Source organism: Amborella trichopoda, chromosome 4 (assembly GCF_054954075.1).
Source record: "Amborella trichopoda isolate Santa Cruz 75 chromosome 4, AtrichopodaSantaCruz75HAP2 v2.0, whole genome shotgun sequence".
In the NCBI taxonomy this organism is placed as follows: Eukaryota; Viridiplantae; Streptophyta; class Magnoliopsida; order Amborellales; family Amborellaceae; genus Amborella; species Amborella trichopoda.
Window position 1 is genome coordinate 1,989,103 of NC_142339.1, and position 114,426 is coordinate 2,103,528.

Genomic DNA, 114,426 nt, shown 5'->3' on the forward strand with positions numbered 1-114,426 from the left:
GGGCAGGCTTCGAATCCTCGGGAGTCTCGATCCAACTAGTTCGGTCTTGTATTTTCTAACTCTTTCTACATTTTTTTATTTTTTTATTTATTTTTATTAGAATTTAATCAGTTTTATTGCATTTTATGCTGTATTTTGTATTTCGGATAATTGTTGGCTCTGCTATTGATCTGAAAGCAGATCTCCTCATTTTTAAATAAATCTGACTTTAAATCAGAATTTGATTGTCCACACTCTCTATCACTCGTTTAAATAATCAATTTGTGATTCGGGTATAGTTGAATATCATATTCAGATCATCCCGATTTTCATCGTAAACATGTCTCTTTGTATACATTTCCATTACAAATAAGGATTTGTGGTATAGAAATTTAAGGGAACATAAGAAACTATGAGGAGCTATATGCATATATAAAAAAGGGCGATTTCAGGGGAAAGATGACCAATACCATCAATAACCAGTTCGATCTTATGCGATTCCCATCTAGATTAGCGATCGAGTAAGGAACTGCATCTAATACACACTTCTTCAAGATATACTAAGGTGGATCTCTCTCTCTTTCTCATACAACCACAACAATTTTTGTAGTGGTATATGAATCTGAATTTTTGCGGTGTTATGTGCATTTTACAGAGATTTGGTCTCGTCTAACTGCTCGCCTAATTGGTTGGATTAGAATTTATAAAATATATCAATAAAGACTTAAAAATATAAAATATATTATGAGAAATTTACCCAATTTAGTTTACTCAGTTCGAACTGTAAAAATTTAGTTAGTCCGACTGGTCAAAACCGATCAATTATTGGTTTTAAGCTGTTGTTTTACAAAAACTTGATTTTCACTTTGGATTGGACTAACCAAAGCATTGGTTGGCGATCCAATTGGTTGGACGACGCAATCTGTTTCGGTCTTGATAAGTATGTTTATAATTATATAAAACATTTTTGCCTCAATTTGATTGCCCTCCAACCACAGTCATTGGCATATGCTAAAATTAGATAACTCTGATCCGGATCAAATATTGATGATCTACACCAGATTTGATGCCTCATTAGCCTGATTTCCTCCCAAAATTGAGAATTTGCCTCATTTTTTATAAAACCAATGTTCCCCTTCTATAATATATTTCCTAGATGATGTAAATCATTAAACAAACATGTTAGATGGGGAAGATGCTGTATGCAAATTTTTTTTTTTTGTTTTCCATCATCTTTTATTTTTCAAATTTTTTGTTCGATCACCGATGTGGCCGATCTAGTTTGTCTGATGCAGTTGACATATTTCGGTGTAGCGAAGGGCTAATCCCCATGACCAATCCGAGTTTCAAAACCTTTGATGCAGATCAAAATTTGGATGCTACAAATTTTAATTTTATTTTTAGAGTTTGGGTAGAAGTCTTATTTTTATTAATTAGGATTAATTATTAAAAATGGGTTTTTTGGGTTAGTTTGATAAGCCATTTTTTTATAAGTCTGTTTTATTTAAGTTAATAAGGTCTCTTGGTGTGATCCTCATCTTTTTTTTTTTTTTTTTTATATACATATAGGGCTCATTTTTCTAAAGTTCCATAGTGGAGGAAGGTTTCGTATTATTAAGTTAGGTTTTTTTTTTGGGTAATTCAATGGGGAACACAGGTCCTACCCATTTTTTCAATAGATTAGGTAGTTACATTTGAAGGTGTTAATTGAGGGTATCAACGATAGGAATGGATACCACGATATTGTAAATGGGTGTGGGGATGCTACCACCATGACCCCAGCCCCTTTTCTTAAGTTTGGGTTTCTTTATCATGTTTTTCTTCCTAATCACATAGATGGAAAGAATGGAATTTTTGTGGTAATCTATCATAAAGAAAAAAGTTGTAAAAGGTAGTTGTTGGTACGGGATGTGGAAGAAATAAGTTGTAATGTTTACAATTGTTGGTTTCTACAAGAGATAAACCTCAACAATTTTTTAAGGAAGAATGATCTTTGGGTGAAGTACTGATTTTTTTATAAAGAGAAAGGGCGTGTACTAGAAAGGAGAAATAATTTGATGAATGAAAAAAGAAGTGATAGTTGAGATCGTGTAGTGTGAGAGTGAGAGTGAGAGTGAGAGTGAGAGTGAGCTATTTGAGTGTTTTTTCTTCCCATGTAGAAATATTCGTATTCGCATGTTTTGTTCTTTCTTCTTGTGATTTTTTTCATGATTTTTATCTCTCTTAAAACGCAGTTACTTTTGTTCGATGTGTTTGCCGGTAAATTTTATACTGCATCAACCTTGTACTATACCATTACGATGTAAAATGTATATAGTGACTGTGCTACTTCGTGTTAGGAGTTCCATACTGTACATCGCCGTGGAACATATCTTCCGTTCGCACCCTTAGGTGATTCATGACCTTGAATATTTGGATGTAACCTCGACAACTTAGTGACGAACTAAAAGAAAGAAGTAAGGAACAAGTTTGTATGCTGATTGAATAAAATGATCTCATAACTCCAAGGATTAAACAGACCATCCAATTTTCAGACGGTGAGATCTAGGTATTTAAATAGTTTAAGAATGGGGTTGGGGCCATGGGGGTAGCACTATTTGTGCCTTAGTTAAGATTTAGGTTTCCATTCTCACCTAATGCTTTTATAAATCACTAACGAATTAAAAAACGAGTAGAGACTCGACATCCCCACTTAATTATCCCAAAAAAAAAAAAACAACTGAAAATCCCTTTTTTTTTTCAAAGATAATTCTGGTGCTTCTTATGTGGATCCTAACATTTATGTCGAAAGCTCTTCCTAAGTAGCTCTTTTCCCTGAAGGAGCAAGTGCACAATGTTCTCATGTGGGACTAAGGTTGCTCCACTCGTTATATTAAGGGTCCCATGATAGAATTAAAATAGCATAAGACATAAGGGCTTCAAGAAAAATGTTGTTCATCCATCTTCTTATGAACATTTAATGGTATTAGGTAACATAAATTAGCTTTGTTATGCTCTCTATTTTCAATTTCACATAGTGAGAAGGTAATTTGATTTACCTTATGGTTCTAATAGTGAATTCACATAGTAAGAACGTAATTTGATTTACCTTATGGTTCCAATGGTGAGAGGACCACAGTGTAGACCCTAGTGTAACTGCTCCCAATTGCTCTAGGGAAATTAAGCCTTCTTTCCTATTTTAACTAAGGGTTTATTGTAAACGGTTTGTGGTCCCTTATGGAACCATTTTTTAATTCGATTATACCCATTTTTTTGGTTCCCTTCAGTATTCCATTCTTTTAAGTCTTCTCGATTTTCCTATTGAGGTAAATTTCTCATGATGGGAATAATAATTTTTTTTTTTTTGGTAATTAAATAACCATTTACCTTTCGATACAAGGGGGTTACAATTACTTATAACTATCTAATGTGAAATTTAATTGCTTGAGTATGTCACAACATTTGAGATAAATTATTTTAAACTTTTAGCTTGGTCAATAGAATAAATGTTGCCACTCAATTTTACATCCAATGGTCAAGATTGATTGTGACCACCTTGTACCGAAGGTAAATAGTCTTACCATATATTTTTTCTATATTACAACTTTATCTAGTTCGGTGATCACAATTACTTTTAACTGTGAGATCTGAAATATGGTGATTGAATTATCTCAAAGTTCAAAAGAAAATATATTAGTCTTTGAGCTTTGTCCATAGACACCCCGGCCACTCATTGCCATATCTAACGGCTAAGGTGGTTGTGACCTTCTTGCATAGATGATATGTATAATTGGTCTAAAGCTATGGCCTTATTTTGTTGCATGTGGTTTAGGTGAGTCAATTGACTCACCTAATGTTATGTAGGGCCACATGCATAAAATGTTTATCTTGTTGGTGGTATAAGACCAAGGTACACAATATTTAAATTTCTCATGATGCGAAAATATTTTTCAAATTCAAATTCAAATTTCAATTTTACTTTAGATTCAATATTTAAATTAAATTAAAATGAACTTCACACATGCCAACAAAGGCACTTGTGCGAATCAAATAAACATGTGATAAAAATGTACCTTTAGTTATAACATAATATAACAAGTTAAACAACAATATATAACAACATAACAAAAAATATGTCATCTACATCCCCCACCTTGGGATTAGTGCCCAGCTGGGCATTGATCTTATGATGTGGCCAGGGGTGCCACGTGGCCACCCTATGGCCTGTCGGGTGTGCCTCGTAGCAGTCTTTAAATGGAATCACGTTTAAATAAATATTAAAAGTATATTTTTGTCAATAAAAAAATTCTGAATTTTTTTTCAAAATTCACAATAAATATTTAAAATATTTATGAACATTTATTCGTCATTTCTTATCATAATTAATTGGACAAAGGGTAAGTGAGATCACATGATCTCGACTATATGTATTCATTGGGTTAGTCCAGAATGATACTCTGCCAGTGTCTTAAGCCGACCCAATAGACCTATACTCCACAGTCTATGGTAATGATAAATAATGGGTCACGTCAAAGTCACTAAGGTAGAGCTTCCCATCATCCGGCTCTCAATGGATTACAAGTGCACTCTTGCGAGATATATTTCTACACAAGTACATGGTTCCTTTCAAAGCACATGTGCATTGGCTCTTCCAAATTCGGATAATGGATTTGGAAGAGTGCATCCTTTGTGAATGTTAGTATACATGCCATGGAATGATCTCGTGTCAGGATACAAATTTATGTCCTATAAGTCATGACCATCTCATACAGGGTCCTTACTTATAAAAATACTTAGGTTTTATTGTACTCAATTGGATACTCCAAGCCTTGGCTAATCACAACAATCATGAAGCTAATATAAATAAGATCGTGACTAGGAGGTGACCCTCACACCTCTTTGATAAATTCCTTTCTCGAGCGTAAAACTCTCACAGCTTCTAGTACCCGCGTTATAAGAATCTAACCCCATTTCACAAAGCACCTAGGTTTTATCTCTCAATCACTCCCATTGAATGAGAGACAATTGGTATTCAGACCTTGAAAGGTTATATACCCAACACAACTATAAGATTGGACGTCAAAAAATGGTGCATTCACTAAAAGTTAAAATAAATGGTGGAAAAAAAAATATTTTTTATTTTTCAATTTAAAAAAAAATTAGATTCATAATTATCATTATGAATGAGTTTAGCAAACCCTAAAACTTTTGATATGAAATCCATCTTTAAGATGGATTTTGGAGGGTACAATACAACAATAGGTGAGTCACACAACTCACCAAATATTTTTTCTATTTTGTTTGGTTAATAGTAGACTATTTATCATCATCGTTAAAGCTTTTTACCTACTAATTGGGGTTGACTACACGAATATTGATCTGTCATACAGCTATTATACCCTTAGTTAATAGCAAACTATGAAATATATAATTGGGGCTATCATCATCCAGTCATGTACGATTGGTGATGGAGATAAAGTGGGCCCCACAAATTGAGTCATTTAAATTTTTGGGGCTATCACCATCCAATCAATATACGATTGGTGATGGCCATAAAGTGGGCCCCACAAATTGAGTCATTTAATTTTTTTTTTGGTATGTTACACTCCCTGTTACCCTTCTATTTTCCTTGCTTCTCCTTTTTCTTTAATTAGTTCTTTTGGATAGGTTAAAATGTTAAGCTCTTTGGGGCTTAACTAGTCTTTTAACAAGTCAGGTTCAGCCTCTAACTCACTGGGGTCCCTAGCGTGAGTACCCCAGACCTGACTCAAGTGATTTTGAATCATATTGGGAAATTTAATATTTTAAAAATTATGAAAAAAACAATAGACTTGGGAGCTTATAGGGTTTTTCAATCGAATATCGTATCGCTTGGTTCCAAATCCAATCGGACTAGATTCAATATTGATTGGCTCCAGATCCGGTCCGACTTGGGTTTGAACACTCGATTGTATATACAATGGGCCTAACCACTTAAGACAAAAAAGCCCAAACCCCATTCTTGTGATCATTGTTTTTGCAGTAATTATTTTTCTTTGGCTTGGTGGAAGTCCCTAGCCATCAGTTCCGTAAGTAAACAAACATGGTATGCAAAGTCTCTTAAGCATGGGATGAATGTGGCCATAAGTATTAACAAGGACCCAACTACATATTCATATGCTTTTGATATTATTACTTCTCTTGGATGCCTTTTAAATTCCAACAAACACTACTCTACTCACTTTTTCCCTTCCCATCTTTAAGCCTGATATGCCACGTGTCAATTACTGTTTTATGACACATGGCACATTGGCTTCTAGGGTTGGATCTTCCATTGCCATATCGAACAATTTGTATTTTTTTTTTTTTTGGTTTAAGAGACAATGGTTGTCGTGGCCACCCTAGAAATTGAAGTAGGCCAAAATTCTATGGCTCATATTTATTTATGGGAAAGTTTATAATGAGGCTATTTATCGTTGGTACAAAGTGTTCACTATTGATTTTGACAATTGGATGTGAAATTGGGTGACTGCATTTATTTCATTGACAAGCTCAAAGTTTAAAAAATATTGATACACTCAATCTATTAGATTTCACATCGGATGGTTATAAATAATTATGACATCCCTATATTGAAAGTAAATAGTCCCATTGTATACAATCCTTTTATTTATTAATTGTGATAATTTTAGTGTTCTATTCAGTTAGCTAGCTCAAATAGTTGGATTAAGACTCATACGATGATATTGATGACAATGATGATGACGACGACTATTTTAAAACTCAAATTGACCAAGTGAATCGACGATCTGGAAATGGGGTTCAGTCTGGATTGGCGAATTATCTGATTCTCCAATATCAGATTCAATCGAAAAAAGTTGAAAAGATAGAACAAGCAAAAAGATAATAAAAATTTAAAATGTGGGAACTGACCAATCTGACATGATGCAGATTGCTGGTTCTGTGATTTCAAGGGAACCGGATCGATTCTTAGTTCTGATAGAAAATAGGGTCATCATTGCTGGTTCCCGATTCGGAATGACAATTTCCGATTTGGATCACCGATTCTTTAAATACTAGTTATATTATAAAACAAATAAAGAGGTGTTTGAGTTTTAAAATTTATTTGTAACTATTAAAATTTCCAAAATCTCTCTCTAAAATTCTTTGTAACTTTTTTTAATTTTTGTTCTTTTTATTTTCTCTCTCTCTCTCTCAATTAGTTCAATATAAACTCCTGCAAAATAAGATTTCCTATCAATCACTAGAGCAACTAAAACTTATCTCAACGCAATAAATATTCATACCAGAAAACGCAATAAATACTCATACGATAAAGAGATTAGAAAATATATGAAATTTAAGACAAAAATTAAACATAAAAATTGGGTAAAAATCTCTACCAACTATAACAAATGATTGCAATAATTACCTATCAAAAAAATTGAATGACCTAAAAGTTCAAATAAAATAGTCAAAATATGGAAGTATTGATATTTTGAAAATAATTTTCATCGAACTTTCTGACCATAATGGAAACTATTAGCTCGTTAACTACCAACCTCGTCATCATACACACCCATGAAAATGAAATTTCAAGGGAAAATTGGGCCCATATGTGTTCTTGAGTTGACATTCAAGTGAAAAAAATAAAAAAGAAAAAAAAAAAAGAAAAAAAAAAAAAAAAAAAAAAAAAAAAAAAAAAAAAAAAAAAAGAAAAAAGAAAAAGAAAAAGAAAAAAAAGAAGACGGGAAAAATGTTTTAAAAATGAAAGAAACAGGTCTTTTTTTGATAGATATGAAATAAAAAGCAAAGAGAGGGAAAGGATTGGGAGAAGCCTTGTCATACGAAGAGGGGAAGAGCACGGATTCGTCGGGTGATTGTCCATCGGCCAACGTCGGTGGTGATCCAGACATGTGTATCGGTAATCTAGCGAGCTCAAAACATAAAAAGAGAAAAAATGGAGGACATGTTTTAAGGCTATAAAGATACCATTTATCTTTTGGACATGAGGTCACAATCATTCTCACTCATTAGATATCAATTTAATGGTTTTTTGATACAATTACTGGGTCTAACCAATTAATAATAGTTAATAACATTACATTATTTTCTTTGGGGATTCATTAGATATCAATTTAATGGTTTTTTCGATACAATAACACTTGGTCTAACCAATTAATAATGGTTAATAACATTACATTATTTTCTTTAGGGATTTGGGGCGGTTTGTCTAAAATGAATAATGGTTAATAACATTACATTATTTTTTTAGGGATTTGGGTCGATTTGTTTAAAAAAAAAGTATGTCAGTGGGGATTTGGGCCCTATTCTTTTACTTTTTTGGTGAGAATGGAGTAGAGACTTCACCAAGAGGCTTGACAACACTACCGCTAAAACCCCAGACAATATCCTAGATTGGGAATTCTCAAATCTGATCAAAATTTCTAAAACACTTGGGTCCTTAACGAAACCAACATTAAAAAATGTGTATAATCCCTAAACATTGGCCGATGTTATGTGATCTCTCAATTGTACTAAAAATGTTAGGAAAGTTGCATCTCTCTTTCGAAATCGGACTCTTTAAATTTTTGTGACAAAGCCTGTCTCATGAATAGTTTCTCCTCCAAAGTTTGCTGTATCTTTACCTGAAGGGTGTGGTTTGCCTAACGTTGCACCTTTAAACTATCCAATTAAGGCGCACCTCTAATTTTATCATAAATATAATTTAGTATAAAAAATGGTTTAAGAATCTATCTTTGTGTCTAATTATAAAATTTTAAACTCTAAAAATAGTTAAAATAAAGTACATCTATAAATACATGAAAATCTTGAAAATGGACGGTCCAGATAATTTGTTGAAAAATACACTATTTTGGACTCGAACTCTTTTTTTCTTTTCATATTCATACATCTCGATGTCGAGATGATCAATTAGATGGTTTTCCAACATCCAACAACCTTTTTTCTGGATTTTCGAGGTGAACCATTAATTCTAAATTTTAAGGTTGCAACCTTATATAAACTTTTTTCTTTCCTAAATTTTCCTTCAAATATAAAGTGGGATTGTATACTATGACATTGTTTATTTTCTCTATAAGAAGGTCATAATGACTTTTAACTATTGGATGTAAAATTTAATATATGAAAGTGTGTCATAACATTCAAAAATTTTTGTTTTGGACTTTGTGCTCAAAGAATGACACAACCTCAACCACCCGATATCAAATCTAACGGTCAATGATGATTGTGGCATTCTTGTATTAAAAGTAAATGCATACATTTCTATAATAAAGCTTTCATAAAATGTACTCTTTGTTGAAAATATTTTAAGATTGATATACACCAAGGCAAGGAAAACGTTTATCTAATTCCACCAAGCAAGGAACTTTGTCCGAGTTGAGTTGACTCGTCAAGTCTTTAGCGACTAAGAAATACCAAAGCTCCAAATCAAAGTCTACGGAGTGCAAGCCGCGACTTGTCCGAGTCTGTTAGAGACTCGTGACAGACGCGGCTGAGTCTTGAAAAAAATAGCATTAAAATTTTGGAACAGGTGAGACTCAGTTTGTTCCTAGGGTTTTGCCCCAGACTCAACAAACTGCTGAGTTCTAATAAATCAGTGGGTACGAATTGGACTCCTGAGATTTTTATATGTTGAGAAAGTTGAGGGTATTTTAATTGAAATTTTTGACATCTCATGATAGATGTATGGCAATTTACCAAAATACTCACAAGTTATGAACATTTTGATACTTTTTCTTTTTTGGGTAAATCAGTAGGGGCGAAGGCCCTACCTGTTTTTCATTAAATAAAAATAGATAAGATACAAATCATAGTGTTACAACTATATCATAGGTCAATTGAGCCAAATCATGAAGTAAAGATAAAGATATAAAATCTGACAGTCTAGAATACCCAACTGTGATAGCATAAACAAATTCCCTGTTCTTGGCAAGTATATCAACTACCATGTTGGCTTTGGGATAGATGTTGGAAACACTTCATTTATGGTCTGAGAGTCTGTGATGCCAGTTAATGGCAATCGTGTGGAGTTCTACAATACCCTTAAATAGCATTTACAAGCAGTGCCAAATCATTTTCAATTTGGAGTGCAAAACAAGGTAAGCTTTCTATGCTTCCCCTACAACATAAAACATATATAATTTCCTTTATCTAACCATCCATTCTGAACGGAGGGCTAAGATTGCTCCAATCACAATGTCACGTCTCTATACTATTTTTTTTATATAAAATATTTTGATACCAAATTTTGGATATCCAATCCTCTATTAAATTTACACTTGTAAAAAATATTAAAAAGTATTTCTAATAAAATAAAATAACCAAGATACTCCTAAAAGGCTCAAAGGTATTCCAGTTATTATATTTTATCAAAACATTATCTTTAATATTTTTCGTAGGTGGGCCCCAATGAAAAGATGACATGTACCAAATTTCATATTCATACAATTTATAAAAAAAAAAATTAAAAATAAAATGCTCTAAAGCATCGAATCTAAAATCAAACGATAAGTGACTCACTTGATCAAAATTGGATGGCTGGTTGACAGGGAAATCATAGATCTTTTATGTTGTAGGAGAAATATAGAAACCTTTCACGAAAAACAATTGAGTTTAATAGCAAGATCAATGCCTACTTTGACAGCATTGAATTCACCATAATTGTTTGATACTTGATCTATATCTTTTAATTTAAAGCATGGTGTTATCCTTGCAATAGATAAGTAGGAAGTAAACGCGACACGTTGACAACTAAGTGTCTTGTCTCTAGAAATCGTGCATGTGATTTGGTGGTGACAAGTAACGTGGTCATAGGGGTGGCAATAGATCTGGACCCGACCCGAGTCTGGACATAGGTTAAAAAAATGGATTCGAATCTTATTTGAGTAGTCAAGATCTATATCAACTTAACCTAAATAATGTTATTATTTAAATAATATTTAATATATAAAAATAATATTTAATTAAATATAATTATATATATATTTAATTATGATATTTAAATAATACATATATCTATTTAACATAACATTGAAATAATTTAATTATTTTTTTATTTTTATTTTTGGATCAAGTCCAATAGGATCCAGTTCCGGTTTCAGGTTGGACCCGTTGCCACCCGTAAACATGGACACCAAGTGGGCGGAGTGATGAATCTTTTAGCTAAACAAGTATTTCACAATTTGGCTATTCAGTATGTGCCCATCCATTGGTAGGTGGGTGATTTGGGTTCCCTCTTGAACCGCTTGATAATATTATTTTAAGAACTTTAAATGATTTTAAACTTCTCAATAGTCTATCCGATCCTAAGTCTAGAAAAAGGCCTTGACAATAAGCGTAAACCTTTCGCCACATTCATTTCATGAATCTTGATGCTATAGATCAGATTGATGGACATGATTTATGTAGCTGACCCCAAATACTTAAGATAAAACTCAGATGATGATAATAATGATCTTTTAACCGATTTTACATGATTCGGGTGGTCCGAATTGATAATGATAATTGATGATGATAATAATGATCTTTTAACCGATTTCACATGATTCAGGTGGTCCGAATTATTGATCTGACCAATTTGGATCGATGAAGTGGAGGCCCAGTAGATAATCCCGGTTTTGAAAATCTCATTCGTCCTATGTCTCTTATCTTGATGACCATAACTAGAGAAACTTATGTTCCAAAAAATGGTGACTGGGTCTTAGACTCTGATTCTCTTTGAGTTATTTGGGATCCGGTCTCGGTCTGGATAATTAATCCTAAAATTGGGGCTAAACTGGTTTAAGTCTTGAAACAACAAAAGTTTATATTAAGGTTGTGGCTTTGTACAAATAAGGTTGCACTAATCTATAATCTCCATTTTATTTGGATTGTGTTCATTTCCCATAGTCTTAAAAGAGTGCTACATTTTGATATTGTATTAAAAAATGTGTTAAATCTATATTGTTTAACTAAAATGAGTGGGGTAGAATATTATAACTTTATTTCTTGAAGTAATATTGCAACCGTATATAAACCATACCTTTTGAAATCGATGTATTTTCTTTTTAGACTTAGATGAATCATGCCATTTAATCAGCCGAGTCAGTTTCTAACTTTGGCTTGAAACCTGGTGAGTCTAACCCCAAGAATGGACTAAATAATTGGGTCAATGTGTATTGGTAGTTATATGTGTAAGGTATATATAAATTTATAATACATATGTAATATAAAATATATAACATAATTTTTAATTTTTTTTTAATTTCTAGACTTAGACTCCACCCGACCAAGGGGAGAGGTCCCAGTCCAATTTAGTTGGACCTACCCGGGTTGGGGTCTAACCTAACCCTAGGTGGATTGGGTCCGGGTTTAGGTTGACCTAGGCTCGACTTGGCCCATTTCCAACCTACTCAACCTCGCAACCAACCTCATACATTATTGGAAAGAAAACATTCCCGTAATTGAGCAAAGATTTCTAATGGTTGGATAGTAGATCTAAATGCTTACAAACTCAAAATCTATCATCTTTATTTAGAAAATACTCATTTGGTGATGTTAAAATGGATCTCAAAATCTACATTGAACAATTCTCTTAGCTAGGTCATTTATCTAAGGGAGTAAGGATATAGTAATTGCTCTTGTGGAGCATGTCCCAATACTAAGGGAGCTTTACCCTAGGGTTCATATCTTAGACCTGACCCGTGTGGTCCATATTTTAGCATGTCACTTGGAAGCACCTACCATTAAAACCAAAATTGAGGGGCATATATTATACGGTGTCTCCACTACTTAGGGATAAAGCACCAGGTCCAGACAACAAATAGACAAACCTACGGCCTTTTTCCAATTTTATCAGAACATTCTAAGACATGATTTGCTTGATCTAATTTTTAAAAGGGAAAGGATTAATGAAACAATTAATTTCACTTTTATTGCCTTGATCCCAAATGAACAGTCCATTGAGACATTGCAAGATATTAGGGCAATAAACCCCTCAATAAGTTTTATACAAAATTATAGGCAAAGTTCGTGCAACTAGGCTAAAAAAGTCTGGCAAATTAATATTTTCAGGATCCCAGTCAACTTTTGTATACGAGCAATACTGGATAATATATTGATGGCACATAAATGTATTCATTTTCAACATGTACGCCGGAAACGAGAGATCTTATTTAAATTAAATTTTGAAAAGGCATGGCGGAGTTGTTAAAATTTTGCAGCGTGAGTATTTTCTAAAAACCGATTTGACAGTATTGCCTCTGTGGAAAATTTGGTTGTCTCACTATTGCACTCTCTTCTTCGAAGTGACCTGTGGCTTTATAATCATTTAAAGTAAGTTGAAGTTTTTTTTGGATAAATAAGTAAGTTGAAGTTGATAAGCTTGTTGCAGTCGCTATAAGATTTCTAACCGTAGATCCTCCAGTCAAATGGTGCTATTTTGTTGGAATGCCGCCAAAGATGGGAGACTTGGAGTTATCATATCACAACTCTATTTTGAAACTCAAAATAGAAAGGGGTTGGGGTGGTAGCACCTTCACACCCTACTAGTTTCAAAATAGAAAGGGGTTGGCGTGGTAGCACCTTCACACCTTAGTTATCACGTTGTGGTTTTCATTTCTACTGACACCATTCCATTAACACTTTTAGAAAGATTTTCATTCCTACTGACATCATCCCATTAACACCTTTAGAAAGATTTTTATTTCTACTGACACCATCCCATTAACACCTTTAGAAAGAATTTCGAAGCTCATCACTCTTGAGTGGCTTTTCTTCTGTATTCAACTGAAACTTTGATCTTTAGACAATGATGACCATAAGCACTAGATCACAATAAAATCTCCACTGGGTCATAAAGAACCCAAAAATTTCCGAACCCATGATTTTCTTGACACTTTGATGCTAAAAGTTATCTGGTTCAAACCTGATTGATCCTTACACGAGGTTTAGTGGTTTATGGCCAATTTAAACCTCCTGATCTTTATGTCATGCTTCTCTTCATGTTTTTGTCAGAATTGATTAACTTTTCTTGGAAATTCTACCACGGGTGTCGAATGATCCTCAACAAATTGTGGTTCACTAGTTCTCCATTGTTATCTCAAAATTTCAGGTGCTTAATGCAATAAACTCAATTCTTATTTCCATCACAATGCTCCACTACAATATGATAAAAATTGGTTGATCCTTAATCCCATTACTCCACAGAGGTTAACTTTTCTCAAGAATGGCCCGGAATCAAGTTGTCCCTAGACTTCACCGAGGTGTCGTAGAAAAACTACCTAACTATTATTTTTTGGGTTGAATGTTGGTTAAAACAGGATGAATTATTTAATCTTAAAAAGCCCTTTAATATGCACAATCATAAGATGGAATGGTTAAAATTGGGTGAGAGATTCAATAGCTAATAAGTTAGGTGCATTTTGAGCAATTTTTTAAATAATATTTCCAACCTTGACCCGACCAAAGGGTCCGGGTCTAGAGTTTGGAGCCTGGTGGCTTAGAGTAGACCCCACCCATTTGCAGTCCTATGTAGAATTGCCAAATTCACATCCACAAACCCATTGCTGTTGTATCAAAGTGTTGCTTTGTGAGTATGCAATGTGCATGTACATGTATGTTTCTAAGTATATATGTATGCATGTGTTTATGTGTCATCATCATTCAAGTTTTATCCCAACTATCCGAAGTCAGTTTATATTGATCATTTGTACGATATTCTTTGACAACAATAATTTTCTGAAAAATAAATATAGTTTAAAAATATGAAAGATAACCTATCTAATTTCTTTTGGTATCTTTCAATTATGTTAACAGAATAAGTGAGAGGCTTCCAGACTTATAAAGGATATCTTGATGTACTTTGCAATGTAACTGCTTGTACTATGGCTAATGAAAATGGAGAATAGAAAGAACATGAATTAGTATTAGCAAGTTCTAACTTCTATTTTTTTTTTTGGTGAGTTTTGAATAAGATTTCCACCTTAAACAATTGAAATAAGGTGTACTTGCAAATTCCGTTTGAAAATGCACTTACAGTACAAGAAATCTTACAATGATATGAAAACCCTTTTCTGCCCCTAATTATGAAGTTTAAAGTTGAAAAAATAGTGCACATCAAGCAGATCCGTATACACTTAAAAATATAATACATGGATGATCCAAATAATATGTTACAAAGTGTAATTCTAGGGCTTGGTTTTGTTTTTTTTATCCAAATCATCTTTAGTCATCAAATATGAAATTGCTAGGCTAGGTGTGTCACAAAGTTTTGCACAAATTTTGTTGGATTTTGATGCGATGAATGGTGCATTCTCAACCACCCGATTTTCACATATGATGGCTAAGGATGATTTGGATCTTTCAGTACTAAAGATCAACGGTCTTATATATTTTTTGATGGCTAAGAATGATAATGACCTTTATTAAAAAATTCAAATAATCTTATAAAAAACAATAAAGGATCAAAATATCTCATTTTCAAATGCAGGGTTCAAATTATTATTATATTTTTTTTAAAAAAAAATTCTTTTCACAAAAGTATCTCCATAAAATGACATTATTAATAATTTTGGAATTAATCCTATTAAGGTCCAAAACCTTGAACAACTAGGGATGTTTTGATAATTTGGCTCACTTAAGTAGCTTGGATCACATTATAAGAGTACCCATGATTGTTTAAGGCTGGAAAAATAGAGCAGCCAGATGATTAAAATACCTATGTTTGTTTAGGGTTATCAATAGTTCCATGTTCGCACCGTGAACAACAATGAGCATTTTTGTAATGTAGCTTGAGCCACTTAAGTGGGCCAAATTACCAAAATAAAGTGGTAATTTGGCAAATTTTAATGAAAATTTTAAGCATGTACTTTTGCAAAATGAAATCTAAAAGTAAATATTGCATTGGAAAATGAAATCTTTTCCCCTCTAATGATTTTGTGCGGTCATTGGAACCCTTTAATGATATTCAATTAGCATAAGACCAAGGCTTTAGATAAAATGTAACACCATATCTCAAAACCCCATTAGGAAGATGAAGTAACGAAGTATGGTGCCAAAAATCCGTACGATGACCTGCAATAGCTTTCCGTTCCTGACTATGAAAATTGAAGCTATAAAATGGTGTAGATTTGATGAATCTATGGAAACTTGAAATGCACAGTATATATAATTGCTATAAGTGATGTGTTACAAAGTAAATAGACCATATATAAATAAGGGTGTGGTTTCTATAAGGTTGCAACATTAAACAATTCAATCAAGGTGCACCTCCAAAATTTATCATAATATATAATTTTGGTATAAAAATTTCTTAAGATTATCTTAAAATCTATTTTCATCTCCAATTATAAATTTGAAACTCTAAAAATCGTTAAACTCAAGTAGATCTATAAACATATGAAAATCTTGAAAATGAACGATCTAGATAATGTGTTGCAAGATGCACTATTTCTGAGATTCAAAATCTTTTTTATTTTTTTTAACATTCGTACATCTCAATGTCGAGATGAATGATTAGAGGGTTCTTCAACATTAAAACAATATTTTCCGATGGATTTTTGAAGTGCATCTGTAATTCTACATTTTAAGATTGCAACTTTATATAAACTTTCTTCTATAAATAGTATGTTACAAAATACACTATTTTTAGAGCTTAAAATCATCTTTTTACTCAAATCCATAAATTTCAAATCAAGATCATGACATTGAGGCTTTTTTAATTACCAATCAACTTAGAGCAAAGCTTGAGCACAACCCTAAAAAGCCTTGGGCACCTTTTCCACACAATTATCCAAGTATATCATAGTACCAGCAAAACAACTAGTGAGAAATTCACGTTTTGAAAATCAAGTGGAGTATGGAGTATATTTATAAAGTATACTCCGGAGTAAGCATGTTAGTAACAAGAAGGTCGTTTTTTGCTTTGTAAGCATGGGATTCGAAGTCCAAGACAATAAGTCTAAGTCACCTAATTAAGCCCTAAAACCACTTTCAATTCATTAAGACCAGCATTTCAAAACTCGGATAGGTGGGGAAGATCATTCACCCACATATCATTATCGGATCGCTAGGTGATCAAGAGTGAGTCTGGATCAATCTGAATTGATGATCTAAAGAAATGTCAAAATATAAATGGAATAAACTCACAATTTTAAAAGTTTATAGGGTGGAGACATAAAGGGGACCTAAAACAATATGAAATAAGCTTAAAACATAAAATTTATATACATGGGGGGAGGGGGGGAATCGAGCCACATACCATCCCAGAAGTACTTTGTCTTGATTGAGGCCCATCCGAATCAGCGGTTCGGATCGGAAATTGCTGGGTTTTAAAACACGGATTCAAACTTACTTAAATGCCATGAAGAATCCATTAAGTACCATCCAAAGAACACTTTTTTTTTCCTCACATATTTTGTGCATTTTTGGGACTCACTTTACCAGAATATCTTGAGAGGAAAAAAAGAAAGGATGAAATATTCAATTTCGACAAATTACCCAACCAAAATTTAGCTATTAATCATCCCAACTACTTCATGATTAACCCCTTAATGATAGTCCACATCCAATACTCCATGGCTTAATGTGTGATTGGTGGTCTTGATCTTATCCTTTATTTGCATTGAGAGGGCTGAAAGCACTAGTGATGGCACGATAGCTTTGGTTGAAGCATTTTGAAAGGGTTTATATGATATAAGATTATTTATATTCAGATCAGGTCACAATCACTTCTAGCCATTAGATGTCAAATCCAACAATTTAGAGTATGTAACAAAGTCCAAGAGAATTTTACTTGAACTTTACACCCCATAAATGGCTTACTCCAAACCGTCCAATTTCACGCCTAATCACCAAGAGTGATTGCGACTTCTTTTTGTCAAAGGTAACTGGTAGGTCCCTTTTAAAACACAAATAGCGTAAAGGCATGCAGTGATTTCACTGTGAAGATTGAACCCTAGGGAATATTCTTTGGCCAGGAGCGAGGACGGCCATCGGATCGAAGGCAGCTTTCCTCTCGACAAATCGAGACCATTGATTTCCAAAGTGGGCCTTCCATTGATCTTGTGAGTTGCAGTGGGGGATATAGACCTTGAAGTCGAAGTTGTTACTAGTGCAACAATCGATGATTTCTTGGTTTTGAGCAAGCAAAGATTGAAGGGAGGGGCCCTCTGGATATGGTTTGTTAAAGCGAAGCAAGGCCACAAGATAGAAAATTTCATCATCTGGTACCACCACTGACATTCGAGGATCCCACCTGCAGGAGAACACAATGGTGAAAGAAAATTAGTTCACAGTAGGGGTGTTAATAGGCTGGGCTGGGCCCCGGGCTTCGGGTCCGGGCCGGTCTTTTTTTGCAAGTTTTTTAGAAACAAAAATATATTGTGATTGCATAAGCCCAGGCCCGGACCGGCCCAGCCGGATTTTTCCGGGTTCACAATGGGTTGAGTACTCACTACCACATTTTCGGCAGGGCTTGGGCCAACGATGTTGACACTAGTGTTTTAAAAATCAGACCAGAGGGTAGAACTAGTCATCCACCAGTTCCAAGCCAGTTCACAGGTTCTCCAAGGTATTTTTATCTTAAAAAATAAAAAGAACCCAATGAGAACTTGTCAGAATTAGACAGGATTCAAGGGTTCTAGACTTGGACTTGTAACCCCCCAGTTCTGAGTCAGCTCGAGTATTTTGAAGTAGGCCCAATGATTTTTGAAATATGGGTTGACACAAGAGTTTTAGAGCAAAAACTCTAGAGGGTCCGAACTCAAGTCAGGCAACTTAAGAGAAACAACGTAAGAGAATTCAACAGATCTCAATTAACATAAGATAATTTATTTTTTATTTTTCATTTCACTCATGTACCCCTTCAAAAAACATCTTAAAAAATACTTAATGATGAGGTACTTGAGTGAAATGAGACTAAAAAAAAAAACATTTTAATCTTAATTGAAATATTTTAATCCCCTAAATAATTTTGTAAAGGATTATTAGCCTTTAAAATAATATTTTCCAAACAATGAAAAATATTTGAAAAAGAAAAAGAGCTAAAATAGAGCAAATTATAAGCTTACTTGCTTTTGATGAGTGGGTAAACTAGAATACTTCCTCCAATCCCATTCTTGAGTATTTTGTTGAATACCTTGCTGTCAAATTCTTGTATGTTTTTGCTAGAGATGAAGAGGTTAAGCCAAGGATGAGGTGCATCCCAAGTACCATTGGCTTTGGCTGCTTCCTCATTACTCTTCACCCTTTGAAGGAAGTCATAGTATGTTAGGTCACAACTAAATTTGAGGCCTCTCCTAAATTTAAGAGGTTCTAGCATTTGGCTCACTCTCTGCAAAAACAATATCCCATCAATGGAAACTCATGAAGTTAGGGGTAGAAAAAAAAAAAAAAAACGCCTTCATGGAATTGCATTTTCTTTTTTTTTTGCATTCCTTTTCTTTATTTTGTTATGTTTATTGAGAGAAGGCTTAATTTCTTGTCGGTGAATGAAGTAAAACTTATCTCACTAAGTATTAGCATTTCAAAACCCGAATCGGTGAGCGGATTGTTCACCACAAATCCATGATGGATTGGTTGATCGGCAATCTATATTGGGTTTGGATTAGTCCAAATTGGTGATCCAAATATATTAAAAATAAATGTAATACAATAAAAGATGAAATAGGGTTTATGGGTTGGGAATTTAGAGGGACCTAAGCCAACATTTAAAAAATAAAAAAAAATAAAAAAAAATTACATAAGGATGTTTTAGGGGGAAAACAGGCCGGAATCATACTATCCCAAAATCAGTTCGGTCCTGACCGATTCCTATCTATATCGGCAACTCGGATCGTAAACCGCCGGGTCTTAAAACACTACCAAGGATAAAAACAACCAAATGGAGAAAATCCACCTTCACCTCCTTCTCTCTCAAGAAAAACATTTTGCTAAAGCCATGATGAAAACCATTGAGGATTTTCCTTTCACAGAAGTAGGTGAAAAAAGAATTTCCTTGTAACCCCCTGGGAAAACTTGTATTCGGTACAAGAAGGTTACAACCTTGGGGATTGGATATAAGGGGGGTGCTAGAGATTTTTCAATGACCGGGTTCAATATCTACATAATATTTTTTGAACTTTGTTATTTACTCCAAACTACCAGTCTTGGTACATGTGGTTGGTACATGTGGATGAGATCTGGATCTAACCTCTCTCTCTCTCTCTCTCTATATATATATATATATATATATATATATATATATATATATATATATATATATATATAAAGAGATATTATATTGTTAATGCGCTTGGTACATGAGACAGAGATTTTATGGCCATGGACTTTGTTATTATTGCTTCGATGAAAGAAGAGAGAGACATTGCTTGTGGCTTTTGTATTTGTGGTAGACGGTACAAGATAAGGGTCAGGAAAATTTTGAACACTAATTGATTGCTATCAATCATGGAGCGATTATTAATATATATTTGGGGTTTAAGTTGAGTTTCTAATCATTTGGCAACCATTCGACAGTGGCCATGTAAAATTTACTTTTGAAAAATGGTTGGATAAGGCTGCAGCCCTAACAAAAACAAGTAAAGCCTTACTTTATAACTAAGAAAATTGATTCAAGCATTTTACATTGATAATCTCGACTTAACATCCAAAAAAAAATAAAAATAAAAAATAAAATAATTTCAAGCTCTAAAAATATAGGTATTTTCATAAACCGTCCATTTATTCATAGATCCTCAAGATCAGTACCACTTTTTTAGTTTTAAATTTCATCGCGTGGACCTCGTCAGTTGGGTAGAAAGGGCGAAGAGAGAGTATGCGTTTTAGCCTGTCAATTATTTAGAGAGATAGAGTTGTAGATTGTCAATCATTTTGTGTTTAAAATACTGGTTTAGAGAGAGAAGAGAAGGATTGCGGTCAATTGTCTAGAGAGAGAGAGAGAGCACCTTTTCAATTGTTTTGGCGTCATCTCTGTTGGCAAAATGAAGGGCTATCTCGAGGCAATAGAGAACGGGGCCAGCATTTGCAGGGATTAAATTGAGGTCAAAAGTTTGGTGTGGGAGCAGGGGCACAGAGTGGCAGCCATTAACAGGGTGATCGCTGTTTGTGAAGACGAAGCCTTCAATGTAATCAAACGACTCACTGCTTGCTCTCGTCACCAACAACTCTTGGTCCCTCGAAAAATCATCAAAATCTGCATATACCACTCTTATCCAACGCACCTGTCCCCCCAAAAAAGGAAATCAACATTTAGAAAGAGAAAGTTCAACGATTTTCCATTACATAATGAACACAATCCTAGAGAGACGGACAGGGAGATATTTCTACGATGTTTACATCATATAGTGAAAAGAAAACTAGAGAGAGAGAAAGATATCAGCAATGTTCACATAACAGAGTAAAAACAAAAATAGAGAGAGAGATATTTCAACAATGTTTACATCACATAATGAAAACAAACAGAGAACACAAAGAAACACAGAGGAAGAGAAAGAGATCAGAGAGAGATATTTCAACGATGTAGTGAAAAGAAAACTAGAGAGAGAGAGAGAGAGAGAGAGCTTTCAGCAATGTTCATATTACATAGAAAAAACAAAACTAGAGAGAGAGAAAGACATATCTCAACGATGCTTACATCACATAGTGAATAGCGACGACAAACCTAGAGATAGAGAATGAGAGAGAGACAGAGACTCTAGATTATAGAACACAATTACACACAGAGCAAGAAAGTAAATTGAGAAAGTCACTGAGAGAGAGAATTCTAGAACACAAAGAAACAGAGGAAGAAAGCTAATTGACAACGTCAGAGAGAGAGAGAGTTACCGTCTAGAACACAAAGACACAGCAAGAAAGTAAATTGAGAAAGTCAGAGAGAGAGAGAGAGACCATATCAGGCGCCTTCTGAAGCAGAATCCTGGCCCTGGTAATGATCCCAAATTGGCCCAACCCCCCCAAAACCCCAAAAAAGAGCTCCCCATTCTCTCTCTCTGAACACCTCACAACCTCCCCGCTCCCAGTGACCACCTCCATCTCCTCCACATTCACCACTTGAGGCCCATACCTGAAACTCTGCCCACTCACCCCTCCATTGCTCAAAGTCCCCCCAACACTCAGAGAGAGAAAGTCCGTCCACGACCTCGGCGCCATCCCGAATTGCAAACAGAACCTCAGAACATCTTCCCAAACCTCCCCTCCCTTCACATCCACACAGAAGTAGGACGAGCCCGTCGAGCCGGCCTGTTCCGGGTCCGTGTTTGCAACTCTCGGGATTACGGCCATTGAGCCGCGCATGGAGGACATGTCCAGGACGATGCCGTGGGGGGCGTTCGCCTGGCCATGGACCGAGTGGCCGCAGCCACGGGCGGATAGAGTCAAGGTTTGGTGAGAGAGGGCCGCGCGAATGGCACGGGTAACATCGCTGGCGGTGGAGGGGAGGGCGACAGTTGCGGGCGGTGGGTCGGCGCGGAGGCCACCGAAGTCGCGTGCGGCCGCCAGGCGGAGGTGGAGAGGTGTGGGCTCGAGCCCTGATGCGGCGGGTGGGTCTGGTTGGCTCGAGCCATCTTGGCCTGGGTCTTGTTGCTGCTGGTGGTGTGGTTGGGGAAATCTATCAGAAAAGACGATCATTTTTTTGGGGTGGGGGAGGAGATGGGGGTGTTATTTATGAGGATGAGGACGAGGCCGAGGCTGAGGCTGAGGCTTAGGCTGAGGCTGAGGCTGAGGCTGCTGGGTTTTCCTTTGAGAGAGAAAGAAGAGAAAAGGGGCGAGAAATGGCTTGTAAGTGTTGGGTAACAGGAAGTTTCGTTTTTTTAGTGGTTTTTCTTTTAAGTGACTTGGAGTGGATTCTTGTGTTTGGTATATTGAGAGAGAGAGAGAGATAGAGAGAGAATGAATGATTGTTGTATGGAATCTATCGTTCTTTATATCTGTGTCTAGACAAATGGATCGGTGATGTGGATTTTTTATTTGAAAAATCAGTTCGGATCGGTAGATCGGCCGATCCAAATTGGGATTCAGGCGAGCGAATATCATTATGAGGGTCATCACCATCGATTAAAAGGTAGGACGGTATATTTTGAAACTTGTTATATGATTCATGTTACCCCTATGCGATTACCGCCCAAATCATGTATGATGATCTTTATGACCATATTATTCCATGAACACATGGGACAATACTTTGTTTTGGGATTGTATATTATGAGACCAGTTCTTTGTAGTACAAGGAGATCATAATCAATTCTACCCATCATATGTTTAATTCAATGGCTTAGGGTATGTCATGAATTTTTTTTAAAAGTTCATCTGAAATTTGAACAAGTTAACGGTATAAGACATCTAATTTGATGTCAAACTAATGATGATTGTGACCACTTTGTACTAAAATTATATAGTCTTACCGTTTACTTTACCTTTTGTTTTCGTTAGTAAGAGGAGAAAGCAAAAAGAACGGACAAATCCTTACCTTGTGACCCTTAACTTTTTGTTCAGGAATGGGCTGAAAGTTATCTTGGACTCAAAATTTGGAATTTGGGCTAGGAGTGTCATCCAGACCAGATCTATTGAAAATCGGCAAATTAAATTCCAATTATGAGGTATTTCATATGCTTTTGAGATATCAATTACCAAAAATATGATAGCTCGAGATGTGTTCCAAAGTTTGAAAAAAAAAAAAAACAAACAAAAAAAATCTCAAACTTTGCAAGACACCATTATCCATCAAATTTTTACATCTTAGTGCTGGTGTTGACTGGGACCTTGAATTAAGGACAAAAAGTCTATGTGGTATATGATATCAAAAGAAAGCCGGTGAATCTATAGAATTTTAAAAGATCGTTGGTTCAGGTAAGAGAGTCATCATCGATTGTATAGTATATAATATATACAAACCCTTGTTAAACATAATTAACAGGATTGAGTAAGTTTTGTAAAATAAGAAAAAAAAAACCATAAAAACAAAACAAACACTTGTATGTCCTTCATTTTTTTCTCTGTTTTGGGAGTTCATTAGTTTGTCAACTCCTCTAATTTGTCTCGCCCGTTTGAATTGAAATAAGTTAGTAGACGATCCACCCCATCGATCCATGTTTTACAACTTTGATAGTATACGTTTAGGTTATTGTTGTGAAAAGAAAGTATATATTATCTGTCAAGTTAATATAGAAAGCGTATATTGCAATAAGTATATATGGGAATGGTAGGTACAATATCTTATATTGTATAGTAAATCTAAGTATCATATAAGTGTTTGTGATTTGTTTCTACTCTTGTCACTTATATTTATCTATTTAAGACCAACTTGTACATGCATATTGATTAATGGACCGCCAATTTTTTTAGAGAAACTTGAGACTCTTCACAATTGTAAGTAATGTGGGCATGGCAAAGGGCTAGGGTAAGAGTGAGAATGTTTGGCTACAGAGTCGGGTTCAGCTCTAGAGTGAGAAAGTGTTTTTCATGAGGTGAGGATATAGATTGATGGCCCCTCTTGTCTGCCACTCCAAGAGTGGGTTTGTTTAAAGGACTTGAATTCATATTTTGACTATTACCTCACTATCATTCTAATAGGTTTATGAGTATTTGTGATGTATCTATTTGCTCTCACTTTCACTTGTCTTTTTTGTCTCTCTTTTTTTAAATGACAACTCATGGGTACTCTATGTCTTAGCTCTTTCTCTTTTCTTTAAATCACATAAAATTTTAATATATAGGTTATGATTATCTTTCAACTTTAAACAAAAGCTCGTATTTGTTTTGTTATGGAAGAGTTGTCTAGGCATTTATAACATGTAATATTGTAGTGTATGTTATTTGGGGATGACATAGCGTACGTTGAAGAGCTAGAGACGATGTCAACGGAAAGTTAGAACTTTAGATGAATGCTTTGGAATTTAAAAATAGTTCTAAAAGTAACGGGACCAAAAAAAATGTATGGAATGCAAATTTAGTGATGATAGGAGCAGAAATGAGCAATTAGTTAAGATCAATGTTCGAATGTATGACTTGGGTTGAGTACTCCACTCGAGTCCGAGTAACTCGGCTTGAGTACTGTAGCAGCAAACAATGTTAAGAAATTAAAACTACAAAAAAGGAGGAAATATATGTTTAAAGTAAGATTAGAAGAAAAAAAAACGATTCAAAATGAGGTTAAAAAAGTAATAAAAAATAGATTTTGAAAAATTAGTTTGTGACTAGTGATATTTTCAAAATTATCCAAAAAATGATGGGAAAAATATAAAAATAAGCATTCATAGCCAAAATACTTTTCAATCTTTGCCAAAATGATAGAGCAAATAAATAAACATGTTACACATATATTTCTTATTTTTTATAATTTTTTAAATTTCTTTTAAGATCCCTGGCTTAGACCCCCTACTTGGGACAACTCTGGCTTGGCCACTACCCAAGCCCGAGTAACTCGACCAATTCTGATTGGACTCGGCCGATTTTTCAAACACTGGTTAAGATTGATGACTAAGAAGTACCTATAAGAAATTTTTTTTATATCATGGGGCGATAATCTTTGATAATAGAGAGATTGAGTAAGATGATACACAAAAAATTGGAACTAGACAAAATGTGGATGTGCTTTTGGAGACTTATGTGATTGTCGCATACTAATGATGAAATTGATTTAAAATTCTATAAAATGGTTGTGAGACCAACCATGCTTTACAAGATGGAATATTGAGCCCATCAAAAAACAAGATATCCATGGAATGGTGTAGTTGATATGAGGATGTTATGATGGGCAAGTGGTAAGGCAAGAAATGATAGATTTTAGAATGAACACATTCAGAGGAACTTATAGGGATAGGTCTAATAGGTGATAAGATGACAGAAAGTAGATTTAGATGTTCTAGCCATATACAATATAACCTAAGACAACACCTGTTAGGAGTAGTGATTTGATTTAAGTTGAAGGCTCTAAAAAAGCAAGAAAAAAACCCAAAAGGATATGGATGGAAGTAGTGAGAAGAGATATGACGACTTATAGTATGACTGAAGTTATGACCCTTGATAGAGCAGAATGATTGAATATGATTCATGTAGTCAACTCCAAATAATTGCGATAAAGCTCGAATGATGATGATGATATAATGTTAAAATTTAATATCGAGGGAGCACATGATCCATTTGTGCCATTCCTAGAACTTTCTTTCTTCTTTATTTCTTATAGGCTCTCTAGCTATCTTCTATAAATCCTTTATTCTCTTTTTGATGCCTTAATGCTTGTTTTTATTACATAGAGTAACCATAGTGAGAATAATACCTAATCTCATGCAAATTGCCAGTGTTTCAAAAGTTAGAAGCAGAATATGAATTGCCACTCCCAGCTCACCTAATCGAAATCGACAATTCCCAATTCAAATGGGTGTACTGATTCAATGAAAAAATAACAAAAAAAAATAAAGAAGAAAAAATATTCAATGGGAATTAGGTGATTCCTTGGTCCTCTAGAACCCGATGGGCCCCCGCCATGACTAGCTCTAGGTTCACCTGTGCATATGGTTTTCCCCACTAATTTAAAACAACGTGAGGTTTGTATAAGGTGATAGCCTTATTATATATACCATTCAAGTAAAGCTCACCTTTAAATTTTATTGAAAGATGTAGTTTTGGTGTTGAAACTTTATAATAACTTAAAAATCCAAGTTTAGCTCTTGATAATAATCAATATGCACTATTTTAAAACTTAATTTTTTTTTTTAACTTTATATATATATCTCAAGGTCGAGATGATCAATCAAAAAGTTTTCTGATTATAAAACACTCTTTAATTGGATTCTTAAGGTGCACCTTGCTAATATATAGAATCAAATCTTATATAAACTTTTTCCTTTCGAAAAATGGATATTTATTATCACAAATGTTAGTTTTGTTCAAGGTATTTTGTGACGTTTTTCATGGGGTTGCATTTATTATGGAGCATGTGAGGTGGAGCCATGGAGATGCAAATTTAATTATATGTTGTGGCCATATCTGCCTTTTCTTGTTGGACCAAATCTGCGTATCCAAACTAACCGCCATAGGATACAATCATCCTCTCTCTCTCTCTCTCTCTCATGTATTGAAAACTCCTCTGTACAAAAATATGGAAAACTCTCTCTCTCTCTGATGTATTGAAAATTCCTCTCTCAGCTTTTTCATGCCTAAAATGAGTTGAAAAATCTCTCTATAATGTATTGCAAATTCTCTCTCTTCTTTCTAATGTATTAAAAATACACACTCTCTCTCATAGAGACAGGTCCCCTTTACATATGTGGCCACTCTCTCTCTTATACAGAGATGGACCCCTTTGACATGGGCTTGCAAGTGAGCCCTTCTAGTGGCTCTGCACTTTTCTGTTTCTTTTTTGCCTTTTTTTTTTATACTTTTATGAAATTGGTGCTTGAATAATTAATTATTTTATAATATATTATCTTATATTTTTAAAATATGAAATTGATGTTTTATATAAAAAAAAACTTTATAAAAAGTTTCAGTAATCTACCGTCTATTTTATTTTGATAGTGTAGATTGGGCACTATCTTAAAAGACATGTCATGTATTAATATTGTTTTAAAAAATGTGCAAAATCTATACGGTCCAAATGAATGGACAGTAGAGAGTATCACAACCTTACTTCTATTAGTAGGATTGCAACTTCATACAAACCGCACCCTCTAGATATATTGTCAACTTTGTCATTTGTGAAAGTGTTACTATATTTACATAATTTATTATGTTATTATGTATAGCATAAAATCATATTTATAAATCTCAATAAAAAATAAAGAAAAATAATTTGATAGGGTTGTGGCTCTATCAAAATAAGTAAAGCCTCATCAAAAGTTACAATTCAAGCATTAGAAAATCTTGACATAATCATCTTGGCTTGAACATTATGGTTGTGAAAACAAAATGGAATTTCAAGTTTTAAAAATATAGTTTTTGTAGTAAATTATCTAGACCGTCTATTTCACCCTAAAAATAATTGTTCATAGATCCACAACATTTGTATTATTTTTTTAGTTTCGAATTTCATTATGGGCGTCTGAGATTGATTTTAGAGCCATAATTGATATTTCCATTGTCGAAAGTACTTTTCGGACGAGAATTTGAGATGAAGCTTTATTTATTTTGTTTTCATAAAGCTTAGGCCTTATAAAAACTACATTCAAAATTAAATGCACCAAAAACATTAATATCCTAATAAAACACTTCACCAATAATATCATGATAATCATTATTGTCATTTCAATATCATAAAATTGGCCAATGCTAAGTATATAAGTAGTGATTTGAAATCCAAGAATTGGATGAAAAAAAAAAAAAAAAAAGATCCAACTGCTGAGGAACAAGCAATCCAAGATGCAAAATTACACTTGGTAAGATACCACCGGTAATATTTTAATTTTGTAATATATTTGGAAAATTATAAATTAATTTTTAAATATGACCAGTTTGTCCATGACTCAAACCCCATAAAGTCAAACAAGTACAGAACCCGTACAATTCTCCTAGGAAAGAGTTTTTCATTTGTTTTATTTAAAAAAAAGCTCTTTACATGTGGGATTGGATGGGACTCTTTTGTGATCAAAAGTGAGAATGTTTTTTTATTTCCTTTCTTTCTTTTCTCCTTTTTTGTTTTGGTTCAATCTTTTATTAGTAAAAAGTAAAAACTATAAGTTCAGATTTTTTACTTCTGATAAAGTTCTTTTTTGGGGAGAAGTTAACATTTGTACAGTCATATTCTCTAAGTTTTGACCAGAGTGGAAACTGTAGTATGAATTTTGATGCTTACCATGTAAAAGAAGGAAAAAACAAGTCCTTTCAATCTTTTCTTCTCTATCTGTTTCTCTCTTGTCCTCCGTCTTTAGTGTTAAGAAGCATGTGGACTGGAAATTGAAGATCTGGCGATTTGGAGTGAGAATCGCAGAACCGGATCAGGACCGTTAGGTCGGCGATTTGGGCACCACAAGAATAACTGATTAATATTTTTTTTTATAGACCTTTTACTAATCCGACAGACTTGATTTACATATCCATTTGGTATAGATTGGTCTAGTGGAGGGCCAATCCACCCAGATGATCCAAGTTTTAAAACACTGGACCAAACATTTCTCTTACGCTTTCAATGTAATCACAATGCCAGAAATTAAATTAGAAATGGATATCAAAAGGCCTAATTTAATTTGAGATTATATACCATAAGATCATTCATTTTTTGTACAAGGAGTCAAAATTGCCTTTGGTTATCTGTTGTGAAATGTGATAGCTTAAAATATGTCACATGATTCCAGAAATTTTATTTTGAATTTTATAAACAATCAATTACACACACTAGCTACCTAAAACCAACGTTTCAAAACATGGATTGGTGGGGTGGATTGTACACCACTAGCGTCCTTGTCGGATCATCGAATTGTCATTCAGATAGGCTATCTAGAATATAGTATAAATTAAAAATAACAAAAAAATTAAAGTAAAGTTTATTATTTTTTTTATTTTTTGTTCTTTTGTTTTTTTTTTTGTGTCTTTTTGTTTTGTTTTGTAGGGAAGGTGGAGTACAGAAAAATATTAGATACGCTTAAAAAAAAAAAAAAAAAAAGAAATAAAGAAATATGAAAGGGTGTGTTTTAGAGGGGACATGGCATGGAATTATACCTTCTCAAGACCAATTCAACCGATTTAGACTGGAACTGCCAAGTTTTGCAACACTGCATCTAACAATTGGTAATGGTTGTAACGTTCTTATACTAAAAGTAAAAAATCTTATTATATAAAGAGAACACTTTCTATATTTTTCCTAATGTATATAAGTTATAGACTTCCTTCTATCCAGCCGTTTGATCTGAATGGATGGTCGACATATACCCAATCACTATGTCATGGCTCTACATTGTTTTATTTCTTTTTTTTTCTAAAAAACATTTAGGCATCAAATTTTGGACATTCATTCCTCTCTTGAACTCGCACCTGCAAAAAATATTAAAAAACAATTCCTAATAAAATAAAATAACACATTACCCCTAAAAGTTTCAGGGGTATTTTGTCATTTTATATTAGGGCAAGCTTTCTATGCTTCCCCTACAGTATAGAAGTTCTATCCTCCCCCTTATCCAACCGTCCATTCTGAATGGAGGGCTAAGATTGCCCCAATCACCACGTCACGTCTCTAAACTATTTTATTTTTAATTTTTTTTTATAAATTATTTTGACACAAAATTTTCGATGTCCATTCCTATATTAAACTCGCGCTAGCGAAAAAAAAAAAAAAATTTTTAATAAAATAAAATGATCAAAATAACGCTAAATGTTTCAAGGGGTATTTTGATCATTATATTTTATCGAAAAAATATTTTTAATATTTTTTATAGGTGCACCCCAATGAGAAGATGACATGTGCCAAATTTCATATTCATACAATTTGTATAAAAAAATCTAAAAAAAAAAATACTTTTAGACGTTGGATCTAAGATCAAATGGTGAGTGGCTCTCGTGATCAAAATTGGACAGCTGGATGCTAGGGGGAGGATAGAACTTCTATGCTGTAGGGGAAGCATAGAAACCTTTCCCTTTATTATTATAAAACATATTTTTAAAATATTTGTTTTAGGTTTGCCCCATTGAAATGATGTCACGTACCAAATTTCATATCCATATGATTTGTGGAAAAAAATTTAAAAATGAAAAACTCTGAGATGTTGAATCTAGATCAAATAATTAGTGGCTCACTTGATGTAAATTTGACAGTAGGGGAAGTATAGAAAACTTTCCTTTATACACATATCCAGTGTTTTAAAACACGGCGAGTCGAACCGGACTCGCCCGGTTCGACTCGGAAACACGCTTGCCCGTGCCGGTTCCACCCAAAAACCGGGAATCGCCCGGTTCTAGAGTGGAACCGCAGGGTCCCATCTGGTTCAGTCCGATTTTAGAGTGAAACTGCCGGTTCCCATCTGGTTCAGCCCGATTTTAGAGTGAAACTGCCGGTTCCCATCCGGTTCAGCCCGGTTTACACACGTAACATGTGACACGCACGTGCGAGCGTGCCCCACGTACACTCACACGTGCACATGTGTGTCCGAGCGTACGTGCGAGCGTGCCCCCACATACACTCACACGCGCACACGTGTGTCTGAGCGCACGTGCGAGCGTACCCCACGCACACTCACACGCGCACACGTGTATCCGAGTGCACATGCGAGCGTGCCCCACGCACACTCACACGGGCACACGTCTGTCTGAGCGCATGTGCGAGCGTGCCCCATGCACACTAACACAGGTACACATGTGTCTAAGCGCACATGCGAGCGTGCCCCACGCACACTCACATGTGTGTCCAAGCGCACGTGCGAGGTTGCCCTAATATTCTTATACACATTTTATAGTTCATATTGCATAGGTATTTATATACCAAAGTTGAATACTCATCTTTCGATGTGGGATAATTCCCAAACATCATTAAATGAAAATGAAATGTAAATATAGTCTATTAAGCAGCAATTTATAATTACATGTAGTTAGATGGTTTGATGGTTATGACTTTGTTTTTTTTACTTGAATTCCCAAGGTCGAATCCCCTTGGGCATGTGTTGCATTCGAATCCCCTTGGGCATGTGTTGCATTTTTGTTGTGTATATAGTGGTTGGTATAAATATAAATATTTTTGTTGTATTCGAATCCCCTTGGGCATGTATTGCATTTTTGTTGTATATATAGTGGTTGCTATAAATATAAATATTTTTGTTGTGTATGTAGCGGTTGGTATAAATATAAATATTTTTGTAAATAATATAAAAGACATAAAAAAATTAATTTTTTATATAACAATTAATTTTGTTGTATATAGTGGTATAATTATTTTTGTAAATAATATAAAAGGCATAAAAAAAATAAAAATAAAAATTTCTACTAACAATCTCTTTTACTAAATTTATTATAGAAACCTAAAAAAATAAATTTTTGAAAAATTAAAGTGTTATTTCTAAAATTTGTACGTATTTTATTAATATTTATATTGATAACCAAATCTTTTATTTTATTTATGAATTTTTACATTATAAATCATGTAATGTACTATTTTTCTTACAGTTGTCAATACTACATTTTAAATTAGATAATATTATAAAATATTTTTAATTTGTTATTATTTGTCTAATAAAATAATTATAAAATGTAAACTAATAATTATAATTTTAGTATATAATATTATAATTAGTGAGGTTGTAATAATTTTGGATTATAGTTAGTTAGGCTGTAATAGTTTGGGTTTTTTTAGCGAGTTAGGGTTTTTCGCCAAAACGAGATTTTAATGGCCATTCTTTCACTGATTAGTCTACTCTTTATAATAGTCCATATAAAATTATATATTTTATCCATGATAATTCTATGATTTTTCTTTTATGTGATGCAAATTTAATAGTTAAAATAAATTTATACAGAGAAAGAACATCTCAATATTCACAAATTGATAAAAAAAATGAAAGTTAATAATGTAGTACTTTCATTTTTTATTGGATTCCTAAAAAACAACATTTACAATGAATTTTAATAATTTTTTCGGATTTTTTTGAAGCTCTAATCTGACCGATTCAGCCGATTCCCGATCCGGATCGCCGATTCGTCGATCCGGATCGGTTTTTGAAGTGCCCGATCCGGGTCACCGATCCGTTTTTTAAACCATTGCACATATCTATTTAATTTTACGCAGTGGTTTGCATAAGGTTGCAATATTAAACAAACAAATTAAGGTGCATCTCGAATTTTTATCGTAAATGTAATTTGATATAAAAAATTCTTAGAATGGTTTGATAATCTATTTTTATCTCTAATTATAAAATTTTAAATTCTAAAAATGGTCAAATTAAGTAGATCTATAAACATATGAAAATATTGAAAACGGACGGTCTGATAATATGTTGCAAGATACACTATTTCACGTACTCCAAATCTTTTTTTTCTTTTTCTATTCATACATTTCCATAGCGAAAAGATGAATTAGAGGGTTTTCCAACACCCACACATCCTTTTATGGCAAATTTTTGAGGTGCACCTTTAATTCTTGCAGCCTTATAAAAAACTTTGCTTAATTTTAACCCTGTTATGTCCCGACAAAATTAGCCCAATTGTGGACTGACTTGTGAACTTACCTTTTTGTTTCTTTATGTATGTATGGGGCAGACTTACATGCACTCAGTTTTTCGTATGACGTTTGAGATGACATTTTGAATAAACCTTTTTTTTTTTGTTTACTCTTTGATTTTCTGATGGCCATAAAAACACTAGAAGGATAACTAGCTTAAAAAAAAGAAAAAAAGAGAAAGAAAAAAAGAAATAATTATGTGCTCCCACGGGAGCAGACTAGTCATTTGCTCTATCTTCAATTCTTTCTTCTGTTTTTCCCCTTTTTTTTTTTTTTTTTTTAGGGCAAGCTTTTTATGTTTCCCCTACAATATAAAATTTGTGTATTTCTCCTTATCCAACCTTCCATTCTGAATAGTGGGCTAAGATTGCCCCAATCACAATGTCATATCTTTACACTATTTTATTTTTAATTTCTTTTCTATAAACCATTTTGGGACATCCAAGTCTCTATTAAACTTGTACTAACTAAAAATATAAAAAAAATACTTTCAATAAAATAAAATAACCATAATACCTCTAAAAGTTTTAAGGGGTATTTTGGTCATTATATTTTATCAAAAAATTATTTTTAATATTTTTTATGGGTGCGCCCCAATAAGAATATGGCAAGTACCAAATTTCGTATTCATACAATTTGTATAAAAAAACTAAAAATAAAATACTTTCAGACGTCGGATCTAAGATCAAACGATAAGTGACTCTCTTGATCAAAATTGTACGGCTAAAAGGTAAGGAAAAGATAGTTCTTTTATGCGGTAGGGAAAATATAGAAACCTTCCCCTTTTTTTTCTACAACTAATTACATAGGTTTTAGAAAAGCCAAATGGTTATGTGCTCCCACATAACATACCAGTCATTTGCTCCCTTAAAGAAAATCAAATGTGGGAATAATTTTCAGGCCCCGACCTCGCAATCACATCAAAAAGGAAAAAAAAATCAGATGCACTCTACATGTGCCTCGAAAAATAATGTCCTGACATTGAACAAAGACCTCTAACTTTTGGATAGACATGTAATGATTTCTCATTCATCTTACCCAAAAATAAAAATAAAAATAAAACCATCCATTATTTCCAATTCGAATGTATTTTATTTTTCGGATTGTGCACTATAACACAATTTATATGTGTCTTTAAGCATCAAATGTGACACCTAGCACCGTTAGATGTGTCCTCACGAAGTAAACAAAAATTATAGGGAAATTTTTACGATACACTTTAATTTGGTATGGGATTTTTGGCAATTTGAAATATTCCTAACCATATTGACTTTGTCATTTTTATTTCTTCCAACCCTTTAAACAGTTTTTGAAAAACCTTTTTACTCTGAACAAATCATATAAGGACGCTTACATCTACCACAAACCAGCCTCATACACTCACTCTTTCTCTCTCTCTCAATCTGAGCTCTGCCCTATATCTCCTCTCTCTCCCTCTCCCTCCCAATCTGAGCTCTGTGTCATACCCCTTTCTCTCTACCCCAACCCAACTTTCTTTCTCTCCCCCCCATTTAAACTTCGAGCCATACCCAATTTTAGCTCTGCCCTAAACAAGTCCTGCTTTTTTGAGCAACATGGCTTTGAGCCCCAAACCTATTTGATTTTAGAAAGAGAATCATCCACGCTCATTGATTTCAGGTATTCAGGGTTGAACTCCTCAACTATTATTTCATGGCCTCAACCAGTCGATTCTAGAGAGTGAAGCTTCCTTCTGGGATTCATAATATTGGGGTTTGGGATTTTTATGCGAGCTTGAATCTAGAGAGAGAGTGACACTCTATCTTAGTAAAATATCTTTTGACCAGCTCATCACTTTCTGTGATACAGTTGAGTTCATGTCAAAGTTTGAAAGCCCTGATACTGCACAATACATGTGTCCATGCTCCTTTCTCACAATGTAATCATAGAGTTAAATTACTTTTAGAGAGAGAGATTCTCATCATCTTTGAATAATGAATACATTGACGAAACATGGCCCAAATTGCTCAATTTGATGCCAAGAAATCTGTATCAGAAGGTTTGAATGTGGTTTTGTGCAAAACACTAAATAATGGTAGTTATTTCCATGGATGCAGTGTGAAAAAGGAGCATGGACACAACTGAGAGGCTTAAATGCGATTTTGTGCCAAACACTAAATAATGGTAGAGAGAAAGTGCTAAGGTTGTCACTGTTCAAAGGCACCACATTTGTGTATCTAGAGAGAGAGAGAGAGAGATATCTAAAGAGCCATGTCCATCCATTTATCTCAGACGAGAAATACCAAGAGAAAGAGATAATGGGTAGAGAGAGAGAGGGTTTGGGGTAGTGAGAGAAAGAGAGCTCAAATTGGAGGAGAGAGAGAGAGAGAGAGGGGGGGTTTGGGGCAGAGAGATAGAGACAAAGAGGAATGGTGTAGAGCGCTAAGGGCCACAGAGAGATGGACATGGGTGTTTTTATAGGATATGTTTGGGGCACTTAATTTGCTCAAAATTACTTTTGTACGTGTAACACCCGTTCAAGCGGTTTAGAAGATAGAAAATTAACAGAGCTTGGGCTGTTAGAAATGTTTCAAATTTGAGGGTCCATAGATAAATCAAATATGAAATTCGGGTGGATAGGGAAATTTTTCTAAAATTATGTACAAGCTGAGCCTTATCAAGAGCACACTCCCGAACGTTCAATTTTATATTAACAATTAAAAATAATAGCGGCATTTTTGTACCAAAACATAAATACCGTCTATTTCTTCCAATAACAATAGAAGTTCTTTAAAGGCAGTTAATTCAAGGGAATTAGAGGAAGAATGTATAGCTTTCAAATAAAAGGGGGAGACAGTGGGAACAAGAATATGTGCCTTTGTTGAAACAAAAAGCCAATTAGAGTTTAGAAGTGGGACCTGGATGTCCATGCAGCAAGTTTAATGACTTTGAAGGACCATAAAATGACAAAGCATATGAGTACCCAACAACTCATGTTCTAAAAAAGTTAGGTTAAATGCTAGATTTATTTTGTCTTTAGGAGGAGAACGTTTCTCCTACTCTTGCACATAATAAATGCTTCCCTGTTCCCACTTCTATTAATAAAAGGGAAAATATATCATCTCCTCAAGGAAGGATCATTACAAATGTCTGCTTTTCTCTATATTGGAGGCCATCAGGGCATTTTTTTTACTCCAAATTCACGAACAGTTGAAAATTATAATGATTTTAAATTCTCAAAAGTTAACACATTGTCTTAAAAATATCAATTTCTAATTAAAAAAATAATAAAGACGGTTATTTTATGATGGAAAAAGTTTATATAACATTATACTGTACGGGTAAGGTACACCTAAAAAACCTATTAGAAAAGGTGGTTCATATACTGGAAAACTCTCAAATCTATCGTCTTGACCTCGAGATTCATAAACATGAAAAATGGGATTTCTCGTCTTAAAAATAATTCATCTTTTAACACATTATATGAACAGCCCATTTTCAAGTGTTTATAAATTTGTTTGATCATCACCATTTTTGAAACTTCAAATTTCATAATTGAAAAAATAATAGATTTTTATGTCATTGCAAGGCTTTACGCTACTGAAACTATATTTTCAATATAGTTTTGAAGTTCACATTACTTCAATAACATAAAGTTGACACCTTATTCAAACCTCAGAGTTTTATGATTATTCTCCTAGTGTCAATGAACATCCATCCAATCCATGGTATGGGAATGAGTGGCTGGGTCCACTTGAAAAGGAAAACCCAAAGAATGAAAAAACAAAAAGAAAGAAATGGGTTTAGTCCAAATCTCTGTGGGCCCAATTTTTTCATTCTTTCTTTCGTTCCCTTTATGCAATTTGGAGGTTTGCATGAATAATGGAGATCCCATCTTATCGATCCAATGTATGTAAATGGAAAGGAATCGACATCATGAATTGGTGGACCTTCTGTCCTTATATCGATGACTATTGTCCCTTGTCAAAGCATTAACCATATTTGTTTCTCCATCACCCATTTTATATCTTTTCATCTCACAGTAAAAAGGACACGGTTTTTATGAGTCCTAGGACTTATATATAAATATGCATCCCCTTTTCATGATCCACTTTTGAGATAGATTTTGGACCTATTTTTTTTATGTATAATTTGTAACATGGAGATCATGGATATGTTTAAAAAAAAAGAAAAAAAAAATGTAAAAACTAAAAATGTAATTTTTTTGAAGGAAATTTTAAACCGTTGATTTTACCCTTTATTATTGGAGAGACCACAATTGGAAGTGCGATGCTTTGGGCTACTCAAATGTAGTGATACCTCCGCCAACGCATAAACCACTTTTCCATCACAAAATGATAATGGTAGGGGACCCCTTCCCCACATAACTACCCAGAAAGAAACAAAACAAGCACAAAATGATCATTTCTTCACAAACAAAGTACAGGTTTGGTTGGTGAAAATCCATAAAACAACAATTACATGGCCCAAGCTTAGCCCAAAACTTCTTTTGGCCTATAATATTAGATTAGTCAGGCCGGTCTGAGCCCGATCCCGCTTTTATCAACCCATTCGTCTAGGCTCAGCCCAAATTGTTTTGGGGCCTATCAAGCCTGGCCCGGCCACAAAGCCCGTCGGCTGCCTTAGGCCAGTTAACAACTCTGCCTATTGGTTTGGGATTATCCTCTACAAGATGCATATTAACATTATTAAGTAAAACAAAGAATGGCTTCCCAGATTCAGTGGTCATTTAGTGGGTCAGCATAACGCCACAACATGACATCTAGAGAAAGTTTCAAACTAACATTAAAAAAAATTGTTGAAAAATGATAAGATAATAAAAAAAGGAAAAAAAAAAAAAAGTCACTGTTCCAAAGAAACAACCCTAGTCACTTTTCAAATAGATCATAGCACATCATATCAGAGTCTCTCTTCTATATTAGGGAGAGGATATCATATTCCTTGTGCATATTCTATGATAGAATATCTTCTTGAGAAGCCCTCAAGAGTATCATATTCTTTCTGCATATCCCCCTGAGATTTGGCCATCACAAATGCCATATAGTAATCCTAACTTAAAGGTTATCCATATTTTTATTGACCTTCAAGAAAAATTTATTATACCTATTTTTATTGGAATGGGTAAAGATTATTCAGATGTAGAAGCTGATTGGCTGCTTTACAGTGTAATGATATTCTATTGATTACTTGATACACTTTTGACTTGGTAAAATAAGGTGGGGGTAATCAGCTTTGGAGTGTGGGAACAATATTTTTTGGTGAGTTTTGTTTTTTGATAATGCACAATATCTTTCCTGACTTGCACCTATTTTCTCCTTCCAAGAAACATAAAAAATTATTTCATGCATGCTTCTAATTATTTTACTCTCTCTTTATCTCTAAACTATTTCATACATTCTTCTAAGGGTGTGGTTTTTATAAGGTTGCAACTTTAAACAATCCAATTGAAGTGCATCTCCAAATTTTATCATAACATATAGTTTTGGCATAAAAAATTCTTAGGATTATCTGAAAATCTATTTTCATAGCTAATTATAAAGTTTTAAACTCTAAACATCGTTAAATTTAAGTATATCTATAAACATATGAAAATCTTGAATATAGACAATCTAGATAATATTATGCAAGATGCATTATTTATAGAACTTAAAATCTTTTTTTTTCATATTAACTAATCTCGATGTCAAGATGAACAATTAGAGGGTTTTTCAACATTAAAACAACTTTTACCGATAAGTTTTTGAGACGCATATCAAATTCTACATTTTAAAATTACAACTTTACATAAACTTTTTCCTTTCTTCCAATAATTTTACTCTCTCTGTATGATTTTACTCTCTTCCTCTCTTTATATATATATATCAACAATCTCTTTTTGGTTTGTACGCCAATCCTGCTCTCCCTAGAAACAAGAGAGAACACAAACTTCTAACGATATATCTCTCTCCAAAAGTCTCAACACTCCCTTTTTGAGTTGCACGCCATTACACATTTCCCTATAATCAACAAGATCACTAAAGCTTCTAACTTATTTACTCTCTCTAACATATCAGCTCTTTCTAACTTATTTACTCTCTCTAACATATCAGCTCTCTCTTTCTCTCTGACGTATCAACTCGCCCTCACTCTCACTCTCCTTAGATTCGAAACTTAACGGTTTGAATAAATGGGCAGGCTTTCTATGCTTCTCTTGCGGCATAGAAGTTCTCTTTTTCCCTTTATTCAACCGTTCATTTTGAATGGAGGGCTAAGATTGCCCCTATCATAATGTCATATTTCTCCATTATTTTATTTTTAATTCTTTTCTAAAAACTATTTTAATATCAAATTTTGCACGTCCATTCCTCTATTAAAGTTTCAAGGAGTATTTTGTTTATTATATTTTATCAAAAAATTATTTTTAATATTTTTTATAGGTGCGCCCAAATAAGAAGATGACACGTACCAAATTTCATATTCAGACAATTTGTATAAAAAAAATTTAAAAATGAAATACTTTGAAACGTCGGATCTAAGATCAAACGGTGAGTGATTCTCTTGATCAAAATTGGATGGCTAGATGGTAGGGAGAGGATAGAACTTCTATGTTGTAAGGGAAATATAGAAACCTTTCCCTTAATAAAATAAGGGAAAGTACATAGCGAGACAATTTATCTTTGGTACAAGATGGCCACAATTAATCTTGACCATTGGATGTGAAATTGAGTGGCTGCATTTATTTTATTAACCAAGCTCAAAGTTCAAAAGAAACTTTTTCGAATTTTGTGATACACCCAAGCTATCAGATTTCACATCAAATGGTTGTAAGTAATTGAGACCTCATTGTAGGAAAAGTAAATGGCCGCATTGTATACAATCCCATAAAATAATGGGACGGGAAGAACGTTCTCTCATCTCAATTTTTCTTCTATTATCTATGTTATACTTGATATGCAGTTATGCACAATGAGCATTTCCAATTTGTTTTATTTCCAACCTTATATATATGAAAAAAGTTTATATAAAGGTGAGGCCCTAAACAATCAATTTAAGGCCCTCCTAAAAAATCATTAGAAGAGGTTGAAATCATTAGAAGCGGTAGTTTTGATGCTGAAAAACCCTCAATTCGATCACCTCGACCTCAAAATGTATAGACATGACAAAAAATAGGTTTCAAGTCTTGAAAATAGTTCATTTTGTAATAAATTATCTAGGCCGTCAATTTTTAAGATTTTTCAGTGTTCATATATTTGTTCAATATATATTATTTTTTAATTTTTAAATTTTATAATTAAAGATGAAAATAAACCATGAAAAGAGAGAGGAGGGAATGTTTTCCAAAAAGGGAGATGGGAATCTTGAAAATTGTCTTGGATTCTGAATTTCTTTTCTATATTCAAACACTCATCCACAACTCCCTAGTTTTCACTCTCTTATTTGTCCACTATTTTTCTGAATGTGTGCTTCATTCTTTTCCTCTCTCTAGGCGTACTTTTCCGTGAATTGCAAACTTCATGGGAAGATGCAGAAAAATTCATATCCAAAACTAGTGGCGCAAACGGTTAGGTTAAGGTTGATTTCGTAAGTGAATACCAAAACCTTAAAAAAAAAAAAAAAAATCTCACATTTACCATCTTCTTTTCCTTTTTTCCCTATTTTGTTGGCTTAGCTAAAGTAGGGTTGGCAATGGGTCGGCCAGTGCCGGGCCTGTTCAACTTGGTCCTCTTTTTTCTTTATTTTTTCGTTATTTTTTAGATCCAGCCCAACCCTAATGGGCTCGTCAATTTCTTTAGAAATACAAGGAACTACATTTTATAAAAATTTAGTCATTTTTTGAAATTCTTTATTTAGAAACATAAGGAACTAGATTTTAAATTTTTTTTAATTATTAGGAATTGACTCAAGGGCTCAGGGTGGTGGGTGCCACAATATGACCTCTTGAGATTCATTTCTACCGGTACGAGACTTTATCCCCTCTGATGTATCCCTAAAAAAAGAAATTTTAATTATTGTTTGAAAAAATTATAGACCGGATCCAGCCAATCTAACCGATTCTCTAATTTGAACCACCGATCCAACTCAGTTTTTTGGAAGAATAATCCGGGTCAAAAATCCGTTTCAAAAAATATTGCATTTAATGATAGTTATTTAACAACATATAGAATCTCTCCCCCCTCTCTCTCTATAATAATACATCCTTGAGAAGTCCCTCTCTCTGTTTTTTTTTCAAGGATCAGAGTCTAAAAAGACGTGTTATTACAAACAGTTTTTTTTGGTCTCTTTTGCGGCTTACGTTGCTTGCATGGTGCATTAAAATCTCCATGATTCTCTCTTCTCCATCTCTATCTCATTGCATTTCTTTTTCACTTTATCTATGATGTTTTATTCCACTTTTCATATTTATTTATTGGTTAGTAAATGTTAAAAGTGAGCTCCAATCCATGATTAGTATTATTTTACAAACTCTTTTCTTGGATTAGGTAAAATCATTAGACTTTTAAGATCTAAAATCATCCTATAAGAAATAAAGTGATAAAAAGGAAATAAAGTGATAGAAGAATATTGGGCCAAATATGATTATTTATTCCATTTTTCCTATTTATTTATTTATTTGTTAGTGAAGGTTGAAAGGGAGGTAATTTGGACCATAGACCTTGTACAAGATTAAAAGTGAACTCCAATCCATGCTTAGTATTATTTTACAAAAACTTTTCTTGGGTTAGGTAAAATCATTAGAATTTTTAGATCTAATATCATCCTACAAGAAAAAAAGTGATAAAAAGAAAATAAAGTGATAAAAAAATATTGGATCATATACGATTATTTATTCCATTTCTCATATTTCTTTATTTCTTGGTGAAGGTTAAAGGGAGGTAATTCGGCACCAAGACCTTTTACAAAGTTTTGAAGGCAGCTCCAAACCAGGCTTAGTATTATTTTACAAATATGTTTCTTGGGTTATGTAAAATCATTAGACTATAAGATCTAGTATCATTCTATTTATGGTGAATAAATTATAAAAAGAATATTGTGTTTGATTTTCCCAAGATCAAAGGCAGCTTCAAACAAAAGTAGGGCTATCCACACACCCTCCTGCCTATTTAAATACATTTATTAATATATGAACTAGTTTATCAAGTTTCTTGCAGCTCGGTGCCGAAATTTTGCCTTCGGTTGAATTAGGAAGATTTCGGTTGAAACTTTCGTTGGAATCAACATATATGATCACTGTTGTAGTCCTGTAGATGAGTTTTTGGTTTCCAGTTCTAAGTTCATGGTAACTGTGCCGACTTTATATAGAAAAAGAGTAAGGTTTTCTAATATTTAAATTTTCTATGCATATACAAAGTTAAGATAAAAAATTTATTATAATTTTCCATTCCTTTTTATTAAAAATTATGAATTTTAATTATTGAAATAATACGTGCCCATTTAAGGGCTATGAAAATACTTTAATCTCACAATATGTGCTAATAAATAAAGTTTAACATATTCTCCTATCTATCCCGAGTCTTTAAATCTTTTTACTTCTTAGTAGAATTTAGGATTGTGATACTTTCTTTTTATTATTATATTATAAAAAGTTATTACTTTGTAAATAATCCAAATCTAGGGTGCAATTTGTATAAGCCGACAACATTACTTTTATCAGCAAATACATCATCCATTTTAGTTAGTTGGACTTTACTTTTACCAGTAATCTTTTAAAAGTACGGTTACAGTGTTTTATACCGTTCATTTTAGTTAGTTGGACAGTATAGATTTGACATATCTTTTAAAATAGTATAAAAAAAGTAACGTCTTTTTAGAGTGTTAGATCCATACAGCTCAAAATAAAGCAAATAGTGTAGATTAATACAACCTCACTTCTACTTACTTCTATATGTAAGGCTGTATCCTTATGTAAACCTTTTTCCAATGTAAAATATGTAACTTTATATATTTTTAAATAATTAGTGCACCTAAAAAGTCTTCCAACAAATAACATTATGATATTGGAGAACCCTTTGATTGATCATCTTAACCTCGAAATGTATGGATATGAAGATAAAGAAAATTTGAAGTACTAAAAATATTACATCTCGTATTACGTATCTGGACCATCAATTTTCAAAAGTCTATACATCTACTTGATCTATACCACTTTTTAAATTTTAAATTTTATAACTAGAAAAGATAGATTTCTAAGGCATCTTAAAGTTTCCAACACGAGGACTACACCCCCAAACAAATATTAGAGGTACGCCTTCTTCAACATTACAAGGAGAACCCTTATCCTCATTCATATATGTATTCTATTGTTGCTTCATAATACTTGGTAGCACAAAGCATTGGTATCCTTAACACTGTTGCACTTCCTCATTCCTCATATAAAATACCTCTTGCTAAAAGACGCACAAGGGGAGCAAGTTTTCTACACCCATTTTCTAGTAATTTACTAGATATCCTATAATTTAAACTCTATCCAATCTATTTAATGTAGACGTTAATATACCATAATTTTTAAATATTAAGATTGACAAAACATATCTGTACATCATTTAAGAATTATTTGACACATGTAAGATCAGTATGCCAAAACTCCCTCTTCCACAAAGGTGGAAGCCGCCCCTTACATTATTTAGCATGGAAATAGACAGCAACGAAGGCTCCCACGTAACAAATGCAGGAGTGCACAAGTTGGGGCACTGGGATCTTCCACTTCCCAAAAGTTTCGCCAGTCAAAAATGCCCTCAATGTGCGATTTCAGGAAACAAATATTTTATAACAACATTTCAAGAAGGAATAAGTAAAAGAAATTTCCAAGTCTCATGAAATGTTGGACACATGCATCGTATTGTTAATGTGCCAACCGCGGTAAAAACTATGAATGCACATGTCGCTAATAACATGAAAAAGTTTAAATTGGTTCAGGCTACTTGAACAAAGTGGGATGTAACTATGAATGTGGATCCCCAGAATGAATGTCACATGTATGATAAATTAAATCATGTAAATTATTTGTGCGGTTTTCTTTTTCTTGTTTTTTATTCGTTGAATGGTTAAGGTTGTTATAGTCCTGCTTTTCGAGTCTTAGGGCTTCTAAGCACAACACTTACTTTGCACCTTTTTAGGAGTGAAATTCGATTTGTAGGGCTGAATATATATATATATATATATATATGAAAACCCTACAAAATGCTTATAGATGAAGTTTTACCGTTCTTCACTTATAGATTTTTTATCGTGCAAAATTTATCACATGGTGAAAGATGTCTGATAGTATTTTAATTTTAATTTTAATTTTTTTCAAATCATAATGATCTGAAAATTTGTAAGAGTGTATACGTTAGTGAGATACACATGAATAAAATATAAAACAAATAATTTGAATGATAAAAATTACACAAAACATCCCTATAAAATTTCAAGGGTAATTTTATCATTTTATTTTATGACTATTATTTTTTTAATAATTTAGTTTGCTGCAATTTAATCATATGTACACACACCCTAAATTTTAGAAAAATCTAACGCGTACAATAATCATAGGATGAACTTTGGACGGAAATGAAGTGTAAATGAAGTACTGTAAAACTTCACCTACAGGCATTTTGTAGATGCCTTTATTTATATATATATATATATATATATATATATATATATATATATATATATATATATATATAAGATTGTCGAATCATTTATCCTTTGTACATTGAAGCCATAATTATTTACACTCATCAGATGTCAAATTGGATGGTCTATTCAATAACACTTACAACCACCCATTTTGAAATTGAATAGACAATAATGATTGTGACCTCCATGTACAAAAGATATTCCTAATTTTATATTTTATGCATTAATAAATAAATATGAATAATATTGGTCATCATTTTACTTGTTAAAAATAATTTGTACTACCTACAACAAGGGATTTGAAATTTCTGGATGACAAAATCACAATATCCATGATGCAGATTTTACGTTTTTAATATTTTTAACTCTTATTTCTTTTATATTAATCCAGTTTATACAATAACAGATGTGTTCACATGTAGATCACAGATATGTCATTTTACTCTGTTCTAAGGTTTTATTAAGAAATTAATATTTTCATTTGCATATATTATTTAGTGACAAATTTAAAGAAAATATATATTTTTTCAATATTGTACTCCTGTAATCTATCAGTAGAGATATTACTTTTAAATATTTGATCATTGTGTGTTTGAGTAATTTTTTAGTTGGTTTTCACGAACTTGTGGACTAGCAAAGAGTTGAATGACATGGAAATTTAGAAAATTTGGACCAATTTTATCACTTGGAAGATTTTCTATCAGGAAATTATGGGAAGTTAATTAGGATTTAAATGATGAATATAGCTTCTCTCCAAAACAGAGAGTTTCAATTTCTTACAGAAGCCATCAGTTGTATCATCACTGTGACATACTGTACTGCTGTGTGTTGGAAGCTATAGGGATCTGACAGGCCGTATTCACTGAAATTTGGTTCGATGTGCATAAAATGGCCAGGAAGCGACTTTCTCGAGACAAGTTCTTGCCATATATCAACAAACTCTTCCATTATTTGACGGGATTTCTCCAAAGACGATATTGGTAGGTACTCAACCTGTCAACCAAGAACAAATTCACAAATCAATAGCACAAATTATAATAGCTATTTCAAATAAAGAGAAAGGAAATTCATCAAAACGCCCATGAGAGATGCACTATTTCAAATAATACACATTTGTCAGTATTCTGATGCATGATAATGTGTCTTTTGTGGGTATTTTGAAATTTAATCAAACTACATGGTTAAAATGCTAAATAGTTCATCTCTCATAGGTATTTTGATATATTTAATCAAACTATATGGTTAAAGTGCTAAATAGTTCATCTCTCATAGGTTTTTTGATATATTTAATCAAACTACATGGTTAAAGTGCTTAATAATTCATCTCTCATAGGTCTTTTGATAAATTTCCCTGAGAAAAAAACAGAACAAATGATGAGATTCTTGTAATCAGTAGAAATGAACAACACAAATGCCATTATAATACTTCAATTTTCATGATTGGGAGTGGTTATGAAATATTTATGTTGTGCAACTTATTAATTTGAAAACAAAAAATTTAAAAGGTGTTCGATAATTGGTTCTAAGATATTTATGTTGCATCTGTTTTTCTGTGAATAGAAATAGGTTGGGTTTCCCCATTCGTATGTAGAGTGAGGCAACGCCTAAATATAGTGGAGAAAATAGAGCTTTTGACATTCAGGTCGAAATAAAATTCAAGGTGAGAAAACAAACATACACAATAAAAACCAAAATAGTGAGATCTCAGAAACAGGGTGAGGGAGTGATTCATCAGTTCATCTAAATAACCAGATACTTCAACAGATGGTACAGGAAATGAGTACCTCCATAACAATGCCCCTCAAATTCTCAGAATGAGTAATAACAACTTTTCCCATCTTCACCAGAAAGTCACCAAGTTGATATTGAAATCCCTGAATAACAAATCAAAACAACAAAAAAGGTAAAGGATTTAACAAGTATAGGAGATCCATAAATCACTACACTAATAAGAATATTGGACAAAAAACAGCGACAAGAGGTGTGAGATTTGGTTGAAATAATGCATATTAAGTATAAGAACCACCTTGAAAAGGAAAAAGTTTTCCGATAAGCGTCCGTTATTTCTTGATTTGTTGGTTGTTCGTGAAGATATAAAAAGCTTCAAAACTTAACGGGCCATCGTTTAAACATAATCAAAACTGCCACAAGCCACAGTTTAAGCACAAAGCTCTCGCTATGGTTGTTTCAAAATATATAATGTTTTCTAGCACAAATATAAAAGGTTAAAGTAATAGTATATGATGTAAATCTAGCCACCCTTAGGATTTGGGCTTGGGCTTCATTGGTTAAGGTGTTAAACTTGCCATACTATGTCCAAAGTTCAAATCCTTCCAGTGAACTACCAAAAAGTTCAAACATACCGGCACTTGACTTGGGCATTCTAGCACTTTTTCCTCTTCATAAGGACGAGGGTTTACTAGGTGCAGGCTGATTTGGTGGTGTTCAATGGAGGCCTTTCAGCATAATCAGTTGGCGATCTAGGTATACATATCCTCATTCTATTGCAGATTGAAAGTCCACCCCTACAAATCATATAAGGGTCAAAGAGATCAGATGACACTCCATTAATATCAATTGCTTTCAACTGTTCTCACCCAAAAATGCCAAATTCTGAGGAATTCCAACTCACAATCTCCTCACTAATATCAAACCCAGTGTTAGAAAAATTGGTGGTCCAGATAGGAACTGGACAATCCCGATCCCAATTCCATAAAATATTGGGAACCAGCCGGTGCCCTGCCACGAATCAACTAGTTATGGGCCGATCTATAACAGAACCGACCAGTTTGGTCACAGAACCGGCCAGAACCGGCACCACTTAATTTATTTTATTTTTTTTAATTTCTCATAAAACTGACCGGTTTTGTCATAGAAACGGCCAAAACTGGCACCACTTAATTTTTTTAAATTTCGGGTTCAATAAAACCGGATTGCTGATCCACCAAAACAGATCGGATATCCGGTGGGGTGATCTGTGTCACCAATCCATTTTTTAAATGTTCCCATTTCCCCACCCTTATAGAGGGGGGAGGGGGGGGGTGGGTTACCATGAATGAAAGAAATCCTTGAGAGAATCTTTTTTGAGAACAAAAATCCTTGAAAGACTCAATCAAAACACCACTAATGCCCAAAAAATAAATGGCGTATGGCTACTATTTCTATTTGGCTTCAAAACCATATAATCTAGACATCATCCCATTCACTAAGAAAGACATGTCTTCCACTAAGAATGGTCTTTCCCAAACTTCCAACGCTCCTTCTAAAAGGCCACGCATTCATCACATACTTCACAAGCACCTCAGTTGAGAGAGCTAGATGAAAGGGTCCACAATAACATTAGACAAGAAAACAGCCTTACCTCCCACCCTAATTTCCTAAACAATGTTTCTCTTGACTCTACATCATCAACTGAAGCCTTTTCACAATTCTCCGGATGTGTTAACCCATCCGCCTATACTTCTCTGCTTGGAATTCTCTCTTTTCATCTCCCCTCTTTGATCACATACAATGATGTATTCAACAAGTATGATTGCACATCATAGATGAACATTAAGTGCAAAGATGTAACCAAAGGACAAATACCTGGCACATCTCTTGTGAATGGGAACGCATCCAAAATGGATAGGAAATCTCTTCCAATTACGATGTCTGTCTGGTATCTGCCTCCCCCATTAGCTTCCAAAATCACGAGTGAAAACAAGTCCTCTGTCTGCTAACATGGGAAGTGTTTCTTAATGGTGACACTCTAGAGGTACTGTAATTATACTAATTTAACACCATTAAATGAGTCACTTTTATCAGTAAATAAAAAAAAACAAACAAATATATAAGTGAATCACCTTCCACCTTTAGTGGGCCCAATAAGAACTGCAAGAAAAAACTAAAATCTACCAATAAGGCCCTGCATTTGCTTCAACAAGAAGTGCAGATGCCAACTTCCAAACAAAGGAAGTAAGAAGCCTGTCTTCACATTATATTAGCAATGCTCATCCTAGTCTAGTCAAGGTTCCGAGAGGCCCGACTAGCGAAGTTGAATTTCAAGTAGCCTTTGGAGATTTTCCTCATCTAGCGCTTAGGTAGCACTCGAAATCTTTCTACAAGCTAATGTCTTCCATTCTTGGATAAGGTCCATAGCCCTCAATCCCTTGAATTCCTTGAGGAATAGAGCCAAGTAATCACTACATCTCTCATACATTATCCTTGCATAATATCACTTATAAAAACACTTGAAAATCCCCTGGGAACAAGGAATAAATCTTCCAGAGTAAATGAATCTTTACATGAATGGTGCACTGGACCAGAAATACATCCCGCCTACTCTCTCTAACAATTCATGTCCCTAGTATTTCACAAACATGATCCATTTCTTTAGATAAATACTTGATAAATTGTAATGAAAGTACCACCAATAAAAGCTAGAACTACCACTAGTTACTTCTTCAAAATATTAAAACGATGACAAATAAATAGAAAAAATTGCAGACTAAAACAAATGATGAACTGCCTTACCAAGCCATTTCAAATAGGCTCAAGAAGTATACACCCGAGGTACAAACAGAAGAGCTAAAGACGGTCTGCATTCTCCTCAGTCTCCACTCTCCCAAAATATTAGGCGTACTTTGGGGTTTGAATTCCAGGCTTTGGAGATGTTTCATCACTAGAATCTTGTCCATCATGGCCAACCAGCCAAAAGTTTGAGCACAAGGAGGGACTGGGACACTCACACAAAGCAGTCTACAGAGCCTAACACCCTTCTGTGAAGGATCACAGCAAACTATAAAACCAGGAAGTGTACTGGTCTTGTCTCACTTCCACACTCTCTTATCCAACCTTCTGTTCAAGATACATTCTGTTCTAGACAACCTAACTACACAATATCTTCTGTTTCAAAGATATTCTCTTTTCTAGACAATCTGAAAAGTAAACCAGATTTTATTTTTCCAGACCTCTCTAGTTCTTCCAAAACTTGGGCACCAGAATAACTCTTTACCCCTACTCACGATGTATTCACACACTAGCGACAGAGATGGAATCCAAGATGATGCAGCTTCGGAGCCTTGTTTACACGGATCCCAATCATATCCATCAAGATATCGAAGTTTACTTGCATCCCTACCTTATATCTGATCCCATCACTAAACTATGTCCTAGAGAATGCTAAACTACCTGGTTCGAAATTCCCTGCCAATCCCTATCATTGCCATTACTATTGCAACTTTTGACCAGACAGGCCATTGATCTTCCCAGAAAAACCTAAAGTTACTGACCAAATAAGCAGGTTTATCATCCTCTAGCAACCTAATGAAGTATGCAACAAACCATTTAGTTTTTAGAAAATCTAAAGAATGCTGATTGCTTCTGTTGAAAAACCTCTCAACATGGGTTAGCAAGATTGCCAAAAGCTTGGTCAAGATGCACACTCTGTAACCAAATCACAGGGATAAGGGTCCCCCTTTCTGTTTCTGAAAGCTTAGTAGGATTCCTCCTCTTGAAAACACAATACTTAGTCATAAAAAATGCTATTAATCCACATGTGCAAACCCAAGAACTGAGCAAACCTAAAGAAGTAAGTATCCAAGACGTCTCTTGATGGAAGCTCACCATTGTTCCCATAATCAGGATACTCATCTTGCTTTTTGCATCATAGCGATCCCATATAGTAGCAAAGGTGTTATTAATTGGAACTATTATCTAATATCAAAATATGGAAATCCACACCTCATATTTTGGAATCTCCATGTCAAATTTCTACTCGGTTACATCAATTTTAGGGAGAGCAAAAAAATTTCCCAAATGATCAAAACTCATTTCATGGAGGGACATGTATTTCATAAACTGTAATAAAACTGAGAATACAAGAGAGAAAAAGAAATAACATATAAGGAAGTTAGTGTTTAGATACCTGCAATTGAATATTTCGGTCTCTGGAGTGGAAAGAAGACAAAAATAGTTTTATAAATATAAAGAAGATCATCTTTAGGGAGAAACTGAATGGCAATAAATATCTAGTAATAGTAGATAGATATGGCAGGAACACAAAATTAAATCATTTGTTAGATTATATTTGTATGAGAGATCAAGGAAATCCTTTGCAGCTAGGGTGTTATATTGTGGTAACCTGCTTACATGGCAAGAAAACATTGTGGTAGAGATTTGGGTTTTGATTGAAAATACCAGGATCATAGCCAAGAAAAGTAATATTTCAATGGAAGGATAATGTCACCAATAATATGTAACTTTATTAATAAAAAATAATAAAAAATATATACAACACATGCAATAAAATAAAGTTAGCATGAGTGCAATCCTAAAATCCTATGTATGATAAGAACTAGTTATTATTTCTAACACCTATTATCTTTCTTGTGAATCGAATTACACTATTTATAACTAGATGTTTAGAAATGCATGTTTGCTATATCGAACTTTAACTAATTGTCTAACCCAATGTGCAGTGAACACCTTATTCCTTGTTTTCATAGATTGGTGAAACAAAATATTACGACCCCAAATCTCAATAGCTGACCTCAATATTGAGTGATATTCGGGTCCTATATGATTGCAACTTCTCCATTATCGACTGGATGTTAGAATCTGCCTCAAGCACAAGCCTCTGACCACGTAGGATGAAATAATGCTTGTTGGGTTGCTCTTGGAATGAAATGCCCAAGAAATCCCGGGCACATTCAAGAGGGGCATTTAGGTCTATGCAAAAAAGAGAAAAAAAATAGACTGAGCCCAATGAAACATATTCTATACATTGAGAATGACTTTACGAGGTAAAATAATAGTAAATATATAATTTGAAGGATTTTGGAGATACCTCGAGCAATGGCTTTGTATATAGAGAGGGTGGATTTCCATCTCCCTCCTTTGATTCCATTAATACCCTCAACACATTGGGAAACTTCTGTGAGTACTTGACTATTGATGGTAGTTCCGGCATTTGGTTGCCAGTGCAGCAACCTGCAATTCCCATTAACCTCAATGTGATAATTTAAAAAATGGAATAAAAAAGAAAAAACAATAGCAATTGTTCTATAAAACTATTTGAGCAACCCATCTTATTTCAATTGGGAAAGGAAAGATGTGCCCCAATCCTTTATATTCAGTAATGCAAACACTGTCCACAAACTGAAACTGAAACATAAAGAATTTTAGAGGATGATAATCACTTCGGGGGCATCAGAAAAAAAATTCTACTCTATTAATCTCTACAAATTTGAAGAATAATGTTGCCCAATCCCAAATCCCTCCATCTCAATCACATCATAGTTCTTTGGTTATTATCTCGAATAAGTCAGAACTTCAACACTTATCTGAAAAAATTTCTGATAGTCAACAAATTCTAAGGTGATCCATCATCAAGATAGAAAATTCTTTTTTTCTTTTTATTTTCAATCCTGTTGTTTACTATGTAATTTTTATCATACTACACATATGGAGAGAAACTAAACACCAACTCCTATGAAAAAAATGGCGGATAGAAATTAATTGGCATCATTTAAGGCTTCAATAAAAATTGCAACATTCTAGAGAAACCATATTGAGTCCAAAATCACCACTACAGTACTACATATTGTCAATGTAAGTAATTTTTTCATGGATTTTGATGAAATATCATAAAATGAATGACAAGAAAACGGGGTTTACCAATTCAATTGCGCAATCAATTTCCTGAAAAAAAAAAAGGAAACAGAATATCTAACCTATAATGATTCTCAACACGAAGGTAATTTTCTGAAATTACGCCAAACTATAAACCCACAGTCTAAACCCTAAAAAAAATCAAATAGCAGGAAGAGCTTCATAGAAAAATGGCTCCAAAAAACTCGATTTATCAATGTTGCACTCCTAATCTCTAAACCTGAAAACCCAGACCCTGAAATCAAACCCCAAAACCCTAAAACTCTAAAAGAAGCATGCCTAATCCATAGATTTCTCAATCAAAACACAATTTATCGCATCTGTACACCAAAGCCATTAAACCCTCTGCCAAATGCCCTAGAAGTTATAACTCCAAATCCTGAAATCAAGACCCTGAATCGCAAACCCTAAAACCCAAGAATCCAGTATCAGTGTCATGTGAATGTCTCATTTTCTGACAAATTTGTAATGTGATCATATATAAAAAGAGCAAAGCCGTAGCCATGAATTCAGAGAGATCTTACCATTTCACAGGCATTTTCACTGCTAAGACATGATCGAGTGGGGAGCGACACTTTGAATTTGTGGGGTTAATATAAGAGAAAAGCCAAAAGATATTATACTCCCGCGAGAATAGACTACCTAATTACTCCCTCTTGAAAGGGTACTGTGCGTTCGAGGACCTAGTTCTACATTAGCGTCGACCCAATGCACCAAGCATCCGTGTGGATGTAATAAAAATAGGACGTACAATTAAAAATATATAAAAATAAAAAATATATAAAAATAAGGTCCATAATTTAAAAATATATAAAAATGTTTTTTAAAATATAAAATAATCGAAATACTTTTAAAAATGATGAGGATAATTTGATAATTTTAACTAATTGAAAATAATTTATTTATATTTTTATATGATGCGCAATAGTACTAAGTATATACACTCAAAATTTAATCTTAATCAGATTTATAGAAAAAAAATTAACGATGATATGCATTCTGAACCACATGATGAAGATTTGACGACTGAGATTCCACTTATATTACTATTCATTATAGTTACATATAGTTGCCCAACTATTATAGAATTACAACCCAAAAATGTAGAGTTATAACCTTAAAATCTATCCGAAAAAGTTATTTTAATTTTGAAAAACCCTATAATCTATCAGAAAAAATTGTTTTAATATTGAAAAACCCTATAATCTATAAGAAAAAGTTGCTTAACATATATATAAAACCCTGTAATTGCCCAACATATATATATAAAAGGTTGCAACCTCAAAATGTAGAATTACAACCCAAAAATCTATCATAAAAAGGTGTTTTAAGGTTGAAAAACCCTATAATTTTTCATCTCTACAACCAGATGTATGAATATGAAAGAAGAAAAAGATTTTGAGTCCCAAAAATAATGTATTTTGTAATACATTATCTAGACTGTCTATTTTTAAGATTTTCATATATTTATAAATCTATTTGATTTTAATTATTTTTAGAGTTTAGAATTTGATAATTAGTTAAAAAATAGATTTTACGATAATCCTAAAAAAATTTTACACCAAAATTACATGTTATAATAAAATTTAGAGATGCTCCTTAATGAGATTTGTTTAAAAGTGCAACCTTATAGAAACCTTATATATATATATATATTCTTACAAATTAGGTTCAATATCTATATGAAAAGTGTGGATCACGGAGGGAGGACATACATCTACATATGAGTCCGGCAGACTCATATTAGCGGCGCCCTTTTTCTGTTTTAAAACATCCCCTCTCCCTCGTTCCTCGCCGAGTCTCTCCCTCTCTCTCTCTCATCCGATCTCCCCTGTGAATGCACCTCTCTCTCTCATCTGATCTCCCCCTGTGAATCCACCTCTCTCTCTCTATCTCTCTCTCTCTCTTCTGTTCTTCTGCAAACTGCAAAGAACCAACGATTCAACGATTCTGTTTCTCGGAATATAAGAAATCTCAGTTGAGAGATGGCTGCTGAATCGCCTGCTACTCCGCGCAAAGGTCAGAGACCTTGCCCCCAATTTGAAACCCTAATCATTATTTTTCGTGAAACCTGTTCAATTCATCACTTCCTAACTCTATTCCTGTTTCTATGGCGTTATATCAGTGGTTGTGCATCTCAGGGCGACTGGTGATGCCCCCATTCTTAAGCAAGCCAAGTTCAAGGTAAATACCCCTCTCTCCCCCTTTCCGTCTCTCTCGGTTCTGTTCATTGCGTCGCACAACGATGGAGACTATCATATATCTCTCTCTCCATTAAATGTGATAGATCAACTCTCTATGTTTTTCCACATTTTATATCTCTCAATCTACCATTTGCATTCTTATTTCGTGTAAGTGGAATTTTATTAGAGGAGAGACTTACATTTTGCTTCAATTTATGGCTTGAGCTGTTAATTGAGCATTTTTCTATATCTATGTATATTGTATATTATCCATCAGATAAAGATTGCCCTATAAGCAATGAGTACACTGCGTGAATTGTGTTATATTAGTATTCTTGTCGATAGATTTTAGCTGTCATTATTTTTCTTTTTCTGGTTTTTATTATTAGAAATTAATGGGGTTTTGTGAATTATGGTCGATTTGTAAACACTTCGGTTTATTTGGTGCTTGGGGCAATCACATTGTGGATATGAGTCTTTGAAATTGCTATTTCTCTTTCTGTTTGGCTTTATTTTGATGAAATATCCATTATTTTTCGGGATTTAATTTTCTTCCAGAAATACTGATGCTGGTTGAACAAGTAGTTTATTGAAATATATCTGCATGGATGCTTAAAGTTTAAATCAAGACATAAACCATCAAACCATGACTTATTTTCTTTAACTATGGTTTCCTATGGGGACTCATAAGGTATGAAACTCAATATGTTGATTTTTGATTTGGCTACAAGAATGTGAAAAGATCAACTTATTAGCATATTTGCCCAAGTTGATGTAGTTGGTGGGAGTTTTTCATTATGAAAATCACAGCCGAATCTGTGAATTAGCTTAACCTTATCATTCAAATTGGAACACTCTGTTCTCATTCTGGCAGCCCGTTGAGTGGAATCGGCTCAAGGTGTATGTCTGAACTCTTGAATCCTAGGATGATCTCCCTGAGTTGGAATCCATGTTACAATTGGAACCGAGGGAGCTGATATATTAAAATAACAAGCATCACTGATTGCCTTAAGAGACTTAGATTTTTAGAGATTGATGATTGCCAGCTGCCACAGGAGAATTGAATACCCAAATTGGCACCAACTGTCCTTAACAAACTAATGCTTGTCGGTGTGAGCAAGGACCTCATTGACTGAAAGCATTTCGTTGCCAATCCATTCATCACAGGCTTATTATAACAATGATGGCATCAAAGGCATCATCTAGACTCTAGAGCTCCACTGTTGGAAACTTTTAATGATTATTTTGCCGTATTTTGAGGAGGTCGGTAAAAGGTCTTGCTGCATGTAGCAAATTTTGAGTAATGCCAAGTTTGACAGAATATTTTTGGTGTCACCATTGCGGCATTGCCTTTCGCCTTGGTGTGATATAGGGCTTATCTTTGAAATATTGATGAACTAATTGTTACTTGTCTAATTAGAACAGGTGGTAGGCATCACCTGAGCTGCGTGGGCTAGCCACATATGTGTGGCTTCCAGCCTTACACATATACATAGATATGTATGTAAGACATATATATTGTAATGTCTATGATATTGGTGCATATACTGTACAAATAATACTTCTAATAAATTACATACTTTTATATAAGGTTTGTATTTTGTGAAGTATGTGTATAATTAATGGAACATTCAAATTTTGAGTAATATGGGAAACCTCAAGTTCAAAAGTAAATGATGAGTCACATTTTGCACATGGCACATGTAACACAACCACAAAGGTATAGCTTCCTGATGCCATATGGATGACAAACATAAACTCAAATCACATAAGTTCACAACATAGAGAAAGTGGCACAAAACAAACAAGAATAAAATGAAAATGGAGTGCATCATGTTTAAACTTAATCTTCTTTACAACCTCAAACTTCAAAATACGTCTATTTGTTTGCAGGCCAGCACCATTGGAGTCATTACCCTCCTCAACATAATGTCCCTTTCCTGAATATCTTCATAATTAATCGCCTCCTCCGTCTTCCCCCTCTTCCTCTGTGTCCCAAGAGTAACCGATGATCTAGTGGTCCTCCTAAGCATTGTTTCAAAATTCGGCCGCCTGACCGCCTAGGCAGCTAAGACACCAAAATGCCGAGGTGGGCACCCTGGGTGTCCTAGCTCGCTGTTGAGGAAGCACCTTGGAGCAGCTTGGCCGAAGGTGGAAAAATGCCCTTGGCCGGGGGCATTTTTGGGACTTTGTTTTTGAGATTTTTCCCCTAATAAGGGGAAAAGGGTTTGGGGGGATATTATGGTCCCCCAAACCCCTCCCTCCTGCATCCTAGATAGAAAATGAGGACGATGCCCCACTGTATGTTTGAGACAAAGACAGAGAAAGAGAGAGAGGACAATGTCCCACTGTGATTTATCATGTTTGAGAGAGAGAGAGAGAGAGAGAGAGAGAGAGATGAGGCTCCATTTATCTGTAATTAATATATGAATAAAGAAAGAATCCATCTTTTTCCTTTAAAATTAAAGAGAGAACCCATTTATCTACCTCGCCTCAACTTCTCTTTGTCTTGATCACTTTTATTGAGTTAATAACCATTTTTCCAACCTGGATCCCCACATCTACAACAAATGGAAGAAAACATCTCAAATGCAAAGAAACTTAATTAAAAATTATTTGTTGTTTTTCGATCCTTGATGTTTTTGAGGAATCTCAAGTCTTTAAATTAAATATTCTCTTGCAACCTCCCTTGGTATTTTGCACAAAATTCAAATCTGAAAAACTTGGGTTTGATTTGATTTCGTAAAAGTTTTCCTTTTTTCAAATTTGACTAAATTTTCTGAAAAGGAGATTTTTGAAGTTTTTCCTAAAGAAAAAATTTTAGGGAACAAATGAAGGGTTAGAATACCTTACTGATGGGGGCAAATGATGGAACTGCTCATGGCTCGAGGACATTTTCCACCCTTGGGCCTGGGCAGACTCCTGGGCCTGAGGCTTCAAGTGCTTTCCTAGGCGTCTGCCCACGGCTGGCCCACTTATGGCAGGCTGCCTTAGGCTAGGTGAGTTTCCTATGGCTCCGCCTTGCCTGAGGGTGCTTCCTGGGCACCCGAGGTGTAAACCTTTTCCTACACTGATACTTAAGAAGGACTTGTTAAACCTACATGTCATAATTTTACTTGTCCATCATATCTTTTACAGGTGGCGCACCTCTGAACTCTGGCTTACGTCATTGGTGAAACATCTCACAAAAAAAAAATTGTAGCCGCAAATGAGCGTCATAGCTTTACCTGCCATCACTTGCTAACTGAGGCCATGTTTTTAAGGATGTCGATTGGGACTCTGTACTTGTCGCATGTTCGATTTAGACATCGACTTTTCTACCTCTGTCCTTTGATATTTCCTGGATATGACTTGAAGGTCAAGGGATTTGATCTCAACTATGGGGATTCCCTTCATTAATATTGTTAGTTATGAAGTAAAGTATGTTGCTTTGATTGGTCATTGTTCTCATTGGTTTAGAGCTTTTCGATCCAAGGTTATTGACTTGCTGGTTTTTGGCCCACGTGAAGCCTAGCAAAACCTTGCTTGATCTAATAGTGTTCGGAAGAGGGCTTCACCACTTTAAGGCTTCCGCTCCCCCAGCACAGCTCTCTCTCTCTCCCCCCAATTAGAACAGTGTCAAAATCTGGGCAAAACTCTCTTTGAGAATCTAATAATGTGTTAAGGACTCAAATTGCTATTACTGGTTGATAATATTTTTATTAACTTGTGAGATGTAAAAACTCCTTTGTCATCCACATGTATACCCAGACACCTACATGTTGTGGTTTCTAGCTTCTTGGTGGATTGTTTATGCTTTGATTAGGCTGCATTTAATTTTGGCTTATAAGGTTGGGAGATTGACGATTTGAAGGCAATCCATCAGTATATGCTGATGTCCCAAGGCTTTGAGGATTGACTTTCTCTTCTCCTCCGTCAATTTTGTGACAATAGGCCCGAAGTTGGTTTTTCCTTGTTAATTGATGCGAGTGCTTCATCTATAACTCCGCCTTGGCCGGCGGCCCCCTGCCGGTCACCAGCATGGGTAAAGAGGAGGGTTGTGTTTAGGTGCGCAGCCGCAACTTTTCATTAATAATGAATCTACAGTATCTGCTCATGCTAGGGCGTTCCCTTACGATCTTATTGAGGGTATGACCCTTGATAGAGCAGAATGGAGGAACAAGATTCGTGTAACCGACCCCAAATATTTGGGATAAGGCTCTGATGATGAATTGATACAAGTGCTCAACCTTTCCTTGAAACTATTAGGTAATCCATTTGTTCATTTATTTTTTTGAGAATGTTGGACCTGAACACTATAAGATCTTGCAAGGAAGACTCCATCCATTGTGATTTCAGCTGCCCTGTTGCACACCTTACTCATGAATATTGTAATTGATGCACCATCTTGCATAAATCTTCTTGTGTGTGGTCTCTAAAAATTCATTTCATCCTCCTATGCATGAGAGTGAACATGCATGATACAATTCCATGGGCAGAATACACACATGCATGGCCATGTGTGTGACTATCTTGGAGCATGCTGGTGCATGCCTTGCACACATGTTCATGACTTTGCACATTCTGAGACTCAGTCAGGTATGCATTTGTGACATAGAAATGGCAAGAAATAAATGCATGCTGTACATGCCCTTTTTTTCTTAGAATGGTCCTTGTTTTGATGCTTGCGTCATAGTTTTAAAAATTGGTGGGTTGACTTGGCACCACCCATATGTCAATCTGCCCTAAGATTCAGGCTTCTGCAAAGTCACCTGAGTTTAACCTCTGATGCTTGCAACATTCAGGTGACTCACCTGTGTGGTAACTAGTAAATGAAGCCACATTCCATATTCATACTGGAGTAATGACTGAAGATCCTTTTATATTTTCTTATCGGGGGCCCTATCCTGTTTTATAAAAATTTGTGGGCTCTCTATCCTAATATGTTATTTTATAATATTATATGTTGTATACTACATATATTATCTGGATGGTAGAGACTGACTCATATATTTGAGTTTGAGTCTTGATTTTAGAACCTTGTTTTAAATGCCTTAATTTAAACATCAGTAGTCATAACTAAGTTATGTTGTCTGTCCTTCTTTGGCCAACTAAACATTGGAAAGAACACTAGCGCACAGATGTTAGACATTTTACCTTGGATCATGGGCAAAATTGATAAAACTTTTCAAGATATTTGTTCAGTAAAGGATGGGTCTCAGAAACACTATTCCCTTAGCCTATGGATCTTTCAAATCAAGGGAAAGTGATGCTCTTTTACTGTCATATTTAGTGGAACTATACAAGTTTCCTCCTTTTGTCTTTTCTTTCCTTTTACTTTCAATTAAAATACCTTTTATAGGGCTAAATATGGCCATGGAGCTTTCAGATCTTTCACTCAAAACTCCTTTGAAATCTGTACTTCTGACTTCGTTGCATTTCCATTTTAATGGTTTCTGTTCTGTCTTGAAGTTCCATATAGCTTGTATTCACTTCATTGATATTGTGAGGGGGTTCTTAGACTTGAGAATTTAAATTGACAAAGACTTGATTTTGTGACTGATGAAGCACTTAATATTGTCTTTGCTGTTCAATCCAAACTCTCTTGAGAAACTACTCTCATGTCCATTCTTAGATATTTTCAGTTTGAGTTCTATAGTTTCAAATAGTTGTATGTATAAAACTGGCCCATCTAATAATTCTGACTCTACATTGTACAGATAGGAGGGACTGAGAAGTTTGCGAAAGTCATTGATTTTCTTCGGAGACAACTTCATCGGGAGACACTTGTGAGTTTATTTTTACATGATCTGAATTTTCGATTTTGGGTGGCTCTAATTTGAATATATTAACAGTAATTTATGACTTCGAAAATAAATTGTTGGACCATGATTACTTATTTAATGACCAGCAAAATTGTGGGCCAATGATTGGTTAACTATCACCAATCACAGAATTGAGTTCTTTCCATGATTGCATTGAGAAAAAAGGTAGCTTTGTGATGTGTCAATTACCATTCTGATATAAACATCTTGCCAATAAAAAAGACTTTGTGATACTAGCAAACCATAAAATTTTCTCCGTTTATTTCAAAGTCTTACAAGTAAATTTCGTGATTATAGTTTCCATGACATGTATCAATCTTATAACCTTAAAACTAAAATTACGATATTGTTTGTTCCAAAAACTGAATTCGTGTTTCTATCTTCTGTCTTCCATCTTTACCTATTACTATATTATAATATTGAAGAAATGGAAATATTTATTGAATTGTGATTTCTAAAACATTTGTTATTTTGAAATATACAGACTGACTATTGATCCTCTTTTATTTTATTTCTGTTACTTATTTGTCATAGATTGAATTTTGACTCCGTTTCTTTTTACAATATTCCTTTTATTGTTTTCTTGCTTGGTAGTTCGTTTATGTCAACAGTGCTTTCTCACCCAATCCGGATGAATTGGTGATCGATCTGTATGATGTAAGTTTTCACAGCTCGTGCATGATCATTAATCTTGTAGTTGTTTTTTTGATTGTTATTCCTCCTATACTATGTAAGAACCCTTATGTTGAGAATGCATTTATTCACATATAAAACAAAGAATACTGGCTTGTATATACCAGTGTATGGGGTATAAATGAGTAAATTAACCTTTGGTATTTATGTAAAACCAAGATAGAGGACACATTCACCCTTCCATTTATTCTACAATAAAGATTAAATAATTGATTGACGAATGGCAAAAATGATGCCTATAGGCTATTGTAAAACATATAGATGTGTAACTTCCCGCCATTTGAGTGAGAGTTTACCAACTAAGACTTTATGCGAACTTGCTAGTTCTGGCCTTAATAAAACGGTAGCAAGGTTTTTCACAGGTAGAAATTCCGGAAGTACCTCAATTGCAAGAAATCTGTCTTGCACTAAGTGCCAATTAACCTTAGTTTAGCATGTTGCTTCATGGAAGACTGGACTGGGAGCCACATGGATTGACTTGGTAGCTAGTCACAATAAGGAGATTTATATATGTAATGTTGAAAGGGCTAATTGAATATGTTGATCTTTGAGAAATGTGTGGAACCACATGATCCCACTGATGTATCCTTATATTCATCTTAAACCCTAGACTGCGGGGTGTGATTCTTTTTTCTTGATGCAAATTGCATGATATAGCTTGTATTTAACAATCTTATGTTACTTATGCCATGAGATCCCACATGTAGTTGTGCTAGGAAAGCATAAAACCACAGATCCCCTGCGACCTGCTTTGAGGCTTCATTCATCAGAGTGTAGTAAACTAAAGTATCCTGCTTATTGCACGGGAAGTGAATAAAATCTAAGATTGTTGTTGCATTAAGCAACTGTATCATAAGCATGCCTCTTAGTTACTATTACTAGTGGGTTTAGTAGCATTATCGGCTATCAAGCAGCTGGAGGATTATAAAAATGCTACTTATTTTCTTACGAGGTATCAGAATGCCATGCACAAAATTTTTATCTAACCCCAAAATAGATGGAAAAATATCAAATGGTTCTAGAAATGATCTCTTTCTCTCTGTCTCTCTGTCTCTCTCTCTCTCTCTCTGTCTGATAAGCTTACAAAATATTATTGATAATCAACAAAAATTACAAACAAATCTCTCTCTCTCTCTCTCTCTCTCTCACACACACACACACACACTCTCTCTCTCTTCCGCCCCCCCCCCCATGCGTGCATGCGTCTGTCTGCCTGCTGCATGAAGATAGATGGTGGATCCTCTTCCTGCTGCGTAGGAGTGATATTCTTGGAGCTAGGCAAGGTTGTCTTGTTATGGTCTCAGAACCAGTCCAGATATAACTATGTCCTGATATTGACTTTAAAACTATGAAAGTTCAGATATTCATGGGCATATGTGGCTAATGTGGTGTTTGGGTCTCAAAAGCAGTTGTGTTTCTATTAGTCCTAGAAAACCATCGGTATTCTGGTATTAATATCTGAAAATTTTATCCTATTCCCCTTGGTTAATTCCATGTATTCATGTCATCTTCTCACAATTCTGTTTAAAATAGCTGTTCTTTGTTTTGCTGTGTGAACTGCAGAATTTCGGATTTGATGGGAAATTGGTGGTTAATTACGCTTGCTCCATGGCATGGGGTTAGTAGGCAATTGCAATTGAGGTTATGGAATCACTATCTCGTTATAACTTTTCTTGTATATATGTCATATTCTTCTAGTGTAGCTAATTTGGGTTTCTCTTGAGTGTCATCTGTTGATAGGAGCCATATTCAATAGAAAATATTACCGATGCTTGTGATTCTTTTCCTTCTGGTAAGCCTGAAGTTCTGATGGTCTTGTTTTTTTCTCGCTGTCTTCACTAAACCCTTCGTAATCTTGTAAATTCTCCATTGATTTTTTCATGTTTAAGTTCTTTTCTTGAAAAGTTGGCGGTTTTTTTTGCTTACAACTTGGTGTGCATATATCTGTATTTGGTGCACTAGGTCATAAAGCGGACTCGGTTCTAAATGAACATTTTGGATCGTTCGAAAACTCATATGGCTGCCCCTCTAATTGGCGGTCGCTGATCTTTTTTGGAATTCATATTGTGTACACTATTGCAACTTTATGAGTTTTGTATATATATATATATATATATATATATGGAAGATACCACAAAACGCCTATAGGCAAAAATAAACAGTGATTTCGCTTGCTCTCATTACCGTCTAAAGTTCATCGTACAGTCACGATTGTCCGGTAATGTTTTATTTTTCATTGTTTTCTACAAATTGGAATGACTTGAAATTTACAACGTGTGTTCATCAAAAATAGGCGAATCTATGAAAAATATCAAAAAAATATTTTACATGAAAAACATTGACCAAATTACCTCTGAAAATTTTCGGGGCTATTTTGGTTAATTTTTTTTTGTGATTTTTTTTTATATATATTTTTATTAAGTGCGCCTCACTAAGATGTACACACGCTCTAAATTTTAGATCATTTCAATTTGTTGAAAAAATGAAAAATGAAACGCTACCGGACAATCGTGACTATGCTATGAACTTTAGACGATGATGAAGGTAGGTGAAATCACTGTTCATTTTCGTCTATATGTGTTGGGAAGATTTTATATATATATATATATATATATATATATATATATATAGGAAAGTATATGATGAGACCATTTACCTTTGGTACAAGGTGGTCTCAATAAATTCTTGACCATCGGATATGAAATTGTGTGGCTGCATTTATTTCCTTGACCAAACACAAAGTTCAAAATAATTTTTTCTTGAACTTTGTGACACACCTAAGCTATCAGATTTCACATCGGATGGTTGTAAGTATTGTGACCTCGTTATTCCAATGGTAAATGGTCTCATTGTATACAATCCATATATATATATATATATGAGTAATAATACCATGAGAGCCTCTCACACCCATGCGTGTAGGACCCAAAGGATCATCATTAAATTTGGCACAGATCTCTAGATAAGTCAAGTCCCACACCCATGTGATGATTTTTCTAGAGATTTGTGCCAAATGTAATGATGATCATTTGAGGTCCTGCACGCATGGGTGTAGGACGGTCTCTATCTCTAAAAAAGTTATCATATGGGTGTGGGACTTGACTTATCTAGATATCTGTGCCAAATTTAATGGTGATCTTTTGGGGTCTTACACACATAGGTGTGGGAGGATCTTATATATATATATATATATATATATATATATACAAGTCTTCCCAACGCTTATAGGTGAAAATGAACAGTGATTTCGTCTATCCTCATCATCGTCCAACGTACATCGTACGGTCACGATTGTCTAATAGTGTTTCATTTTTATTTTTTTTACAAATCAAAATGATCTGAAATTTGGAGCGTGTGTACATATTAGTGAGACGTACTTAAGAAGAATATAAAAAAAATAATTTGTAAAACTAAAAGTGACCAAAATACCTTGAAACTTTTTTGGGGTATTTTGATCATTTTTTTTCATGTAAAATATTTTTTTGATATTTTTCGTAGATTATTTTATTTTTATTTCAGGTTATTCCGATTTGTAGAAAAAAAATGAAAGTGACCATAAATGAACTTTGGATAGTGATGAGGGTAGGCGAAATCACTATTCATTTTCGTCTATAGGTGTTTTGTAGTACTTCATATATATATATATATATATATATATATTACAAAAACACATATAGGTGAAGTTCTGCAGTATTTCACCTACGGTTTTATCACCTTTCAAAGTTTAACACACGGTCACAGATGTCTGATAGTATTTGAATTTTAATATTTTATTTACACATCATAATGATCTGAAATTTTGTAGGTGTGTGCGACTTAGTGAGATGCACATTAATAAAATATAAAACAGATAATTTGAATTATAACAATTATGTAAAATACTATTATAAAGTTTCAAGGGCAATTTCATCATTTTATTTATGACTATTATTTTGTTAATATTTATTTTGGTGAGACTTGGTCATATGTACTCACGCCTTAAATTTTAGATAAATTTGATTAGTACAAAAATTATAAAAATTTAAATACTATAAAAAATTATGGTCATGTGATGAACTTTGGACAGTGATGAGGTACGTATGAAATACTGTATAACTTTACTTGTAAGCATTTTGTAGATGCTTATGTTTATTTTTTGTATTTAATTTGTAAATGTACTTTTTGGATTTATATAATCTAAGATGCTACTGCAAATTATTTTAAGTGGGGTTAGATTTTTTGCATTTGCTAAAGTGACTGGTGAAAGGTATTGCTATGAAGTGACAATTGACAATCAGCTGTTACCAATCAAGGCAAGATAAATGTTTTACTGCAGCCGATGTTACGAGTGTGTTGGCTTTAATGCAATATATTGGTCATAGTTCTTGGCAAAAGACAAATACTTTCCTCGGTGAAAAGGGTTTTGCAATAAAGATGGTAGGGATAAGTGAAACTCAATCTTTATATGATAATGAAGCAACTTTTGCTTTCAAAATCTACTCACTCGATGGGAAATCTGGAATTTGAGCCTTTAAATTTGTATTTTAGCTATATAATCCTGAGAGCGAACAATTTAGAGAGAGAATTTGATGCGACCATCCTACCTTGTTTTAGCTCAAGGTGAAGGCCCTTGAAATGGCCTTCCAAGATTTAGGAAGAAAGTACATAATTTGAGTCAAAAGGGTTTGGTAAGTGGCTATTATCTACCTGGTTACATGAAGTACCTAGGCGTGGGCATGGTGTCCGAATTTGTGTGTTCAAGTATCTAGTACTTTGGTCTAAAATGTTTATATGGCTGGCATTCTATAACAAAACAATAAACTTTCCATTCATATATGGTAGATAATCTCTATTTCTTACATTTAGATGTGGTTGGTGTAGTGTAGACCACACAAATTTGGTGTGACACATCTTTGGTTGGCACTTTATCCTTGTGTTCCATACAATTTTTTAAAGGAAAAAGTTTATATAAGGTTGCAACTTTAAAATATAAAATTAAAAATGCACCTCAAAAATGTCATTTCATGTTGAAAAACGCTTTAATTAATCAACTTGACTGTCACGTGCCTATCCATGCTCGCTTGGGTGTAAAGCTATGGGAGATAGCTCTTATTCTTATCTTGGCTTGGAATGACAAGAAGGATGCACCAAATGTATTTCCTCACTCTCTTTGAAAAATTATTCCCCCTCCTCCTTTTCGCTCTCTTTTCTTATCGTGAATCTAGTATTTTAAAACCCAATGATTTTGAAACAAGGTTGCCTATCCAGTTTGGAATTATTTAGGATCGAACGGTTTTTAGGATGATATGTGTCCCAGTTCAGTTTCTCCTTAAATTGTTCATTGTTTTTTGTTTATTTTTTTCTAAGTTTATATAATGTTTTTTTAAGTTCCATCTAAATTTTTGCATCATAAACCTCTATTTTAATTTTAATTTAATTTTATTTATTTTTTAATATTTTTTTGGATCATTGATTCCGGTCGAAACTCGATCCAGATTATGAATCCAATGATTTGACACGGTGAACGATCCACCTATAGGTCCAGGTTTTAGAATAGTGCATGCATGGATCAAGTGGATGGGAACTTCGCAGGATCATTTCTCTAGTATGGATGCTCTCTTGGGTAATTCATGAATATGGGGTTTACCATTCGTGAATGGGCGGGCACGGGAACAGTTGAGATTATTCGTGAAGGTAGGGTAGGTCCAAACTAGGCCTTCGTGTTTGTGAAGGTCCCACCTTCACGCCATGATTGGAAGCTATTTAACATGGCCAGAGTGGTTTACGGGATTTTGCACATCAAGCGCAAGGCATGTGATGTATTTCTAAGCATTTGCTCTTTTAAGTCTTACCGTAAAAAGTAACTTAACTGTCAATTAAAACCATTTTTATTTTGCAACCACCTCTTACACTTGTATCCATAGTAATACTTATACGTATCCATAATTGTTTAACATAAATTCGAAGTTGATGACACTCATCATTATTGAATTCTTTGATCATGTGGATCACATATGGCTCGCAGTGGGTCCGCCCAGGCTGGCCGACCTTAGGCCTAGGCCTCAGCCCTATTCCCTTGAGGGCCGGCTTAGGTTTGGCTCAGCTTAGAACTAGCCAAAGATGTCCTGGCCCTGGCCCAGGCCCACGCTTGGTCCTGACCTTATTAGGGCCAAATAAAATTACAAAAAAAATAAAATTAAAAAGATAAATAAATAAGGGATGGGCTAAGCCAAACCGGGCCGATCCTGCCTTAGCCACCTGTCCGTGTGGTTGGAATGTGTCGTGACAGCCAGGGCTTAGACCCGGCCCTGTTCCCTTGAGAACCGGCGGCCCAACCTAAGCCAAGGAGGCCTTAGTCCAAGACTGTGCCTGCCTGGACAAGCAAGAAAAAAGAAAAAAGAAAAAAGAAAAAAGAAAAAAAAATAATGGCCAGGCTTGCCAGGTCACCCCCGGCCCTTTCTTGCCTCTGGTTTGGATTGGTCCCGTCTTTGGGCAACATTTCCTGGCCTAGGCCCTAATTATTCAATACCGGACCGACCGGGTTGGGCCGGGGCACTCGGGCTCTTACCACCCTTAAGCCGCCCGATGTCACCCCTAGGAACATAGCGTACACGTTCCATAGAACATGCTGTGTCGGTGAGTAGGGCAACTTCTTGAAGAAGGGTCGGTGTGGCTTGTATTAAACAATTTGGTTATTGTCATATTTGTACGTGGTTTGAAGAGAAAGGCTAGTTTTTGGCATTTGGTATTTAAGTTTATTGTCTTATGTACTTTTGGTGGAGTCCACATTCGACATTTAGTGCAGATTACCCTTTCGTTTGGGGAGTAATGTGGCAGAAGACGATGGTAGCAAAAAGGTCGTCTTTTTTAAAAAATTTACTTAGAATGACCTAGGATTTGATTGTTTAAACCCCATACGAACACTAAATGAAATTCAATAATGTAAAATGAGAGAGAGAGAGATGTGACTATTGCCAATCGTCGAGTCTCAATGGTGAATCGTCCGATCACCATGTTGAACTGCCTAATTTTGAGCAACTAAGGTGAATCTCCCATCTAGGGCTCCACAGAACGGGGGAATTTGGGGTCCGAACCGACTTGAGCAATTCCGAGTCCACTCGCCAGATTTTTAAACTTTGAAAAGGGAAAATTATAGAGGAAACAATATCTACTGAATTTTGAATACCGTTTTTTTACTCTTGCTGTACATGTTCCTTGTGGCTCAGAAGTGCCTTAAAGTTATCTAGAGTTTTATAAAGTGGGAATAGCTATGGTCAAACCTTCTCCTTTCTCGTGACCTGTATGTCGTTTAGGGCATGGGGATCCATTCCTTGGATCCTTCAAGATTCCTAGTCCTCTCAACTACAGGGAAAACTCCTTAGCCTAGGCATGAGCCCCCCATTACTTTTGAATAAGAAGACACGTTTCCAAGGACTTACAAATGTACTAGTGTTCGTCTTGACTACAAATGCTTGAGTCCTTAATAAAGCAAAGGTGGGGTCTCACATTAAGTCTATGTGCGGGCGCATGAATCATCATCGTATTTTATCCTAGTTATTTAGAGTCCGCATATTTTATCCTAATTATTTGGAGTCGATTATGGGAATGCGGTTATGTTATTCTGCTCTAGCAATAGTTATACTTTTAGTAAGACCATAAGTATCTATATCTTTTCTCATTAATTCTATTCATGTTTTTTAGGCATTCTTCTTGTCGTTTTAAAGCTTTTATTGAAGCTTTTTTAATATTAAATGAAAATTTATTAATTGAAATATGTGTATAATAGGAATGGGATCAAAACTAGGTGGTCAGGATCTTAAGGCGATAAAACAGGACATCTTGAGTGACCTGCACTGAAAAATGAAAGTACTTGTATAACAAAAAAAATATAAAGATATACAATTTTCAATAAAATTCAAAAAAAGGGAAAAACCATCGACACTCTTTACACTAAAAAAAACTCTAAGGGCTTGTTTGGGTACATGGAAATCTATTACCTGACAATAGATTATAAGGAAATATGACATTTACACAGTTTAGATATACTTTAATAGTACCCGAGATGTCCCCAAACTCACAAAATCCATTACGCGTGGTGAGGGGTGAAAAATTTAGAAATGAAAAGACATTAAGTTATATTGCCCGAGATTTCTCCAAAACTCACGAAATCCATTACGTGCGGTGAGGGGTGAAAAATTTGGAAATATTTCATATGCATCTCTCTCTATCCCCGCTTAAAAAAACATTTTCCTCTCTCAAGTATAGGCTGTATTGTATAATTATTAAGGTAAATAGAAAGTGAAAGTAAGGGATATGAAAAGGGGAATCTAAATTGATTTGAGCAGGTGTACGAGGACAATTTTCTACTGCAGTCATCATAAAAAATTACTATATCCCTCTATCCCCAATTTGGGTTGTAGCCCTGACTCTCATATAAAAACAAATTTTTTTAATAATTGGTAGGTTTTAAAAGGAAATCTAAATTGATTTGAACAGTTGTAGACCTTGATGATGAACAATTTTCTACTGTAATCATACTAATAATAATAATTGGTAATCGATGAGAAATTACACAACACAATCATAATAACAAATTTCACACAACATGCTCCTCATAAGAGATTAGTAAAAGCTCAATTGAAATAAGATACCTCTTTAGTCTCCTCCAATGCTTCAAAATTTTCCACTACAATTACCAAACCGTCTTGTTTACTAATCAAACTTCTTCCCATTTTTTAACTTGTACTATAAAGATTTTGATTTTGGTATTATAAGTTTATTGCTTATTTGAAATTATATATAGAGAGACATTTGAAAGATTTCTATAAAAAATAAGGCTTATCACAATAAAATCATGTTATTCCAATCGTATTATTCTAATGACTTTTCATGTTGAAACCAAAGTCTAATCATGTTAGCCAAACATAACCATATTTTTCATATTTGGATGGTAATGCATTTCTGATATTTCTTCCCGACATAACCAAACAGTAGCAATGTATTTCCCAAGTTGTATCTAAATACTCCATAAAAGTGACAATCTATTTGTAAGTAATGTATTACGCAGTAATGTATTATGCCCATAATATGTTTCACAGATAATATATTTCCAGGTATCCAAACGACCCTTAAATAAAAAAATCCATATTTAGTGGTTAAGACATGCAATGGTGTCCAAATTCCACCTCGTAAGTGAAGGAATAAGTACATCAACAAATTTTTTTTGTCAATTTTATTGACAAAATTCAGTGTAGGGTAAATATTCGCTTATGTCAGGAGTTGGCTATATCATTCATCTATTGACAAAGGCAAAATGTGTGGAATTTGGTAGGTCCTCTAATTTGAATGGAACAACAAAGTTTCAATGTATTTAGTAGGCATATATTTGAAGTGATAAAATAGCAATGATAGTATTCTAATAAAACTCCCCATGATAATATTTTAATAACGATAAGTGTCACTAAGATTTGGGATATTTATTCTATAAGAACAGGAACCCTGAAAAAATCGATTTTATGGGGATATTTTTGGCATAAAAATTTTTCTTGATAAAATGAAAATAAGATAAATTTATCAGAGATAACTGTCACTGCACAAATACTAAACCATTCTTGACAAAACTGCATTTCCACTCTTGGATGTTTTAGTGATCTCAATCCTAGCTCATTTCTTAATCAATAGCAATATTCTTTTATCCTGATCACTATCAATCAATTTGTAAGTTTCTAAATTGGGGTAAAGCAAAACCATGTGCCAAAAAGTAGTTTGAAAGTGTGTTATTAGGATAATATTGGTCACTGGATTGGCGAGGGGATTGGTCAAGTAAAAAATCAGTCCATCATTACGGGTTCGACCATATTTTAGAATATAAAGAAAGATATGAGTAATATTTCAAAAGTATGTAATAGGTAAGACTTGAATAATGATGCACCATCAAGTAATCAAAGTAAGACATACCTCCTAACTTTGTCATAAGATGCAATTTTGGTGTAGAAATTTTTTAGGATAGTCCGAGAATCTATTTTCATCTCTAATTATATAATTTAAACTCCAAAATGGTTCAAATCAAGCAGAACTATAAACACATGAAATTATTGAATTGGACGGTTCAGATAATTTGGTGCAATATGTAATATTTGTAGAACTTGAATTTTTTTTTCCATATCTATACATCTCGATATCGAGATGATCAAGTAAATGGTTTTCTAATATCAAAATAGCCTTTTTTTGATGGATTTTTTAGGTACATCTTAATTTTACAATTTAAGGTGTCAATCTTATATATTAAAAATGGGTGAGGTTCATATAAGGTACCTACCTTATATTATACAAGTAAGACATACCTATATATTTTTCCCAAAGATGTAGTTTAAGTGCTGGAAGCCATACTTTGGCTTGAAAATCATGTTCAACCCTCCATACCTTCTATTTTTAGGTTTCATTTTACAATAGACCCAAGGTTTTAAAAGATAACTTGAGACATAAAAATTATATATTTTATTTCTTCTAACCCCCTAAGTTAATTTAAAATTTTTTTTAGGCCAAACAAATCTAAAAAGATGTGTCTTTTCTAAAAGCCATCTTCTCAAATTTCTAGAGAGAGAGAAAGTCTTCATGGAGGTAAGAGGGAGGTAAGAGGTTGTCGTGAAGAGAGATGGCTGTTTGGAGAAACACGAGAGGAGAAAGATAGAGGTGTTTGGAGAAACACGGGAGGAGAAAGAGAGAGGTGTTTGGAAAAACACGGGAAGAGAGAGAGTGAGAGAGATGCGGGAAGAGAGAGAGAAAAAGATAAGGTTGGAGTATATAAGTGAAGAAAGAGAAAATATTGAGTTTAGAAATAGCATGTCTTTCGAACATTTGTTTAGATTAAAAAATAGGTTTAAAGCAATAGTTTAAAAAACGGATCGGTGACCCGGATCGAGCTTCCAAAAAACCGATCCGGATCGGAGAATTGGCGATCCGGATAGGGAATCGGGTGAATCGGTCAGAATAAAGCTTAAAAAAAATCCGAAAAAATTATTAAAATTCATTATAAATATTGTTTTTTAGGAATTCAATAAGAAATGAGGGTACTCCATTAAGAATTTTCATGTTTTTGAATGAATATGCGAATATTCCCTGCATGAACCGCCATTCAGCATTTAATTTACATCACACAAAAGGATAAATATAGAATTATCATGGAATAAGTATATCAACATACATGGACTACAATAAAGCATAAAATTAGTAACATATGATCTAAAAATAAAATGATTGACGACGTTATTGTTCTTCTTGGTCACGTTGGTACCATTGATTGAATTTGTTTAACAATTCATTGATTCGATCTAAAAACGAATCATCGATATTAGCAAGCGTCTGACTATTCCCAAATCCCTGAGTGTTAGTGTTTTGTTGTGTTCCCAATCTAAAATCCTCGAAGATTGTCCATCCTTCATGCTCACCTGCACTGTCGTGCTCATCCCTACACTGTTGCTGTTGGGACTCGATATGTGAATAATATGGTTGGGATAGGGTGGCCTCAGAATCATCATCTCTCTCATTTTCTCTTTGAATAATATGGATTAAAAAATAATAATAATAAATTTTAAAAAAAATCAATCATAGATTAAAAAAAAAAAATCACAAATTTTCAAAAAATTCTATCATGGATAACAAAAAAAAATTCGATCATGGATTAAAAAAAAAAAATCACAAAGTTTCAAAAAATTCTATCATGGATTACAAAAAAAAATTCGATCATGGATTAAAAAAAAAAACCACAAATTTTCAAAAAATTCGATCATGGATTACATAAAATTCGATCATGGATTACAAAAAAAAACAAAAAATTCAATCGTGGATTACAAAAAAAGAAAAAAACAATTCGATCATGGATTACAAAAAATTCAATCATGGATAACAAAAAACTCTATCATGGGTTACAAAAAAAACAAAAAACAAAAAATTTCGATCATGGATTAGAAAAAAAAAACAAACATTTCGATCATGGATTACAAAAAAGAAACAAACATTTCGATCATGTATTACAAAACATTCGATCATGGATTACAAAAAATTCTATCATGGGTTACAAAAAAAAAAAAAAATTCGATCATGGATTACCAAAAATTCTATCATGGGTTACAAAAAATAAAAAAAAAAAAAAAATTTGATCATGGATTACAAAAAAAAAAAAAAAAAACAATTCGATCATGGATTACAAAAAAAAAATCGATCAAGTATTACAAAAAAATCTATCATGGATTACAAAAAAAAAAAAAAAAAAAAAGTTCGGTACGGGACTCGCTGATCCACTGTACGGACTCGTCGATTCCGTATAGTGAATAGGCGAGTCACTGTACAGAATCGTCCGGTTCTCTCTAGAACCGTGCGATTCACATTTTTTTCGCCTATGCGACTCGTCCATGGTGATTTCCGAGTCGAACCGGGCGAGTCCGGTTCGACTCGACGTTTTTTTAAACACTGGTTTAAAGTGATCATGGGTTAGAAAATATCTTTTGAAATATTGGGTTTATCAAAAAATTAAACCTAAAAATAAGAGATATGGAGATATTTTTCCAATATAAAATTTAAATGTTAAAAAATGATACACATCGAGCATATCTCTATGCACTTGAAAATATTGAAAATATACTTGTTATAAGATGCACTATTTTTACTACGCAACATAAGTCAATTTTTTGTTTTGATTAGTTTTTTTTTACTAAAGCTTATTTTTACTTTGAACCATGCCAAAGCCATCGGTTGGCTGTTGAACAATCAGACGACTAATTTGTCCTGTCTTGGTAACTAAGATTTAAAGTAGGAGCTTGCTCGAAAAGAACAACTAATGTATCGATAACATTTTCAAGGCATTTATATATCTCTCTCCTGAAATTTATTGTGCATTTTAAGTATTTGTGACGAGTCTTTTACTTCTTGGCTCCTCGTTTTATGGACTTTTTTTATTTTTAATCTTCTCCATTGGTGGTTAAAAGAAAGAAAAAAAAAAATTTTAGAGAAAGAAACATTCCAAAAGAAATAGTTTAGAGAGAGAAATATTTCAAAAGAAATAATTTAGAAAGAGAAACATTAAAAAATAATAAACTAGAGGGAGGAGGGGTTGGAGAATAATTGTGGTGACGCAATGTGAGTGTTTGTAAAAGTGGGGTTGGCTGCATTAGATGGTGAAACGCTTGTGGCATTGGATACCAGACCTTTAGGAAGCAAGTCGAAATCTTACAGAGAGAAATAGAGATAGAGAGAGAGGGGGATGGAGAGAGAGATTGGCGTTTGTACGTGCATGAAACTATGAATAAAAGTAGAGAGAGACAGAGCTTGTGGAGTTAAAATCTGTCTGTTTTTTTTGAAGAAGAGATCTCAACAAGAGAGAGACGGAGCTAAGTATTTTTGTTTTTTTTTGAAGAAGAAGAGAGTTACAGTCGATGTCAATGAGGGATAGTTAAGGTCTTTGCTTAGTTGGCGATACAGGATTCTAATGGGTAATGGGTGCTTTGGAAGTAAAGACTTATCTCTCTAATTTTCCATTTTTTATCTGCGTGTGGTTTGTATAAGACTTAGGCCCGGTGAATCTTTAAATAGTGTTGAAAGATATTGTTTCAAAAACTAAAAATCTTTATGACGATTAGGAAATTTATTTTTATTTTTATTTTTAATTATAAAATTTAAAGCTTCAAAAATACCATAGATCGAATGGATATATGAACATTTGAAAATTGATCGTCTAGATAATGCATTACAAGAAACACTATTTTCAAGACTTTAAAACCAAATTTTCTCATGTACATATATCTTGAGGTCAAGATGGTCGATTTGATGAATTTTGGGCATCGAAACAACTTCTTCCGATTAATTTTTTGAGATGTGCCTCAATTTGATAGTGTCACCTTTATATAGATTTTTTCTTTTATCTATTATAACTTTTGTAGCTTTGTTATTTTACTCACAAAAATAAATGCACCGTTAAAAAAGAAAAAGAAAGAAATAAAATTAATAATAATATAAGATGACTATTTATATTTGGTACAAGGTGGTCACAATTGATCTTGACCACTGGATGTGATATTGGGTGCTACAACTATTTTATGGACTATGCTCAAAATTCAAAATTTTTTTTTTTCAAATTTTATGACATATCTAAGCTATCAAATTTCACGTCGGATGATTGTAAGTAATTGTGACCTCTATATATAAAAGGTAAAAAGTCCCATTGCCTACAATCACGAATGCTTATAACCACTCAAATATAAAATTTGACAATTGGGATATACCACAACATTCGATTTTTTTTTTTTTTTGGCCATTGGAATAAATGTATCACCCAATTTCACATTCTAATTGGGGGTAGCTTAGACCACCATATCGTCGAGGTACGGTTTGTATAGAGCCTAGGCTCTAAATAATCAAATTAGAACCTACTTTCAAATAGTATCAAGAAATATGATTTTAATATTAAAAATCTTTGTGATAGTTTTAAAATATATTTTTATCTTATTTATAAATTTTAAAATTTAAAAAACAATGTGAATGGACATATCTATGAAAACCTAAAAATCTTAAAAATTGACGGTTCAAAAATACGTTACAAAATACACTATTTTCAAAACCTAAAATCCGCTTTTTTTCTCATGTTCATACATCTTGATATCAAGATAATCAATTTGAACTTCTGTTATATCAAAACAATCTCATTTAATAAAACCTTTTAGGTACGCGCTAATTTGATTGTTTCAGGCCTCAAGACTACATAAACTTTTCCCATTGTCCACGAGGGAATGACACTATATTAGTATCTTGCACGTAGCTATGTGTCTCTCGTAAGTAGCATCACATCACATCAAATCACATCACATCATAAAAAATGGATTAAAGTAAGCAGTTTGTCGATGGCCTCCTTATCATTATTCCCACGCTCCACTGTTCTTTTATCACTACCCCACCAAAGTTTTATATATATTTTTTAAAATGAAAAAGAAAATTATATTATATATGCGGTCTAAACCATCCATCTTATCGGATTGATGCAAATAGGTGTTCAAGCTAATAACAATGCAAACTCACGTGTCCAAACTGTTTTTTAACTAAAATTATTATTTTTAATTTTTAAAATTCACTTATTTTGTCATATTCGTGATGTTAAAGATTACATGTCCTAAAAATTAAGTCAAAAAATCCGTCTCAAAAAATCCGTCTCAAATATAGATGTATTAATTCCACATTTCTATGTGAGCTTGGCCGCATAAAAACTGGGTCCCAATAAAAATGCCACTTCTTTTAACTCACCCAAATAAAACAAAAGAATAATGGTAATTATGCTGGGGTGAGGTTTTCATAATGTGGCTACCTTATACAATTAAAGTAAGTCGTCATATGTAATTTTGGTCTAAAAAATGGTTAAAATGGCCTTAAAATCTACTTTCATATCTAATTTTAAAATTTTTAAACTATAAATATAGTTCAGATCATGTAGATCTAATAAACATTTGAAAATCTTAAAAATGGACCGTCTAAATAATTCGTTGCAAGATGCATTATTTTTGGGATTTTATTTATTTATTTATTCATATCCGTACATCTTGATGTCTAGATTATCAATTAGATGGTTTTCTTACATCATAACGGCCTTTCTAATAGATTTTTGAGGTGCACTTTATTCTACATTTAATGTTGCAATTGTATATAAACTTTTTCCAATTATGTTTGCAATATATTATAGAAAAAGTTGATATAAGGTTGCAACTTTGTAGTAATTTACACATTCCATTTTATTTGGACGGTACAGATTTGATACTATAATAAAAGATGTGTTATCTTTTGACATTGTCTTAAAAAATGTATCAAATCTTCACTATCAAACTAAAATAGACAGCGCAAAATACCACAACTTTACTTCTACAAATAAAGTTGTAACTTTTTATAAACCGTACGCGTATATTATTGATAATCATAATGTCTTATTTTTGTATATTTCAATGTTAATTCCTTTGAAGTTCGATCATGTAGCATACTATACATTGACTACCCCTGGCCAAACAATTGTTGGGGAGTTTTTTTTTTTTTTTAATTTGAAATTGGGGAATCTATCTAATTATAACTATATGATTATTTTCAAAGAAAGAATTTGGATTGTGAGTTCTCAAACATTTACATCATTTTCCCAAAATTTTGGATGGTTCTAGTGCAATCTTGGGATGCCATTTTTTATGCAAATAACGAGTCATCATTATTAAAGTATTTTCCCAACTATTTGAGAAGCTAAGGTACATAGAGAGTGAGAGTTATTATTATTATTCTTTGGAGTTGGTTGTTATTCTAGAGATCACATCCCCAAAATTAGAGATCTAAAAAATATTCCTAGTGTAACTTTTCCTTGAGGGACTAGATGAATAGTACACTCTCGCAGGAGTAGAAAATCTTTTGGGTCGAAATTTTAATGCGGTGGTATCATTGAGATGGAAAAATATATTATTTTTGGCTCAATGCGGTTACCATCGACCATTAAATGTAAAATTAGGGAGGTGGCTATAGTGTGATTGATTGGGCAAAAAATCAAAATAAGATTCTCACCTTGTGTGACGGCACCTTTAACTATTGGATTTTTTTTTTTTTTATGTTCAATGACTGCAAGTAATTGTAACCTCATTATAATAAAAATAAAAATGAATGTTTTTATAATATACCGAATAGTATTCTTTATTATAGAAATATTAGTTTTTGAATATTGACTCTTATTCTTGTTTCCACGATAAAATAATTGTGGGAAAATTTTAAAATAAAGCCCTATTCAAATTGGGAATCTTCCATAATTTCATGTTAGAGATGTATTCAGGATCTCAAACAAAGTATATTCTACTCTAGATGCATTTCTGTATATTCTACTCTAGATGCATTTCTGTTTTGGACCACGGTTTTTGTAAAAAATCAAACGTGATAAACGGTTGAAAAATATATTGTTTTTGAAAGTATATTGAAGATTAAAAAATTCATTTTTTTTTTTATTTTAATAATCGTGGTGTGTCAGTTTCCATCCGTTATGAAAATTAATTGCCATTTTCAAGAATCTATGGAATCATTTCTCTTCGATTTTCTAAAAGTCTTTTCATGTTTGACATTACTCAATTAAAATCATGGCGTGTTTGATTGGTGGAAGTTTTTGGGAGCGGAAAACCCGAGTTCCAAATTAAACCTCCATGACGGTGGGAAAGCCGTAAAATGGAAGCAGCAGCTTCCATGAGCGGATTCCATTTTTGGAAGTCGGCCCTCTGCCACAAACAAAACAAGAGGGTTATTTTCATTAATAACAAAGAGAAAAGGGGAAAAGGAAGAAATTCCAAAATGTCAAAGAAACCAGATATAAATTCCATAGTCTTTTTACACAAACCTATTAAAATAGAGGTCAACAAGCATAGTACCTCATATAGAAATAAGAATAAAATGACAAATATTAGTACATTTAAGTAAAGTGATGTGCTCCTTAGATAATGTAATGTAGCATCCTCTTATCAGTTGTAGATAGAGTGTGCATTAAAGCTGGTTTCATGGATTCTAAGAAGAAGATAACGAGTTTTCACAAAGGGACTACTTATTGTGATTAATTACAATTATGATTTGTGCATGCAAAGGAAGAAGAAGTCCATGAGTACAAAGGGGAAATCCCAATTAGGTCCCTGTACTCCTCCTCCAGATAATTATTACTTGATAAAAACCCTAATTCCTCTTCATCAGCCTCTAAAAAGTTGCTTAACCAGTCCAAACTGAACTCTTCTCTGCTCACCTCATATGAATCACCAAAATTCACCACCTCCAAATCCTTAACCAAACCCGCATGACTACTGTCTTCCCCTAGTTTGAAATTCTCAGCTTGCACAGCACTAATCTTGTGCTCGGCATCGGAAGGCCCATTCGATCTATGACCCGAGTTACTGGAGCTTACCTCCATGTTAAATGGTTCGCTGTCTCTCATCGTCGGTGTTTCGAGCCTTTGCTTCTTGGGCCTTGGCCTTTGTTTGGGATCCTCTGCTGGTTTCTCGAATTTAAGCTTTTTGCTCAAATAAGTATTCCAATAATTCTTTATCTCGTTATCGGTTCGTCCAGGTAACCGGCCGGCAATCAGTGACCACCTTTTAAACATTAAAAAGTAAAAAATAAAAACAATCAATCAATTAAAGCACCAGCAAAAAAAAAAGCACCAACTAGCCATTGTGCTAAGAGAAGCACAGCTATGTGAATGGAATAACCACCCTTATTGTTACATAACAATAGCGTCAAACAAGCTTAGGTTAATCTTATTTTTATAAAAAAATGTGAAAAAGAATGATACTGGTTTTAAGCGATTGACCATTAAATTGTACAATGAAGCTGTTCACAAACTGCTGTAATGTTGATAAATAATTGATCAGTTACCTGTTACCGAGCAGCTTATGGAGTCGAATTATGAGATCTTCTTCCTCTTCTGAGATATTACCTCTCTTAATACAAGGTCTAAGATAATTAAGCCATCTCAGGCGGCAGCTCTTGCCGCACCGCTTAAGCCCTTCGAAAAGCCAAAAAAAGAAGTAGACGAACCGTAAATTTTGAGTCGAAGAAATAATTCCCAAGAAGATCAAGTAAAGCAGAATTTAATCACTACTATTACTGCTAATTTGAGAGAAGGGTTTTAATACCAGCTTTGGCTGGGATTGATTGCCATTTCTTTGCACCATGGGTTTTGATGCATTGAGAGAGAATTTGATCTTCCTCAGCTGTCCATGCACCCTTGTTGACATTCTTGGCCATGGAGTGAGGGTTTTTGAGGAGAGAGAAAGGAATGTGAGGAGAGTGAAAATATGGTCTAATAACAATAAAAAAAGGTTGTAGTTGATATTTATATGTTAAGTTATTGTTTGGTTTTCAGCTACCATTCTTAGGAGGGAAATGAGGTAAGCCATTATCATTAAGAGTGAGAAAGCACGTTAAACTGTTTGGGTCCAAATTTTTTTCATGCTCTTGTCAAAATAAAATAAAATAAAATAAAAGATATTGGGGATACGGGAATTTAGCTTGGTCTTTGAGTGTTTAGCCAATTTTTTTTCATGCACTTGTCAAAAAAAATAAAATAAAAGATATTGGGGATACAGGAATTTGGCTTGGGCTTGAGTGTCTAACCGTTAACATTTAGTAGTGCTATGTCTCAAGTTAATTTTTAAAATTTAATTAAAAAAAATTTGGAGGTCCTAATATATGTCTTTCTTTTTATGGTCTATGCTTTGAAGGTTGCAGGGTTTCCGTAAGGCCTAGGCTTTATGATAAAAAGTAAATCGGCACTTTAAAACCCTAATAGAAAGTGCATTTTTAGCCCTAAAAACCCACAAAGGCTTGAGCATTTATTTTCTTTGAATATGAAATTCAAAGGTCTAAAAATGGCACATATCTATGGACACTTGAAAATAAAAACCTGGGTAGACACTTTTTTTTTCTCTAAATATGTAATTGTTGATATTGAAACACTAATTTCGAGCAAGATCTAACATTTCTTTTTTTAAAATCATCTAATTATTGTAATAATAATCCAAAACCCATATTAATAATCTAGAAGAAATAATCCCAAACCCGTATTAATAATCTAGAAGAGTGTGGTTTGTATAAGGATGAGGCCCTACACAATCAAAATAAGGCGCACCTTCAAATAGTGTTGAAAGATATCGTTTTAATGCCAAAAATTCTTATGATGGCCTAAAAATTTTGTTTTCATCTCTAATTGTAAAATTTAAAAGCTTAAAAAATAGGGCAGATTAAGCAGATCTATAAACTCTTGAAAAATTGAAAATTAGTAGTCAAGATAATGTAATACAAGATGCACTGCTGTAAGACTTGAAGTACTTTTTTTTTTTTTATATTCATGTATCTCAAGGTCAAGACGAATGGATTTGAGGGTTTTGGACATTGAAACAATTTTTATTTTTGTGTTTATTTTTTTGATGATAATTTTTGAGGTGCTTTTTAATTCGATTGTTTAGGGCCTCAACCTTATCTAAAATTTTTCCGATCTAGAATAATAGCAAATCTACCCAACATATTGAGGATCTTTGTCCAATCTGGAATGTAATAAATGTACCTAACAATCTGTTAATTTAAAATGAATTCGTACAAGCAGTAAAAATAATTTGGGACACGTGACGGCTGACGTTTGGCTTTTATCACATGTACAAATATAATAGAAAAGCATGACTAAAATATTCCTAATAATTTACCATTAATATCCATACCCCAACTTTTACTGTATTTTCGTCATAGTTTTTTACCCCAATTTAGCCATATATTTAAGTTGTGGAAATGCCAACAATCAGGGCTAGCCCGGGCTGGCCTAGGCTAAATAATATTAAAGAAAAGCAAAACAAAAAAAAGATAGAAAAACAAGGGTTGTGCTTGGCGGTCCAGCCTCTATTGGCCATGGCCCTAGCCCACCAGGCCTGGCCCTCAAGCGATTTGTGGTCCAGACCTTAATTTATCTAGATCTGGAGCAACCGGACAAGGCTGAGCATGGCTGGGCAAGGCCAGGCAGCCGTACCCATTGTTTGCCTAGAGCTCTGTGCTTTGTCTAATGTGTCTTAAATATACTGCATATTTGCTCTTTTTTTAATTATCCACCTGCTGCTTTTGATATGCCACCCATCCTAAAAGATGGGTGGCAATATCGATTTATTATTTTATGTGTGTAGTTTTTATAAGTTTGCAACTTTAGACCATCCAATTAAGGTGCACTTTCAAATTGTATCATATCATATAATTTTGGTGTAAAAAATTATTAAAATTATCTAAAAATCTATTTTTATATTTAATTATAAAAGTTTAAACTCCAAAAATGGTTAAAATCTAGATCCATAAACATATGAAAATCTTGAAAATGGCCGGCCTAGATAATGTGTTGTAAGATGCATTATTTTCGGGACACAAAATCTTTTTTTTAATAATATTCGTACATCTCTATGTCGAGATGATCAACTAGAGGGTTTTTCAATGTTAAGACAACCTTATCCGATAGATTTTTGAGGTGCATCCGTATTTATACATTTTAAAATTGCAACTTTAATACTTTTTCCTTATTTTATTCGACCACAACATTGTTGAGTTAATTATTAAAAAGTAAGTGACCAAATGTACTCCCAAAATGTTTTTTTTTGTTGTTGGGTAATTTAGTGGAGGAGAAAGCTTTCTATATTTCTCTACAACATAGAAGTTCTATCTTCCCCTTACCATCCAGCCGTTCATTTTTTATCAAGAGAGCCATTCATTGTTTGATCTTAGATCCGACGTCTCAAAGTATTTTATTTTTAGTCTTTTAATACAATTTTTCTGAATAGAAAATTTGGCAAGTGCCATCTTCTCATTGGGGCGCACCTATAAAAAATATTAACAATAAATTTTTTTTATAAAAAATAATGACTAAAATACCCCTTAAAACTTTCAAGGGTATTTTGGTTATTTTATTTTATTAAAAATTTTTTTTTTTTATATTTTTCTGTTAGTGTGAGTTTAATAGAGGAATGGACGTCCAAAATTTGATGTCAAAATAGTTTATAGAAAAAAATTAAAAATAAAATAGTGTAGAGATGTGACATTGTGATTGGAGCAATCTTAGCCCTCCATTAAAAAATGGATGGTTGGTTAAAAAGAAAGATAGAACTCCTATGTTGTATGAAAACATAAAAAGCTTTCCATTTAGTGGAGATCCCTATCTTCTTTTTCAAACAGTTTAAGAATTAATTTTTTTTAAAGTATCGGCGTAGTCCACCACGGCGCCAATTCCTTCCCAAGCACTCTTATATGAACGTTATACTCCCACCACCACGGCGCCGGTCCCTTTCCCACGCACTCTCATGTGAACCATCTCTATTTCTCTCACTGTTTGCTTTGGGAAATGAATAATGCCAGTCCCTTTCCGAAGTACTCTCATATGAAACATCTCTATTTCTCTGACTGTTTGCTTTCGGAAATGAATAATGAATTTTATTTAAAGATGAGCAAATTAATAGTAGGTGTAAATTAATAATCTTGATTTAAAATAAAATTCTATAAAACGTTTCATCAATAATTTCCCTTAAAAAAAGTCTAAAAAAAAAGTGCAAACAATTTATTCTGCAAAAAATAAGGTATCAGAACAATCACATATTTCAAAATAATAGACAAGACTAACCCAATGAAAAATCTCTTTTTTTTTTTTTAAAACTCAATACATCCTTATAAAGATTTTGTATACTAAAGTTTTGAGCAGATTTTGTATACCAAAGTTTTAAGCTACCAGGAATTCAGTGTGAGATTTTGAATTTGCTTAAACAATTTGTTGCTTTCTTTATGTATAGAGAAATTTGATTAATTTAATTTTTTATTTTTTATTTTATTGGTGTATACAACATAACATTTTGGATGGACTGCTTTTTTACGTATTTGAGTATGTTTTTTATTTTAGTTAATTGTAATCCTATACTGAGGATCATTTTTGTGTTTTTTTTTCTTCAAAAAATAATAATATATCTTACTTTAGAGACTTTTTGAAACTTTCAGGGGTGTTTTGATCATTTCATTTCATTGAAAATTTTTTTTTTTATATTTTTCATTAGTGCAAGTTTAATATAGGAATGCACGTCCAAAATTTGGTGTCAAAACAGTTTATAGAAAAAAATTTAAAAATAAAAGAGTATAGAGACGTGACATTGTAATTGGGGCAATCTTATCCCTCCATTAAAAAATGGACGGTTGGATAAGGGGGAACATAGAACTTCTATGTTGTAGGTGGAACATAGAAAACTTTTCCTAATTAGTTATCTCTTTTTTATTTTTTTGTTTTGTTTAAATTATTGGCAACTGAGTCGCCAACTTAGGTGTTAACTCGGTTCTTGAAGGATCAAGGATCTGTAACACATCTCAAATCATTCTAAATCTATTTTGGCCTTGGATCTGTCAATTTCAAGCTCCAAAAATAATGTATATCTAATAATTTTATAGAAATTTCATCCAAAATTTAAAATATTTTGTGCACTCATCATTATCCCTTCAATTTTGAAATTTTTCTTAAAATATGAAAAGTAATTTAGGCACTATTTTTTTGTTATAAGGATTTTTATATTCAATAAAAAAAATACGAATCTTCTCATTAAAAAATTACTCATCTTAATCAAATAATGGAAAGTTTCATTCTTTTAGGATTTCCTCACCAAATATATCCGTAATTTTCTCTTTTTCAATTAGTAGCACAAACTAATTTAAGAAAAAATTTCAGCCCTATATGGTTAAGAATAATCACTTATATTTGTTTGTCAAAAAAAAAGAATACTCACTTATATCCCTCTCTCGGTCTCCATAAATTTCCCATCTTTATGTATATTCTTTTTTCATTATATCTTTTTTTAGGAGAATATATGAAAATTATATTTCCTCTAAATCACCTCTCTCACATATTTCTCTATTTCTTTCTTATCTTTTTCTCTCTTGCCTTTTTTAAAATATCTCCTGTATATTTTTTGCTCCATATTTTTTTTATTTATCCTAAAACCTCTTTCTCTCTCTTACTCACAAAATCCCCCCCCCCTCTTTCTCTCCCCTAAAATCTCTCTATTCTTTACTTAACAATATCTTTTTCTCATAACATAGAGATTTTCTCTCTTGCACACTCTCTCTCTATCTCCTTTTCTTAAATTTTGTTTTCGTTATCTATATAATTTTATCTTTATATCTCTACGTATAAAATATCTCCTTATTAATACGTCGTCCATATAATGTGTCTCTCTCTTGCTATTTTACCTCTCTGGCTAAAATCTCTCTCTATACTAAAAATTTGTTGTCCTAAGATGGGTGCGTAATCTCTCTCTTACCTTAAAGAGAATTTATTGTCCTAAGATAGATGCGTAATCTCTATATTACCAGTACTAATTCTACTGCTTTGTTTGTTTCAAATTTTTCAAGATACATTATTAGATTCTAAGTAACTTTGCATTGGGTTCATTAAATTGTATGTTGATTTAATGTGGAATTTCTTAAGATTGTTGATTTAATGTGGAAGTTCTTAAGATCAGGAATATGTTAAATTCTAGTCTGTATTGTAAGACCAGAAAATAATCAAGCGTTGGCAAACCCTGTATAAAGAAGCTAGTCATTTGCAAAACACGACTTCGGGTCACCGAAGGGGTAGAGAATGGCCTCACTTCGAACAGTAGTTTGGATTAGGTTGTGGGGATGGAGATGGGAGTAGGAACAAAATAAGGGATCATGTAAATATGTAATGGGACCGGACCCGACCCAAAAATAAAACTATGTATTTAAATATATTTAAATAATATATTAAATATATACATACATTATTTAAAGGGAAAAGTTTATATAGAGCCAAGGCTCTAATCAATCAAATTCTAGCCTACCTCAAAAATTTCACTAGAAGATATGTTTTTGATGCACAAATATCCTCAAATTCATCATCTCAATATCAAGATGCATGAGCATGATAAAAAAATGGATTTCAAGTTTTTTGGAAATAGTGTATTTTGTAATGCACTTTTGGACTGTCAAATTTCAATATTTTCAAGTTTTCATAAATCTGTCAATCTACACTATTTTTTAAACTTTATAAATAAATATAAAAATATATTTTAAAGCTTTCACAAAGATTTCCCACATTAAAATCGCATTCCTCGACACTATTTGAAGGTAGGCTTTAATTTGATTGTTTAGAGCCTAGGCTCTATACAAACCGCACTCTTATTTAAATAATATAACTAAATAATAACTAAAAAGATATAGTATATTCACTTAAATATTATTAAATATTACATTCTACGTAGTTGGTTTTCACTCAAATGGTTATTCTTTGTGCCCAGTGGTTTAAAAAACGGATCGGTGCTCTTGATTGGGCACTCCAAAAACCCATCCGGATCCGTGAATCGGCGATCCAGATCGGGAATCGTCCGAATTGGTTGGATGAAGCTTTAAAAAAATCCAAAAAAATTATTAAAATTCATTATAAATGTTATCTTTTAGGAATCTAATAAGAAACGAATGTACTACATTGTTAACTTACATTTTTTTCATCAATTTGTGAATATTGAGACATTCTTTCCCTGTATAAACTTATGTTAACTATTAAATTTACATCACACAAAAGAAAAATAATAGAATTATCGAGGATAAAGTATATCAATCATACATAGACTACAATAAAGAGTAGACTAAATCGATGAAAAAATGACCACTAAAATCTCGAATTGGCAGAAAACCCTAATCTGCTAAAAAAACCTAAATTATTACAACCTAATTATACTCCAAAATTATTACAACCTATCTAACTATAATATTATAGATTGAAATTAAAATTGTTGGTTAACATTTTATAATTATTTTATTATACAAACAATAACAAATCCAAAATATTTTATAATATCATCTAATTTAAAATGTATTATTGACAACTGTAAGAAAAATAGTACATTATATGATTTATAATAAAAAAGTTAATAAATAAAATAAAATTTTGGCTATCAATATAGAAATTGTTTGAATGCGTATCAATTTTTGAAATAACACTTCAATTTTTCAAAATTTTAATAGCTTGGATTCTAGAATAAATTTAGTAAAAAAGATTGTCAATAGAAAGATAGAATTTCAAATGGAATAAATTTTTTTTTTTAACAACACTATTTTCTGCTTATTTTTTATTTTTTTCACAACAAAAATAGTATATTACACGGTTTATAATGTAAAAATTAATAAATATAATAAAAATTTAGTTGTCAATATAGAAATTATTTAAATGCGTACCAATTTTTGGAACAACACTTTAATTTTTCAAAAAAATTATTATTTTTTGGATTCTAGAATAAATTTAGTAAAAAAGATTGTTAATAGAAAAAGAAAACTTGAAATGGAATAAATTTTTTTTTAAAATAATGTGACACACCTGTGGGGTTTGAGTTTGAACTTGAGGTGTCCATCAACTAAGAGGAAGTAATGAGCATAAAGCCACGCCGTTACAAGTGTATTAATGTTTCATATTAATAATACTTATTCAATGTCCATTTTAATTTAATGCACTTTGTGGGAATTATCCCACATCCAAAAATAAATATCAAAGTTTGTTCTATAAATAATTTCGTTGTACTTCCACCAGTAAAAGTGCGTGGTTGCGATGCTGTGGTGTCTAAGGCTTGCCACGTGTATCTGGATGTGTAAGGCTGATGTGTAAGGCCGGCCAATGTGAGGTTTGCCGTGACTGAGAATCCGGACACCAAAAGAATTCGGAATGACTAAGAATCCGGACACCATAAGAATGGCTTGCCATGACTAAGAATCCGGACACCATAAGAATTCGGAATGACTAAGAAGAATCCGGACACCATAAGAGTGGCTTGCCATTCGGAATGACTAAGAAGAATCCAGACACCATAAGAATTCGGAATGACTAAGAAGAATCCGGACACCATAAGAGTGAAGAATCTGGACACCATAAGAGTGGCTTGCCATGACTAAGAATCCGGACACCATAAGAATTCGGAATGACTAAGAAGAATCCGGACACCACAAGAGTGAAGAATCTGGACACCATAAGAGTGGCTTGCCATGACTAAGAATCCGGAATCTGGACACCATAAGAGTGGCTTGCCATGACTAAGAATCCGGACACCATAAGAATTCGGAATGACTAAGAAGAATCCGGACACCATAAGAGTGGCTTGCCCATGACCTAAGAATTTGGACGCCATCAGAATCCCGACTGAACCACCGGACTAAACCAATAAAAAAAGAGTGGCTTGCCATTCGGAATGACTAAGAAGAATCCGGACACCATAAGAGTGAAGAATCTGGACACCATAAGAGTGGCTTGCCATGACTAAGAATCCGGACACCATAAGAATTCGGAATGACTAAGAAGAATCCGGACACCACAAGAGTGAAGAATCTGGACACCATAAGAGTGGCTTGCCATGACTAAGAATCCGGACACCATAAGAATTCGGAATGACTAAGAAGAATCCGGACACCATAAGAGTGGCTTGCCATGACCTAAGAATTTGGACGCCATCAGAATCCCGACTGAACCACCGGACTAAACCAATAAAAAATGATAGAACCCGCCGGTTCTGATTTTGAACAGGTCGGGACTTTACCAAAAAAAAAGAACAGAACCAGCCGATTTTGTGTGATACGTGTTTGACAGAACCCGCCGGATCAGTGTGGCACGTGTGGCGTGTGTTTGTGCCTGAAGCGGTTCTGATCTAGAAATACTCACTCCAAAAATTCATGATGCCATGTAATGTCATATTGGGTTATATAAGTTTGAGCTTAAAAAATCGGATTCAATTATTTTTTCTATCATCGCTTAGGCGGATTATCTGTCAAGAACTCAAAGCTTTTTTTTATGGAAAATTAAGTTGGTTGGTGTTATTCTTTGGTTGTTTAAATCAAATGTTGGTTATGATTGTAACATATTTCTTTTCTATTTGTCAAAAACTAAACGTGGTCTTCTTTTGAAGTTTTTCTAGCTTTTATGCGTATGTATGGTGATGGCATATTTGTTTAGAGCTTTTAAGATTTTTTTTGGTGGACAGAGATTTCGATAATTTTTTAGGAAGAAATAGAGTAAGAGAGGAATAAATCTTCCAATTTAGTTTTTCTCTGTAAAGGTTTATATATTAACCTTTGATTTTTTTATTTTTTTTCAAATTAATTATAGACATTTTATTTCTAATTTAAATTCTTATTCTTAAAGAGTCATGCTTAAAAATCCTTAAAGAAAATATATGATGAGACCATTTACTTTTGATACAAGGTGGTCACAATAAATCTTGACCATTGGCTGTGAAATTGGGTGGCTGCGTTTATTTCATTGACCAAGCACAAAGTAGAAACAAATTTTTCTCAAACTTTGTGACACACTCAACCCATCAGATTTCACATCGAAATGGTTGTAAGTATGTGTGTCCTCCCCATTCCAAAGGTAGATAGTCTCATTGTATACAATCCCAAATGCTTAAGAACGTTTTATTTCTTATTCTATCTTATAATCTTACTACTTCACAGCATTAGTACATTTTCCTATTAGTTAAGATAAATAATCATTGTTTGTGATTTATGTGCTTCTTTTTATGCCGTCTTTGTACCTAAAGAAAATTATGTTTGTCATTTGATAGTTGTCAATACGTGCTTCTTACTACTACTGTACATCTATCGCATTGTAGTTATATAATTCTCCTAACGAATTGTAGTTATATATTTTCTCTTACCAAGCCGTCAAATCTGAATGAATGGTTGAGATGGATGTAATTACAATGTCACACTTCTACACTATTTTATTTTTAAGTTTTTTTAGGCAAAACATTTTGACACCAAATTTTGAGCATCCACTTCTCGATTAAACTCACACCTGAAAAAAATATAATAACAATATTCTCAATAAAATAAAGTAACCAAAATACCCCTAAAATATTCAAAGGTATTTTGATCATTATATTTTACTCAAAATATTTTTTTAAAAAAATTTCTTTTTAAGTGCGCCCCATTGAAATGATGTCATGTACCAAATTTCACAGTCATATAATTTGTAGAATAAAAACTAAGAAGAAAATAGTTTAAAGTGTAGGATTGAGATCAAACGGTCGATAACTTATTTGATCGAAATTGGATGGCTGGATGAGAGAGAGAATAGAATTTATACACTAGGGTAAGAATAAAAACCTTTCCTACATCTATAAATCCAAAATTGTTCGGGGTGGTGGTGGTTGTTATAGATATAAATTGGATGAGAGTGGCATGTCTCATCTAGTAGAGCTCTTCTCTAGATAGCGAGACTCTTCTTGGTGTAATAAAAAAAAACATAGACCTTTTTGGAAAGTTGAATATTTTTAAATTATCTAGAAAGTTGAATGTTTTGTTCCATAAGAAGTCAGGTTCCATTAATTTCTGAAAAACCTAGAGAAAATCCCTAGAAAAAAATCTGAGAGCCCAATAAAACTTACATTTTGAAAGACACATGAAACCATTAATTTTTATCAGTGGATCTTGTCTCTTTTTCTCTCTCCCATAGACGCTGCTTGAGAAGATGAACTACATTAAATCTCGGTGTTAATAAATTATTATTTATTTTATTTGCTTTATTACATAATTTTCACTCGTACACACACATTGTTTTTTTGTGTATTTTATGTCCTATAATCTGGATTTCACTACGCGCACTTGCAATTGTGCGAGAAGGCTCGACTAGGTGAGCCCAACAAATTTCAATTCTTAAACGTTGATTACATCAAAACGTCCTAGGTTTGGATCAAATAGGGGTGTCAACAGGTTCCGTCGGGACCGGGTTGACCACAACCCGGACCCAACTCGGCTAGGTCTTATCTAGGCTTGACTTGGACCTGGTGACTTGGACACGAACCCAACCCGACACGACTTGATAGGGTCCATGCCAAACCAGGACTCAGATCCAGACTTGACCCACTGGTCCAAAACATGAACCCTGACCTGGACCCGGTTCAGGTCGACCCACCCATGCAACCCCTAGAACCAAAGGAATCTCCTATTTTCCATTAGGACGGATCCGTCATCTCCAATATCAGCAGGTCCAAAACCTCGAAGATCTGATCCGACTCCTCGTGACATTTATCCCCAACATAAAATGTATGCACCATGTCTTTCACCTCGATCCAACTACACCCACCGCCCTTCTTCAACCCCTTCTCTTTCATCAGCTTTCTCACTCGAGAAACATCACTCCACTGGCCCACGGATGCGTATATATTTGATAACAAAACATACCCAGCTGAGTTATTTTGTTCCAACTCCCATAGTTTTCCTGCAACTCTCTCTCCCATCTCATGGTCTTTATAAGTTTTACAAGCACTCAATAGAGAAGCCCACGAGTTAGCCTCAGCCTCAAATGGTATATCACTCAAGAAATTTTCGGCTTCTTGTAAAAGCCCGGCTCTCGCCAGTAAATCCACCATTGAAGTATAATGCTTCCCCTTAGGCTTTATATGATACTTGCTCTGCATTTGATCAAAGTAATGCTTTCCCCTGTTTACCATCCCACAATGAGCACAGGCAAAAAGAACCCCAAGAAACGTGAGCTCAGTAGGAGCTATGTCACTCTCCTCCATCTTTTCAAACAAGATCAAAGCCTCCTCTCCAAATCCATTATCGGCAAGCCCCTGAATCATGGCTGTAAAAGATATTTCGTTCTTTTCAGGCATTCTATGAAAGACCAGTTTTGCACTTTCTATATCTCCTGACTTTGCGTACATATCGGTCAGAGCAGTTCCCATGAAAACATCGTATTGGACCCCAAATTTCACTATCTTTCCATGGATGTTTCTTCCTCTCTCTAGAGATGCTATACTTGCACAAGCTCGAAGAACACTTGAAAAGGTCGATTGGTTTGGGAGCTCACCAGAGGTTTCCATGACAGAGTAAAGCTCCAATCCTTGCTCGCAGAGCTCATTTTGCACGTAGCCTGAAATTATAGCATTCCATGACACCACATTCCTCTCAGGCATCTGCTCAAAAAGTTGCAAAGCTTCTTCTACTAAGCCATTATGGCTCAAACCAGCAATCATGGAGTTCCAAGACACTGTGTTCTTCTCAGGGATCATCTCAAAAACCATTTTAGCTTCTTTAGTTTTTCCACATTTGGCGTACATGTCAATAAGTGGACTTCCAATAAAAACATTGGAGTCAAACCCAAGCTTCAGAACATAGCCATGGATCTTTTTGCCAAGTTTCAGGTCTTCTAAACTAGCAGAGACACTTAGGATGCTGGAGAAAGTCGATAAATTTGGTCTTAAACCTTCACTAACCATATGGCCATAGAGTTTTAGAGCTTCATCAGCTTCACCATTCTGACTATATCTAGCAATCATGGCACTCCAAGATACTTCATTTCTCTCGGGCATGGCATCGAAAAGCTTTCGGGCCTCTGCAAATTCTCCCTTCTCTACATACAAGTCGAGAATTGCAGTCCAGGAAACCACATCTTTCTCTGCCATCCCATCAAACACTCTCCTTGCCAATTCCATGTCACCCATCCTAACAAGAAGAGTGATAATGGAATTGGATACGGGTAGATAAGACTGGAACCCAAGCCTCACAATCTGACCCATCACACACTTTCCCTCTCTAAACCACCTCAAACACACACAGCCCCTAATGATACAAATGAAAGTTACATCATTAGGCAACACTTCATATCTGTACATCTCTCTAAAAATTTTCAGGGCTGCAATGTGCAACCCATTTTGCACATACCCACTGATTATGGCTGTAAAAGAAACCACGCTTTGTGTGGGTATTCTATGAAAGTATTCACAGGCATCATGAACTTTACCACATTGCATCAAACAAGTTATCAAAGCAGTCCAGGAAACTATGTTTCTCTCAGGCATTTTATCAAACAATCGTTTTGCCTGATCAGAGAGACCCATCTGAGAATAGGCAGAGATCATGCAATTTGAGGCAATCAGATCCGAAGAACGGTCACCCATTTCATTGAAAAGTGAATTGGCATCATGGAAGCTGTTGCATCTAACATACATTATGAGGAGTTTTAGAGAGAGAAAGCGATGAGAGAGAAAGCCAAGTTTGGTGAGATGAGCATGGATGACCTTTCCATGCTTGGTGGCGGCATTGGTGGCACATGCATTGAGAAGAGAGGCGCAGGCATTGCTGTAGGCATTAAAAGAGGAAGATGGGTGTGTGGAAGATAAGGTTTTGAGAGCAGATTTTAGTTGATCTGATTTAGCTGGATTGAAGACAACCCCACATGGTTTCATCTTGGTCCATTCCTATTCTGATAGCTGCTATAGCTTAGCTCACAGATAGAGTGGGTAAATGTTAATGAAGTGTTCGTTTGGCTAAATTTACTGCGAGGAGAGAGATGATTAGCCCCCCTTGCCGTTAAGAGAGTCTAATGCAGTGGTGCTTCTTCTACGGCAAGATACATACTTCCCATTCATCCCGCCCTTCAATTTAGATCAACTGACCTGTTGATCTACCAAGTGTATGAATATATATGGGATTCACAACGTTATATAAATGGAATGAGAGAGGAAAAATCTGAGTGTCCTATTTAGGATCACCTTCAAGGGGAAAAGTGAAGTTCCCTCGAGAGAGCGGCAACGGCCTCAATTGCACAGAGAAGGAGGTGCGTTTGAAGGAGCCTCTAGAGAGATAATTTAGCAGAAATAAGCTTCTACTTGTATGCCTCGCATAGAGAGAGGGGCCTCATTTCATTAGAGAAGCGGTTTTTAGATAGATATTTGGTGGTATGCCCTTGGTAGAGAAAAAATTGGTTTCTCATTACTCTCGTATTTCTATGGTATTTTCTGTCAAAAGTTAAAAAAGAAAAAGAAGAATGGCATGTGATACCGGTCGGAAGAATAGTTTTAAGGGTTTTTTGACTAGGTATTGCCAATGGTAAGTAAGATATTTTTTGGTGTCTTAAAATCTTTGATATAACTTTTTTTCTAGAATAGTAGATTTTTATTTTTGATGCCCATGGATGCATTCTTTTGAAGTGAATCGTATAAACTTCACAACCTTTCAAATTATAAAGGTTCAAGATAGAGAGAGTTGTGAAGGGTGGATTTATTAATTTTGTAGTCAATTTTTTAAAATAAGTTACGTTTGTAGAGTAATTTTGTAAATATTACTACAAGGCAAAGGGTATTTTTATCATCTCTAGAAGGGATAAAATTGAAATTTTAACTAAAGGATAAAAGCACTTTATAAATAAAGTTCTAGATACTAACTTTCAAAATGCCATTGTATTTTTGTGAAAATTTCAAATTTGTTCTTGTTTAATGGTAAAGTTATATATTTAAACAATTTTTTAATAAAAAAGTAATGATTGTTTTGATAAACACATCAATCATGATTCTTTCTAACTTGAACCTTTGTATTTTAAGGGGTTGTTAACTCTAGACAAACCCATATATATATATATATATATATATATATATATATATATATATATATATATATATATATATATATATATATATATATACACCACTTTGCACCAGGATCTACAGCACTGTCATTTGTGTCGATTTGACGACGTTTTATTTATTGGATTTTATGTCTTTAGTTTTCAAGTCTATTTGAAGGATTATAATTGGAAATTATAACAGATATGTGAATAGCAAGCTGTTGTACTGTATTAATGATTGTAAAATTCTATAATAATTTAGACAGAATAATATGATTCCTATGAATGGTACTATTGATATATCGAGTACGATCCACTGGGCATAACTAGTGTTGCCTATCTTTATTTTAAATAAAATTTTAAATTGCATAACAGGCAGGTATAAAATTTAATCAGGCAAATAGAAAATCACACTAGCATACTTTATTAATATTCACATCTGCTTACAGGATGAAAAACAGGGAGGTAATACAGAGAAGGATATTACATGAAAACAAGAAATAAAACCAGAGCGGGATAAAACAAAGCGGAAGAAGACAGAGAGAAATTTAGAATAAGAGACTTACTGAGCACATAAACAGTAACTGGAAAATAGTTTCCAGTGATGAGGGCAGTACGAAGGTAAATCTTTGATATTACAATCACACATAAGTAAGAGTAGGGTAAGAGAGAACCTGGTCGAGCTATGAGGGCGAAGATAGCTTCAGATTGGAACGGTATGAACTGTTACAGGGGTTCGATTGTGAGAACAGGGTTGTTGAGTTTCAAGGTTCAGAGGTCTGGTTCAGGGTTCAGAGGTTTGGTTCAAGGTTCAGAGGTCTGTAAAGGTTCAAGGTAAGGTAACAGGATTAGGTTGCTGAAGCTTAGGTGCAAAGATTCACTGCTGAGGCTTAAAGGTTGAGGAAGAGGTTCTAGGGGGCTCAGAGGTTGTCGAAGGCTTAGAGGTTTCAGGAGGCTTAAGCTTGAAGATAGGAGAAGAGGTGAGAGGTTAGGCCCTGCCTGAAGACGAGAAGGGGCTTCCCTTTTTATAAGGCTTGAAGGGAATCTTTTAGGCTCAGATGGACCAGCTGGCAAAGCATAGTCGGTAAGAGAAGACAAAAGAGAGAGGGTGTCGGCAGAATGCGACAAAGGAGAGAGGACAGAGTGTCGACAAGATGCGACAAAGGAGGGAGAGAGAGATGCTAGTGGACAAAAGTAAGAGCATAAGAGGATGCCTTTTGTACAAAAAGACAAAAATAAAAAAGTAAAAGCATCTATGCACAGTGGCTCTTTTGGCCTTATTACACGTGGAGTACAGTGTTTGCTGTCGGTGGTGGGACCCTTGTTTGTCCCATATGATGCCTTGTTATTATCGCTTATTGCTTCTGGATGGTGATGTCATGGATGATGGATTCATGGTCTTTGACTGAATTCTTCTGGATCATCCTCTTCCGGATCCATTTCTTCTGGATCTGTTTCTTCTGGATCCTTCTGACTGAGTTGGAGGTACCTATTGGTGTGCAATGGGGAAGACTGAACTGTTTCTTCGGAAGATGTGGGTTTTCTTCCTGCTTCAGCAAATATTTCTTTCATTTGTTTCTCCAGTTCTTCTTTGGAGGCATGTGGGTTGGTTTGCAGCATATTTCGAAGGTAGGTTGGAAAGTCAAAAGAAGTGTTTGGAGTATTTGGGTTTTCCTGGTATATAGGTGTTTTAGGTGGTAATCTTTTTGGAGTGGCTTTGGTGAGATTCATTTGAAAGATATCCCACCATTTTACAGAGATGGTTTTTCCCACGCGTGGGATGTATGTATAATCATTGGAAGTATTGGGTGATATGGTATAGTCCCATTTCATAATCCAAGGGATTTGATACAGGGCCATGAAGTAAAGGTGAGTGTCAACTGAATTATTGATATTATTGTATTGTATAAATTGCTCCTGCAACTCCTTAAAAGCAGGAGGTAAAATCATAGCAGTTGATCCCCACACGAAATACCAGTTTTGAAACCAAGTGGGGAACCTTTCAAAAATTGGTAGCCGGAACTGTAAATACCAGCTATGAGTATTGTTAGGGTTTTGATAATAGAAAAATTTGTGCCAAGCCTCTATGTACTCAGCATATTTGAAATACTTATAAGAAAATTCAGAATTTTGTAATTTCTTTCCTTGTGCGGGATTAGAACCCCACTCAGTATAAGGAAGAAGTTTCTTTATCTGTACTTTGGAATAGGCTATGATTCGGGTATTCTGTTGAAAGTAGTGGACAACAGAGATGGACCCTGTTTCCATTAGAATGGCTTCGTAATATTCTCGGGTCTTAACCCCATTGATAGAATTAAGATGATTTAGTAGGTATAATGGTGCAAGCTTGCTTGGATCCATGTGAACTTGATGTTCATCAATGGTAATGTCCATTAAAAAGGCTCTTTCAATGTATTCTGATCTTGGAGTGTTGGTAGGAAGAGTGGATTTAGACTGGGCTGGTGAAAATGTAGGAGTTGAAGTTCGTGCTTCTGGGTATGTAATTTGATGAACTGGGGATTGAGATGGTGAACGAATATTCAGGGGTGAAGGTTCCCCTTCATATGGGATTAAAGAATGCATGGGTTGTTTTCCCCGGCGAGTATTGCCTCGGAGCCCATATTTAAGGATGAATGATCCTTATCAGATAGGTTATCTTGGAATAATTGAAGTGCAAGTGAAAGTGGTGATTCGTCGTTGGCGTCAGTGTTGCCCCCCTGCAAAAATTCACGGGTCAGAAAATCGGGTAAAGAATTAGAAGACCCGGGAAGATGTTCAATAGAGAAGTCGAAGGCAGAGAGAATAGCCTGCCAGCGGGCAAATATTTGTTTAGAAATCAAATTTTTAACATCTTTTTGCAGAATATCTTTGGCTGCTTTGCAATCTGTTCGTATAAGAAAATGTTGGTTTAAAACATCACTTTGAAACTTTGTGACACAATGAACAATGGCTAATAATTCTTTTTTGACCATTGAATAATTCAATTGGGTTGAATTCCAAGCCTTTGATGTGTAACGTAATAATTGTTCTTTGGAATCAATTTGTTGTTTTAATATGCCACCAAGTCCTTTATCAGAGGCATCACATTCAATAATTTTAAAAGCAGTAGGATGTGGAAGAGAAAGGCATTCAAAGGTTTTGACCGTACTCTTTATAACATGTATTGCTCTTGTATGAATATCAGACCAAGGAGGAGGATTCTTCTTGAGTCTATCATATAATGGTTTAGAATCCAATGCAAGATTAGGATAGAAATCGCTAACATAATTGAGGCATCCTAAAAACCTTTGTAATTCAGTTTTATCAAGAATTTTATCAGGAAATTTATCAGCAAAAGCTATAGATCTGTCTATTGGGATAATAGTGCCATGATGAATCATGTGGCCTAAAAACCTAATATTGGTTTTGAAAAGTGTGATCTTTGGCAGAAACAACTAAGCCTGCTTGGCTTACAGCATGGATAAATGTGTTTATATGTTTAATGTGTTGGTCTATGGATTCAGAGAATATTAAGACATCATCAATATAGACTATCATGAAATGGTAGTAAGAGTTGAATACATCGTTCATTATTTTTTGAAAGTCTGATGGTGCATTCTTTAAACCGAAAGGCATTACATTCCATTCGTATTGACCAAATGGAACATTAAATGCAGTTTTATATTTATCTTGTTCTTGGATCTGGATTTGCCAGTATCCTGATTTCATATCAAATTTTGAAAATATACATGCTTGAGCAACTCTATCTAATAAATCTTTTTTATTTGGAATTGGGTATCTTATCCATTTTAACACTTTATTTAATGGTTTATAATTTATAACCAGTCTAGGAACTCCTCTTTCTTTTTCAGCATTTTTATTAACATAAAAAGCTGCACAACTCCAAGGTGAAGAACTTGGTCGTATGAGCTTTCTAGATAGGAGTTCTGCTATTTCTTTTCGACACATTTTTAATAAAACAGTATTCATTTGTATTGGCCTAGCTTTGGTAGGGATTTGGTTTTCAGTGAAGTTTGATTCATATGGTAAGCTTATACTGTGTTTTTTTCTATTCCAAAAAGCATTAGGATGGTCACTACATATTGATGTTTCTATTTGTTTTTGTAGTGAGTGAATTTTTTGTTGTATTGAAGGCGTTTGTATTTGGTCTTCAATTACTTTATATTTAACTTCCTGTTTAAGTGTACAAAGAAATTTTTCTTTGTCTTTCAACTGGCTTTTGACATTATTCAATTCTTTTAATTTAGGTTTATGTATGAAATTGAATTGTATTGGAATATTTTGAATTGTTGATGAAATTCCTGTTTCATCTATGGTTATAGGATACAGCAAGGTTAGGAATGGAACTCCTAAGATTACTGATTGACTTAACCCTTTAACCATGATAAATGGTGTATCAATACATTGGTGATTATTACATACAGAGGCATTGGATAATTTATATTTGATAAATAATCTACTACCATCCGCTGTATTTAGTATTTGAGTAGTTTTATCAAAGTATTTTGAAGGTACAAGTCCTTCGTTTATACAATTGAGGTCAGCTCCTGAATCTATAAGGGCTGATGTTTCAAAACTATAATTTTTGGCAACAATGATTTTGACTTGGACAAACCATTTTTGTACAACTATTTTATTTATTAAATTGACTGAAGGAATTAATATTGTTGGTTCTTTTGAAGATTCAATAGTCTCTATTGGATCAATAGTCTCTATTGGATTATCAGTGATTAAGTCATTGAATTCTATTTCTTCTGTCTCAGAATCTTGTTGAGATATTTGTTGTAATTCTAATATTTGAATTGTTCCTTTCAATTGTACTATTTCAGTTTTTATTTCTTTAATCTCTTTTTTGAGATCAGAGATCGTAGGTTCTTTTTGTGAAGTATGTTGATCACTTACTCTTTTGAGAATGGCAGAGAAATTATATTCATCTGGATTTTTAATGATAGATAATGATTTTGATTTATTTTTTGTAATATTGATAAATTGGGTAATGATAGCTCTTTTCTCCTCAGGATCAGTTATTTTATCTATAATATCTAGAATAAAATTGTCTTCCTGAGTAAGTGTATGAACATTATGTTGGGGTAATGGACACTTACAATCCTCTGAGGATTCTGTATTGGTTTCAGTGGAAGAACTATCTGTTTCTATGAAATCAAGGTCATCACTATCTATGTTTTCTATATAAGATTCACTAGAAGTAGAGGAGGAAGAATCATAAGAAATTATATTTTTTAATTTTGATTTGGTTGTATCATCTAAATTTAATGATTCTATTTTCTTTTTTAATTTACATTGGTGTTTATAATGTCCTATTTTACCACACTTATAACATACTGGGAGTTTTTTCTTTTTCTTTGTATTTGGGGAAAATTTATTAATTAATTTCCTTTTGGATTTATTTTTATAATACTCCTGATCTTTATCCTTTTTTCTTTTGGCTTTATATTTTTCTTTTTTGTATTTTTTCTTCTTCTTTTTGACGTAATCTGGCATATTTTTTCTATCTAAGTAATATCCAAATTGCTCACAGAAATCTCCAAGTTCTTTTTTCTTGGTGAGCTTTTGTTTATCTATTTGTCTTTTTAATTTCATATCAGTGCATAAGGCTAAACCTTCTGCACATATTTCTGCGGAGAGTTTTTCGAGTGTATATGATGAATATACTATCATTCCATTATGTTTTTTGCGAAGTCTTTCTTTGACTTTTTCTGCAAATAGATATGGAAGACCAGCGATAAATTTTTCCTTCCAATGATCTTGCTGGCAATCCTCTCGTATTAGAAGTCTTGAGAAAAATACATCCTTATACCATTTATAATGAGACAAAGTAGGACAGCGTAAGTTCGAGAGCAGATCTTCTGATCTTGCTGCTAGTAATGAGGTACTGCCTACAAAATGTAAAGTGATTGTGTATATCAAGGTATTGACAGCGTCACTTTCTGTATATATAACTTCTTGATTTTGTTCATTTCTTCCTGTCCACTGTCTAGTATTGTTTAAAATTCTTTGTTTGGTATCATCATCCACATAAAAATCCCACCATCCCCGTAACCATCCTGTAAATCCATTTACTATTGCTTTGGCAACTTCTTGATCATGGTTGCCTGCCATTTTATTTGCAGAGGCATACATGGTCATATGTCTCATGACATCTAATATTTTTAGTTCTGATAGACCATCGATTTGCCAATTGACTATAGATCTTCCGGAATAAGATACTGCCTGTTATATTGAATCTTCTTCCATTTGAATGTCAACAGGAGTAGGTCTCTTATGATAGGGTAAGGCTGTTATGGGTTTCCAATATTTTCCATAAGCTATTTTATTGATGGTGTCCATTAGAGGTGTAGTGTCCATAAATGCTTTTTCCTGATTTTTGGATTGTATCCTCTATTATAGGTTCTTCCTCTGTGAGCATCATTGTTCCATGCTCAGGTATGACAGCTTTTCCTTTGTCAGACGACTCAGGTATTTGAGAAGTGATGGTTGGTGCAGGAATATTGATTTGTGATGAAGGTATTCCTTTCAAATCTAGTTGGGATAGTTTTGATATTAATTGATCCATAAGGGATTTATTATTTTCTCCAATGTGGAATTTATTCTTATTTAACTCAGGAGGTGGTTTGAATAATACTGATTTAGGAATGGGAGATATAGTAGGTGTTTCCTTGGATACTATTCTCTCTATTCTTTCAGTTTGCTTTCCAAGAGATTGTAAATATAGGTTTGTATAATTATTCTGTTCTACAATATGAGGTATGTATTCTTGTTTTTTATTTATTTCTTTAAGTATGGCTTTGTATGGTGTAGCTACTATATCATAAAAAGATGAGGAGTGTACAGGTTCATTCTTTTTTGGAATGGCTGCTTTAAGTATAATACTTTTCTCAGGTAGATGTGTACTAGCTGTTGTCGTACCATCAGTACTTATATATGTTTTTTCTTCTATTGTTTGAATTTTATCAAATGAGGGAATAGTAATATTCTTTTCTAAACACATATTTCTTAGCCAGTGAAAAAATCCTATATTTAATCTTTCTTTTTGCAAAAATTTATTATATTTTTTGTGTAGTAATTCCATAAGTCTAGGTGGCTGAAACCTTTTTAAATACCATTCTCGGATATTTTTATTTTCTTCTGATAAATAATCTCTTTTAATAAATGCTTTATTTATTTTTCTTTGTTTCCTTTCTCCATATAAATACCTTTATCCATGCTGTTAGCCAAGCAGGCTTAGTGGTTTCTGCCAAAAAGGTTACACTTTTAATGTGTTGATCAATTGATTCAGAGAATATTAAGACATCATCAATATAAACTATCATAAAAGGGTAGTAAGAGTTGAAAACATCATTCATTATTTTTTGAAATTCTGATGGTGCATTCTTTAATCCAAAAGGCATTACATTCCATTCGTATTGTCCAAAAGGAACATTGAATGCAGTCTTGTATTTATCTTGTTCCTGGATCTGGATTTGCCAGTATCCGGATTTCATATCAAATTTTGAAAATATACAAGCTTGAGCAACTCTGTCTAATAAATCTTTTTTATTAGGAATTGGATATCTGATCCATTGTAACACTTTATTTAATGGTTTATAATTTATTACCAATCTAGGAACTCCTCTTTCTTTTTCAGCATTTTTGTTAACATAAAAAGCTGCACAGCTCCAAGGTGAAGAACTGGGTCTAATGAGCTTTCTCTGTAGGAGTTCTGCTATTTCTTTTTTACACATTTCTAATAAAACAGTATTCATTTGTATTGGCCTAGCTTTAGTAGGGATTTGACTTTCAGTGAAAGTTGATTCATATGGTAAGCTGATACTATGTTTTTTCCTATCCCAAAAAGCATTAGGATGTTCGCTACATATTGATGTTTCTATTTGCTTTTGTATGGATTGAATTTTTTGTTGGATTGAAGGCATTTGTAATTGCTCTTCAATTACTTTGTATTTAATTTCTTATTTAAGGGTGCAAAGAAATTTTTCTTTGCCTTGTAATTGGCTTTTGACATTATTTAATTCTTTTAATTTTGGTTTATGTATGAAATTGAAATGTATTGGAATATTTTGAATTGTTGATGAAATTCTTTTTTCATCAATAGTTAGAGGATAAAGTAATGTTAGGAATGGAACTCCTAAAATTACTGATTGGCTTAATCCTTTAACCATGATAAATGGTGTATCAATACATTGGTGATTATTACATACAGAGGCGTTGGATAATTTATATTTAATAAATAACCTACTGCCATCTGCTGTATTTAATATTTGAGTAGTTTTATCAAAATATTTTGAAGGTACAAGTCCTTCGTTTATGCAATTGAGATCAGCTCCTGAATCTATAAGGGCTGATGTTTCAAAACTATAATTTTTAGCAACAATGATTTTGACTTGGACAAACCATTTTTGTACAACTATTTTATTTATCAAATTAACTGAAGGAATTGGTATTGTTGGTATTTCACTAGTCTCTATGGGACCAGTGGTTTCTATTGGGTTGTCTGTTATCAAATCATTGAATTCTATTTCATCTGTCTCAGAATCTTGTTGAGACATTTGTTGTAATTCTAATATTTGAATTCTTCCTTTCAATTGTACTATTTCGGATTTTATTTCTTTAATCTCTTTTTTGAGATCAGAGATTGTAGGTTCTTTTTGAGAAGTGTGTTGATCACTTACTCTTTTGATAATGGCAGAGAAGTTATATTCATCTGGATTTTTGATAATAGGTGATTTTGATTTATTTTTGGTAATATTGATAAATTGGGTAATGATAGCTCTTTTCTCCTCAGGATCAGTTATTTTATCTATAATGTCCAGTATAAAATTATCTTCCTGAGTGAGTGTGTGAACATTATGCTGAGGTAAAGGACAACTACAATCTTCTGATGATTCTGTAGTCGTCTCAGTATTAGTAGCAGAACTATCTGAACCTATAAGATCAAGATCATTACTGTCTATTTCTTCAGTATAAGAACCACTAGAAGTAGAGGAGGAAGAATCATATGATATTATACTTTTTAATTTTGCTTTGGTTGAATCATCTAAATTTAATGAATCTATTTTCTTTTTTAATTTACATTGGTGTTTATAATGTCCTATTTTACCACACTTATAGCATACTGAAAATTTCTTCTTTGATTTTTTATAATACTCTTTATCCTTATTCTTCTTTTTGGCTTTAATATATTTTTCTTTTTTGTATTTTTTCTTTTTCTTTTTGACGTAGTCAGGCATATTTTTTCTATCTAAGTAATAGCCAAATTGCTCACAGAAGTCTCCAAGTTCTTTTTTCTTGGTGAGCTTTTGTTTATCTATTTGCTTTTTTAATTTCATATCAGTACAGAGGGCTAAGCCTTCTGCACATATTTCTGCGGAGAGTTCTCCGAGTGTATATGATGAATATACTATTACTCCATTGTGTTTTTTGCGAAGTCTTTCCTTGACTTTTTCTGCAAATAGATATGGAAGACCAGCTATGAACTTTTCCTTCCAATGGTCTAGCTGGCAATCTTCACGTATTAAAAGTCTTGAGAAGAATACATCTTTATTCCATTTATAATGAGAAAGAGTAGGACAGCGTAAATTAGATAGCAAGTCTTCTGATCTTGCCGCTAGTAAGGAAGTACTGCCTACAAAATGTAAGGTGATTGCGTATATCAAGGTATTAACAGCATCACTTTCTGTATATATAACTTCTTGGTTTTGGTCATTTCTTCCAGTCCATTGTCTAGTATTGTTTAAAATTCTTTGTTTAGTGTCACCATCCACATAAAAATCCCACCATCCTCTTAACCATCCTGTGAATCCATTTACTATTGCTTTGGCAACTTCTTGATCATGGTTGCCTGCCATTTTATTTGCAGAGGCATACATGGTCATATGTCTCATGACATCTAATATTTTTATTTCGGATAAACCATCTATTTGCCAATTGACTATAGATCTTCCAGAATAAGATACTGCCTGTTGTATTGAATCTTCTTCCATTTGAATGTCAACAGGAGTAGGTCTCTTATGATAGGGTAAGGCTGTTATGGGTTTCCAATATTTCCCATAAGCTATTTTATTGATGGTATCCATTAGAGGTGTAGTATCCATAAATGCTTTTTTCTGATTTTGGATTGTATCCTCTATTATGGGTTCTTCCTCTGTGAGCATCATTGTTTCATGCTCAGGTATGACAGCTTTTCCTTTGTCAGATGACTCAGGTATTTGAGAAGTAATCGTAGGTGGAGGAATATTGATTTGAGGTGAAGGTACTCCTTTCAGATCTAGTTGGGATAGTTTGGAGATTAATTGATCCATAAGGGATTTATTATTTTCTCCAATGTGGAATTTATTCTTATTTAACTCAGGAGGAGGTTTAAATAACACTGATTTAGGAATGGGAGATACAGTAGGTATTTCCTTGGATACAATTCTTTCTATTCTTTCAGTTTGCTTTCCAAGGGATTGTAGATATAGGTTTGTATAATTATTTTGTTCTACAATATGAGGTACGTACTCTTGTTTTTTATTGATCTCCTTAGGTATGGCTTTATATGGTGTAGCCACTATATCATAGAAGGATGATGAGTGTACAGACTCATTTTTCTTTGGAATGCCTGCTTTTAGTATAATGCTTTTCTCTGGTGGATGGATACTAGCAGTTGTAGTACCATCAGTACTTATATATGTTTTTTCTTCTATGGTTTGAATTTTTTGAATTTTATCAAACGAGGGAATAGTAATATTCTTTTCTAAGCATAGGTCTTTTAGCCAATGAAAAAATCCTATATTTAATTTTTTTTTGTATAAGAACTTATTATATTTTTTATGTAGTAATTCCATTAACCTAGGTGGTTGAAACCTTTGTAAATACCATTCTCGAATATTTTTATTTTCTTCTGATAAATAATCTTTTTTAATAAAAGCTTTATTTATTTTTCTTTGTTTCCTTTCTAGCTTGGCGGCTAGATAGGCTGCTATATATTCTTCTGAATATTGAGTAGGATCATCTTCTTCAAGTTGTAATGTACAAACTTGAAAGTCATGTAATTCTTCTATACTGGGTTCAGTATTAGAAGTTGTAGGATGAGATGATGTATATGTTGGGATTACAATATTATCTCTTGTTCTATGTGTTCCTTGAAATTGTATATCTGAATTAGATGAACTTATTTGATTATTGGATGAAGATGGATGACTATGACTTGGAGGAGGAGGTAATATAATAACATTTGGGTTATGAGAAATTGATTTTCTACTTGGTATATTTTGCTTATTATTTCTCTTCCTGTTTATATCAATATCATCCTGTATTCGTGAATTTGTATTTTGAAATTGTATTTCTACATTTCCATCGGTATGTTCTATTATATGATTGGGAATATGATGTTGAGGAATTTCTCGTGGTTGATTGACATTTTGCAATGCCCATGATTGAGGGAGAATTATATCTGACCATTTTATAGTTTTTGGGACTATCATATTAGATTTTTCTATATTTGTTTGGAACAAAATTGTTTGATCTTTTTGATCAAGTTTCAAGGTATTGGGACTTAATGTATTCATAACCTTATAGTATATTCTATAGACTATAGCAAGATTTTGTGATCCATGGACCATATTGAATCCATGTGTTTTAAGATTTATTGTTAATATATCTAAGATATTGGGATCGTTTAAAGAAACAGAAAAATTAGGAAAACAGTTAAAATAAATTGGACCGCTACAGAGGCTGGATTCTACCATACCTAGTAGAGAGTCTGTGAATATATTGTGTCTTGTATCTCTTAGGCATACAAGCACAGAAGTGTTCAACCCTGGTCGGGTCAAAGGTTTTACGGCTATTTGAATGAGGCCAATGTGTAAATATTTGTAATTATTTTCTCTATGTTTTCTATTACTTTTTTAGAGAGTAGGTGAAAGTCTTCTTGATTTTGCGTGACTGATAGACTTTCTTCTACAGTCTTGATGGCATAACCCATCTTAAATTTGAATGATCCTTTATTATAAACATCATGTATTGGTACCTTGGGGATATTCCAATTTTGTATATTTCCTCAATATTATTTATGATTATCTGTTCTTTATTTTTAACTCTAAGTTTGGAAGATGAAGGTACATTTTTACTAGTAAGATTTTTTATGAGATTTGCCATCCGTAGGTTGCGGATAATGACAATCTGGACATTCAGTGGCCTTAGCTTTTTTCCCTAAGCGGCTCTCCTGGCCTTGGCGGTACTTTTCGCATCGGCGTTCACTTGTCTCTTGTCTTAACTCTCGGACCAACTTTCTTGGTGGTCAATCTCACTTAATTTCTTATAGTAAAATGTCTCTTTATCTTTACTTATGAAGTAGAAAAAACAGTTGTACAAATTCTACAGTTATAACTGTTGTAATTTGTCAGACAGTGTATCACTGTATGGCTCTGATACCACTTTGCGCCAGGATCTACAGCACTGTCTTTTAATGAAGTTTTATCTTTATTTTTTGATTGATTGCTTTTCAGGTTCAAGACTATTGCGAATAACAATGATCAGGATGATCAGTGTTATAACAAATATGTAAACAACAAGCTGTTATATTGGATTAATGATTGTAAAATTCTGTAATAATTTAAGCAGAATAATAAGATTCCTATGAATGGAATTATTGAAATATCAAGTACGATCCACTGAGCGTAACTGGTGTTTCCTATTTTAATATTGAATAAAATTTTAAATTGCATATCGAGTAAGCATGGAATCACACTAGCATCTTATTTATATTCACATGTATTTTACAAACTGATAATAGGAAAATATTACAGAGAATATGAAAGCAGGAAATAAAACAAAGAGATTACCAGAGGGATAAAACAAAGAGCAGAAAAGATTAAACTTGAAAGAAAGTAAGAAACTTACTGGGTACATACACAGTAACTGGAAAAGAGTTTCCAGTGGTGAGGACAGTAAGAAGGCAAGTTATTGATATTGCAATCACACATAATTAAGAGTGAGGTGAGAGAGAACCTGGTTCAGCTATGAGGGCAATGATAGCTGTGGATAGGAACGGTTCAGGTGCAGAGCAGAGGTACAGGTGCAGGGCAGAGGTACAGGTGCAGGGCAGAGGTACAGTTGCAGGGCAGAGGTACAGTTGCAGAGCAGAGGTATAGGTTTAGAGGTACAGGTTCAGAGCAGAAGAGGTCTGAGGTTATAGGTAGAAGTCTGAGGTTATAGGTAACAGAGGTCGGTAGCAGGGGTCTGTTCAGAGGTTTCAGGGACTTCAGGGAGACTCAGAGGCTTTCGGGTAAAGGCTGAGATGTTTTCCGGTGAAGGCTCAGAGGTTTTCAGGTAAAGGGCTCAGAGGTAAAAGCTCAGAGGTATAAGCTCAGAGGTAGAAGCTCAGAGGTAGAAGCTCAGAGGTAGAAGCTCAGAGAAGGCTTCGGGGTTTTTTGGAAGAGAGGAGAGGTGTTGGCTCTTAGTAAGAGAGAAGAGGAGTGAGGCCCTGATGTAGAAGAGGGAAGGGCTTCCTTCTTATAGAGGTCGAAGAGAATCTCTTCTTCCAGCTGGCGAGCATTATTGGAAGAGGACAAAAGGAAAAAGATGCCGTTGTCGGCAGATGAAGACAAGAGAGGTGTCGGTGGATGAAGAGAGGGTGATGTTTTCCGGTGAAGGCTCAGAGGTTTTCAGGTAAAGGGCTCAGAGGTAAAAGCTCAGAGGTATAAGCTCAGAGGTAGAAGCTCAGAGGTAGAAGCTCAGAGGTAGAAGCTCAGAGAAGGCTTCGGGGTTTTTTGGAAGAGAGGAGAGGTGTTGGCTCTTAGTAAGAGAGAAGAGGAGTGAGGCCCTGATGTAGAAGAGGGAAGGGCTTCCTTCTTATAGAGGTCGAAGAGAATCTCTTCTTCCAGCTGGCGAGCATTATTGGAAGAGGACAAAAGGAAAAAGATGCCGTTGTCGGCAGATGAAGACAAGAGAGGTGTCGGTGGATGAAGAGAGGGTGGAACAGCTGGCATGAGATGCCTTTGTCGGTGGATGAAGACAAAAGAAGGTGGGACAACTGTCCTCCATTATCAATAAAGGACAAAAGAGAGAAACAGTGCGGTGAGAGAAAGATGTCGGTGGAAAACGACAAGAGAGGTGCTAGTAGACAAGCATAGGAAGATGCTTTTTTGAAAAAAAACAAAAAAGTAAACAATATCTATGTGCATCGGCTCTATCGGCCCTATTACAATAGGAGTGTTTGTCGTTGGTGGTAGGACCCTTATTTGTCCCATATACTATCTTTCTTCTGGACGGTGATGATCCCATATACTATCTTTCTTCTGGACGGTGATGATGATTATTCATGGTCTCTGGCTGAACTCATCCGGATCGTCTTCTTCTGGATCTGTTTCGTCTGGATCTGTTTCTTCTGGATCCTTCTGACTGAGCTGGAGATACCTATTGGTGTGTAATGGAGAGGACTGAACTGTTTCTTCGGAAGATGTAGGTTTTCTTCCTGCTTCAGCAAAGATCTCTTTCATTTGTTTTTCAAGTTCGTCCTTAGAGGCATGTGGATTGGTTTGAAGCATATTTCTCAAGTAGGTAGGAAAATCGAATGAAGTGTTTGGAGTATTTGGGTTTTCCTGGTATATAGGTGCTTTGGGCGGTATTCTTTTTGGAGTGGCTTTGGTGAGATCCATTTGGAAGATATCCCACTATTTTACAGAGATGGTTTTTCCCAAACGAGGGATGTATGTATAATCATTGGAAGTATTGGGTGAGATGGTATAATCCCATTTCATAATCCAAGGGATTTGGTATAAAGCCATAAAGTAAAGGTGAGTGTCAACTGTATTATTGGTATTATTGTATTGTATAAATTGCTCCTGCAACTCCTTAAAAGCAGGAGGTAAAATCATAGCAGTTGATCCCCACACGAAAAACCAGTTTTGAAACCAAGTGGGGAACCTTTCAAAAATTGGTAGCCGGAACTGTAAATACCAGCTATGAGTATTGTTGGGGTTTTGATAGTAGAAAAATTTATGCCAAGCTTCTATGTACTCAGCGTATTTGAAATATTTGTAAGAAAATTCAGAATTTTGTAATTTCTTCCCTTGTGCGAGATTAGAACCCCACTCAGTATAAGGAAGGAGCTTTTTTATCTGTACCTTTGAATAGGCTATGATTCTGGTATTTTGTTGAAAATAATGGACAACAGAGATGGATCCTGTTTCCATTAGAATTGCTTCATAGTACTCTCTGGTCTTAACCCCATTGATAGGATTAAGATGATTTAATAGGTATAATGGTGCAAGCTTGCTTGGATCCATGTGAACCTGATAGTCCTCAATGGAAATGTCTATTAAAAAGGCCCTTTCAATGTATTCAGATCTGGGAGTATTGGTAGGAAGAGTGGACTTGGATTGGGCAGGTGAAAAAGTAGGAGTTGAAGTACGAGCTTCTGGGTATGTAATTTGATGAATTGGTGATTGAGATGGTGAACGAATATTCAGGGGTGAAGGTTCCCCTTCATATGGAACTAAAGAGTTCATGGGTTGTTTTTCCCGGCGAGTATTGCCTCGGGATCCCATATTTAAGGATGAAAGATCCTTATCAGAAAGATTATCTTTGAATAATTGAAGTGCAAGTGAAAGTGGTGATTCGTCGTTGGCGTCAGTGTTGCCCCCCCTGCAAAAATTCACGGGTCAGAAAATCGGGTAAAGAATTAGAAGACCCGGGAAGATGTTCAATGGAGAAATCAAAGACAGAAAGTATTGCCTGCCAGCGGGCAAATATTTGTTTAGAAATCAAATTTTTTACATCTTTTTGCAGAATATCTTTGGCTGCTTTGCAGTCTGTTCGTATAAGAAAAGGTTGGTTTAAAATATCACTTTGAAATTTTGTGACACAATGAACAATGGCTAATAATTCTTTTTTAACCATTGAGTAATTCAATTGGGTTGAATTCCAAGCCTTTGAAGTATATCGTAATAATTGTTCTTTGGAATCTATTTGTTGTTTTAATATGCCACCAAGTCCTTTATCGGAGGCATCACATTCAATTATTTTGACAGCAGTGGGATGAGGAAGAGAAAGGCATTCAAGGGTTTTAACCTTACTCTTTATTACCTTTATTGCTTGAGTATGGATGTCAGACCAAGGAGGAGGATTCTTCTTGAGTCTATCATATAATGGTTTAGAATCCAAAGCAACGTTAGGATAGAAATCACTTACGTAATTAAGACATCCTAAAAACCTTTGTAATTCAGTTTTATCAAGAATCTTATCAGGAAATTTATCAGCAAAAGCTATAGATCTATCTATTGGAATGATAGTGCCATGGTGTATCATATGTCCTCAATGGAAATGTATATATATATATATGGAAAAAGCTGGGATTAGCCCACTAGCTTATATGAACATATGACCGCCTAGATTTAATCTAGGCCGATCTAACGGTCACGATCTCATTTTGTCTTTGAATTTTAATTTTTTTTATACAAATCCAAATCACTTGAAATTTTAGGCGTGTGTTCTTCTCATCAAGGAGCACTTAATAAAAATATAAAAAAAAATTATTCGTTAAAACAAATGACCCAAAATACCCCCAAAACTTTTCGGGGTATTTTGATCAATTTATTTAATGTAAAATATTTTTTTGATAATTTTTAAAGATTCAACTATTTTTTATGAACACACTCCAAAACTTTCAAGTGATTTGGATTTGTAGATAAAAGATTAAAATTCAAACATTATTTGATATCTGTGATCGTCTGATGGGCTTAGTATGGGCCACTGGGCTTATATGTTGACATATGCTAGTGGGTTAATCCCAGCTTTTCATATATATATATATATATATATATATATATGGGAAATGACCTGGTCCATGTGTGTATGACCCTAAAGGATCACCATTAAATTTGCACAGATCTCTAAAAAAGTCAAATCCCACACCCATGTGATAACTTTTCTAGAGATCTGTGCCAAATTTAATGATGATCTTTTGGCATCCTACACACATGGGTGTGGGACGGTCTCATAGGATCATTACTATATATATATATATATATATATATATATATATATATATATATATATATATATATATATATATATATATATATATATATATATATATATATATATATATATATATATATATATATATATATATATATATATATATATATATATATATATATGGTGTGGTTTGTATAGTGCCTAGGCTCTAGACAATCAAATTAGAGCCTACCTTTAAATAGTGTTGAGAAATGTGGATCCAACACTAGAAATCTTTGTGATAGCCTTAAAATATATTTTCATCTTTATTTATAAAGTTTAAAGCTTAAAAAATGGTGTAGATTGACAAATCTATGAAACCTTGAAAATCTTGAAAATTGATGGTAAAAAACCGCATTACAAAATACATTATTTTCAAAACTTGAAATCAATTTTTTTCTTATGTCCATGTATCTTGATGTCGAGATGATCAATTTGAGGATTTTTTGACATCAAAACAATCTCATCTAGTGAAAATTTTGAGGGATGCTCGAATGTGATTGTTTAGAGCCTCGGCTCTATATAAACTTTTCCCATGTATATATATATATATATATATATATATATATATATATATATATATATATATATATATATATATATATATATAACACTACGCAATGCCTATCGGTGAAAATGAATAGTGATTTTGCCTACCCCCATCACCGTCCAAAGTTCATCACGCGGTCACGATTGTCCAGTAGTATTTGATTTTTCATTTGTTTTCTACAAATTGGAATTACCTAAAATTTGGAGTGTGTATTCATAAAAAATAGAGGAATCTTTGAAAAATATAAAACATATATTTTACATGAAAACAATTGACCAAAATACCCTTGAAAAGTTTTTAGGGTATTTTGTTCATTTGATTTTCTGATAATTGCTTTTATATTTTTATTAGATGTACCTCAGTAAGATGTACATCTCTTCCAAATTTCAGGTCATTCTGATTTATAAAAATAAAATAAAAAATAAAATACTACCAAACAATCGTGACCGCACGATGAAATTTGGACGGTGATGAAAGTAGGCGAAATCACTATTCATTTTCACCTATAGGCGTTGGGAAGAATTTTCCTATATATACGGGAACCGTGGCACTTTCTTGTAATTTTTTTTGAGTGAAAAAACACTGCCACAGACATGCTTTGTCTGTTGCAGTGACATAGTATTTCCGTTGTGGTCTTTTAATCCACACTGTTAAAAAAATTCAGATGGCGCGGAGCCTATGGGCGAAAATACTGTTCATTTTTTCCCATAGACACTGCACAGTGGCTTCCTATATATATATATGGTATTTCTTTTGTTATATACTATTTTATAGATATATTATTTTGTATCCGATCAGGTCTGGATCCGGATCCCATGTATACCTTTCAAATCCAAATCTGGATCCTGACTCGTTCTAACCCATTCTCAACACTATGGGGCCAGGTAGGGCTAGGGCATGACCATTGGCCTAGGCCCTAGAATGGCCTAAGCAAGAGGACTAGATTCAAGGCTTGGGACATACTCTCGAGCCACCCAAGTTATTTCGTTGTAGGCATACCAGACGATACCGAAAAATGATCATTGTCCCCTCAAGATCACATACTCAGAACTCGACAAGCGGTCCAATCAGAAGAAGCTGAAGTGTTAGCAATTGTGTCCATTGGTGGAACTAGAACTCTATGGGACATCTCGCTCGATGTGAGAAGAGTTAATAATAGAGTGGAGCAACAGTTCCTGACTATTTACTATTGTCTGAGGAGGTCTACATGCACCCTAGCAATTCTCGGTTTGTGGTATTAATGAGGCTGAGATTTGGGCTTTAAAAGTGGGTGTGTCCAAGTTAACACCCTAGCAATTCTCACTTTGTTATTGAAGGGGATTTTGCGAACATTATTGCATAGGGCGTCAACCCAACAACGCATGTGCCTTGGGTTTGGATTTCTATTATGGATGAGATTATACTAGCTCTAAAGGGTGGAGAAATAATTTTCAGCTATATTAACAAAGAGTGCTATGGAGATGCTGATCAATTAGCCAAAGAGGAAACATCGTCCTGGCTCTTTTGCTCCCTTCCTCTTGTCTCACCTATTTCATTTATTGTTTCCCTTTTTTGTGTCTTTCTTCGGGAGCTTTTCCCCCTCTTTCGTTTTCTTTTTTGTTCCTTGTGCCTCTTTATTATCTCAATGAATTATATTTTCCGTTCAAAAAATATAAAAACAGACCATGCCGAGCTGTTGGCCCCATTGCCACCATTGCCTGGGTTGCATTACAGAGAGAGAGGAAATTAGCAAATAGGATTAACTTTCGCAGGAGAATACAACTATGGCAAATTTCTTAAGAAATAAATTAGCAGCATCATTTCCTTTTAGGATCTCTTGACAAATTCATGACTTCTCCTGTTAACATAAATTGCGATTTCGACATTGTCACTCCCCACCGCACTTTGTTTAGAACCATTGATTTAAAAACTGGCAATCTGGACCGGAAGTTAAGCCAAACCGGTACTACCAGTCTCATAGAGTCGATGTAGAGAGGGGAGATAATTTTTAGAAAGAGAGAGAAGGGAGACGGTGTAGAGAGGGGAACTTCTCTGTAACTTTAGGTTTTAGAGAGAGATAGAGCTGAGAGAGAGACAGTGATTTGAGAGAGAGAATGTTAACAGAAAAAATAATAATTTGGATAGGATGTCATTTTTGTGTTTCTTTGGGTAAAAAATCTATGGTCAAAAGGGTCCCCCGGGGTTGTAAGATTGAAAAGATGGAGGCCTTTTTCAATCATTGGATCTCATGAGATATAGAAGTAAAAAATAAAGGATAAGGAGATATTTTTCCTTACTTTTATAAAAAACACCAAAATACCTTGAAGCTGATCCTTTGATTGAGGGAATAGTATACGTGCTATTCTTATTTATATAGGTTGAATCATTGTTAGAAAAACTGACCGGTTAGGGGTCGAACCGGTCGTGTTTTGGTCAAACCGGCTGGTTTTATGCTAATCGGACCGGTTAGAGAATATAACGGGTTTTATGAACAAATAATGGTACAATTAAAATAACGTCTGTTATTTTCAATTGAAGGCGTTATTTGATGCAAGAATTCCCAGGTTGACGTTTTCAAGCTTTTTTTTATTATTTTTGTTGCCATTTTTGGGCATTTTTCATGGGTTGAAAAACAGAATAAAAACCCGTTATATTTGGGAGGTCAGTTAAATCTTTTTGTTTCCTAGAATGAAGCCTTATAATAAATTTACAAAACCTTACCACAAATGTATTACCCCAATGTAAATATGCACTCTAGATATTCAGGTTGATTTTTTCAATTTTACTAAAAATGTATTACCCCAATGTAAAACACTACTTATTCTCTATAAAACAAGTAAATTCAAATCCAATATTGAAAAATCAAGAGATTTTGTGGATGAAATTTCTGCCATCTCATCAATATCATCTTCAATAGTCAATGGTTTTTGTTGAAATTTGAGGGATTTTAATCGTAAATGAATCATCTACCATATAACTCT

The 114,426-nt window shown here is 34.0% G+C and overlaps 5 protein-coding genes and 1 long non-coding RNA gene across 10 annotated transcripts; 2 read left to right on the plus strand and 4 right to left on the minus strand.

Moving 5' to 3' along the window:
* Positions 1 to 17,057: 17,057 nt before the first annotated feature.
* Positions 17,058 to 23,182, minus strand: LOC18439420 (cytokinin dehydrogenase 7). 2 transcript variants are annotated; one of them, XM_006849585.4, is made up of 4 exons: positions 21,826 to 23,182; positions 20,883 to 21,158; positions 19,008 to 19,270; positions 17,058 to 18,193 (listed from the first exon to the last, which is right to left on the minus strand). In XM_006849585.4, exons 1-4 carry the CDS (start codon positions 22,561 to 22,563, stop codon positions 17,875 to 17,877), a joined length of 1,596 nt encoding a protein of 531 aa, XP_006849648.2. In that variant the 5' UTR covers positions 22,564 to 23,182; the 3' UTR covers positions 17,058 to 17,874. The 2 variants fall into 2 exon arrangements, with proteins under 2 accessions (XP_006849648.2, XP_088720409.1); XM_088864283.1 differs by lacking the exon at positions 19,008 to 19,270.
* A 22,158-nt stretch (positions 23,183 to 45,340) lies between these two features.
* On the minus strand, positions 45,341 to 53,004 carry LOC18439419 (TATA-binding related factor (TRF) of subunit 20 of Mediator complex). 3 transcript variants are annotated; one of them, XR_016053765.1, is made up of 6 exons: positions 52,822 to 52,938; positions 51,474 to 51,616; positions 51,177 to 51,355; positions 47,011 to 47,172; positions 46,432 to 46,521; positions 45,341 to 45,640 (listed from the first exon to the last, which is right to left on the minus strand). XR_016053765.1 is itself a non-coding variant. In XM_006849584.4 (5 exons), exons 1-5 carry the CDS (start codon positions 52,833 to 52,835, stop codon positions 45,416 to 45,418), a joined length of 651 nt encoding a protein of 216 aa, XP_006849647.1. In that variant the 5' UTR covers positions 52,836 to 53,004; the 3' UTR covers positions 45,341 to 45,415. The 3 variants fall into 3 exon arrangements, 2 of the variants coding, with proteins under 2 accessions (XP_006849647.1, XP_088720410.1); XM_006849584.4 differs by lacking the exon at positions 47,011 to 47,172 and having other exon boundaries at positions 52,822 to 53,004; XM_088864284.1 differs by lacking the exons at positions 47,011 to 47,172; positions 51,177 to 51,355 and having other exon boundaries at positions 52,822 to 52,944.
* A 1,009-nt stretch (positions 53,005 to 54,013) lies between these two features.
* On the plus strand, positions 54,014 to 62,758 carry LOC18439418 (ubiquitin-like protein ATG12). Of its 2 annotated transcripts, XM_006849583.4 has the most exons (5): positions 54,041 to 54,316; positions 54,423 to 54,481; positions 60,180 to 60,248; positions 60,879 to 60,941; positions 62,541 to 62,758. In XM_006849583.4, the coding sequence occupies exons 1-5, from the start codon at positions 54,283 to 54,285 to the stop codon at positions 62,598 to 62,600; spliced, it is 285 nt and encodes a 94-aa protein (XP_006849646.1). In that variant the 5' UTR covers positions 54,041 to 54,282; the 3' UTR covers positions 62,601 to 62,758. The 2 variants fall into 2 exon arrangements, with proteins under 2 accessions (XP_020526002.1, XP_006849646.1); XM_020670343.2 differs by lacking the exon at positions 60,879 to 60,941 and having other exon boundaries at positions 54,014 to 54,316.
* On the plus strand, positions 56,374 to 58,153 carry LOC148782185 (uncharacterized). Its single transcript, XR_016053766.1, has 2 exons — positions 56,374 to 57,479; positions 57,619 to 58,153. It is a non-coding gene; the product is annotated as an uncharacterized LOC148782185 (long non-coding RNA).
* Positions 62,759 to 78,299: 15,541 nt separating the features above from the next.
* LOC18439417 (transcription factor MYB1) lies at positions 78,300 to 79,795 on the minus strand. The gene is made up of 3 exons (XM_020670460.2): positions 79,625 to 79,795; positions 79,365 to 79,494; positions 78,300 to 79,081 (listed from the first exon to the last, which is right to left on the minus strand). Exons 1-3 carry the CDS (start codon positions 79,734 to 79,736, stop codon positions 78,553 to 78,555), a joined length of 771 nt encoding a protein of 256 aa, XP_020526119.2. The 5' UTR covers positions 79,737 to 79,795; the 3' UTR covers positions 78,300 to 78,552.
* Positions 79,796 to 90,038: 10,243 nt separating this feature from the next.
* On the minus strand, positions 90,039 to 93,247 carry LOC18439416 (pentatricopeptide repeat-containing protein At2g13600). Its single transcript, XM_011627061.3, has one exon. It carries the CDS (start codon positions 92,741 to 92,743, stop codon positions 90,506 to 90,508), a length of 2,238 nt encoding a protein of 745 aa, XP_011625363.3. The 5' UTR covers positions 92,744 to 93,247; the 3' UTR covers positions 90,039 to 90,505.
* Positions 93,248 to 114,426: the final 21,179 nt, after the last annotated feature.

What these genes read in the sequence shown, in the direction of transcription:
- LOC18439417 (XM_020670460.2), bottom strand. Translation starts at nt 79,736, where the DNA reads ATGGCCAAGAATGTCAACAAGGGTGCATGGACAGCTGAGGAAGATCAA. An exon ending in ATCAATCCCAGCCAAAGCTG is followed by an intron (nt 79,495 to 79,624) that starts GTATTAAAACCC and finishes GGCTTTTCGAAG; the next exon opens with GGCTTAAGCGGTGCGGCAAG. An exon ending in CATAAGCTGCTCGGTAACAG is followed by an intron (nt 79,082 to 79,364) that starts GTAACTGATCAA and finishes AATGTTTAAAAG; the next exon opens with GTGGTCACTGATTGCCGGCC.
- LOC18439419 (XM_006849584.4), bottom strand. An exon ending in GAATATCACTCAATATTGAG is followed by an intron (nt 46,522 to 51,176) that starts GTCAGCTATTGA and finishes TTTGTTATTCAG; the next exon opens with GGATTTCAATATCAACTTGG. An exon ending in TGAGGGGCATTGTTATGGAG is followed by an intron (nt 45,641 to 46,431) that starts GTACTCATTTCC and finishes CTTGGTTGACAG; the next exon opens with GTTGAGTACCTACCAATATC.
- LOC18439416 (XM_011627061.3), bottom strand. Translation starts at nt 92,743, where the DNA reads ATGAAACCATGTGGGGTTGTCTTCAATCCAGCTAAATCAGATCAACTA.
- LOC18439418 (XM_006849583.4), top strand. Translation starts at nt 54,283, where the DNA reads ATGGCTGCTGAATCGCCTGCTACTCCGCGCAAAG. An exon ending in GCCTGCTACTCCGCGCAAAG is followed by an intron (nt 54,317 to 54,422) that starts GTCAGAGACCTT and finishes GCGTTATATCAG; the next exon opens with TGGTTGTGCATCTCAGGGCG. An exon ending in TTAAGCAAGCCAAGTTCAAG is followed by an intron (nt 54,482 to 60,179) that starts GTAAATACCCCT and finishes TACATTGTACAG; the next exon opens with ATAGGAGGGACTGAGAAGTT.
- LOC18439420 (XM_006849585.4), bottom strand. Translation starts at nt 22,563, where the DNA reads ATGATCGTCTTTTCTGATAGATTTCCCCAACCACACCACCAGCAGCAA. An exon ending in TTCAGAAGGCGCCTGATATG is followed by an intron (nt 21,159 to 21,825) that starts GTCTCTCTCTCT and finishes TTGGGGGGACAG; the next exon opens with GTGCGTTGGATAAGAGTGGT. An exon ending in ACGCCAAAACAATTGAAAAG is followed by an intron (nt 19,271 to 20,882) that starts GTGCTCTCTCTC and finishes TTGTTTTTGCAG; the next exon opens with AGAGTGAGCCAAATGCTAGA.